We start from the raw sequence: 132,216 nt of genomic DNA, 5'->3' as shown, positions 1-132,216 counted from the left end.
TATGATGTAAATTTCTTGGCTATGGCAAAATTGCAGCAGATAGATAAGGTGTAAATAAATTAATGCCAGTGGTCTCAATTTGGAACTCAATGGAATGGGCTGTAGTTTGTAAATTGGTTTGGTATAGAGACTGACCTACTCCCTCACCTATTAATGAGTGGTTCCTCTAAGGGCAGGCTTGGAAAATCAATGGGTGCTGTCCCTGTTCTGTGCTGCCCATGCTCTGCGATGCCCATCCAGCATCTTCCACAAGCCCCACAAAAGAAAGTTGCAGTGTGCCAGTTTCCTATGAATGAAAAGGAACACACATTGCAAAGCCAAAAGCTTAGTCATTCTGACCAGTATTTTAAAATACATTTAAAACAAAGTTGTTTTAATTTGTCATGCTGTATCACATAAGAAACAGTTTTAATAATCTCATAATCTAAAAGTGGCCAGTTGCATGTCATGATGTCAGCAGAGAATGCAAGTCTCATTAGTTCAAGTTCATGTGTAGATGTATGGGAGACACAAAAGAGGTCCCTATTTTAATGATTTAAATGATGGCTGTATTGAAAATCACACCCATCTAGTTAATTTGACAGGGCCCGGGTTGATTGAAAACAACACTCCTCCAGTTTACAAATCACATGCATACAATTAAACACAAGGACCACAACACTCTTCCAGTTTACAAATCACACGCGTACAATTAAACACGAGGACCACAGGCATCTTGAATGAGCAGGTGTGTAGAGGAAATAAATATGAAATGAAAGCATGTTGTCTGATTGTATTTAACATATGCCCTTTGTAACTGGGTGCCTTTGGCCAGACACAGCAGACAGATTGTATCCATCCATAGAAATAATGGTCTGTGTGAGCCAGCAAGAGCCAATTGCAATGTAAGCGTCTGGTGCTATCAGCAGCTTTAAATCACACTGGCACATCACAAAAAAAGCACAGTGCTATTGTGAGGGGAACGATAATGTCACATTTATACACTGGAGCCTGGTTTCATTTAGTAAATATGTCTAAGCAGGAATTAATAAACAACAAAAAGAAACCAGCAAGTTTTATTGAAACTTTAACAATCCTGACTGTAACTGTTTTTAATTTGCTTGGAAGCAAGACACAGTCATTAAACTTTTCATAAGTGGTATTTGAAATACAGTACAGTATTTCTTTGTTGTTGTTGTTTGACAAGTTAATCAAAAAGTAGAACAAGATAGTACCTATCCAAAAGCATATAATAAACATAAACATATAATGCAAACAAAGTAATGAAGACATTTCCCAGGAAACACAAGCAGGGGTGCTGTGTTTGATATGGACTCGTGGGAACTGATGCTGAAGTAAATATATCAGTGAATACAAATCAATGGCTTGTGGTTAGTTTATTTGTTAATGTGTTTCAGCCACTGGTAGAATGACACAGCAGTCACTCTACTGTTGGAGCGACTGCGCAACATTTCTTCCAAATTCATTATAGTGCTGGCTCTGTTAAGGGGTGTTCAGGATAATAAACTGATATTCTACAAACCAAGGTTATATCTCAGCTTAAGTCATCAATAAGGGCATGCAAGGACAGAATACTTTCTGATCAATTTTGATTTGGGCCATTGCAAATGCTGCCTCACCGATGCAGCCAATCAGGAGAGCTGAAGAGCAACAGGTGACCCACTGTCAAGCCAATCATCTCTTTTACTCATCGCTTAGCAACTGGATGCAAAGCCATAGCAGGGAAGCCTCTGCCTGGACTTATGGGGCAGCTGACTGGCTTGTTGATAAATATGACAGACTGCAATTAATTCACTGGCACACTTATATTATGAATAAGTCCCTTTGTGAATGTAGGCGCTAGTCTTGCATTGTCAGCATTTCTTGTCTTCCCTACAGAGGCTACTTGATACATTCAGGGTGGATTGGATCACTGCAGTAGGTTTTGGCCTTGTACCACCACTGTATAGCAAGGGTTTGGCAGAGTATAGAGGTATACAGATTGCAGTCTGTGGAGACAAGCACAGAGCCCTCTAGACATTGTAGTGGGAACTGCAGTTCAGCTGACAAACCTGCATCTTTTTCCAGTTATGTAATTACTGTGCATACCGTATTCAGTGGTTTGTACTGAAAATCAAACACTCTGTTAAAATAGCCTCGAAATCCTTTTTATTAAAACGTTATTCTCTGGTTGCATTTCGGCTGCTGGATTTGTCAGGGCAAACAAGCCAGTAAAAAATATCACAGGTCTTGAGAACAACTCACTGAAGCAATGCCCTCTAACCTGATAATAAAGCTTGAACCACTCCTGCTATACTCATCCATAATTTACATTTTCAATCTGGCTTAAAGAGGCAGCACATTGAAAGAAATATGCAGATTTTCAAAACAGTTGCCCCTGTAACTAACTGTTTGGACGATTGAAAAGCAGCCTGTCTGTTACTGAATGCTCACTGTCTGAGTGGCTGTGTAAATCTGGAGAACCTCAATCAGTAAGAAAACAGCTTGCATTATGGAGTGTGCATTATGATAACCATTCATTAACTCATCAATAAAAGACAAAGTAAAAGTTCTGAATGTATACGTTTTACAAAAGAAAACAATCTAAGGACAAAGTTCAATAATGCAGCATTACAATGTGACTGCTTTACTAAGAGCTGTATCTGATATTCCATTCTCAGTCTCGTCTTGCCTCATTCAATATCACTACTGGGTTGGCAGAGGTTCCAGCTGCAGTCTACAGTCTGAAAACTGGATTGAATTAATGATATATCACCTCCACGTATTTGTTTAATTCCCATTAATGAATCAATTTCCCTGCAGTAAAGCATCGCGTATTACTGGGGCGTGGGGGTGCGTGAAAAAAATGGAATTGTTAAAACAATATATCCAGACTCAAAGTTTGTGAAAACTGCACCTCTCTTTCATATCATTGATCCAGTTAATTCAGATATAGCTACTAATCCATGTATTTGATTGGAACCCTGCTTTTGAACTCGGAACGCACGCTGCATCTTTAAGTTATGAAGACCCATAAGAGGATTGGTGGACCTGCTGTACCAGCACAATAATGAAACCCCCTTGCTTCAATATTAATGACTGTACAAAGGACTACAAGGTTGTTTTAAACGGTCTGTTAGGGAGTCTAGTGTTATTACGGGATGCAGAACAGCAGCAATGGAAATGCTGTTAGATCTATAAAGGCTCTTGCCATCCCAGAGGACAATCATTTTCATTCACTATGATGAGCCATTGACCCATTAGTGACTTCTTTCACATCTTTTTGGTAATTGCTGATTAAATCATTCTTAGAGATTGAAACCATTTTTCAAGATTGAAACCTGGCTGGCCCTCAGTCTAAAGAAAGCTGAGTTTCATAACAGCACAAGGGTGGATTTTCTGTGGTTTGTGAGGCACTTTTGCTTTGATGCATTTCCTTTTGAAGTCAATTACAGCTTTGATATAAGATGATAACTATACATACGACAGACTAATAAATTCCCTGATGACAAACATCTTGTGTCAAGGGCGCTGGAACTAGGGGTGCTGGGGGTGCGGTGCATGGCTTCCATCATATACAGGGGTTACAGTTTTGTTCAATGGCTTTCAGCACCCCACACACACACACACCCCCCCCCCCCCCCCCCCCCCCACTTCAAAAATTGTTCCAGTGCCACTGTCTTGTGTCAGTCTTGGAAATATTGAAATAAGATAACCCGCTAAATCCAGAACTCTAACCTTATTAGATCTAAATAAAGCATTGTGAAATCTAGGACCAGAAGTGTTAGGTAGATGATATTTTTATTAGCAGTCCTTATAAGCACATTGCTAACTGAAGAGACAACTGCCAGGAAATGCTGTTTTAATTAAAGCTTGTCTAGTTGATCAAACAAGGAGGTAAACACATTTACATTCGTCACCTCTCCAACAGGCATTGGGACGCCAGTCTTTTGTGGCAGGCAGTGGAATTGCAGTCCTGGCTCGACTACATCACTGGCCTGGAGGCCCCCAGTAAAGATGAGTTTCACAACAGCACACTAGAGGAAGTACCCTCAATCTCAACATGAAGTCAATGATTTGCACTTCTCAGACAAAGAACCAATACCATGCCATTACGACTCTAAATCTGTTCAAATGCAGGAAGTACCCTCAATCTCAACATGAAGTCAATGATTTGCACTTCTCAGACAAAGAACCAATACCATGCCATTACGACTCTAAATCTGTTCAAATGCAGGAAGTACCCTCAATCTCAACATGAAGTCAATGATTTGCACTTCTCAGACAAAGAACCAATGCCATGCCATTACGACTCTAAATCTGTTCAAATGCAGGAAGTACCCTCAATCTCAACATGAAGTCAATGATTTGCACTTCTCAGACAAAGAACCAATACCATGCCATTACGACTCTAAACCTGTTCAAATGCTCCGTGCCAAGTAGAATCACGAAGCAGGATCCACAGTGCTGGAGATGTGCTTTTGCCTTTCTGTTTGTAATTTATGTTAAGTCTCTTAGAAATTGCAGATCTGCCAGACAACGTCCATTTGAAGATGCTAAGAGGATGACGTCTGTCTTGTGTTCCTCTTACTTTTTATGATTCTTGTTAAAGTGCTTTGATTACGAGATCTACACTTCTTTTCAATTTCTACTTGTCTGCCATAGACATGTGTGATGTAAACTAGATATGCCAAAGTGAACCTTCCAATGAACAGACTGATGCAAATATATGTTGTGCCTATAGAAGCTGTGAGTGCTATGTTATGTGTATGGAAGACATACAACTGTGGGTTTGTATCTATAACAGACATGTCCTTTGCAAAGACACATAATATATATTACAGGTGAACATGTTAATGATGCCACTCCCCATTTGTTTGGCCTCAGGGCAAAGCATAGTAATTAAATCATGGGAAAGATGCATTACGCATTGCGCTGTGATCAAAATTAGGTCCCAAATATAAAGCAAGCTGCCAATTTGTCAGCAGCTTCCTGGAGAATCTACACAATCTTAAATTGTACCCCAGACATTGATTACTCCTAACCTAATACTATTCAAAGAGTGGATGTTCCCGTGGCATTAAATATGTGTGAATCAACACCTGGCAAATATGATGCAGTTTGTTTTTTAAACTCCTCCTATGAACATTGATAGCAGATTAACATACCTCAGTATCAATGCTGATGCAACTCTGGCAGAGGGATGACTGCTCCCTCAGCTTCCTTCAACACCTGCTTTTACGTGGTTGTCCCCCATCCAAATACTGGGTTTACTTGTTTTGCTAACTTCTAATTACAAAGCTCTGCTTTGTTTTTTTGTTACATAACATTTGATCTGGGTATTAAAATTGTACAGTTCAATATTTTGCTTTGTGGTTTGTGCAGCCTTTTGAGCATGATATTCTTTCTAACAGGCGTTACATTGATCGCCCTGGACCAGTTCAGATCAGTACCAGTGATATGAGCTGTTCAGGTAATTTACCAGAAAGATATCTCATCATTAGGGCAACAGAAAGATTGATACTGCAAGTCCCTGTAACTCGTTTAACAGAGTTATATCACAGACAGGTAAAAGAGTCTCACTGTATGTCTGTTGCACCCTGCGAAATTGCAGCAGGAGCATATTGATTTGCCCTGTCCTCATTCAGAAAGCAATCACTTGGGTCAGGTTTATGTTTAGAGTGCTGTTTTTTTCTTTCTCCTTAGAGAATGCAAACACAGATCTGCTTAACTTTTCTAGAAAGCCTCAGTCACTTCTTTTGGTCACCTCCTGATTTAAGCCAGCCCCTGTTCAGCAAACGTTTGAAAGCTGCCAGTTTCCTCTCCCATTTAAAATGCCCACAATGCAGCAGTTTGTGCTTCCAATCTTAGTCTTGGAAGAAAAATGTGCAAAACGGCAAACAGAGTCTCTTGCCATCCTGATAGACTGGGTACACATTATATAAAACATCTGCTTTGCTTCACTCACATACTTCGCTTGCAATTTGTTTTTGTTTCTAAGTAGGGCTGCCTCCTGTCCTGGTTTTGCATGTTCAAAACTGAGAGAGCAAAATAAACCCCCAGAAAAAAGCAAGTGTTAATGTCATATTGGGATAGAGCCTCTTGACACAGTTTAATTTAATCTGACCGCTGACTAAACTTTTACTCGAATAATAGCAAGCTTCATCGTGCCTGTGCAGGCAATTTTAAAGAATGATCTTAAATCCAGCTGTCGTCAAGAGGTTAGTTTCACAGTACTTCTCTTAGCGGCCAATAAAAAACCCAGCCAACCATCCTCATCAGTCTTTGAAGATTGTCAGAATGTTGGTCTTTTAAAAGTTCCATGAATAACATCACAGCCGGGATAATCTTTATACTGAAGTGGTAGATAGGTGGAGGTTATACAGTAAGCAGCCTGTTGTCTTTGTGCTAATTTTGGAGTAATATGTAATATCTTTATTTCAAGACAGCTTTGTTTATATAATGTAGGGTTTTTTAAGCTTCTAAATTTAATTTAAAATAGTTTATTATTTGTTAGTCCAGTTGCATTATTATCATATATTATTTTTATTTACAGCGCATAGACCGACTGTTTTAAAAACGTTCTTTAAACTTCTCGATGGTGATAACTTGCGGTTATGTTTAGAAGTTCATTGCCACCAGTTTCAGCTTTGTTCGTTTATTGATGTGGTTATGAGACCAGATTGGCTTCATTCTAGTGAAAGTGGTGTTTGTGATTGCTACTCTGTGCCTGATCTCTTTCCAGCTTCCATCTTTGTTGTATGTTCAATTGTATTTCAGTTAAGCACATTATTATAAGAAATACATTTTGAGGGGATCAAGGGTGGATTTTCTGTGGTTTGTAAGGCACTTTTTGCTTTGATGCGTTTCCTTTTGAAGTCAATTACAGCTTTGGTATAAGATGATGACAATACATGCAACAGACTAATAAATTCCCAGACGACAAACATCTTGTGTCAGTCTTGGAAATACTGAAATAAGACAACCTGCTAAATCCAGAACTCTAACCTAATTAGATCTAAATAAAGCATTGTGAAATCTAGGACCGGAACTGTTAGGAAAACACCAGAGATAGGTAGATGATATTTTTATTAGCAGTCCTTATAAGCACATTGCTAGGTGAAGAAAGAACTGCCAGGAAATGCTGTTTTAATTAAAGCTTATCTAGTTGATCAAATAAGGCGGTAAACACATGACATTTACATTCGTCACCTCTCCAACAGGCATTGGGACGCCAGTCTTTTGTGGCAGGCAGTGGAATTGCAGTCCCGGCTCGACTACATCACTGGCCTGGAGGCCCATAGTGGATATTAATTCACATCATATCCACATCATAACCAACACAATTTGTCCAAATTATCTTTCATTTAACAAACACCACCTTATAACTTCAGATTGAATTAAGATATTTCTTTACTGCCAAGTGAACTTTTTAATGATATTTCTTATTGCAGAATGCCGTGTCTGTGTTCAGATGCTTTTACACTCATAAGGTGTGTACTGTTACTTAAAGGGTGACTCAAAAGGAAAAGTACAAAGAAAATACATTTTAAAAAATGATTGAAAACAAATACTGATAAACAACTGCAAGACTTGAATTGTTTCTATGCAAGCTGCTCTGTGTGACTTACTGTTGATATTGCTATACCCAGCATTTCCTTTTCATTTAAAGCAGCCCTTTTCAAGTACAAACTAATACACTAAAATGTGCCAGCACTCTGCCCTGACACTGCCTTAAACCAGCACTGGGAATGAAAAAGGAAAAGGCTGATAAAAGTGAACAGCCTGGGGAGTTCAGTAAATTTCCAGTGTGCCAGAGAGCGGCTTATTAATGAGAAGTCAAGAATGCAACAATGGAGAGTCTCAGTATTAACAAAGAGTTAGACAGCAGCTTTGAAACATGAATAAAAGCACCAGGCTGTCAAAATCTGACAACTCAGAAGAGTGGAGATCGCTGACTAACAGTCTTTTTTTTTTTTTTGTATTAGGATCTGAGCAATGGCCAAGAAAACTGGAACTAGGGGTGTAGGGTAAAATACTGAGTAAATAACAGTGATAGCTGTTGTCCCCAGTTACTCATGCCGAAAGCAATTCAACTACACCAGAAAACTCCTGTTAGTCCAGTAATAAAATATTTGACATAGCCGTACTGTGAACTGTGGAAGGTTATCTGTATAGGGGACAGGTGGCCCAGCCCGCTCACACACTGATCACTAACCCCAGTGGATATTAATCAACCCTGTTAAACCACTGCACAGTCGAGTATCGTGGTCAGTCTCAGCGCATAAAGGGTTCTTTCTTAGGACAAAAGGTCAATGGCTGATTCCATCCTGCCTAAGGGTCCATTCACATGGAACTCTCCTGCGTGGCGTCTCTGCACTATTAGAGGAATATTACAGGTTTAAATAGTCACTTAACACCTGATACAGGGTGGGAGAGGTGCTACACCACAGAGGGGGAGATAAAAACAATCAACCTTTTAGATGCTGTTGGTTTACAATATGAACACAACAGTGAAGCTCAATTCCACAGTATAGAAAGGTAGAGAACTATAGAAATATATCAAATTCAACTTTACATTGCCAACGGGAGACCGTATTTAAAAACCTTGTTTGTTTTAGGTTTCTTCTAAACATTTCTAAAGGTAGTTTTTTAAATGGAGTCAGTGGGTTCCCCAAGTTTTGTTCTATACAATTCTGCATCAGCTAGATAAGCCACTGAATGCATGAAAATAACAACCTCATCATTATTGTGGGTTGGACCCTCTTTCAAAGGGTTTAATAAACAGGGACTAACAGCCATTGTTTGCAGATTTTTCCATTATTTTTCTAGGTGGCCAGTGTTTTTATTTGATGCTGCTGGAAAAGCCAGATCTGTTTTTTAAACACCATTTCCTATTGTTTCTGCCCTTCTGTTACTTGAGTTTGGAGCAGGGGTTTGCACCCTATGGAGTGGTGACAGACATTTAAAAAAAAAAAAAACATACATACATACACGGACAAACAAAACGGAAGTTATACACAATTACATGCGTGTGTGTTAGACATATATACTGGCAAAGGGCATGCGTAGCGAATGAATGCAAATTCTACACCTGTCTCGGAAGCACATGAAACATCAAGCAACATCTCTGAGTAGTCAAAAAGTCTTGTTGACATGTTGCAGTTACTTTTCTCCTTATAAAGGAGCATCTGGTACAAAAGAGACTGCCTCTTTCCAGCACAGTGAATTATAGTGGAGATGTCTCCTGTGGCAAATGTCACTCAGTATATGTGATTAAGAACAAAGCGTGATTCAAGTAGTGAAAAAAACAGCAACTGCCTTACAAGAATATATTTAGGTCACACATTGGCCAAGTGCATGTTTTAGCCAGGGTCGGTAGAAAAGTAAAACATATTTCAGATTGCTAAACTATGTTTAAAAAATAAAATAAAAATGGAAAATAATATTACATTGAATTGCAGATTCCTAACCCGTAATTAAGATATAAAAATCCAGTACAAACAAAAAAAAATGTAATATCTCATAAATCAACTAATAAAACATTATGTAATGCCTTATTATCTTCAAGAGAATAGCAACAAATCAAACCAGCATCCCAACACATGCGTTATATGCCCCCTGCCAAAGGAACAATAATGACAGTAACACACGATACCCCTGCTCGTTCTTTGAGGACATGCACACTTCTAGCATTACAACACAGGCAGGGTTTGTGTTCCGGTTTACAGTAAAACCTCACTTAAGGCCAGTCAAAGGACCAACCAAATGTGGTCTTATTAGCAGGCTGGACTTACTGCTGAAGGCATATAGTCAAAACACTTGTCAAAGATTTGTTTAGTTGTTATTGTTTTGGTTTCTTCATGCAATTAATTTGATTTTATATAATAGTATAAAAGTAGTTGTTTTTGTTTTGTTTTTTAATCTAAATATGCAAATAGGGGAGAGGTGGGCAAAACAATGTGGTACAAGGCACCATGGATAATCCATTCTATGTGCGTGAAGAACACATGCAAAAGATTAATTGAGGAATTGAATGTGCATGCCACTGGAATTTCTCTTATCCTTCCAATGCAAAAATCACTCTAGGAAACAATATGGACCCTGCACTGTCAGCACGTCTGAACAATGTAATAGTTGTGCCAACATGCAAGGCCAGCTGCTCACATTACAAAGTCCAAAAGCAGAATTGTAAAATTTGCTATTTACCGCTCAGATTGTTATGGTGCTTTCCTTACTTTATTGGTTGACACTTACAATATAATTTTAGCAGCCTAACAAATGTTATGGGGTAAAACCTATAACAAACAACATTGTTAGGCAGCAAACACCACCATAACTAACACAAGCTTTAATTGCATTTTTAATTCTTAAATGAAAGTTGCTTCGCAGCTACAGGCAGGATTAAACTGGAGAATCTGGAAGTAGTAGCTTATACTTTCTCGCATCAGACTGGCTTATTACCTGAATTAATGGTCTCTGAAATGCCTCTTCCCAGCTGGGTGCGTAATATGATTTGTTTGCTCAGCAAAGCGGGCGGAACAGTGTTTCATTACCTTGCTTGATTTAAATTGTAATTTACACAATTTCACTTTTTAGTTGGGTGGAGAGCTCTTTATTAAAAAAAGAGGGGGGGGGGGGCAGCTGCTTGATAATTGTGGGATTCCCACACTCGAGCACTGAAATGGAAATCCTGTTATGTCTTCATCACTAGTACTATTTGGTGCCATTTTCTTTCAAAGCCTTTTGAACATAAACTGGGGGAGATCTGTCTTTACACTTCCATGATATAGGCCTAGGTCTTGTCATGTTGGTGTCGGCTCTAATTATGAATTTACAGCCAGGCAGCAGGACGATTGTCACTGACATGCTTGTAAATTCTACAAGGCCATCATTGAGCAGCTGTGCCCACAACTGATAGCACAGCTATTTACAGAGAGCCCAGCTGGAATGAAGAGAACTGAAGTCCAATGTGAGCGTGGTTAGAAAAATTTCCCATAAATCACCCAGCGCTTGGGAAACAGCAGCAGCAGGAGCAGCAGATGGAGTCCTGGCTTCAGAAGATGAAATGTTTGAAATAATCCCCCCCACCCCACCCCCCACCCCCCACCCCCACCCCCCCCCACCCCCCCCCCCCCCCAAAAAAAAGAAATGAATTCCTCAAAAGATAACCAGGTTGAATGTTTAACAGTGCTGATATGATCACACGCAAAGCAAACAGATTCTAAAAATAATACCTTTCATATATGGATAACTCCAGGTCTATTATGTGTCTGTTTCATACTAGAGCTCCTCCCCCCGTGTCACTTTAAAATCAGAGACAAATCACAAATCTGTTGGTGTTGAAATCCATACCAACAACTAAAAAAGAATTTCAAATGAATGCAAAATACTCAAACAAATAACTGAACTGGTTTGCGGAATTTTGTAATCAACTCATTTGATAAGATTTACTTAAAGATGTATTTTCATAATGACTGGTACAGTAACCTTGTACACTCAAAAGAAAGAAACATCCACACAACTTAGTAATATTCACATTTATCAGTCTGTTGAAATCTCACAATGAACAGTCTTCCTGAGCAGCTGCAGGTATCTCCCAAATCTCATCATCTACAAACTGTGAGAACACTGGTAGTGCTTGCGAGGGAACAGTTTCTACTGTAGCTTCAGTCTCTGAAGCAGGCAATGACCCAGCCACCAGCACCTCCTCATTCCCATCATGCTCTCCTGAAGACATGGTTTCTACTGTAGCTTCAGTCTCTGAAGCAGGCAATGACCCAGCCACCAGCACCTCCTCATTCCCATCATGCTCTCCTGAAGACATGGTTTCTACTGTAGCTTCAGTCTCTGAAGCAGGCAATGACCCAGCCACCAGCACCTCCTCATTCCCATCATGCTCTCCTGAAGACATGGTTTCTACTGTAGCTTCAGTCTCTGAAGCAGGCAATGACCCAGCCACCAGCATCTCCTCATTCCCATCATGCTCTCCTGAAGACATGGTTTCTACTGCAGCTTCAGTCTCTGAAGCAGGCAATGACCCAGCCACCAGCACCTCCTCATTCCCATCATGCTCTCCTGAAGACATGTCATTGGCAGCTTCAGCAATCCATACTTGGTTAATTTCCTTGGCTTGGTTCGACTTTGAATCCAGACCAAAGAAGTCATGTTGAACAATGTATCGCACACACTGCAAGATCACATTCCTCTCATGGCGTATGTCACGTGCCAGCAACTGCAAAATATAGAATTTTTTTTAAGATTGCAAGAAATCAATCTGGTGTAACACAAGCACACAGAGATAATAGCCTATTTTGGATGTATTTATCTTTAGAATTTCCTGCCCATCTACTATACTGAAAGTCAGTCCAGTGAAAAGCTGTGAAGAAGCCAAGCAGATCAAGGCTTACCATTTCCAGCAGAGTTGGTCTACGCTGCCCTCTCTGTTGGGAGCACTCCTTCCTCGGCCGGTTGCGACTCCTATCATGACGAGCCATTTTGCACGGAGGGGCTTCCCAGTCTCTTCTTTCCGATCCAATCCGTCTGCCTCCACTCTGCACCAGGCTACTCAAACCTTCCACAGCTCTGCCCAAGAGAGCCTGGTTTTCCTCTAGAGCTTGAGCCACTTTCATGACAGGCATTTCTGAAATAATACGAGAGAGAATTGTGTAGCTGCAATACAATGACTCCCATTCAATCCCTTTTCTCAGTGAAGGCTTATTTATATAACAGACAAGTGGAGGCGAAATGAAAAGACATTCATAGAAGCCCAAGCACAGTGTCTTTAATCATTTATTCAGAGCATTGTAAAATGTCAGCTACTATTAAAAGGCGATGGATTTTCTCTGTCCAGAAAGCTTGCACTAAAAGGCATATCCTTTAGAGCGGAGCAGACCATAATACTGGTAACTAACAGTTGTTAAAATATAGAAGAAAACGTACACTGTAAACCACTGGAGGCCATGCAGTACAAAAATCAATAATAATAATTTTTAAAAAGACAGCAAAAGAACAAATTGGGTTTGATTTTACCTTCAGGTGCCTGGTCGCTGTCACTGTCGGATAGAGTCCCGTAATTTGCAATGAGTGAGCCCAGACCTGAGGTCATCTGCTTCGGGACCACCGTGATTCTGGCAGGTTCATCCTCGTCTGACTCTGCAAGGTGAAAAACAGCACGCATTTCAACACCTTTCCATTTTAATAGGAGGAAGCTGGTCTGGATTAGATAAACCTGCCAGGAAGAGTTCATAAAGAAGATCTGTGCTCTAGATTCAGGATTCAAAAAAATAATAATGAAACACATGTTGAAAGGCAGGTTTGCACCAAGCAGATTGCTTTATTATATTAGATTCCTATCTACATGGGCTGTGGTTCAAAGATAATGTTGTTGCTTCCGGGAAATAGGAGCATAGGCAGCTTAGACGTGCTTGCCACATCAGTGTATATACTGTACAATAAAAGTTCCCTCCTGGAACATGGTAAAGGAATGAGGACACCACCCCCGTTTTGACTAGACACTCCCAGTAAAATACGGAATATATAATATGATATAATTTAATATATATTAGTAGCAAGTCTGAGGACCATCACTCTTAACATTTGTTATGTGCTATTAGGCCATCATGACCTGTCATCAGTTCTATTTCTAATATACAGGTGTCCATTACCAGGTACAAAATCATAATGGAGTGAATAAACAGAGAAGCATGTAGATACATTAATCAACACTGCCACGCGGTAGGTAAGAGCAGCTCTGACAATATCATTCAAAACAACTCAGAATTAAAATCCATTTCCCTTTAGTATCTCCCAATTTAAATACAAAACACTATTCAATCCAGATTCAAAGATCTTGCTTCTAAAGACAGACAACTCAATCCACAAAGACCTTTCTTATAAAGACAGAGCACAGGCCAATGCTTGTGTGTTGACCGATGCAATTAAACTGTCTTTGCTCACCGGCATCACTGTTTGCCAGCATCCCGAGGGGGTCCATGCCCTGCGCGGGCTCTATGCTGGGGTTCCTGGGCTCTCTGTCACTCTCTGGGTGACTGGAAGTTCTGGTCTCCCTCTGGATCTTATGAAACCTTGCTTGTGGCATATTCTTCTCCTTCTCATTAGGAGGCTTCCACATTCCTTTACCCTTCATTTTACTGAGAGCAATAAAAAAAGAGTCACAATCCACTATAAAACAAGAAATAGTCTAAAAACACCAATGTGTACAGGAAACATACCCAAACTGTACAGTCGACAGCACTTCTCCTCTTTCTGCCTTTTCTTGTTTCACCATCATCTTTCTTTCAATATTTTGTAAAGTTGGATAATTTCTACCAAAAAAAAAAAAATGATTACAATAAATATTTGATAAATAATGTAGATACGTATTTGAAACTTAAAGAAACCATTTGATGTCAACATGTAAAATATTGTGAGCTAAAACAATTCACCAGAGAATTAGAAGATACTGTATAATCTACAAGCGACATCCAGAGTTTGTTTTTCAGAATGTTCTGACTGTTGCTAAGCAGTTAGAAACCCCAACAGGCACAGGTGGATATTTACTTGCACATCATGCAAGGCAGAAGCTTTAGAAAAGTTCCCCCCTCACTCAGTCTGCATAAACCATTTCTCACTTTTTTCTCGCCTCTCTCCATTTTGCAATTTCCTCTGGTGTATCGAGTTGAATTTTTTTTGATCCCGGAACATGCATCTGTCACAAAAGGAGAGGGAGAGATCAGTTTGAAAGACTATGCATCATCACCATCACATATTACTAAAATAATCTACTTACGTTTTTCCAGTGGATAAGGACCAGCTTCTCGTGTGCAGTAAAATTGCACCCTGCTGCCGAACACTGAAAAACAGTTTACTATTGTTAGAACAACGGGTACTGTTTTAGCACATGAAATATTCACTCTGGATACAGTGATCTGACACATGCCAGCTATAGCAAGTCTTGTAAGCTGAAGTCATCTATTAACTAGAATTATCTAGCACTAACAGATGACCAATTCTGAATGGGAAGTGCCTTTTCAGCTGTGACAAAACTTGGTCTGGCAACTACATATGCCCCCAGATTGTGACACTCACAAGCGATTGAGTGTGATGTCAAACACGTTGATTGTCTCCAGTTGGAGTGTGTGGTAGAAGGAGGTCTGTGTGTCAGGCTTGTGCATACAGTGGCATGCTGTGGAGAGCACTGTTTTCATGCTGCTGTTAGCTCTAAATCCGAATGTAGCGCTGTGTCAGGGGATGAATGTCACCCACATGCCGGACCTTTTAACTGCAGCTTACCTTCACATGCTGGGACACATGTTCATCATACTTCTCCTGGTTTTTGAAACCCCGGTCACACGAATCACAGTTGTGTGTGAATACAGGCTCATTTTTCTTCTTTTTCTGCAGATACATTAAATGTCAGAGTCAGTGGCACCCAAGGGTGTGAAATAAATGATCAGCATACTCGGCACAAAAGTAAAACAAGAATTAACAAGCCATTAAAACAATGAATTCTAGTTTGCATATATAAAGTCATTCATGCGTTACATTACATCGATCATCATAGGCAGTAATGTCACTGCCATTATCACAGAACCTTATTGACTTGCTTCCATGTTCAATTAAACCACCACCACACACACACCTATACTGGACTCTGCAATGTGCACAAGAGACGCTGTTGGCGTTACAAAAAAAACCCCCAGAAAAAATTATGTACCTGCTAGCGTGCACTGGTCATTACAACACTGCGACACTAATCAGGCAGTACCTTTTTCTCGCCACCACCCTGATTCAGTCCTGTACCCCCGTTTGATGCCGGCTGAGTCACAAACTCCTGTCTGAAGTGCCTCTGTTGTTGATCTAGAGTAAGAAGAAATCATCATCTTTATAAAATGACAACACACTCCAACTGGAGACAATCAACGTGTTTGACATCATGTATTATTACTGCAGAGCCTCGGCCACTATATTAAAACGGGTTTCTGTGGAGGTTTCAGAGGAACATTACTAGAGGTACGACACGGTGCCTAAAACCACACGTGTTCTGTGAAAGGGGCTATTCGTGATCTACTCCCTACTGAAGTGTTATAAAATGAACCTGTGTGTGTGTGTGTTCCTTACTTTGTATACACGACACAATGCAGTGAAAAGAGAAGACAAACTGCTTACCATACATTCGGTTATGTTGATAGGACTCAGGGTTCTGGTGTATGGGCGGTCCATACCAACCTCCCCCAGGAGGGTATCCACCTGGCCCGGGCCCAAACCAGCCCCACGTGTCCGGGGGTCCGGGCGGGTACCAATTCCAGGGACCGGGAGGAGGTGGTCCACCAAAGACCGGCGGTCTCAGCACCGGCCCAGGTGGCGGACCGCCTAACTCGGGTGGAGGGTACTGATGCTGTCCAAACTGATTCATCGGGTAAGTCTCGAAGTAACTACAGCAGCTTCCAGTAATTACTCTGGGTCGTTAATGAAGCGCTGACTCTGTTAGCAATGCCTCACAAGACTCTTCCTGGGACCAAGTGGATGCGCTCAAATAAGACATCACTTCCGGACGGGACTTAAACGGGGCGACCACGTGACAAAAATGAAGCCATTTATACAACACGTATTTATTTATTTATTTTAATACAGCACACCAGTGTTTCATCAAATCGTGCCCCCACATCTTTTGACACGTATAGTAATATGTTGTTGTGATAAACAGCAGATCTTTTTGGTACATGCTGGTAATTTGCCCAAATCTGCGCCTAACTCCGTCATTAGTCTGTTGTTGAGACGGTGAGGGTGAAAGGAGCCTTTTCACGGGGTGAAATCACAACGAGCAGCAACATTACACTGCTGGTGTCTCTTTGAATGTGAATCTGATTACACTGTACTGACCACTGTCATGTCTGAGGGAATAATTGGACCGGCCCTTCCACCGGGGTTCAGAGAAGACAGAAGTGACGATTCGGACGGGGAGTCAGACGAAGGTGAAGTCTGGTTTGTAAATACTGCGCGAATTAAATACTCTACCCTACCTATAAATACAAGATGGCTCCTTTTATTATTTATTTTTAGGTTGTGACGTCGAAAGTAAGTCCAGTGCATATTCAGAGAGTAGCCCCACTGTTATATTAAATACATATTGTATTCATTTTGCATTTAAACGTAAAATTACACGTCTAAAATGATTTAAATGCCTTTACTGCTAGGTGTGTGGTTATCACTATAATCACATCCACTGTGGGGCCGTATTGATTAATTAAAGGACTAGTTTATTCAATACATCACGAAGTAACAGTAGTGATTTAATGTGTAAAGATCATTGTACGATATATGTAAGCAGACAATTGTATCAGAAGAGGGCTAGGGCTGGGCGTACTAACATTGCTACTGTGTGCAAGTACACATGCATTTACTAAGTAACTACTTAAATAAACCGTAATCAGAGACGCTTGACGTAAAGTGGTACCCATTCGTCTCCTAACAGTGCTTGTGTACACAAATGTGTGCTGTCGACCATGCATTCATAATGCAGGAACTGTGGTGGAGAATTGACCTTCGGGGACAGTCTTGAAAATACGATGTAACATCTCTGTGGCCGCACATTTCAAATAAGTAAACAACGGTTTTGCAATGTGTTGCCTTGTTCCCTAAAACAGACTGGTGTAGTATTCGAAGTGCCCCTCCGTTTTCCTCCTCAGAGAGATGTGCAATGTTAATGCGCGTTTTATATAGCTGCAGGACCAGCTTTGCCACCGGGCTACAGAGCGAGGGGCAGCTCAGAGTCTTCTGAAGACAGCGAAGAGGATGAGAGGCACTTTAAGAGAGAAAGACAGAGGAAAGCTTTACCCCAAGGCTATCCCATCAAGTCAGACTCCGAGGAGGACACAGATGGCCCAAAACCCAGGTTTGTTGGAGCTATTAAGTAATAAAAACACTGGAAAAAAATTGGTAGGGCGGACATTTAATATGATGGTAGATGGGGCAGAAATGCACTGCGCCCAGTGAACCTTACATACAGATTATGCATGCAGGCGTCCTCGGCACGTGAATGTTTTTGAGTTATAACAATTTACCATGTACCTCCAGTGCTCCTTTTCATTCGGAAAGGAAATGCAACTTTTTTGATTTGATAGCAAACCCAGTGGGTCCCTACTGATCTGCATGCCGTCATGTCTTTGCTCTTTCCTAACCCCCCAGCAAGCAGCCGCGGATACAGTGCACAGAGCAGGAGGATGACAATGATGATGGCTTCTTTGGACCTGCACTCCCACCTGGATATCAAAAACAGCATGAGTCTCCTGAGAGGTGACAGCAATTCAACCCCTGTTGTTTTTCTTTCTTCTTCTATATTACATACATTGATGATGTTGGGCATCTCTAGTCCTCACAGCCCAAGTTCCAGCCATATCCTAAATTATAATTGTGAAATGTGTTTTCACAACTGGACCGACATGCATATATAAACCCCATGTGTGCTACTGTAAGTAAATCTCAGAAGAGTGGAAGTCAGTGTGCTGATGTACAGTAACTCAAAAAGCAATGATCAGCCCCTGCTGCCATGGCAGATATCCCTTTTCTATATTACAGTGGCACATCAGCATTTACAGTATACTGTCACACACCAGAAGGCACAACCTGTATCCAAGTGAAACATTTTTTAATAAAATAGTTGTAGCTAACAAAGTCATTTCATAAATCTTAGCTGTCAACACTTCTGTCTGTACGTCTCTGTGCGGTTCTAAAAATTCATTTGACCTCGTACTACACAAAACTTCTGTTTGGAAGCCATGCTTTCAGGCATTGCTGCGCTTCCTTGGTCTTTTCATCCACCCCTTCTTTTCTGTCATCAACATACCAGCTGCTATATAGCAAATGAAAGTACACAACAGTTAAGACTTTATTTCATTTGTTTTTGTTAGCCACATTCGCTTTAGAAGTGGCTGTGTGATCCTTTACTCCTTGCACATCTCATGTTTCTCTTCCCAAGGCCTGTTGTTGGACCAGCGTTGCCCCCTGGCTTTCGAAAACCAGACCACGATGAGGAAGATGAAGACTACACAGGCCCTGCATTGCCCCCTGGCTACAGTGAAGCAGTAAGGAGATTTTCACTACAGCAGTGTGCCTGATTTTAGGAGCTACACCATGATGAACCACGTTGTGGGGAGAAGTGTTAACCTATCAACAAGGTTATTATAAAAAATAAAAATAATAAAACAGTCTTGGTGCAAAGTGCATTTCCTTCTCACCAAGGCCATTAATGTAACAGTAACATCATTTTTGGGGTATTAGCAATTATTACCTAATACAGTATTTGTAGGGTTGTCAGTACATTTCTAAAGTAACCCATACACTATTTTTCGTCGAGTAGTGTTTGTTAAATTTCAGAAAATTAGGTATGGCTCCCTCTTATGGTTACTGCTTGTACAGCAGTTAATTGTTTGCTGTATCATACAGTACATTTTGTTTTTCGTTTAAGATACATTATCCCCCCACCCCCCACGAAAATAATTAATTGAATTGGTACAGTGCAGTACTAGCCAGTCACAACTATAGTTCAGCGCAGTGATTGATAGAGAAGCAAGCGACCCACTGATGTACAAGTTCCTAACATACATAAAATAGAAATCCATTTCTTCAGATAAGTATGACCCCAAATCTGAAATCTACCGGGTATTAGTGAGCATTCATGCCCCCAAAACTCATTAATCAGCCTTAGAATGTTCATGAATGTATGTTTTGTTCCAGAAGTGTAATTAATATTATTTAATACATTACCCTACTGGTAAAAATAATAAACATACTCATTTATTTCTTGGATTTAGTGTTGTAAGTTTACATATGAAAACATTTGATATGAAAAGGAACTAACATTTGAATACTAATATAACCCTTTTTGTTTTAAAAATGTCATTTTCTGTATTTTACAGGCCTCTGGCAGTGATGAAGATGAAGTTATTGGTCCTTTGCCTTCCAAAGGGCCAGTGGAATACAATGTTGCCATGGAGTTTGAACGCAGGGCCCAAAAGATGAAAGAAAAGCTTACTTCTGGAGATGTGAGAGAGACGTTTTTCTTCATGTTCATATAGTGTAATGCTACGTAGTTTTCTGTTTTGTATTAAAATGTAAATTAAAAAACAATTTATGGTTGAAATAGATAAAATACACCAAATTTAGATTACTCGGCAGCAGCTGCTCATGTATCAGTATTCATTCTAGCACACAGTATTATCGTTTTCTCTTGCATGTGCATAGTGGTTTTATTTTATTTTGTATTGTGAGTGTATTTAGTTTTAAGCCAAAAAGTTTTACCAGCTGTCTCTGTCACTACTCTCACCTCGCTGTGTCTTGCCTCACCACATGGCCAGTAAATATTCTTCCCTGCTGAAGTGTGACAAATGGTTTTGTCATTGTACGGCAGGATGGATCCAAGGACCTTGCGCGGGAGAGCTGGATGACTGAACTCCCCCCAGTACTACAGCACATTGGCCTGGGAGCCAGGACTTTTAAAAAGCGTGCTGGCCCCGAGTCCAAAGACCGGTCACTGTGGACAGAGACACCGGCCGACAAGGAGAAGAAAATAAGGGTTGGTACACACAGGCTGACTATTATAATTGTAGACAGTAGCTGAATAATTGTGTGAGAGGTTTAATAATATATGTATGCCTGCAAACATTGTTTTGCTTTCTTTAAGGTTATCAGCCAAGTTAATATATACGCCTTAAGTTCCAAAAATAATTACGATTGTGGTTTTAACTTTTCAGTTGGAGTTGTCTTGTACTATCAACAAATATAAAGAATAACTTGTAAAATTGTATGTAATTGGGAATGTGTGCTAATGGAGCCCAACTGCCTGCCATCGGCAAATCATTCCTACATATTTCATTATTTTAACCAGGAACGGCTTGAAGGAAAAGAGACCTCTGAACCAGATAAGGAGGAAGATGTCCAGGTTTCAGAAAGAGACAGAAGACTTGCAGAGCAGGTCTCCATCCACAATGTAGGTTTCTTTCAAATGCTTTTGACATGGCCTGACAATCGCAATTATTAACGCTCAAATGCAAGATTATTGCCCCATTTAAAACACAGACTTGTAATACTGAAATCCCAAAACACTTTTGCAGTAGTTGAATTGGGGCAGTTTCTGTGTGTATTTTCTCTGCCTGTCAAAGCTACCCTTGCTCTTTTCTGCAGGGGTTAACATGCTCACTTGAGGAGTGCATGGTCACAGGGTCGCACCCAATCTCTGTCCTCCTGTTGCATACATATGTTAACTGGGTAATAACATTTATATAATACTTGTATATTTTGTCTGTTCTAAACCAGAATTCAAAGCGGTCTGAGTCCCTTATCAACATGCATAGCAAGAAGCTGAAGAAGAAGGCCAAGGCCGATGCAGAGAAGGCCAAGGAGAGGAGGGCCTTCAACCGAGACCAGGACCTGCAGGTGAACCGCTTTGACGAGGCCCAGAAGAAGGCTGTCCTGAAAAAGTCTCAGGAGCTCAACACACGCTTCTCACACAGCAAAGGCAGCATGTTCTTGTAGAAACATGCCCTCCATGGAGCTTCTCCTCTGTCTTGTTTCAGATGAGGGGTCTTTTCATTCTGCTGTGAGCCATTGGAGGAAATGTAGTTGCAGCAGATCATTTCCTAGTAGCAGGAACTGGCAGTAAAAAATTACTTTCTTAACTGGAACTAATTTCGCATGGCTCCTCAATGGCAACTACCCCCAAGAAGTCCTCGTTGAAGGGGTTGAATATTGGCACCGGTCCTGAGTGATGCCATACCATGCAGCCATTTCAGCAGCATGAATGCGTGACTCTTTCTTTACCTTTTGATTTCTTTTGTATTACATTGCATCAGATTTGTAGACATGCTTGTTTTTTGTCAGTGTTAGCAGTTTTGTTCAAAGTGTTGGCAGTTTTTAGTTGTCTTTTTTTAAAGGATAAAAACACCTATTAAACTAGAACTAAAAAAAAGTTTTATTATTCAAGACTGGAAGAAGAGCTTTGAAATATATCTCACTGTGCATTACTAGACAAATAGATGTTTTTATTGTTTCTTCCTGCATTGGAAGTGTACAGTACATTTTAATAAAAAAACTAAATGTTTGTGTAATATACAAAATAATCTGACTTGCCATGCTAATTAGTATATTAAGTGGGTTTCCTGATTACACTAGCTTTGGGGTCACTTTTGGGGACTTTATTACACCCTCTTGCTATAGACATGTGGTATACCCTTGTGTATTTCTTTGTATCACACCCTCTTGCTGTAGACTTGCGGTATACCCTTGTGTATTTCTTTGTATCACACTCTGTTGCTAGACATGTGGTATACCCTTGTGTATTTCTTTGTATCACACCGTCTTGCTATACACATGTGGTATACCCTTGTATTTCTTTGTATTACTGGGTGCATTTTCTTCATGCTCTTCACTTCCTTTTACATGCAGTGAGGTCCTTCAAAAGACAAGGGCTCTCTGGAGGGGCTGTAAGAACAAGACAAACTTTAAGCCTTGTTTAAAGTCATGCTTGTGTAGTCAGAATCATGTCTAACCTCCAAGTACATGGTCCATCAGACTGTAACAATTATTAACAACCCTTTCTCCGTAGGTATAAGGAATTAAATTCCACATAACCTTCAATAACTTTGAAATATCACGTTTTGCCAAACAGCGATTGTAAATAATCTGTCTGCCAGCATTCTATACTCTGACTTGTTGAATGATCTACTGATGTATTTACTCATTAAATGTTTTTTTCCTCCAAGTCATAATATGAAATAATGTACCAAGACAATCAATCTGATTGCCATTAGGTGTGCTAGTATCCAACGACAATTCTGCTTGACTGCACTGACTGAAAATGCACAAGCATTACTTCTGAATTCTATCACCATATGCAACAACACAACAGATTTGGTATGACAATATAAAAGAAAAGATGATTAAGAAGTTGTAATAAAAGTCTTGGTTACTTGCTCTTGTTTGCCACTTTTTCTTCTCTATTAACTTCATAACTGGTTAAAGAGCAACATGGTGTGACTGTGCAGTACCAGAGTATCTTGTTTATACTGACATCCTGTTGATGTTTTAAAACTCAGTGGCACCCCAGTTAAGCCTGCCATCATGTACACCTCTGAAGCACCAGAGTGTAACCATTAACAAAGTGAATCTAAACAGCAAAAATACATTCACTGAGGTGTACCTTAACTCTATTATAGCCCTGTCAAGTTGCTCTTTAAATAAACCTTGAGAAGATTGGTGGGACATCTTTTATATATTATTGAATTATGTTACAGCTGATTGTTCACTCTCTAAGTGGCACTTCCATTAAAGTTATATTTGAATACAGCACAAAAAAATCTTTAGTGATTTAAGATTTATTAAATGTCAAGATAAACAAGTTGAATGTTGAAATATGAATGTCAAACATAAAAAACAAGCTACCAATATATGCTGCTGTATACTTACTGTCCAGCAAAATTACACATACAAAAAAAACAAATTTCAAGATATTAAGTTAATGTAACAAATGACCTCCCAGCAGATGATACAATGACATGCAAAATAACAAACCCCTTTAATGCTGCTAGAGGAACATCCAAGTGATTTCTCCAAATATGCATTCATCTTGAATGCAGTATACCTTAGATGTACACTCCCTCTGTTTCTGGGACAGTACTTTCCTTGTACTTGCAGAAGAATTGTACTGGGACACCATACAGAAAGTCACAAGACTTATCTAAACACTGCTTACTCTGTTATCCCAAGACATTTTCTAAGCTGAGCAACTTTTCTCTCCATTTGTTGAATATCCCAGTTCCACTGCCTTTTATTAGACTGCATCTTGTTCAACTGACAGTGAAGACGTTTTAAAATGGCGTCACATCTTCTGTTTTGCATCTGTAACGTAACCCGAATAAGCCATTGGCTAAAGTGAAACCATTAAAGAACACTAACTAACGACTAACTAATGTGTTTTAAGAAACACTAAAGCATAGACTACGTATTCTGACCAAAACATAATACTGCACATCTAAGTTTGCATGTCATTACTTATGCGCATTGCTGTATGGTGGAAGTTGGTTATTTTTTTCATATTTTATTTGCATACCTTTATTTGTTACACTTAATGTTTTTACTGCCTGCGTTTTGCACTTCAAGACCACCAAAGAATGTGGTAACCATTCTATCAACTATTTACCTGTATATTTTTGTTTTCTCATTGATTAAAATCTCAGTATCTTACTTGTACCCCATTAAGAAATGCAGCTCCTCAGAAATCCTTCTTGCTTTAAGAACTTTACCTCTACTTCCTTCTTCAGTTGAATATGAACCTCCTGTTCTTTAACCAGACATGCAATCTTTTTATTGACAGTCTCCTTTAAATCTGAAATCCTTATCTTCAAATTGTAAATATCTCCCTGAAAACAAACAAGGATAATGAATTACACCAGCCTGTACTGTACTAAAATCAAGATTGTTATTTTTAAATTAAACATTTTACTTTTCAGTCTCTTTTCACTAATGTAGTTTCTAAATTCAAGTTAAAAATATGTTTTAAAGTGTGCAGCAATTAAGTGTTTAAAAAAAGTGTTTGCAATTTATTAAAAAATGTGATTCACTGGAATCTCCAACAGATATAGAGAGCCAAACTGGACATATTACTAGGCACTCCTTAACACCCACAGTGTTTATTGAGCCTCACAGGCTGGACACCTTCAAGGGACACAGCTCATGAGTCATCCTGCTTGGCCAGCAGCACAATCCCTGGAGATCAATCAGGATGAAAATGAATGTCACATTCTTGGCAGCAATCAGCTACTTCATTGATCCAGCTGCGGGTCTTATGCAACAGGCCTTCGCTGCATCAAAAAGTAGACTTACTGGGTATAAGGTGCAGGGTCGCAACAATGTAGCTAGTGAGTGTAGAATGCTATTTTCTAGTGTAAGTAATACATGATTACCTTTACTTGGAATACAAATCCTTTGAACAATGCATTCCCTACCTGACATTGAGCAATGCATTCCCTACCTGACCTTGAGCAATGCATTCCCTACCTGACCTTTGAGCAATGCATTCCCTACCTGACCTTGAGCAATGCACTCCCTACCTGACCTTGAGCAATGCACTCCCTACCTGAACTTGTCTCACTACATTTCCTTCTGGATTCTCCAGATCAATCCTCAGCTCCTCCTTTTTTTCTTTGAGCTTTTTTACAATTTCTCGTTTTTCCAGGAGTTCCCTCCTTGTGGCAGTTTTGCCTTCCACATGAGCAATAACCTCTCTGTGAGCGCCCATTTTATTTCTGTATGTGTTGTATCCTGCCAACAGCAATTGGAAATGTTCTTCCTCTTGTTCGATCCGAAGTTGAAGATTTACATTTTCCATATAAAGGGCTTGTGTCTGGGCTTCCAGGCGCTCTGAATGCTTAAGTCTGTGTTCAATCTCATCCCCCAGTTTGCCAATATGTTTCTCTGTGGCCCAGAACTTAAGCATAACTGCTTCATTTTGCTTTTCCAGGTCAGAAAGCTGGAGCTGAAAAACAATGCAAGGCAAGTTACCTACTCAACACAGGCCACCTTGATGGCTGTTGTAAATATACTTCAGATCTATCAAAGTCTAGAATTTGTGTAGCACTGTTTGTAATCAAGAGCAAATTTTGAATAACTCACTATTAATGCCAGACTAATGGTAAGTCCATGATGTTTGTGGTGGGAGATTCAACCTAATATACAGAAACTTGATCATCAAAAGTCTAATGTTTACCAGGAGTTTCAATTATATGGCTGACTTTATCTTACATTTTCATGGAAAAAGCACACTTGGAGCCTCATAAATTCTGTATTCCTATATTACTAGTATGGAATGGACCTCTTGCTGGTCCATATACTAATAATACAACAAAAACGTTAATTTAGTTCAGTACCTACCTATAGCAATGGCTGTAAAAGATGGTGTTTTAACTAAGCCTGTAAACTCCCCCTTGAGGGTGTTTTATTTTTATTTTTTTTATTGCTAAACATTTCATTAATTATAATAAGGCTTAAAAACACGTTAAAGTTTCTATGTTCCACAGTATTATTTGTTGTCCGTATTTACATTTGAAAAACAGTAATAATGTGTTGTTATTTGTGTGTTTATGTATCACCTTTATTTGAGTTTGAATGTGTCGGGTTTTCTCCGCTTCGTTCGTTTGCTCTTGCTGCTGCAGAGCTACTTCTATGATCGCTTCTGAAAACGGTAACTGAGATCCCGCTGGCGATGTTGCTAAACGGAGGACATGGAAGTGACATGAAGTTATTTTAATGAAATATTGAGAACACAGGCAACGACATGAACTGCAACCGCCGCAATGATAACAGCAGCGTACAATCGGGTTGAAGCCCTGACTCGTGACACATTTTCACTTCGGCTCCGTAACGCAAAACACCTTCAAACACAATTTACCTTAAAAACGTTTTCGCACTTCTGTATTAATATAACATTTACCACCTCGCACCTTTCTCACAAGGCATTGTGTTGGAGATTTTTCGAGTCTCGGTCATGAGCTCAGCCACTTCCCAGCAGGCTTGTCAACGGAAATCAGGACAGAAAGTTCTGGGAAGAAATGAAGAATTCATTCAATCAGGAGATTGTGCGCGGGCTGCCGACTTCCGCCACACTGCGTATTTTATTATTATATATTTTTGGCAGTAAAAATAAATAAATAAATGCGTTGGTAAGACTTTGGTCGATAGCAATTGGCTATTTGCTCAAGGTATATTGAAAACCTGTAAAGTGAGTTTCATCACTGTGAGAATGTAGCAGGTGTATCTGATCAACTAAATTCAACTGGATAAATCGTCTCACTTCGTTACCATTTAAGAGGCAGTGTTGGACTGAGACCGAGACAGGCAAAATAAATAAATAAATAAAATAAAATAAAATAAAAAAACAGAAGGGGTTATTTTCGCTGGTAAAAAGAAAACAAAATACATTCGAATTGGGTTTGATGGGGTGATGTTAAAGGTAGTACCAGTGTTTAAATTTCTGGGGATGTTGTTGAATTAGAAGTTGAAATGGACTCAGCAGGTTGACAAAATCATTGTGGAAAGGATGAACCTGCTGAGTAGTATATAAGAACATAAGAAAGTTTACCAACGAGAGGAGGCCATTTGGCCCATCTTGCTCGTTTGGTTGTTAGTAGCTTATTGATCCCAGAATCTCATCAAGCAGCTTCTTGAAGGATCCCAGGGTGTCAGCTTCAACAACATTACTGGGGAGTTGATTCCAGACCCTCACAATTCTCTGTGTAAAAAAGTGCCTCCTATTTTCTGTTCTGAATGCCCCTCTGTCTAATCTCCATTTGTGACCCCTGGTCCTTGTTTCTTTTTTCAGGCTGAAAAAGTCCCTTGGGTCGACACTGTCAATACCTTTTAGAATTTTGAATGCTTGAATTAGGTCGCCACGTATTCTTTGTTCAAGAATGAACAGATTCAGTTCTTTTAGCCTGTCTGCATATGACATGCCTTTTAAGCCCAGAATAATTCTGGTCGCTCTTCTTTGCACTCTTTCTAGAGCAGCAATATCTTTTTTATAGCGAGGTGACCAGAACTGCACACAATATTCAAGATGAGGTCTTACTAGTGCATTGTACAGTTTTAACATTACTTTCCTTGATTTAAATTCAACACTTTTCACAATGTATCCGAGCATCTTGTTAGCAACTCATGGGGAGCAAGTATGACAGCTCTGTTAATGATCAGCGCTGATCAAGCCTATACTGGATTACTGGGAAATTGGATGTGGTACAAACTAGGGCTCTGAGATTATGCAGTGGAGCGCTGTGTTCATCTCCAGCTGCAGCATTGCAAGTAGTTACTGCGGAAATGCCTCTCTTTTTAAGAAAGAAGAGGATGAGAATTAGATATTAGGCTAAGATTATGAATGGAGGAGATGGAAATCGTGTTCAAAGGATGTTTGAGCCCTGTTGGGAGTATGAGGTATGAGGAAAAGCAATGACTGTGATATAATTTTAGGGGTGAGAATTAAGAAAGCTATTGAGGAGCAGGGAACATTGAAAGACTGTATAGGAAGGATGAGACTAAAAAATATAAACTCTGTCATCAGTCCATAGTGTTTTAAAAATATTTATTAAAAGTTAAAGAAAATGAGAAAAGAGGAGTTTTCTGTGAACTGACGGGGAAATGAGTAAACTGTGTATGGGAAAAATTACTGTAAGATTTTTACAGATGGGTCTAAAAGTACAGATAATGGCAGGGTTGGAGCAGCTTATTACATTCTAGAATTTGAGGTAGGAAAATATGTATGTATTACAGATAGCATGTCTATTATGATGGCTGAACTCATAGGAATTATTTTGGCATTACAATGGATTATAGAGGTTAACGTAGAGAGGGCAGTCATTTTCAGATTTGTTATCAGGGCTACAGGCAATTAAGAATGAAAGAAAAGGGGCTAGAGGGGATTTAGTACAGGAAGTAATGTATCTAGAATGTGTGCATTTAGGATTGTATGTATTTTTTTGTGTGAATTCCAGCACATATAGGAATAGAGGGGAATGAAAAAATCACAGTGAAGGAAGTGAATGTGGGTATGGATGTGCATTATGGGTTAAGGGAGTATTATAAAATAATAGGGGGTTATAGTGGATGAATGGCAAAATAGGGGAAAAAGACATTACGTCTGTGTTGGCATCATTGCATTGGCTTCCTGTGCATTACAGAATTAAAATTTTATTACTAGTTTTTAAAGCACTGAATGGACTATCTCCACAATATCTAGATGATATGCTAATTCCTTATCAGCCTGAGTGCACTCTGAGCTCTGCAAATGCTGGCCTTTTATGTATTCTGAGGGTGAATGGTAAAAGGATGGGAGAGGATGCTTTCTGTTTTAATGCCCCCACACTCTGGAACTCCTTACCCCCTTTTATCAGAGATTCACCTTCAGTTGCAATCTTCAAATCTTGATTAAAAACATACCTTTTTAATATAGCTTTTCCATAACATTTGTATGTTTTATGTTTTATTTTGAATTTTATTGTTACTTCAGTTTTTAATAATTGTACTCTTTTCTTACTGTTTATTATTGTATTGTTGTATGTAAAGTGCTTTGAGTTGTATTGTACATGAATAAAGGTTTATTATTATTATTATGAAATTCAACTACTTAATTGATGCTCATTGTACTTGCATTGAATTCAATTTCTAATTATCCCATTGCTGTTAATTGTAGTTTACCTGATCTTGAATTCTTTCATTGATGTTAATTGTAATCTACTTGTGTTACTTACCTGCTATTGTAACTTCTATGTTTTAATCGTGTATGTGTGATCTTTTAACAGGATTAATTGCTATACATAGTTTCCTATTGTCCCTCTCTAAAGACCAACTCCCCACGTGCTACAAAGGTCACTGTTCTTACCAAGAAGTATATCCGCTGACAATGAGCAGGTGTTTTGTAAGCTAGTTTGTTTTATAGCCTCCCTGAACTGAGCTGTATAGTCAGTCCTGGATTCAGCTGCAGACCCTATGGGATAAACGTGACTGAGTTCCAGCAGCCTGTCGGGATCCTTGCAAACCGTGCCGTCCGTTCCTTATTTCTATCTATTAGCATGATTTTAGAAATCCTTTGAAAAATGTGGGGGTGACAGAAACCCATGCTTTCAAATTTACTTAGAGGATTGAGGTGAAGAAATCCAGGACAGATAGGGGGTAGATAGTCTAGAGGCCCTTCCTCCTTTGCATGTTCAGTCACACAGTCTCCACGGTATCACAGTGCATGCCGCTGGGGAACAGACTGCTGCTAGAGTGTTAGAGCTGCAGACCCCCGGGCTTCATACCCAGTACAGCACGCGACCGTTGCTGTGCACTGATCCGTTCAGCAAAGAGAAAGCTGAACAAGGCTTTCTGGCTTCCCCAACAAGTCCAAGCGACTATAGAGTATGACATTAAGGTATAATCAAAAGGCCCGAAGGACGTTTTGCACAGTTCAGAGAAAATGTATTTGGGGATCATCTGATGTCTTATAAGTCTGCTTTATAATCTTTATAAAAATACCGATTATTAACACTTTAATATTTCAGGTGTGCCCTCAGCATGTTAACAATCATAGTGTTGAGCTGTGTCCACTAGAGAGAGCCATAATGCTTGATCTAGTAAAGTTGAGATACAAATACCAGTAGTTGAATAGGTCACGGTTAATAAATCATTTGCAGTTACCTTTATCTTGCTGTAAACAAAATAAAGACTATGTGACACACTTTCCTAATTGACTAGTTGACTATTAGGTCTTCTCAATGCTATCAAAAATAAATACCACCTTTATTAATGTATTACTTGTATTTATTGATGAAATATTTAATAAAGATCTAGCTCTCAGTACATTTATTTAGTGCCAAGAAGTACAGCCTTAATAAATCTTACTTCTAATTAAAAAAGAGTCTTCCTTACCAGACTAATGAACATTTATACCTGAGACACATGGATTACAAGCCTCAAAGTGTCCTATAAAGGGGTAATAAAAAAAAAAAACTTCTCTCATTAGTGTAACCTGCATTCTCTAACAGTATTTTGCTAATGATGAGAAGGAAAATGTGTTTTAAATCCTTGAAGTTTGTAATATATTGACAATAATGTAGTGTATTAGCTTTAGTGAGGGAAATATATACGGTCAAGTAATGATACTTTGGTTTCACATTGTATACACAGGCCATGGTCCCTCTTGGAGCGAAATCTGGTTTAAAACAAATCATCACTTTGTTCTCCCCACCACGTGATACAAACCATGCTTTGTGGTTTCTCCCTGTGCTTATCCCTGTATCAGTAAAGCAGAATTCCAAAAACTGCCAAATCAACTCCCTGCAAAGGATAGAGTGCATGCACACTACAAGAGCTGCCAAGAATGCTCGTCTTTGTTTCACCAGCAGAGGGCTTCAAGCATGTGTGACTCCACTCACCTCAGGAAACACAGTGTTTCACATAATGTCTATTCATTTTGTTTTGTATAGTACTGGGGTACCTGAAAGAGCTGTTCTGTGCTGGTTCTCTGTGTAATTCTTCACATGTTCAATTGAAGTGAAATCTCTCTATCAAATGAGCTCAAGCAAGAGATGTGGAGGGATGTCACTAAGTGGAAAGTTCTGTTTGTATTTGAAAACAATATGAGCTGCAAACTTAGAAAATGGCCTCCTGAAAGTACTTGGTAGTTAGGATGTGTGATGAAACATTCAGTCAAAGACCCATGTGTGCACTCTAGACATATGTGAGATTTGCATGGCTTAATATAATCATTGATAAAGCTGCACAGATACAGTACTGTACAGATTCCATTGGAACATCTCAGCAATTCAAACGACTGTATACAATTACAGGATTAGCATCATTATCCGAATACAGACTACAGCATTGCTTTCTTGTGTTTTTTAAATGTTTAACTGGGATAGATTACCTGCTTTATCTATTTCTATTACCCAATCAGTAAAATGACATCCAACGTAAATTAGGTGTCCTTTTTAACATCTGTGTTTCCCCAGACACATGTGCTGCCTGCTAGCTCTTGAGTCAGCAGCATCTGGTTAAAACACAATGAGGTGCACATACAAGCTATTGTATTTCCTCAGTATTTCAACAAAAAATGTCAAAGCTACCTGCTAAACAAGTACAGTAGAACAATCATGCTAATGTGTATAATCTAAATTGCTGCTTCGGGAAAAATCATGAAATCACAGCATAAGTAATTCAACACATTCAACAATTGTGATAGTAAAGACACTTCTGAAAATTCAATTAAATAATGTCTAAACCTTAATTACTCCTGTCTCCAGCTGTTAAGGTTTTTTATCAGGTTGGATCCTGACACAAATATAAAGCATTAATTTTTCACTGCCCACTGCCATGACATGCTGGTTGTAAGAATGGCTGTTTGAGCCATGCCCTACACAGATCCCACCAGAACAACACCCTACTGCTATTGGGACTGGGTAGTGTCACAGGACCCAAGGGATCTGACAACATGATGTTTGCCGGCTATTACAGTCATTTATATTGAAGAATCCTTGGCATGGACCCAGTGTGTCTGAAGTAGATCGATGTATGGAAGGCACTAGAACTAACTATGCTGCCTTCTCTGGCCATATACACAGCTTTCACTGTGGCAGAAGGACAAACCTCTGCAAGCTGTAGAGGCTATTCGTCTGGACAAAAAATACCAGCTGTCCTGGTGAACCTAGAGCCATGCGCTTACCCTGAAACTCACACGACAATGAGGCTGCACGTACAGTGGGTACCATAGCTACATTGTACAGGTCATGTTATAATGGCCAATAGACTCATCGCTTTTGGGTCAGTTCAATGTTAAACATACCAAACTGAATACGAAATCGAAATATTCAGCGGTGTGAGAGCCATGCCATTCACACTGAAGCGAGTGCCACTGACACGTGTTTCAATTTACCCCTCTGGGACAAGCTCCCCTTGATTTTATGAAGGTAATTTTGCACCACCAGTGATTCCCCACGTGTAGGGGGTGCATGCAGTACAGAGTGGCCGCACAGTGCTGTAAAATGCACATTAAAACCCTGAGGGATACAGGTTGAACACGGTCCCTAGATTAATCATTTTAATTTAACTTGCTTTAGGGTGAAAACAGAGACCTGTCTCTTTAATAATGTGGATGCTGCTTCACAGGTCTGCATTTTTTGAAGCCCCGGTATGAGTTTCAACGGAAATGTGTCTCTTCCTCCTCTTCCTCTCTTATTATTAAGCGTATCATCTCCAAGCCAAGGATGCTTTCCATGCTTTCACGCTCAGCAGATCATATGACCCACCGATGCCCTAAGATAATAATAAAACCAATTAAAAGCCGTGCTCTCGGCGGAGTTGTGTACTGAATGTTCTGCTGGTGCAAGGGCAGAACGCCGTGCTTGTGAGTCACCGCTCGCACTAGCTGTATTTTGTGTTTTGTTAGCCTGTCAGTTAGCTCTTGCAGGCTGATGGTCGGAAGGGAGTAATCACTGCAGCGCGTTTATTACACTGGAATTCCCTTGCGCGTTCTCAGTTAAGAGGCAGCCCGTGCAGTGCACGAACACGCGTGTCGCGCGCCTCGGTCGGTCCAGGGCAAACGGAACAAACGGCTCTGCTTTGAGATGCAACTCAGCTAAAAAGAGAAAAGGCACGATAGACGGCAGCAGCGCTCTCTCGCACTCGCTCTTTTTGGCATCCCAGGATATACATTTTATTTCCACCAACACAGCAGAAGAGGCCAGATAGCAGTTTTGCAAGATACATCCCTGAAAACTTCTTCTCAAGGTAAGAAAGGTTAATACTGTATTGTGTGTGTGTGTGTGTGTGTGTGTGTGTGTGTGTGTGTGTGTGTGTGTGTGTGTGAGTGCGCACTATTCATGCGAGGTTCAGGCTGTGACACTGAAACACACAGCTCTCTTGTCTGAAGAGCAAGGGGAGATGCACGGTAGTTCTAATCGTATACAACAGGCAATGCGAACTGATTGTATATCCTTTATTAAATGCTTACACGCGTAGAGCTGATTACACTGACAGTAAAAATACAGGGAAAACAGAACACTACTTAATAGATATCAAGAAAAAGGCACTCGAACTTAAAATGAAGAGAAGCCTGTGCTGTTAGTGGAGAGGGTTAATCTCTGGGCGCATTTTTGTTTTGAAATACTTGTTTCAGTTCTGTTGCTGTTTACTGTACCCTGAACAAATGTTTCAATCACGTCAGTGCAAATACTGGCACGCAGTTATGTTATAGATTCATAGAGTTTCACGTTGAAAAAAAAAAAAAAAAAAAAAAGTTTAGCTTGGAAACATAAAAATCATTATCAGAAACCCTTCTTGAAACGGAACTTGTCAATTTGAATCGTTAAAAAAGAATCATCTATGATAGATCAGCACTAACTGACGCCTTTCACATGGACCCAAGATGCGCAGCTTTCTGAATGGCGTCAGCAAACCAGCAATACAACATGTGGACTACTGGAGACATCTGAGTGAATGTGATCGCCTTGATTAAAAACAAAGAATACATCTAATATATTCTGTCACAGCCGGGACTAATAACAGGGTGCATTAAACCAGAGTCTTATTCTTAATACTGACTACTGTTCACTACTGAATCATGACCGCAAAATGGTTGTAGTTACAAACGAGTAAAGAAAAAAACACACCAGTGAAAATTAGCCATGATTAATCGTAACGCTAAAAAGTAGGGTTAAAGCTAACATCAGATTGTGTCAGCGTTATAAAAAGATTAAACCAGTCATAGTACAGACGAACAATTATGAAAGGTGAGATAATGAGACTGAAGGAAATACAAGAAAAACAAAACAAAAAACGATGTGCACTCCCTTGTTGTAAACGTCACCTGGGAAACGGGTTCAGCACCAAGGAGAGAGCCATTTGCATGTGTACCATGGAATTAATCAAACAATTCCTCAGTGTTAGATTGAGTTTGTGCCTAGGCGGTGCTTCATTGTAAATTAATTTTGGGACAATCAATAAAAGTCTAAATAACACAAACATTTATAAAAGTGGAAACCCAGTGTGAACGGGACTGGGAACTGGGCCATTCCGATGCAAAACAAAATCCAACTCAAAAACAGAAGCTAAAAAGCATGCTGTGATTTTTATTTACAGTGTCAAAAAAATTGCATCCACACACAAGCACAAAAGAATAAACTAGTCACAGGTGGAATTGCTGGCGAGATTGTTCTGCAGGTACAATCTGTTACAGGTAATAAATAGTATAATATTATAGTTTTAAACCTGTACTATTCATTCAAGGACTAACAGCGCTCCAGGTAGGCTGCGTAAAATATGTTTGGTGGTGTAAGGACAGGGCAGAGGAGGCAGAAAGGAGCAGTTAGTAGGACAGAGTGCCGGCTGGAAAGGACCAGACAGGATAGAGGAGCTGGCGAGGCCCTGACTCTAGTAGCAGACCAGTGGAGCCAGACATGGAAACAGGATAGAAAGGTGGACGCTGACTGAGGGCGATGATGCCGACACAACCCAGGGGCAGAGGACCCAGCAACCGAAACAGGATAGAAAGGTGGTTGCTGACTGAGGGCGACGATGCCGACACATCCCAGTGGTGAAGGACCCGGCAATGCCGACACAACCCAAGGGCAGAGGACCCAGCAACCGAAAGGATAGAAAAGTGGTCACTGACTCAGGGTGACAATGCCGACACAACCCAAGGGCAAAGGACCCAGCAACCAAAAACACATATGAGGGTTATGACTCGGGGAGCCATCCCTCGGGAAGAAGTCAGTCCCGGTAGACCGGGACACAAAAGGAGAGAGAGAGAGAGGTACTCAGCATCTGAGACTTCTGTAAAGGGGCGTTCGCTAACCCCTGATTGGCGGAGACCTCACACTGACTGGGACCTGAAATAAGGACAAAGCATGGAGGTTAGTATGGGACTCAAGCACTGGGAGCGGCCATGTCCTGAAAGAAAAACAAGATAAAGAACAGAGCCTCGAGGTGAGGCAAGATAAGGAGCTGTGAAAGGACAGAGTATGACCAGGGGTCCGCTTTGACTCACATGGTGAGAACCCCCCTGAAGGTAAGGGAGGTGGATGCCTATCCCTGAGGTTGGGGAAGTGAGACTCACTTGCCCCCCAGAGATGACCAATGCGAAGGCATGTATGAAAGGTGGAGGAGGAGGAAAACAAAACACTTGCGAAGGTGCAAGTGATCAGGGCTTAAATAGAAAATAGGTACTAATTAACAGGAAATTGGAAGCCCCCAGCTCCACGCCCCCAAACTACGATGCTAACATTTAAATTGAATGTGTAATGCAGGCCTTTTGTTAAGTATGTTCCATCTGCAGCATTGGAATTACCTAGGGATTGATTACTGAAGAAAACAGAGATGGGACTGTCCAGAAACCGACACTTTACAGGTCAGCTTGTGTAGACATGGCATCTCTGAGGGATGACCTGTATACAGCAGCAGCAGCAGCGACAGGCTAACACAGAACAGTGTTTAATAACAAGATTCAGGACTGACACACAGAACAGTGTTTAATAACAAGATTCAGGGCTGACGCACAAAACAGTGCTTAATAACAAGATTCAGTGCTGACACACAGAATAGTGTTTAATAACAAGATTCAGGACTGACACACAGAATAGTGTTTAATAACAAGATTCAGGGCTGACACACAGAACAGTGTTTAATAACAAGATTCAGGGCTGACACACAGAACAGTGTTTAATAACAAGATTCAGGGCTGACACACAGAACAGTGTTTAATAACAAGATTCAGCATGCTACCCTGTATTGCTCTGGGTCTTTAAACTGATTATTACTCTCCATTTGGTCTCTCACCTAATTGACTCCAGTTGAAGACAACTGGAACTCTTTGCTTTCTTAAAATGATACATATTGATTGTGATGTGATGATACAATTTGTATTGATGAGTTTCTTTACCCTAATAACAGTTCTAATTGTGGGTACAGCTAGACTGAGTTTCAGATGGACCAGCATCTACATAGACTCAGCATGTTTATTGTGTAGGACATACAGCTCTGATTAAGTGATTATTTAGGTCTGAGCTCTTTGATTGACTAGTTCGCTCCATACTCATCTGTTCTACATGGAGTTTTTTAGCTGAAGATTTTTGTGTTGCAAATGTAAGTATTTTGTATAGCTTTCCTCATTATATTTGAATGTTGTGGTCAGTATCCAATGCATTTTTGCTCAGGAAACTGAGGTTGTGGAACAGCTGTGTAATACGAACCCATTGGTACCTCAATTGAATAAGTACTGTGAAGCATGTGAAAGACCACTTTTCACTTTCATTGTTCTCTATAAAACAATGCTTTCCCCCAGCTGAAGCAGATAGGAATATGGGAAGAATTCTATTCCATTATCAGCCCTTTATTGCAGTGCACCTGTGGTTCAGTGATAACGCACTGAAGACAAATAGTTTCTAGTATTTCAAGCCCACTGTTATTCTTCTTAGTCTGTGGGGGGGGATTCAACATGCATGGGCGCAGCGGAAAACATTTTCTTAATCCTGTTTTTGCAAATTGCATTGCCAATAACATAATGTGTTTCATTTTCTAAGACAGTCGTCAAAGCTTGATTATGATTGACGCTCATTATTGTTCAGACACTAGAAGATGATGGTATCAGTGATTGCAATCTACACTCACTTTCACCCTGGTTTCTTCCTGCAGCTGAGATCTACACAGTTGTCAGTCTGAATGATTCATTTTGTGGCACGGAAGAAAGATAAGGATGTGTGCCCTTCCTTCCACTGTTAAGATTATCACGGATGGGGATATTGCCTTCAGTCGCAACTCTTTTCTTTAACTTTAATGTGTTTTCTTTATTGTACAGCTGTAACTGATTACACATTTCATTGTGATGCTCAGCATAGAATGTGATTTTAATATTTGTGTGGCATTGGAGCATCTGAACAGAAGAAAGCAGCACCCTGTCTTTTTGTTGGTTGGGTATACCGTAGCTCCAGTCCTGCAACAGCACGAGTCAGTTAAAGGGAGCTCTTGATGCTGGTTTGTAAGGGTGAAACAGATTTCAATCAGCCTGCCACATTTCTTTCTGCTTTCATTTCCAAATTGTTGATCTGTATGTTGCTGCTGCCTGCTTCTGTGTTTTGCTCCAGAGAGGGTATCATTTATATCAGTACATATTTTGGAAAAGGCAGCACATTTTTCTGATAATTTTTATTTTTCTTTTGAAACAGGAGGGAGCAGAATCAATTCTTCTGAATTTTTGCATTTTCATTTATACTTTTGCATGTAGACTAACTTGCAGTTGGAATTGGATTTCACTTTGGCTGTCAATTCCTTACTTTGTAAGTTAACTTATATATTTATTCTGGCTGTTCCTGTTGGAATCTGGAAGAAGAAATGAACTCCCGACACAATTACTATTACAGTATTGCAGAAATACTGATGTGACAGTGCATTCAGAAAATGTTTGAAAAAGAAAATGTACACGCAGCCTCCCACAAGTAATAGAACACAACCCTTAACCATTAAACCACAATGCTTTTCCAATGCTTGTCAGAGGGAGGAGTACACTTAAAATCTTTAAAGTGGAAACACTGACATGCTCCAAATGTCTTGTCAATAGTTGTTCTATGGAAATGTTCTGTGCCCTTGAGAAATAGTGACGTAAGCAAGCTTTTATTGCTAACAGAAGCTTCTGCTTCAGTTATAGTTTTTATTGGGGTTCTGATTTTGTATTCCGATCCTGTTGTTACACAGTTAAAAGCACTGCCTCGGCAAACAGACTTTGAGAGCAGAGGTTTATTACTTTTAATCCACCATTTTTGCATCAGCTGAAGACTCATTACTGGAGCATTGAATATCCCTGGCCTTTAATGCCATTACGCTTGTTTGAAGGGTGGGGCCTTGTAGCTGTTAACAGATCTTTTAAATAGAAAAAATGATTTATACAGATCATTAAAGTAAATTAGGCCTATAGGGTAACTTGTGCAAATAGAAAGAACGCCTATTTCAGATTCTCTCACTGTATAAGCCTCCTATAGTATTCTATAAGTGTCTGAAACAATGTACTAGTATACTATAGGAACAGTAACATTATACTATAGTAAACTATATTGTTTTAAGCACTACTATAGAAAACTGTAGTATTTTAAAATTGGACAGTAACATGGTGTATCATGCTTTGAACAGCAGTCCCACTGGACTTTATGAGATGGCTGTGACTGGGATGTGATACAAACATCCTGCAGCTCAGACTTCCTGCCGTCTGCCCTCAGAAAAACTAAATAGATATACACATACAATGCAATGCAAGCATGCCTTGGGGATCAATACAAGAAATACTAATGCATAGAACATTCATTACGCATGGGGTAACACGTCTTCCTGTGAACTGAAAGGGGGTTGAATACAATATGGTGCTTCCCCAGAGAGGCTCTGGCCAGAGTATAGGGCTTGGGATTGCTGTCTAATAAAGAGCTGCATTTCCTTGAGCTAGATACCTTGGCTTTTCTTTAGACCTAGTAGGTGGTGTCTTTCTAAAGATTGCTACAATACTATTCTGAATTCAACACTTGTTATAATCACGAAATAGAGACGGCTCTCGTGGTTTATGATGTCACAGAACCCCTCGATTAAATATTTTCTCATAATGCACTACAGCTAATATATTATTCTATATATAGAGCAACTTCTTCAAATTAAAAAAAATAAATGTATGCTGCTTTAGCTAAGACTTCAGAGACAAATCCACAAATCTAAAAAAGCTAAAAGAATCATAAACAGTAGATGGTTATTATATTTTGTGGAGTCAGTATTAGATGAAGGTGTATTGATTGTTTTGTCAATTGTTGAATAATAACAATAATTAAGCTGACAAATCTTTAATGTTTCATTTTATTCAAAAACAAACATCTGTCAAAACAAGCCAGGCTGAGACAGAAGCATAATAACCTAGACACATGGTTTACAACATTCAAATGTTTGCTGACAACCAGGAAAATAAGAGCATTTTGAAGGTAACTGTGACTGACGTCACTGTAGTGAAAAACAAGCAGAAATGCACTTGAAGAAACTTTACAAATCCACAATCAATTGATCTAGACACTATTACTGCAGAATTACACAACATGAGTTGTTAAAATAACCCCCCCAGTAGTGTTGGTTGGTAACAGATCAGGCACTGGTGATGAAGACCAACCAATGCCCTCAAACATAAGAACATAAGAACATAAGAAAGTTTACAAACGAGAGGAAGCCATTCAGCCCATCTTGCTCGTTTGGTTGTTAGTAGCTTATTGATCCCAGAATCTCATCAAGCAGCTTCTTGAAGGATCCCAAGGTGTCAGCTTCAACAACATTACTGGGGAGTTGATTCCAGACCCTCACAATTCTCTGTGTAAAAAAGTGCCTCCTATTTTCTGTTCTGAATGCCCCTTTGTCTAATCTCCATTTGTGACCCCTGGTCCTTGTTTCTTTTTTCAGGTCAAAAAAGTCCCTTGGGTCGACATTGTCAATACGTTTTAGAATTTTGAATGCTTGAATTAGGTCGCCGCGTAGTCTTCTTTGTTCAAGACTGAACAGATTCAATTCTTTTAGCCTGTCTGCATATGACATGCCTTTCATCTGCTTTCATGGCTCACAGTATCTCAGAGAATAAGCACAACAAATACCCTCAAACATCTGCTTTCATGGCTAACAGTATCTCAGAGAATAAGCACAACCAATACCCTCAAACATCTGCTTCATGGCTCACAGTATCTCAGAGAATAAGCACAACCAATACCCTCAAACATCTGCTTTCATGGCTAACAGTATCTCAGAGAATAAGTACAACCAATACCCTCAAACATCTGCTTTCATGGCTAACAATATCTCAGAGAATAAGCACACACACTGACTGTGGTTCTAGGGTTACTTTGTTTGGATGCTTGAATTTTGTTTGTTTCTATGGCAGTTTGTGAGGTTTTTATGTATGAGTGCCTTGTTGGATTAATGTAGAAATGTGTATTCAGCCTCACAGTGGAATGAGTCAGGCACCAAGACAGATGTTTTTACCAATCCGGTAAGCCCCAAACCCCAGACCCCACACAGATCTGTGAGTATAATCATTTGCAAGTATGCATTGGTGTGATTTGCCATGTGAGACAAACATCCTTATACGAAGGCAATTGCTTATCTTACCACTCCACACTGAACAGCCTGAAAAGGGGTTTTAAAAAATAGGAAGAAATTAATGGAAAGCGACAATTAAAATGAATTGGGAAGAAATTGCAAAAAATAAAATCAAAAGGCTATGGGCATCTTGTAAAGGAGCAAGTTGCATTGCTAATCCAAGCATTTCCTCGTTCGAAGCACTCCCGACAGCACTAGTTTATTTCACTGGGGATGTTTATGACGGATTTGCGGGTGAATCAGCACACTTTAGTAACATGCATTTGGTCCGTTTGTTAGGTTGTTCGAAAAAAATATGAATATCTGGGTAAAAAGTACAAAAATAAATGTGTGACAAATTGGCTCGTTTTCGCAGTACAATTACTGCAGCTCAGATGACCTACTGCGAATATCAAATTAGGTGTAAATGAACCAATTCAAGATCATCTGATCAAATTTTTTATAAGAATCTTGCCCAAGTGTAATACAGGTAACAGCAGATGAGTCTTGATGTGGCCTTTAAGTAACTTTGTGGTGTTAAACTGTGTCAAAGCTTTGAAACACATGTCTAGCCAGCTGATGTATGTACACTGTGTTGCATATTATAGAACATGCACATACTGTAACATGCATACTTGGATTAGAATCTCAGTTCAGCCACTAATTCGCTGACCTCGGATATGTCTCTCGACCATCAAGCTGTCAAACTGGGCAGACGTAGAACTGCTCCTGGAAATGAAATGCTAGGTAGGCAGTCATTGGTCCATACTTTAAAAATAAGCACAAATCCCTCAGAATGCAAACGATGCACTAGATGTCAGTACACAAAGGAGTGCAATTGTTGAACAGAATCATTGAAAACCGGTTCAGCTTCTGCCTCCAGTAGATCAGAAGAAGCAGAACACTGCATCCCAGCAGGTTATCTGAAGCAGTTTTTTCAGTTTTTTTTTTTGGAAGATGCAGTTTATTGCCTGAAGCAGCAGGACAGAACAGAACATTTGTTTTCAAAGGAAGAAATGATTACTGTTGGCTTTTTCTGGAAACAAAGGTAAAAAAATAAAGAAGAAGCATGATAAGAGCTTTTCCAAAACTGCTGAAAAATCCATAATTTACTGAATAGATATATCACCCACTGACATACTGCACTTCGATTCTGGCACTAACACAGTACGTATATTTGTGTGTGTGTGTGAAGCAGCACTGGCACTGGGAGTGTGATGCAGTATGGTATACTGTGTACTGTATGGTTATCTGGTTCTGGGTGTGTGATGGGGTTAGGCCTTCACTGTTAAGTGGATTTGCATTGCTGAGTAATAACTTGTAAATGGGACTGTGTATTTTATGTGGTTATTTTAAAATGCCTTTTCTATATATGAATAAGCAGGCTGGGAATCTTTCAGCACCCTGACTGTGTTTAAACTCCATTCTTGTGGCTCCTGTCTGCTTCACCTCCCAGTCACGAGGGGTAATAGGACAATAGCATTCTTACTATAGGGGTGTGATGTGTGTGGCAGTCTGGCTCCTGACAGGCATTATTATTTATAGTATGTGGTAGGCAGATGGGTAAAATATGAGAAATATTTATGGTAAAAATAACTGAGAGGAAATAAATAACAAAGGATCTCAGGTTTGTTAGATATGCAAACCACTTTAAAAAGCTCCACCCATAAACAGCTGTTTGCAGTGAAGCAACAGAAAAGAGCCTTTAGAAGACATTGCAATACTTTATAATGTGACAGGAAGTCTGGAAGAGGGCTGATTTTACAGGTTGACTAAAGCGCTTAAGACACAGAAATGCATCAAATACTAACAGAGGCAAATAGGCACCACATTGTCTTGGGTTTTGTCAGTGTCCCAGGGATTTTTTATATTGCTTTTAGCTCTCCATTTTCTCAAAGAAACTAGTACTTGCTGAACTGTTGTAAAATGATTCAAGTACAGCGAGGTTCAGAAAGGCAAACCCAAGGGCACTTCCTGAAAGGGTTCCAAAGGAGACCGGCAGTGAATTGACTGTAGGGAGAGTACACTTAAGAACAAGAGAGAATGCTCAGCCTTCTTATAACAAACAGCACTTTCTTATTATGAGAAAACAAAACTGAAGAAGCATTGACCCTGCTTACCTGATCCCATCCGGGGGCCATGCAGGCTAAGTTAAACTGCTGAAGGTGTGATTACCTGTTTGAGTGCATGAGGTGTACAGTCTTTAAGCCTGTGGGAATCTTTTAAGAATGTGACTTCTTTCAAAGCGATCAGAGATCCAAAAACAGGATTTATTTACTGGGCTACAAACCAACATTATCAGAAATGTCCTTCTAGTCACCAGTAAGAACAAAATACTTACAGTTTCAACTGAAATGTGATTGAAAATGACACATTTATGGAAAGGCAAGTATCCCTGCTCCTTAGGCAGAATGATGCCTGATGTTGCTTGGCAACCTTGGCCAGCCTATGTTTGCCTCACACAGGATCAGAGAAAGTGTTGAATGATCCAGTACTGCCTTAGGCCACAGTCTCTTGCACACTCTGTATTGTATATGAAAAAAAACATTCCTCAGCAGACAAAACACAAACAAACAGCATAGATACACACACATGCATCATATCACAACTGAACAAACGAGAGGGGAAACAAGAAGAATTAGGTGTAACGTGACACCAGATTGTATTATTCATACTACTACTACTACTACTACTACTAATAATAATAATAATAATATAATAATAATAATAATAATAATAATAATAATAATAAACAATTGTAGTACATCTAATCAATTTACTTAAAACCATCACAAGTCTGATATTTCTGTTGATGTGCAAGGTTTAAATCTTCATTTAAAATTCTATGCGCATGTTCAGGATTTATAGTAAAACCACAGAGTATTATCTCTACTGATAACCTTGATAAAAGGCATTCTGAGTGACAGAAGGAGAATGGGATGACAGGACCAGGCTGCCCTTATCTCTGTGAGGGTCATTCTTATACTGCCAGCCCTGTAATTGAATGCCATTTGCGTTTAACCTGTAAACTTACTAAAACGGATACGCTGACATTGGCCTAAATTAAATTTTTTAAATTTCATATTGGTTCTAACTTTTATGCTCTTCTACCTTGAAAGAAAACTGATTAAAAAAAGACAATACAGTACTTTTACATTGTGACAGACTGAAATAGATTTTCTGTAATTTGTGGATAAGTGGAATATCTGGGGGTTTTACTGGAAAACCTTTCTTAAGATTAACTCTTTCAACAGTGCAGACTTCCAGAGTTTTGCGAATCTGCCCCTATATTTAAATGCACTAGTATGTCATAAATCTACACTACATGTAATACAATTTGCATGTGGACACATGTTTCTATAAAACATAGACTCTAGGCCAAAGTGTATGTGTGTCTAGGACAGACTGTCTTTTGGTGGCCGATGCAAGGAGAGGTCACTGAGATAGTGTGGAGAATAAGAAGCACTGACATTCAGAGACTCACTTTTAAAAAGCAGGTGGTAGCTTGTGCACTGCAATAATACAAATGATTGTTTTCTGTGATCCAGGAGGGATCGACTTCTCCTAATACAAATTATTGTTTTCTGGCTTAAACTGACTTTTCTTTCCCTTTCTGGTATCATTAATAAGCTTTTCCTTGAACTTACACTATGCAAACAGATAACTAGCACAGCATGCAGACAGATTACCAGCACAGCATGCAAATAGATTACCAGCACAGCATGCAAACCGATAACTAGCACAGCATGCAAACAGATAACTAGCACAGCATGCAAACAGATAACCAGCACAGCATGCAAACAGATAACTAGCACAGCTTGCAAACAGATTACCAGCACAGCATGCAAACAGATAACTAGCACAGCATGCAAAAAGATTACCAGCACAGCATGCAAACAGATAACTAGCACAGCATGCAAACCGATAACTAGCACAGCATGCAAACAGATAACCAGCACAGCATGCAAACAGATAACTAGCACAGCATGCAAACAGATTACCAGCACAGCATGCAAAAAGATAAGTAGTACAGCATGCAAACACAGCATGCAAACAGATTACCAGCACGGCATGCAAACCGATAACTAGCACAACATGCAAACCAATAACTAGCACAGCATACAAACAGATAACTTGTACAGCATGCAAACAGATTACCAGCACCGCTTGCAAACAGATTACCAGCACAGCATGCAAACCGATAACTAGCACAGCATGCAAACAGATAACTAGCACAGCATGCAAACAGATAACTAGCACAGCATGCAAACAGATAACTAGCACAGCATGCAAACCGATAACTAGCACAGCATGCAAACAGATAACTAGCACAGCATGCAAACAGATAAACAGATAAACAGATAACCAGCACGGCATGCAAACAGATAACCAGCACAGCATGCAAACAGATAACCAGCACAGCATGCAAACCGATAACCAGCACAGCATGCAAACAGATAACCAGCACAGCATGCAAACAGATAACCAGCACAGCATGCAAACAGATAACTAGCACAGCTTGCAAACAGATAACCAGCACAGCATGCACAAGAACAGTGGTCGGATTCGGATTTCATACAAAATACTTGCTTTGTGTAAGGTGTGGTGCATGATGGTTCTGAAAGCCTAGCCATGATTTAAATAAGAACTACAGTAATACAGTAGATTGTACCTGGGATGTAATAATTATAATGACTTCAAGACCTGCAAGATGTATTGGACCTGTGCTGTTTCCTAAATTCCAGGACCACTTGAAATAACTTTCAGTACTTTTTGCCATTATGGACTGCTTCAGGCAGCTTCAGTCTATCCTGAAGTTTGGTGGTATGTTAACATTTTTGGCTGCATTCCCGGAGTTAGAGTCTTCATTCTTTCTAGTCCAGTAATAGCAGGTGCCCCACGAGAAAAGTCAGACGATGCACCTAAATGACTAATTCATAATAATTAACAATGTCATTTGAAGATTGCGGAACACGTGTTTACAGTACAATCAGTTTAAAATACACTTGACCTATTTTAGCACTGGCATGGCTAAAGGTGGGTAACAGACTTGCTTGCTCCTGTTATTGAAGAAAAATACATCTATTTTTGTGAGCAAGTGCTGGCATTGTAGTATAGGAATATTCCACGTTTGCATGTCCGTGTCACAGGGGTACAGAACATGGCTGGCCTTTTCCATTGGGCTGGATCTGTCTACAAAGTGCTTGCTACTCTAACAAAGGCTTAATGCTTGCCTTTTCATGGAAAACAGTGGAATATCTAGTACGTTCTTATGAATTCACTTGTGCAGTGCATGCCAATTAGAGAGAATATAGTTTTGTTTTGTTTTTTTTGTTTTTTTTGCATTTGAAGGGATATCAGATGGTTATGCATATACATTATGTTAAAATGTCATGTTCTTTGATGCAAATAAAAGTGAAGCACATTATGTTTGGTAATACTTAATAAAGTTGGCATCACTGGTTAAATGGCTGGTGATATAACCCTTTATCAATATTGGAACAGAATTTAAGAAGTGAATTATCCTGTTGGCTAAGCTAATGGTTAAGTACCCTGAACTAATACAGTAGTGGCTGAGACGCTAAGACCATGGTATTGCTACAAGTGAAGCTGTGCCTCTAGAGGCATGTCAGATAATAATAGGATCCAACTTTGGGATACAGTCTTTGCCATGGCAATTTGAATATATAGAATTCCATTGCTTTCATGTGTCTGAAATGACCTAATCATTCTAATTTAACATACAAAAAACATTTTCATTTCAAATTTGAAAAAAAAAAAAAAAAAAAAAACTGAACAAAGCCTGTAGGTATAGTTGGAATTGTAGGACTTGACTTGACAGCCTGCAAAAATGACAGCCAGGTGTCAAGCTGACCCACTCTGACTATTGTGGCAGAAAGCCCTTGTGCACGGAACAGTATGATATCAAAATACCTGGCTACTGAATGGCAGTGTGTTTGTACAGGACATTTGTCTGTCTGCACATTATATGTAACTTTATGGCCAGTGTTGCTGATACATTTTATGTTGCCCTGTTGAGCATTTTAGAATGTATTTTGAAAAACAAAAATACAGTAGTGTTATAGGTTTGAATTAGATTCTAGATAAAAGTGTTGCAACACCTAAAATTTTGAGAAATAATGAAAATAAAAAACATAATTTAGATATTTTATTTAAGATCATGTAATCAAAGAAACTACAAGGTGATATCACAAAAGTCTACCGGAAGCCATAAAAGTACAGTATTTCATGTTAGATTTCGAAATGTCCCATTTTTCAGTTTTTGTCAGTTTTACGTTAAGTAAAATTAAAACTACAACGAGGTGTGTAATTCAATATGTTAACATAACATTATCCAGCAGTTTTCATTGGACTTTATGAAGTACAATTTGTCAGTTCTGTAGGGGGATGCAAAATCTTTGGCCATAGCTGCAGGTAAAGGGTTACAGATGCTTTCCTCTGAGAGGCTTGTGCAGAAAATAACCAAAAAGTCGAACAAAAAGTTATCCTACTTTTTAATGTATTGTGTTAATTCCTCTAGACATTTATTTTGCCCTCTTTATTTAGTTTGGATGATGGCCAAAACTGGTGCCGCGTCTCTGGTTTTTCATAGTAATACCAGCTGCATTGAGTCTCAGAGCTGTTGAACTTAATACCAGAGCTCCAAGTCTAAAATACATGACAACCTGACTCCCCCCGCCAAAGAAAAAAACAGAATCCAAAACAGATGCCTGGCCCACGGTTTTACCAGCAGCATGGTTCGAAAAGCTTATTGAAAATGTTCAGTATATCCCTGTGACAGGATATCATCACCGCCCAGCATGTTACCAGCAGGAATTAGAGGTCAGAGACGGAAGCTGCTTTTTAAAGTACAAGTAACACAAAAACAAACAAACAGGGCACGAGGGCCAACATAAAAGGTCTAACAAAAGACTAATCAACCATCCTAAACAAACTGGCACGCGGCACGCTTATTGAAAACATGCAGTGTATCCCTGTGACAGGTTACCATCAAATCCCAAGCTGTTACCAGCTGGAATTAGAGACTCAGAGACCGAAGCTGCAGTTTAAAGTGTGGCACACAACACCAATTCCTCCAACAAAAAAAAGATTTCTGGCTCATTTTATACATGTGGCCACTCCCCAATTCCCAGTTCAAACCAGTTACCTAACTGAGGAATGGCCACACCTCTGCTTGCTGGCAGGAACATATTTAACCCCATCCCTCCCAACCTCACATTCCCACACACATTATATATACTGGACATTTGTTTTATCAATAGTACTTTATATGTTCTAACAATAAAAAAAAAAGCCTTGGCTTGCAAATCCTGCTAAGACTAGATTTTTTTACAATAGCATTAATTAAACTCCATATTCCAGTTGTAAAATTGAAGCAGTCTTTAGAAGTGAGTAGTTTTTCGAGATTTACTCGTAAATCTCGAAAAACTACTCACTTCTAAATCTTTTGTAGTCATCTTTGTATTACTTTAGTATAAATACATGTTAATTTGGATTCATTTGTTGTTTTTTTCTGACTTTATGTGAACGAAAAGACACACATTGCCCATTTTCCCATTGGAAATAGTGATATTTTGAAATATCACTGTCCTGGTCACAAAAGCAAAGTTTGTGGGGAATAATAGCCATTTTCTATACTTCTAGGCATAAGCAATTAGGAAATAATGCTTACTACCCAGGAACAAAAAATAATATTTTTTTTGTTACACAGTGTTAATCACAAATACCAGCATCTTTTTTAGCTTCTTAGTGAAGACACAGCAGTTATTCCATTATTCTCTAAACTGGCACAATTAAAACAAAAGCAAAAAGAACAATTTAAGTGTGCTTTTCCAAACCTCTCTTCTCTTTCTATTGAATTTGCACATGCACACTACTACTGTACACCACACATATGTGAACCTGCCACATCTGAAGAGAAAAATATAGATTTTCCTGAATCAATTTTCCTTCCTGTCATAGAAAGATCCTCAGTGATGACATTGATAAATTATTCTGTAATGAAGATTAGTTCAAAACAAACCAATCAGTTAAAAACAAAAAAACAAAACAACAATCATGTCAATGGTATTAATGTAAATGCAAAATTAGAGCGATCAATTACATGAACAACAGATCACTGAGCTGCAGCAAGCGGCATGTCATGGAGGTTTGACATACACACGGATGTCTCCCTGTACTATAATTTCATCAGATTTGGACATGCAGTTCTCTGTGTATACCTGTATGTAGCAATGTTTGACAGACTGACAGGACAGAAAGAGACTATCAGCCCCCCCCCCCCCCCCCCCCCCCCCTCTATTCTTATACTATCAAAAACCTGTGCTGAAGAATACCTTAACAAGTTTCATCATAAGAGCATAGAAGATCACTATTAATACAAGTCACAATGTAAGTGTGACAAACAGACCGATGGTCTATCTGACAGACAGGCATGTACATATACACCCACATTATGATGGACAGGCCTACAGAAGATAAGGAAGCTTGAGCTGGAATGCATAATGTAATCATCCCTGACTTTGTAATGCTCGGGCAGAATTTGAAGACTATAAGAGACTAAACCTCTTCAGTGTATTTTGCAAAACGTGAAGGTGAGAGGCTTCTAATCACTTTGCTTAGTATTACTTTTATTATCCTTTTAGCAGTGCCTCAGCCCCTTAAGATCTGAACATGTGAAGCAGGTTGACTTTTCTTCTGCAAACCTATGGAGGGTGGATTCAATGTGGTACTGTCTCGTTCTTAAAGAAGTGTGCTTGCAAGTCTGTTGCGTTTCTGTGATCTTGCACCCAAGCATTTCTTAGGAAATCAAACCTACTGTTAGTGTGGGCTCTGATGATATGCTGTATTTGTAAATGTAATGCAATAATTACACACTGCAATCAACTACTGCCAAATGGGAGGTGAAATGATAAAAACCAAATCTGCTCAAACAGATAAAAACACACACATTTGCATATTAGTATAGACAGATCATAGTTTCCCCAAGGAAACCCATAAAAGTGTGGATTAGCAGGATCAAACAACTCCTTCCAGACTTTCTTCTTAGCATGGCCCATTAGGGTTTCTGACTACTATAAAATGGAAAACCCATGCATGAATAGATTCCAAATTCACATCACGGAGCATCATGATATTTTGGCAACTATTTGATAGATAGATTTTACCCATCGTTGTACTGAGCTAAACGTGTTTTGATTTACGACTGCTATTACGGCATAAGATGGTCACTTCTCCTGCACTTAATCTTGTAGGTACATTAGAAAGAGAGACGATTCAGCTAAAGCCATCGCTGCAAAAAAAACTTGGTGATGTGCAGGTACAGCCTGGCCCGTTTAAAAGAGTGCTTCCCAAGCTTTTATATTCCATCCTTTTATCTGTTGTTTGGGTTATCAGCATTGTCTGTGGCCCCCCTTCTTTTACAGACCTCTTGGTTCTTTGCCTGTTTGTATAATTTAATTCAGAACATACCCGTTTGTGAAATACAGTACAGATACTGTTTCTTGCAGGCTAATCTCTTTCTGTGTGGCAGTGTGCTTGTTCTGATTGCTGCTAGAGACTGAGGTACAGCATGAGAAGCATTGCACCAGGAAGAAGCATGACATTCTATAGGGTTGTCTTTGACATGGCTGCTGTTTAATAACTGAAGCATAAAACATGAACAAAGAGAGAAAAGGGCGGGCTGGTGATAATATTGCCAGCACTAATACCAGGAGAGAAGTGGAGGTTTTAACATCTTGGTTAGTTTCTTTAAGCTTTGCTATTTTGTTTCACAAACATTTTTAGGAATGCTGATTGGAGGCTATTAGTACTGTTGAAGAATATGATTCAGATAATGTTCAGAACATGTTAGACACAAAGCATGTCAAAGGGAGCCTTGGGCCCAGATTTCCTTTCCATTTACCAGTACTGTGTTGTATAAACTGTACACACACCAGTGTCAGTAGAGCTCAGATCTGCACAGTGCCTAGCGGCTATTGTAGGGACAAGCAGTGCAGTTACAGTACAGAGTCTTGTTTCCTGTGGCCTGTGTATAATGTCATAGCAGTTACAAGAAGAGCTATCTGCAGCTTTTGTTGGAACAGATACATATATTACAAACCACACTTTATGTTAAACATCCTTTTTGCATTGTCCAGGTGAGTTAAGACAGTGTAAATTACAATAGGTCAACTTGTTATCTATCGGGACTTAGCAGTGAAATGTAGATAGTATTTATTGAAATTCCTCTCGAACAATACATTGGAAATATCGAATCCATTCTAGGATCTTGTATATTGAAGCCAGCGTACGCAAGCAATAGTTTTTGTCAGTTTTCCTGACATTGTAATAAAGGTTGTTCATGCTGAAAGTCAGTACTGTCTAAAAGCATTTTGATAAGAACATAAGAACATAAGAACATAAGAAAGTTTACAAACGAGAGGAGGCCATTCGGCCCATCTTGCTCGTTTGGTTGTTAGTAGCTTATTGATCCCAAAATCTCATCAAGCAGCTTCTTGAAGGATCCCAGGGTGTCAGCTTCAACAACATTACTGGGGAGTTGATTCCAGACCCTCACAATTCTCTGTGTAAAAAAGTGTCTCCTATTTTCTGTTCTGAATGCCCCTTTTTCTAAACTCCATTTGTGACCCCTGGTCCTTGTTTCTTTTTTCAGGCTGAAAAAGTCCCTTGGGTCGACACTGTCAATACCTTTTAGCTATTGTTCAACATCCACTAGTGTTATGGTAGGGATAGGGGGGGTGTGCAGTTTAAACAAAGGGCCATCAATGCAATTCACTGCGGTACTGCATGGACACAAACACTCCTGCAGCTTCGAAGAGGGATAACATTGTCTGTATGCTAGTATTGCTTATAATATGGGTGTTTCTAAATAGAGCCAGGTGTCAGAGTGCAGTGTCTGTCAGAATGTCATTCTTAGGTAGATCAAGGCAGCGCATTCATTAAAAATGATTTTCTCTGGGGTTAATCACGTCCCTGTTGCTCAGATTTCAAGATTTATGATCATTTTTGTTACACTATAAACATTTCAATGGTTTTGAGTTATTTACTTGTCAATTAAAACGTATTTCAATTGGTTTCCTTACAGATTCAGGTGTGATTATAAATGTTTAAACTGTGTCATTGAAAGTGTTACACATCATACTTCCTGACACAGTATTAGCATTCTTTTACCAACTGCAATTGTTTATGTGTTCAATAGCACGGTACACTGTAGCCACTCTGTATGCCAACAGGAAAGACAACATCTTTCTGTAGGAGAAGTCACTTCATTTATTCATTGGGGATGATGACTGTATTTTGTCATTTATTCATTGGGGTGACTGTATTTCTTGCATGATTTACTGTAACCCTGCTGTTGCTGGGGTCAACCAGGGCCTCTCAAGAGACTTGTGCATAAATATTTACGAACATAAATAGCTGAAGAGACAAATCTGTTGTGTGCATGTATGTTCTCACTATGGCCTGCCATGTGCATTATTGCAGCTCAGTGTTGTTGATAGGTGATTTTAACAAGGAAAAGGGAGGTGGGTGATGACTTGGTGCGTCAGTCACAAGGAAGGCGTTGTGAGAAATCCTGCAACCTTATTGGAAGACACGGGCATGCTTTACTGCAGCAGAGAAAGATTTTTAAAACCATTTAAAACCATTCAAAGATCATTATAATTATAGTGTCCTGATCCTTGGCTCTGGCTCCAGTGCTCTGGCCTAGCAAAGATGGTCAATACGTAAACAACATCTTTGCCTTTTTTTTTAATGTTGGCCCAATTTATTTCATGCAACTGGGTATCTTAGAAGCTTTGCTACGTTTTTTTTGTTTGTTTTATGTTTATATTTGTTCTTAACTTACATTAATTACATATAAGATCAAGCACACAGAAAGCTAATCCAAATGAAAACGCTTTGTAAAGAGAGAAACAGGTGGCTGTATAATGTTTGCCTAAATCATAGTATTACTTGGATTGACTGCCTCAAGCTAACTGTATGTTCTTTCTTTTCCTATCCATTTTCTTTTGAAAGCTTGAGGAAAGGAACTGGGTGTTTATTCCATTACCCTTTCTTTGGAAAGCATCTAACATGTGATGATAAAGTATATTTCCATACCTGGAAACCAGAACTAATGCCTAAATCAGCATTCCACAGAAGAAAAATGGTAGCTGGTTAACAGCTCTGATATATTATTGTAATGCTGTTGCTACTGAGCTCAACTGCATTTTATTGCAAACAATTTGAGGCATCACACCTCAGGGAATCCTTCCGAGTTTTATTTGAGTTTATGTAATGATTATAAATAATGCAGCCTCGGGGGCTTTTTAAGGTAAATGGTTCTTTTACAAATCTTTTTTTTTTCTGTATTATGTAGACCTGTGTGGATGACTGTTAATAGTTAAAGCTTTGTACAGCATGTACTGGGAGTTAAAAATAACAAGCCCTGGAGGATGCATGATCTGATGCTACAGTGTACCACCACCTCAATTCTACCTGAAATAATAATACCATTATTTAATTCCAGAATAGATGATAGAGCAAAAAAACAAAGCCCGTATGTGATAGAAATAAAATCCTCATCAACAGAATGTCACCATTTAGCTATCTGAAGCCTTTTGAAAACCATCCCTCCATTACAACACTGACGATTCCAAAATACAGTGGCAGGGAGGGTTTCTATTTGCTGTTACTGAACTGCCTATTTCGGAAAGGAAAAACCAGTCCGCTGCACTTTTAACAGACAGAAAAAACACGTTCATTATCGTTACCATGCTAATGCTCTTCATTTGAACCAGGTCAAAGGTTTGGTTTTATAAAGATCTTTGGGAATGGTACATTAGTGTTGTTATTAAAAGCACAGTATTCTCAATTTGTAGTGAAGGGTTTCAGAAGCTGCTTGTCTGTTTTCAAAGCAGTGGGTGAGTAGAGCACTGCAGCAGCAGCCAATGGAAGGTGATACAATGTTTGCAGATAAGGGAGCTAAAAGGTCAACATTAACATCTTGGCTGGCAGGCTTTCTTCAGGAGAAGAAAGTGGAATAGCTGGAGATTAAGTGATGCAGGAAAATGGCAGGAATATGAGGTTGAGCTAAGAAAGGTGGATCAGACTGAGACAAGCTGACCGTGTTGCTCTTAGTATTGCTGTTAGGATAAACCTGTCACTTGACTAAGGTACAGTACTACAGGAGTTCAGGGTCCGTGTCGTTCACTGAGCCGGACAGCACTTCCTCTGCACCTCCACTGATTAGAGCACACTGCTCCAGTCATCACTGCTCTGTAGAGCCCTGGATATATCTGAACATGGCATTTGTAATTAGCTGTCTACCCAATGCAGACAGGTTTCTAATTGTTTTTGTTGCTGTGCTTACTGTATGCAATTTCCAGACTGCCATAGTTCATATCAAGCATATCCATTTCTATTCCATGTGATGGACTTGACTGGTTAATCCCAGGGATTTGAGATGGTGTTCAGCCTCATGTGCAAATGCTTGGCATGGTGCTTAAATCAGCTGTCATAATAAAAGAGTAATACTGCACCAGCCTGTACTTAATATTTCTGTCTAAAAAAACTAATTCTAACTTCATAATATCATACTTGCTAACATTTGGAAACTGTTCAGCGGGACGCTCGTCTCTGGGGTGGGGGGGGTGGGGGTTCATTCACATCATGCACATAGGAGAAGTCATAGCAAAAAACACTTATCATATAATAGACGTATCACCCTCCAACTCAACACGACACGACCATCATGATAGTAAAAATAGACATAATGAAGCGTTCCTATCTTTGTATAGGTTAGTGATGAGCAGATGTGTCAGCCACACCAAAAGCACAGCGTGTGGTTTTCAGTAACTCTGCTGTGCAGAATATATCTTTTTTTTTCATGGGTAAATATCGGAACTTTCTTCCTGTGCATCGGGACGCAGGACATTTGCTAGGAACTCAGGACTGTCCCTACCATATAGGGACTGTTGGCATGTATGTATGTGACTGAATTTAATGTTACACTGTGTAATGTTGTATATATGTAGAATATTGTATTGTAATGTTTGAAAAACACTGTAAGTTGCCTTGGATAAAGGCATCTGCCAAATAATAAATAATAACTAAATAATAATAACTTTACTGACTTGCTGCAAACCATGGACTAAATTGAAACCTACTTAGACAGGATTTTCCTTCTTTTAAACATACAGCTATGGCCAAACATGTTGCATTACCCTATAGAATTAACTAATTTTGCTTCATAAGGTCAAATGAAACCTGTTGAATAATGTTATGTTTTCTAGTTTTCCATAAACTTAACAAAAAACTGACAAAAATTGAAAAATCGTTACATTTTGAAATCTAACATGAAATACTGTACTACTATTATGGCTTCCAGCAGACTGTTGCAATATCATTTTGTAGCTTCTTTGATTACATGATGTTAAATAAAAGAAGAGTAGTATGCAACAATACTCAAATTCTAGGCAAAACTTTTGGCCACAGCTGTACATTAAAAAGAAAGTTACTAACAAACATCCTCACCAAAACTAATGTCTGACGAAAAATCACCTTGACTTACATCCACCAACTGCCCTTAACTAGTGCCATCTCTCAGTCCCTTCGCTTAGATATTACAAAAAATGAGTTTTGCAGGAACCTGACTAAATCTGAGCTAGAAAAAAAGAGTCCAGCAATGAGATATCTTTCTACAGGATATTTTTCCAATTCATCAATTTTTCCAATTCATCCGTGCACTCTATAACTTTCCTTTGATGCTGCCAAAACTCCTGTGGTTATCTTCCTGTGTGTGCACCTCTTCGACAATCTCCTAATGTGTATGAAATGATTACATCTTTTTTTACTTTTATTATTCTAACAGTTAAAGGGTCTGGGACAGACTGGGCAAGCCAGTCCATTGGCAAGCCTACTTTAAACTCAGCCAACACATCTGCTTTTTTATTTAATAATGTATATGAACAGTCTGGCTAGGAATAAATTAAAAAAAAAAAAAAAAAACAATAAAAAAAACTTTTAAGCTTTTTTAAGTTCCTATGTGAAAACTAAGGAGCAGAGAGAGATGTAACCAGTGGCTGCATTGATCCGAACAGGGTGATGAAGATTCGGATTGATAAGTACACTAACATAACTGTAATGAAATAAGTATATTGAAATACCAACACCACCATTGTTATTAGTAATAACATAAAAAAGTAGAACCTTGGTTGCATTTTCATGGTAACCATCGAAACATCTACAAACATATAGATTTGATGTAGGTACAGCCACAATTTCCCGACGTAGCAGCCTTTATTCTAATATATAAATTAAGAGAGGAGTTCCACCAGGAGGACAGCATCTATACATACATATTTAAAATAAATGTATACAAAATGAATAATGTGTAGATGTGTTCAGTCTAGAAATGCTCCCAAACGGATGTTCCCAGAGCCTTCTTCAGCAGATGAATCATTAATCTGCATTTCCTCTCCACTACTATGGGTAAAACTTGTGGAGTCACTCGATTGCCATGAATCTGTACAACAGATAAATAAACCCTCTGCAGTAAGCACCCTCTGTAGATAATGCTGTACACAGTATATTCTCTGTAGATAATGTTCTACATAGTGTATTCTCTAGATAATGCTCTGCACAGTGTATTCTCTGTGGATAATGCTGTGCACAGTGTATTCTCTGTGGATAATGCTCTGCGCAGTGTATTCTCTGTAGATAATGCTGTGCACAGTGTATTCTCTGTAGATGATGCTCTACATAGTGTATTCTCTAGATAATGCTCTGCACAGTGTATTCTCTGTGGATAATGCTCTGCACAGTGTATTCTCTGTAGATAATGCTCTGCACAGTGTATTCTCTAGATAATGCTCTGCACAGTGTATTCTCTGTAGATAATGCTCTGCACAGTGTATTCTCTGTAGATAATGCTGTGCACAGTGTATTCTCTGTAGATAATGCTCTACACAGTGTATTCTCTAGATAATGCTCTGCACAGTGTATTCTCTGTAGATAATGCTCTGCACAGTGTATTCTCTGTAGATAATGCTGTGCACAGTGTATTCTCTGTAGATAATGCTGTGCACAGTGTATTCTCTGTAGATAATGCTCTGCACAGTGTATTCTCTGTAGATAATGCTCTGCACAGTGTATTCTCTGTAGATAATGCTCTGCACAGTGTATTCTCTGTAGATAATGCTGTGCACAGTGTATTCTCTGTAGATAATGTTGTGCACAGTGTATTCTCTGTAGATAATGTTGTGCACAGTGTATTCTCTGTAGATAATGCTGTGCACAGTGTATTCTCTAGATAATGCTGTGCACAGTGTATTCTCTGTAGATAATGTTGTGCACAGTGTATTCTCTGTAGATAATGTTGTGCACAGTGTATTCTCTGTAGATAATGTTGTGCACAGTGTATTCTCTGTAGATAATGTTGTGCACAGTGTATTCTCTGTAGATAATGCTGTGCACAGTGTATTCTCTGTAGATAATGCTGTGCACAGTGTATTCTCTGTAGATAATGTTGTGCACAGTGTATTCTCTGTAGATAATGTTGTGCACAGTGTATTCTCTGTAGATAATGCTGTGCACAGTGTATTCTCTGTAGATAATGCTGTGCACAGTGTATTCTCTGTAGATAATGTTGTGCACAGTGTATTCTCTGTAGATAATGCTGTGCACAGTGTATTCTCTGTAGATAATTCTGTGCACAGTGTATTCTCTGCAGATAATGTTGTGCACAGTGTATTCTCTGTAGATAATGCTGTGCACAGTGTATTCTCTGTAGATAATGCTGTGCACAGTGTATTCTCTGTAGATAATGTTGTGCACAGTGTATTCTCTGTAGATAATGCTGTGCACAGTGTATTCTCTGTAGATAATGCTGTGCACAGTGTATTCTCTGTAAATAATGTTGTGCACAGTGTATTCTCTGTAGATAATGTTGTGCACAGTGTATTCTCTGTAGATAATGTTGTGCACAGTGTATTCTCTGTAGATAATGTTGTGCACAGTGTATTCTCTGTAGATAATGTTGTGCACAGTGTATTCTCTGTAGATAATGTTGTGCACAGTGTATTCTCTGTAGATAATGCTGTGCACAGTGTATTCTCTGTAGATAATGTTGTGCACAGTGTATTCTCTGTAGATAATGCTGTGCACAGTGTATTCTCTGTAGATAATGCTGTGCACAGTGTATTCTCTGTAGATAATGCTGTGCACAGTGTATTCTCTGTAGATAATGTTGTGCACAGTGTATTCTCTGTAGATAATGCTGTGCACAGTGTATTCTCTGTAGATAATGCTGTGCACAGTGTATTCTCTGTAGATAATGTTGTGCACAGTGTATTCTCTGTAGATAATGTTGTGCACAGTGTATTCTCTGTAGATAATGTTGTGCACAGTGTATTCTCTGTAGATAATGTTGTGCACAGTGTATTCTCTGTAGATAATGTATGTGCACAGTGTATTCTCTGTAGATAATGTTGTGCACAGTGTATTCTCTGTAGATAATGTTGTGCACAGTGTATTCTCTGTAGATAATGTTGTGCACAGTGTATTCTCTGTAGATAATGTTGTGCACAGTGTATTCTCTGTAGATAATGCTGTGCACAGTGTATTCTCTGTAGATAATGTTGTGCACAGTGTATTCTCTGTAGATAATGTATTCTGTGCACAGTGTATTCTCTGTAGATAATGCTGTGCACAGTGTATTCTCTGTAGATAATGCTGTGCACAGTGTATTCTCTGTAGATAATGTTCTGCACAGTGTATTCTCTGTAGATAATGTTGTGCACAGTGTATTCTCTGTAGATAATGCTGTGCACAGTGTATTCTCTGTAGATACTGTTGTGCACAGTGTATTCTCTGTAGATAATGTATTCTGCACAGTGTATTCTCTGTAGATAATGCTGTGCACAGTGTATTCTCTGTAGATAATGCTGTGCACAGTGTATTCTCTGTAGATAATGCTGTGCACAGTGTATTCTCTGTAGATAATGCTGTGCACAGTGTATTCTCTGTAGATAATGCTGTGCACAGTGTATTCTCTGTAGATAATGTTCTGCACAGTGTATTCTCTGTAGATAATGCTGTGCACAGTGTATTCTCTGTAGATAATGCTGTGCACAGTGTATTCTCTGTAGATAATGCTGTGCACAGTGTATTCTCTGTAGATAATGTTGTGCACAGTGTATTCTCTGTAGATAATGCTGTGCACAGTGTATTCTCTGTAGATAATGTTGTGCACAGTGTATTCTCTGTAGATAATGCTGTGCACAGTGTATTCTCTGTAGATAATGCTGTGCACAGTGTATTCTCTGTAGATAATGCTGTGCACAGTGTATTCTCTGTAGATAATGTTCTGCACAGTGTATTCTCTGTAGATAATGTTGTGCACAGTGTATTCTCTGTAGATAATGTTGTGCACAGTGTATTCTCTGTAGATAATGCTGTGCACAGTGTATTCTCTGTAGATAATGCTGTGCACAGTGTATTCTCTGCATATAATGTTCTGCACAGTGTATTCTCTGTAGATAATGTTGTGCACAGTGTATTCTCTGTAGATAATGTTGTGCACAGTGTATTCTCTGTAGATAATGTTCTGCACAGTGTATTCTCTGTAGATAATGTTGTGCACAGTGTATTCTCTGTAGATAATGCTGTGCACAGTGTATTCTCTGTAGATAATGCTGTGCACAGTGTATTCTCTGTAGATAATGTTGTGCACAGTGTATTCTCTGTAGATAATGTTGTGCACAGTGTATTCTCTGTAGATAATGCTGTGCACAGTGTATTCTCTGTAGATAATGCTGTGCACAGTGTATTCTCTGTAGATAATGTTGTGCACAGTGTATTCTCTGTAGATAATGTTGTGCACAGTGTATTCTCTGTAGATAATGCTGTGCACAGTGTATTCTCTGTAGATAATGTTGTGCACAGTGTATTCTCTGTAGATAATGCTGTGCACAGTGTATTCTCTGTAGATAATGTTGTGCACAGTGTATTCTCTAGATAATGTTGTGCACAGTGTATTCTCTGTAGATAATGTTGTGCACAGTGTATTCTCTGTAGATAATGTTGTGCACAGTGTATTCTCTGTAGATAATGTTGTGCACAGTGTATTCTCTGTAGATAATGTTGTGCACAGTGTATTCTCTGTAGATAATGTTGTGCACGATAATTCTCTGTAGATAATGTTGTGCACAGTGTATTCTCTGTAGATAATGCTGTGCACAGTGTATTCTCTGTAGATAATGCTGTGCACAGTGTATTCTCTGTAGATAATGTTCTGCACAGTGTATTCTCTGTAGATAATGCTGTGCACAGTGTATTCTCTGTAGATAATGCTGTGCACAGTGTATTCTCTGTAGATAATGCTGTGCACAGTGTATTCTCTAGATAATGTTCTGCACAGTGTATTCTCTGTAGATAATGCTATGCACAGTGTATTCTCTGTAGATACTGTGCACAGTGTATTCTCTGTAGATAATGTTGTGCACAGTGTATTCTCTGTAGATAATGCTGTGCACAGTGTATTCTCTGTAGATAATGTTGTGCACAGTGTATTCTCTGTAGATAATGCTGTGCACAGTGTATTCTCTAGATAATGCTGTGCACAGTGTATTCTCTGTAGATAATGCTGTGCACAGTGTATTCTCTGTAGATAATGCTGTGCACAGTGTATTCTCTAGATAATGTTCTGCACAGTGTATTCTCTGTAGATAATGCTGTGCACAGTGTATTCTCTGTAGATACTGTGCACTGTGTATTCTCTGTAGATAATGTTCTGCACGTTTTTTTTCTCTGTAGATAATGCTGTGCACAGTGTATTCTCTGTAGATACTGTGCATAGTGTATTCTCTGTAGATAATGTTCTGCACAGTTTTTTTCTCTGTAGTTAATGCTGTGCACAGTGTATTCTCTGTAGATAATGCTGTGCACAGTGTATTCTCTACACATCCTTTGTCTGCTTACTCTAGACAGAATGAGTTGTTTTTTCTCTGGAAAATAAAAAGCTTTCACCTGGAAAAGCTGTTTGTGTCTTTTTTTAAAGGTATTTGTCCTCATGCTAGAGTCCCTACGGTATGTTTTTCATTGATATTTGTGTTTTTAACAGTGATTGCCCAAAGTTTTCTTTGCTGGCTGTACAGCTGTAAACCTTTTGATATATTATAACCCCCCCCCCCCCCCCCCCCCAGGGTTATGGGGAAAGGTGACAGGGATGTGCTATATCTGCTTCAGAACCCCACAGTATCTGTCACACGTTAAGCATGCTAGTCAGAGTGTATTTTGTTAAACTTTTTAATCATAGACCATTGCATATGAATTAGCATAGTTTTCTTACACTATGACAGCTATTTTGCCAATAGTGGTCAGTAACAAGTTACGGAACATTATGTTTTACAGATTTATTGTTTGTAACACATTTATTACAAGAATGACAGCGGTACCATGTGTAAACTGAGACGAAATATAATTAAGAGAGCGATGTTTTAAAATGAACCAGACCAAAGGGGTCCTGCGCTTGTTTCAATCTGTGCCTCGTTCCACATGTTATTAACCCCTTCCTTTCCTTGTAGGAGACCCCAGCTGGTTCTTTGTGACCCTATTCACAAAGATGCAGCTCTTGTATTATTATTGCATGGAGTTTCAGATTTGCTGTGGCAGTTTTAATTTATACTGACGTTAAATTTGCAGAAGTTAAGGTACATTGAGTTTAATCGCCTACCTCTTGTTAAACACATCGTTTAAAAGCAAATGAATGTAATCAAATTAAATTGTTTATCATGCATTCTGCTAAATATAGAAAAAGAGCAAGAGAGAGAGAGAGAGGGAGAGAGAGAGAGAGAGAGAGAGAGAGGGAAAGGGAGAGGGTCTTCCTTCTGTACACAGATGTGTGGTTGTTATAACTTGAAACAATTGCACACATTTGTCTTCATTAACAGGGGAATGTTGTTTTGATGATGTAAGGGTGAGAGTCCGTAGGCTTACTCTTCAATTATTGTACCTGAGGCTGTGAACAGATAATAATTAGTTTCCCATCCTGATTGGTCTTGTCAACCTGCACCGTATGGTTTAATGGAAAAGAGAATGCGGTGCAGGATGGCATTAAAAGTGTCACAGATATTTTCTGATTTAATCTGTGCCAGGAGATAAGATTTCGGTTACACAAATACAGCTCGGCGGTGAAACAGATGAGTGGCTCTTCCTTCTGTTTTGTGAAGACATTAAACATACAGTAGGCTGGTTCAGCATACAATAATACTGTAGTGGGACCAGCTGTGGAGTACAACAAATACAAGCTGATACCTTCTGAGGAACCACTGCACTTGTGAGACAGCTTGCTTGTTAAAATAGTCTGCATACATTTTAGGATTATCTATTAAGGGATGCCATAAAATATGGAATAAACAAGCGCTCTGATTGGGGTAAAACATGCAATAAATTGCTTTGTGTAGGTCAGGGTATACGATATTGGATGCCATAGTCCATAAAACCATAAAGAAAAAGTTCTTAGGCTTAACAGGAAATGTAAAGTACAAGAACAATTCTAACTAGCCCAATTATTTTCAGCGCCATTTTACATTATGTAAGACACTTATGGATTCAATTGTGTGGTTTTTACATGAGATCTTTTTTTTTTTTTTCATTTCCCAACAGGGAACATAATCCCACATCTGAATGACCATTATAATAGGCACTTTTAATTATAATCCCACATTTGAATTACCATTATAATAGGCACTTTTAATTATAATCCCACATCTGAATTACCATTATAATAGGCACTTTTAATTGAATACCCAGAGGTGTTTTAATAGCCACACTTTAAAAGTAAAACAAACAGAGTTTTCTGTAATCTGAACTGGCCTTGCATGAAATTTCACAACTGGACAATCCTTTCGCTCAGCTGCAGATTAGTTCCCTCAGAGGGCTTTCAGTAAATCAAGTATGTTCCCAGTAATTACCGTGAATCCTTAAGTAAAAATGCAACCCTTTAGAGGCATTGGTGTTTCTGTAGGATACATATGAACCATGTTTTTTTTTTAAACATCCTAATAGCATCATAGATACACCAGTGGGTTCACTTTTTTACCCTCTTTAATCCCCAAAACATAGACCCCAGAATATACTTCTATTGTCAGCCTAAGGGTTATAAACACTGCTAATGGGGGCACATTTTCAAATGATTCCACACGAGGGGGCAGGTTCAATTCGTTGGCATACTGTAGGGTAACATTTAGTCCTCACTGTTTGCATGGGCCAAAAGATTTTCACCAGCCATTTAGAAGCTGTATATAAATGAGTAATTATAATCCAAACCTCACTACATGTGCTATCTTCTGATTCTGATAGTGAAGCTGTTATTTGTTTTTAATTTAGTTCATGCTCAGGCTGACATGTGGATACGACAAATGCTTTTTGTGTGTTAGGAGTCCGGTCCTTCTCGATCAGATCAGAAACCACAAAGGCAATCATTGTCATGACATACAGTCTTTCCTAAGCAGTCAAGTCTGTCTCTTCAGTCTCTCAAGGAAACACAGGGAGAAACACAGGCGTAGCTCACAATTTATGGTATCAAGGTATCTGAAGGTATTCATTAATCTGTCGATTGCAAATCGGGATAATTGCCTGGAATTGCAGCTGCTGCGCTTGTAGGATTGGCTGGAACCCAGCTTTCCTCTCAGAAGCTGGAAATAGTTTTGCATGGAATGTGAAATGCATAGAAGAGTAATACAGTAGCTGATCTTATTGTGCTGTACTTTAATCATTGTTTAAACCCTGTGGATAAGTAACAGAATCATGTATTTAATGACCACTTCATTCTAATAGTGTGTGCTGCAAGATGTAATACTGTCTAATGTAATTGATTTCCAGTCTGGCTTAATAGATTCTTGAGATGGGTTTTTGGCATAAGTGAAAGCTAATCATTCAGCACTCCAATTTTTTTTTAAAATCTAAATATGCAATCTTTTTTGATGTGTGAAAAACAGACCGTATATTTTGCCATTGGTTTTGCCATTTTGCCATATATATAGTACATGCCTCAAAAGGTGCAGCACTGCTGTATATTGAAAAAGCAGCTGCAGACAGTTTGTATAGTGACATATGGACAGACCATATTGAAGAATGTACCTAAGGTAGACTATGATTACACTTCTTTTTTCCACTGGTTTCTTGCTTCTACTGTTTCACGGTTGGATAGGACCGTGCTCAGGGTTCACACTGCAGGTCAGAGTCTGAACTGTAATCGAAAAGTAGGCTGCATTTCTCTAAATTGTGCAATATTATATTTTATATGTAACCAGAATAGAACCAATTAAATATTTATTATGTGTGTTATTTTTTGTGATTGCAGATCAATGCAGTGCACGAGAGATCCTGTTCCTAGTAGATCTAAATTGGGCAGATTGGAGAATCAAGCTCAGTGAGCTGAATCTCATTAGGGAGGCAAAGCCTTGCTTTGCCTTTCTTTGTTTATTTCCTACTATTCTCTCAGCCTGTAGTGTTGCCTTGGGTAGTCTTGCAAATAAATCTTTTGCTTGCATGGAAAGCGTGATTGATGTGTGTGTTCTGGTATGTGCATTGCTCAGTGTCTGACTAGATCGGGCAGGATCAGAGTGGCCACTTGTAATTTTAATGGCTCATTTCCTTTACATATTAGAGAAGGGAGGTGAGGGGTAAGGAGCTAGTTACAAATACAGGTTTAGTAAAACTTTAAACCTCATAATACCTTTTGTAACAGGACAGCTTTCTGTGAACTCTTTATTGAAGAAATGGTACGAGTCAGTCGTTTCACCGACTCAAACCCTGAAGTAGAAGGAGCTGCACAAGGTAATGTATTATTATTAAAACAGATTTCTTTTAGGGTATTTTGGGAATAGTCTACCACACAACATTCAAGATTTCATTTTAATCTATGCTAAAAGAAACTTGGAAGGATTTTACAACTAGAAGATATAAAACATTGTGAAAGATTTTTAATAAAATACCAAGATAAATACATATATAAAATGCATATTTGTTTCTGATTTAAAGGTGTTTATTGAAAATGCTGTTTACGTTATCATATTGACTGACAGGTTAAAGGTCGCTTGTACAAATAATCAATCAATTTTTGTTTTGTGTAAAGATTAGTTTACTTACAGTCTAGGAGGTGATGCATTTACTGTGATTGAACAGGCTGCAAGCAATCTTTGTTCCTTGTGAACAGTGGCAAAGAAGGGTGGGTTCCTTAGAAGTCATGGCTGTAGGCTTACGCCATGAGAATTAGAGCAGATCTGTGAGAAGCTGCCTTGGCACATTGTTTTCAAAGCAGTAAGTAACAACTGTGGCTGTTTCTGGAGGTTGATCTTATTGGGTTGCTGCTATATCTGGTCTGTCAATCAGAAGTGATTAGGGGTTATAGGGTATGGGGGGTATGGGCAGAGCACTGTAGTAGCTATGAGTTTTCTTAGGCTTATTTTAGTTATGGGGTCTGATTTCCTGATTTAGTTACAGTGCCTGCATTTTACTGTTGAAGGGGACTCAACGGAATGATCCAGGTTTAGTCTACAGTTGTGGCCAAAAGTTTAGCATCACCTAGAATATCAGGGTTGAGATGTAATAAAAATAAAAAAAAACGATATGAAAATAATTTACATCTTTTATTTAACATCATGAAATCAAAGAAACTACAAAATGATGCCACAAAAGTCTACCGGATGCCATAATAGTAGTATGGAAAACTGCAAAGCGGTATGTTTTTCAATATGTTAACGTAACATTATTCAGCAGGTTTCATTCGACTTTATGGTGCAAAATGTGTTAATTCTATAGGGGTGCAAACAATCTGGCCACAGCTGTAGGATGCCTTTAATGAAGAATGAAATGGACCCAAACAATTTCACACATAATACTGAGATCTGATGAAAGGCTAATGTCTGACAGCTGCAGGTTAGGGGTATTTAAATAATTAATCTTGGGTCAGAGACTACTGTAATGGCTCCAAAATGTACAATATACCCATGCAGACAACTAATATCACAGGAGGAGCATGATGGTCAGCTCTAGTGTTGTTTTTAAATATGAAGCACAGGCTTGTTTTTTGTTCTGGTTTTTTACCTGCAGCTATTACATTCGCTTTCATTCTCTGCACATGTGGGAGTCTTCTGGAGCTGACATACCAGGCTGTGAATTGTCAATAATGCAGTTGTAGGTTTACAAAGAGCACAAGATCTCACTGTTTCATTGGTGCATATCATCAAACTTGTTTGGGATTGTACAGCACTGCAGATAACACTATCTAACATAATTTTTGTTCCTGGGTAGTAAGTGTTATTTCCTAATTGCTTATGCCTCAAAAGTATAGAAAATGGCTATTATTCCCCACAAACTTCCCCACAAAATTTAGAAGTGAGTAGTTTTTTCGAGATTTACGATTATACTGTAAATTTACAGTATAATCGTAAATCTCGAAAAAACTACTCACTTCTAAATTTTGTGGGGAAGTTTGTGGGGAATAATAGCCATTTTCTATACTTTTGAGGCATAAGCAATTAGGAAATAACACTTACTACCCAGGAACAAAAAAAGGAAAAAAAACAAAATTGTTACACGGTGTAGTTGGGTTAAGCCATGCTGTTCAGTATCTGATCTGTCACACCCTGAAGCATTACATTCATTGTGTCTTTTATTAAATCACTGCCTACACTGACAGAAAACAAAAACAATTCAGTCAGACTTTTAAAAAACGTGCATAAACAGGTTGCTGCTGCTTAAAGAAAGGCTTATCTAGTGCAGACAAAGTGCGCTGTTGTGTGTATGATTACAGTATTTGTACTGTTGAAACCATTAAAAGTCTTGTTGCCAATGGTAATCACTCTGTTTACTTAATTTTACGGTATTTGTAGTTGAAAGAAAACAAATACCACTTTGATCCTATAGCCTGGTAGTCAGTTGCAGGTAATTGTATAGTAATGGCACATCAAAGCAGCATTATATAAACTGTAGCTCAGGAATCTATTATGTGGTTCAGCAAGCTTTGTAATAAAATAAGGAATTGTATCTATGATAGGCTGGTGGTTGTGATCCTGTAATTCTAAGGTCTGCCCACCTTTTATTTTCTCAAGTCATTAGCTTTTTCTACATGACTGAATGCATGTTTAATGACTCTTTGCCACATTCATTATTAGAAGCAATTTTGTTTAAAGAGTAACTAATATTGTAGTCATGACCCTTTCCGACTGAAGTGTTGGGTGTTTTTTTCTGCTGGTTTACACAGGTTGATGTCTGTTTCTGTTTACCTAAAGCTAATTTACCACTTGGTTCTGCTGTCATTACACTTTCCAGAGATCACAGGAATTCTAACTAATTGAAGTGCGTACATGTGCGTTGGTACGACTATTTATCATTGCCAGTGGCTGTGTTTGGGATTCACCTTTTTCAGAAGGTTATCAGGAATTATTCACACTCCTGTGAATTTGAGTTTGGAGGTCTTATTCGTGAAACCTGCTCTAACCCTCATAACATAATCAGCTTGTAATGTTTCCAGCCATTCACACATAAATAATGACTCTGAGAAGCATGAGAACCAAAACAGGAATGTATATACAATGTGACTTATAAATGCAGCCACTTTGTAAGGCTGCTCTGGAAACAAAAACCTGGCAGGCAAATGCAATGTGATCCTAGGACCAAGACAGGGGTTATATTAAAGGGCCCAGGTGTAAACTGCAGATTTATATCAAGGAAGGGTCCCTTGGAAAAGACCACAGCCCTTTCACAGGCACATGATACAGGTCTTGTTGTAAATTACTTGCATTTTGAAGATTTGAAATTCTCCAGCAGCTTCCTCAGAGATTTGCAAACCAGTTTTATCCCAACAGGTTACCAGGCTGCAAAGACAGGACAGAATCTTGTTGTTTTTCTTTGTAAATGGTTGCATCCGCAGTCTAAGCTCTGCTGGTTCCGTGTCTCACTCAACAAGTGTTGAATGTCAAACCCCTTATTAAAATGGGTGATAAATTGTGTACTGTGAACTGCAGGTTGCCCTGCTATGCTTGAAATGTGAGTGTATGCTCAATTTTATTTTTACATAAAATGTTGCAAACAATCTCATTCCACTGCTGTCGCTCAATCCCAATTAGTAAATGATACCGCGTCATGCTGGCTTGGAAGCTTGTATCCTGCCTGGTTGTAATGTTGAGGGATCTGTCAAAAGCTGACACTGCTAATTGTGATAAATTGCTGCACAAACTGTCGATGGTCGGGCCAGCGGCTCTTAAATGGTGTACCCACTGTATCTGTCTGAAGCCCATGCGTTTTTAATTGGCTTCGTGTTTTGATATTTTCCTCTCAGCTGGGCTGTCCCCAAGAATACAATTTTGTTCTCTATTGCTCTGTATATTTTTATTAGTGATGTATCCCTGTTTATTTATTTATTTGTATACATTCTTTAGCACAGAAAAGGTCAGATTTACTACAATATCTGAAATTAGATTTTGGGAACTGACCAGCTGACCAACCCAAGCAACGATGACTATCCAATAAATTAGCAACATCAAGCTGGGCGACAGAAAAGCAATTGTCCTTCTAAATAGACAAAATACAGCTGTCTACAACCTCCCCCTAACTGACCAGACATCGCCCAAGTCTAGTGGAATATCAGTTAAAAGTGTGGGTAGGTTTAGAAGAGACATGAACTCTTGCAGTAAGGAGGGTGTGCAGTGAACTGTGTTGGTACAAATACAGAATGAGGGGCCGAGGCTGTTCCTGCTGGAGGTGAGGCACTGTCTGACATGACATCTAATGAAATGGCATTCGTTACTCAGTATGCAAGCAAGCAGGTCAGATACATCTCATTTGCTCAGAGTTTGGTGGCAGAGTGTGATAAACTGTCTGTAGAGGCACAGATGTCCTTGTGTAGCTGCAGCACTGTCACACTGATTTCCAGACTCAGGCAGGCTTTCTCTCTGTCTGTCCCATTCTTATTATTACTAGCAGTCTGAGTCAGCTGATGCTTTTGGGACATGTCTTTTTTTTGTTTGTTTTGTGTTGATTTACTGCAGAGCGCACAGTAGAACTGAGTTTGTATTTTAAATTGCAGAGCTCAGTGTGCAGCAATGGGTCCCTATCTGCAACAGTAACACAGGGAGGAAGCGCTCTGATGAAAGCAGTGGGAAGCAAAACCAGGAATCCTACGACCCTGCCATGGCTGGGGGTAATTATAAATATTATGTTATAGCTGTTAGCCTTATTTTTTATTTTTTTTTACAGTACTGTATATTGCTTAGGATTATATCAGTGGTATTGGAATGTGTCTGTTATAAACAAAGCAATGCAGATCCAGTGGTTTTTATTTATTTATTTTGCTTATCTTGAGTTTGAACTTGTTGTATATCAGTGCAATATACAGTATGTAAGTTTTTTTTTTTTTTTAACTTTGTGTACTTCAGTCTATACCCCTCAGTAACTGCGTGTATAATTGTACCAGGTTAAGTTTCTTATCTGTGTATCTATTTTATAATGGAGAATGTTTTCAAAGGTTTGGAAAGGCAACTTCTCATAGAACTCCATAAAACTAAAATTTCTAAAAACTAAATTTAAATAAAATGTGACCGAAGGTGCGATAAGGCTTGGAGACATGTTATCTTTATAAGAGACCAATGACCCTCTTGCTATTTTAAATACATCCAGCTGTATCCTATTGAAACGGAGAAGGAGTCCACTGGAAACAAGGTCTCTTGGGAATTAAAGTACTGTTTTCACAATAATAATAATAATAATAATAATAATAATAATAATAATAATAATAATAATAATAATAATAATAGCTGTGTTACATTGCAGTTTAATTGTACTGTTTCTTTACAATGAAATCCATTCAGAGTCATCATTGTAGTGTTGTTACAGCACAGGCAGGTTGCTCTCATTGCACTTCTCTATTGTTTTTTGATGCTTTTTTAACTCTTGTAAACATTATTAAACTGTAAACCCGATGTTCTGGGACACGGGAGGGTCATACCCACACACTAGTAAATCTACAGTGTGTGCACAAATACACAACAGTGTGTCATTTTTTAAGTCTGTTTTAAAGGTAGTGCATGGTAGACTTGCTTGCTAAACCCTTGTAGAGGAATGGTCACACACAATACACTTCAATTCAATAAGCTTGGTGCCAGTGTGGGAAAGGCGCCTGGGAATATTGATTGAAATATAAAATCTTCACATTTTCGTTCGACAAAACCCCAACAGAAACCTTTGTAGTGTTTGAAGGAGCAATTAATAATAGTATTTTTTAACCAGAATTAATACATAAATACATCTCCTTCATGTGTTGCCTACACGACAATGATCACCATAGAAACAAGTTAACCACCACTGCCCCCACTCCGCTCCCAAGACAATAATGTGTCCAGAAAAGCAGTCCGTGTATATGGAATAGCCAGAGAGAGTCATGATGCCAACTTTAAATTGTGATGCTCTTTTACCATTTTGTTACAGTTTTACAAGCTAAACTAATGTTTACCTCACATTTGTTGTTGTCTGTTACCCTTTGAACATATTTTACTTCCAGTTGTGTATTCTTGTGATCATTTTGAACAGTAATTTGGGCTAGATAATACCAATTAGGAATTAATTTAACCCATATGTTTCTAAACTGAAGATCTGTATTATTTGAACAGGCTCTCACTGCTCATGCCATTTAGTCCCAGGGTTTACTGAATTGTCCTTCTCTGATTCCTGTACAGCACAGTTTATAGTAATCCAGCAAGAAGTACTATATCTCATATTTTGTGCTTTGTACTTCAGATTAGAAAATTAAATTATATATTATATGTAATATATGGCGCAAAATGTATACGAGTGTGGTTGAATGAATCGATTAGTTATGACAGAACTACGATTGACACATTCAATCTTAATATTTTAAACTGGCGATTGTAAGGCAGGCACAAAATTGCAGAAGCAAGTATTAAACTGCTGTCCAAATCATAAGATATGAATGTGGTCTTCAATTAAAGCAATACAGAGTGAAGAATATTACTATCTTCTACTGACAAAAGGTCCTTGAGGCATGATAAAAGACTTCTCAAGGGCATTACCTTATTCTGCAAACCAATAGAATAAATTCCATTGGAAATAAAACCCAATGACAAAGGTGTCAAATGTAATGCCCTTGGCTGTTACCAGATGATAAAATCGAGCTCTGTAATGTAATCAGCTACAAGTAACACTTGCAGATAGGAAATATAAAAATAGCCTCCCACTAGGATGACACAGGAACACACACAACGAATGATGCTGTTAGCAATATTGCTGCATTCCACTCATAAAAACAGAGCTGGGCCCTGGTTTTCTCATGTCAGCTTCTTCTAGCGGGGTGGAATTACCTAAAGGGTTGCGACATGTTTCTGAAATCATAACCGCACACACAGGTTCTCTTACTGGGTTCTGTTTGGTTTGGGTTCTCGTTGAGGGTAATGGAATTCACAGTTGACATTTGTTTTCAAAAGCCCTCCCTTGAAGTCTGTATCTCCAGTGATGAGCATCTCCACAAAGAACTGTAGAAAAAAGAGGAAAGAAGATCTGTGGAAAAGATATTTGAGAATGCTAAGAACTGTGGTTGAGAGCTGCATACAGTTTGAAAGATAAGAATTTATTATAGTGCCTCCTGGAAGAGGGAAGACCAGCTGCAGAGATACCCTGAGAATTTGTTTCAGTAGCTCATTACCCAAGCAGAGAAATGAGTATCGTAGCAGCACTAGTGCTGATGGCTGAGTTGTTTTCTGTTCACTCGAAGCCTGGCTTAAGAGAGATAATTGTTTTTAATGAACCTCAGCAGCTGTCAGATAAAAATTTTGTGTGGTTATTTATGATTTACATTCAGGCCACACTCATTAAGTCAAGTTCAGTAGCACTACATCTCACCATTGTGTCTGATAGAAATTGTCATATTAAATACATGTAAACCCTGTGGAGATTTTTGAACAGAAGGGAAATTAGGAGTTTTGTCATTTTCCACTACCAGTGAAGTAATAAACCCCACGAGGATGCATTAGTTATAGCGTGCTGCCTGACTAATGCTTCTCCTTGGGAACAGCCGTTATCCCTGCACTGTTGTTTTGTTTTAACAGCAGCAGATGGGTTGAGGAGTGAAGCTGTGGACCCAGCTCACATCAGCATGTCTGTAGCCGACCCCACAGCTTGGGCCACTGCTATGAACAACCTTGGAATCGGCCCTATGGGGCTCACTGGACAGCACCTACTTTCAGGTAATTCATTTTCCACTTGAAATCTGGAAAGTGTATGATAGCTTGTGTAGTGGACCCTGCCCTGATAGTATTTCACTGTTTTCTCATATCAACCCTTTGCAGCACCTTTGGCTCTCTTGTGTTACATACACAATGCCATAAGCATTTCATCCATATAAACATAGGCACTATAAACAGTCAATGCAATAAGACTCAAAGAAACTTCTAAAATGATATGCCAAAGTGTGGAAGATTGTTACAGAGACAGTACTGTTTTTTTTTTTTTTAAAGAGATGTCACAGAAGCCTGAAGAAAGTGAATGGACTGGATGTCTCTGAGCTATCTCTGAACTGCCTCTGAGCTGCCTCTCTGACTTGCTTAAGTTCTTAAGACATGGGTGTATTTTAACTGTCAGAAATGTTATTCAGTCAAAACCTTTCTTTCATCCTCCCTGCCTCTAATGCCAGAAACTTAGAAGCACTGTAACCATACTACTCTATTGGCCACTGCATGGCACACCAGGGGAGAATTGGGGATTGATACAGCAAAGCTGCCTGAAACTAAGTCTCCTGGAAGCAGGTTTCAAGTCAATGTTCCAGAAAAAGTGTCTTCATGTTCCATCAGCTTTAGATTTGTGAGAAATGTTGCTAGTCTGAGGCAGACGCTGAGATATTAATAACTACTTTCCTCACCTCGAGGGTTGAGAATTGCAACGTGTTTCTCGTCCTCCCAGATGCATCATTAAACACGCTGCATGGATAGATTATGTCCCGCTTATTCAGGATATTTTTCCTTCTCCCGAGGTGTCCCGATAAAGTGGCCACAACCTGTACAGGTGTTGATAAATCTGTCTGTGAATTAATATCCTGCTAGAGATGTTTAGAGGGTAATTATGTGCTGCTTTTGTTCTCTTCTGAAGTATATGAGGCCTAATAGCATCTTAAAAGCATGTCTGACGTTAGTAATGCACTCAGTTTGCAAATACAGCTGTTCTGAAGTCTTGTGCTGTGATATGCATGAACCTCTCTGTACTTAGTGAAGAATAATGCAGTGCTTGCAGTAAACCCTCACTGGATTCTGCCAAATTAGTGTACAGATTAACATTCAGGAATAGCGCTTCCCAGCCATGCATATGCATGCCGCTTGTAAATGCCATCCTCTCATTGTCAGGAAGGTACTCCCACTCATTTGAATTGTATATTAGGGATGTGTGCCTTGCATGATATACATTTCAATAATGACTCCAGAAGCTCCTTGTAGGCACTTTCTGGTGAGCAGGTTTATGATACTGTACATGAGAAGGTGCATTCAGACACATTGCTCAGTGCCTTTATTGTCAAAGGTCTGAAATTGTTACAGAGTGAAGCACAATGGTTGTCAAATAATACAACATTCTAAAGTGTCTGGCATCCAATATCGAGATATTACTCTTTTGTGGGTGTAGACTAGTATTTACAGATGACAAAATAGAAAAATGAGAACATGAATAAGAACGACGACACATTTAAGTCTTAACATCTGTTTTGTCTCAGAGGAAACTTCTTCTGTTCATCATTGTACAATTCAAAAATGTAACTTATTTGATCTGATCCTCTCTAGACTAGATAAATACCATCCAACAATTTCTAAAACATCATTAATCATCAGTAGCAGCTTGTTTCATCTAAAGCTGTGGTGCGGGTGGATTTAAACAGTATCATTTTACTGAATCGAACTCTCCCTGCAGAGCCTGTGTGCAGATGCAGCTGAGTGAGAGTGTAAAAGATTTCAGATCCAGACTTGTGGAGGGCTTGTGAGCATGTGAGCATTGAGAGTCAAGCTGATACTTTCACAACCATCTTTTGTGTCCTGTCTTAGAAAGCTGGTCTAAACATTCACTAATTGCAGTTACAATAATTAATAGGGCAGCTTTTTTATATATGCTCAGTGATTGGCGGTCAGAGAGGCTCTTCCCATTCGGTAATGGTTGTCATTCTCTTTCAGGAAACCAGGGTTACGGTAATACCATAATGTTACAATAATTATAATTGTAATGATAGTTAATAGCCCTCTCCCGATTCATGAGCTCGAAAATGTGTGAGGGAAGTATATGATAACACACTTGTTTATGAGTTCCTGTAAATGTGTTATTACTGATTATTAACAAGAACAGTTTACAGTAGGGTTATAATGAGTAATTATCATCAGAAAGCTTCATTTCATATTATAGTAATATTCTTAATAACCGTATGATATTGTATATTGTTTATATCACCTCTACAGATTATTATTTAGACTTATATTTGCAGAGCCCATCAATATTTTTCCTTTGAAGGTCCATGGGGAATTTAGAATCTATATTTCTTAGGTCATGTAATACGATTGGTTGTATTTTAAACACCCTAAACGATGCTGATAAAATCGGAGTGCTTTTTTATGTATGACCTGTTGTAAGAGTGTGTACCAGTATATTTTATGAGGCTGAGGATGAAGTAGGCTTGGTGGGGATACATGAAGTGGTAGTAATATGTAATAATAAAGGAGGCAAATTACAAGGGACCGAATGGGAGGAAGAAATGCTGGTCAGAAGTAATTGTGTTTAAATATACAGGTATGAAACTTTTAAATATGTGAAAACATGTACAACTCGAACAGAAATTAATTGAAAGTGCCTGCATATAATTAGTGCAGTGTTATCTAATTTACATGTGTTTTAATGAAAAGTAATCTATTTTATTATAAGGATGCTACGTAACCCAAGGACTCTTAAACTATATGGTCCTGAGCAATAAATAAAGATGTTAAAACAGGAATTCTTATAGTATTATATATATTATATATAGTCTTATATTCTTAGAGTGAGAGAGAGAGAGAGAGAGTGAGTGAGAGAGAGAGAGAGAGAGAGAGAGAGAGAGTGAGAGAGAGAGAGAGAGAGAGAGAGTGAGAGAGAGAGAGAGAGAGAGTGAGAGAGAGAGAGAGAGAGAGAGAGAGAGAGAGAGAGAGAGAGAGAGAGAGAGAGAGAGAGAGAGAGAGAGAGAGAGAGAGGCCAACAGGGTTTAAATAAAAAAAAACATTTTTATACTTAATGATGTCCACCATGCAAGAAGAATGATTCCATTTGGAATACACATTGCATATAGAGCTTCAGTTTCATGTGAACTATAAGAATATTTTTAGAATTTTTGATTGATGACACATCACCTCGAAAGATGAGTATATTCAGCTGCTTCAAGCAGAAACACTTTGGGGTTTCCTATGTATCAGATTTCTTTAGGAAAAATGAGCAGAAAAGCATAGCACAGCAGTGGGAGTTTTGGCAGACGAAGGCAACACTCAAGTCCAGCAAAGTGCTGAAGGTTGGGCTATCGCTCCGATACACATTCTTATAGAAAATAAGACGTGTGGCAACTTCTTGCTACAGTACACACACTGCTAGCCTTCAATGGCTGTTTTGGCAGCTGAATTTGTTGGGACACTTTTCTTTCAGTTTTTTTGTATGTCACATTTCTGAAATTCCATAGTAAGATAGGGGAGTCTCATTCCAGCCTGGAGCCTGGAACCGTTCAATCATTATTCATAAAGAATAAATAGAGGTTTAACTGATGGATTTTACAAGTGACAGGGAACAATGACCTGTTAGGCTCTGTGCATTTCTGTACACTATAATAAATATTTAACTTGTTTATTTTAGTTTTGCAACATATCTTACAATTCTTGTAATTTTCTGGATGAACAGTTGTCTTGTACCTGTCCTGATCTGTCTTCACAGTAATATTTGTTTATATCCTTCCAGACTCAGTCTGCTTACCAGGGTTTGATCCTGGTCTGGGAATAATGACCGGCATCACCCCAATTAACCCTATGATGGCTAGAACGAGCTTGGTGCCTCCTCCACCAGTACCTTTAGAGCTACCGATCGTCAAAGAAATAATTCACTGCAAAAGCTGCACACTCTTCCCTCAGAACCCAAGTAAGCATCCAGTAGATTGGAGATATTGGAGAGGGGTGTGGTTATGGGTGTTTCAAACAGCTTGTTATATACTGCAGCAAAGCTCTTCACTGGATACTACAGATGTAACCTCTCTATTGGCCCTCAAACAAAATGGTCAGATGTGCTGTCTTGACCACTGTGACTTTAATTGATTTGCAACAAGGAGCCATTTATGTATGTGTTTGAGTGTGTGCTGGCTGGTGTTTCATTTATGTATGTGTTTGAGTGTGTGCTGGCTGGTGTTTCATTTATGTATGTGTTTGAGTGTGTGGTGGCTAGTGTTTCATTTATGTAGGTGTTTGAGTATATGTGCTGGCTGGTGTTTTCATTTGTTTCTGTCCAGTCCTTATATTTAAGAGAATATTTTGTTTTTCAAAATTGAATAAGATTAAAACTAGGCTGTCATGAATTGCTCACTCAGAAAGCTTCCAAGCCAAGCTGTTGAAGATATGAGTGCAACTGCTGATTGAAGTGAATGTAACAGAAGAGAAGACAGCAGGATTTGTTTTTTTCTTACTAGGTACCATGCTGTAATACTGATGTGTTCTTCTGTTTGCTGCTCCATAGTGCCCATCTTCCTAGCCATGCTAAGCTTCAGCGCTGGAACTGAAACTGGGCTGAGCTCAGCTTCAACCCACAAACAACATAGCTCCAAACAATGAAGCCTTATACATCCCCAGAATATTTGTGATGATTCCAAAAGGGTGTTAGGAATAATTCCAATACCGGATTTAGGGATTTACAGTGTTTAATACATATCTGAATGCCCCTTCATTGTTTGAAGAAGTGTATTTTCCTAGGTCTGTACTGTTAATTTATGTTTCAGCTTTTATTATTTTGAGTCGTTTCACAAACTTTCATTTCATTACTTGCACAATATACAGTATATATATATGTGTGTGTGTGTGTGTGTGTGTGTGTGTGTGTGTGTGTGTGTGTTTCTACTATATTTTAAAATTGCCCCAAAAGTGGCTTTTAGATAAGCCAGCCTGCGTGCCCTTGAAAATCTGGTCCCCAGGTGATACATAAACTACAGTACAGAGTGTGCATTCTGATGCATGGAAATCTTATTATAATATTATAAGAAAAAAGTATATTTTATGCCTGTGGAAGGGGTATGGGTAATTCACTGACCAGGAGACAGACAGGTGATATTGAAAACAATATTGAAAACAATGCGTTGGGTTTCTTTAGCCCGCAGAGGGCGCTGTTGGTCCGTGGTCTGCTTACCAACTATGGTAAACAGAACCACGGGAATACCAAGCAATGGTAAACAGTCCAGGTGCACTCGCAGGTGCTTCAAAACAATACTGCAAAAATCAAAGGCACAAAGAAACAGGAAAAATAAAACAGTAACAAAACTACAAAGAAAAAGTGCTGCACTTTGCAGCAATATCCCGGTCGCCGCTGCCCGTGCGACCCGGATCACTGTCCTACGCTGCTGGCTACTTAGCCTGCTCAGCTGTCCTTATTCAGGAATCTGCACAAGGGTTCCCCTCCCTCACTGTCTCGCTCTGAACCTCCATTCCGTTCGGTCGTGGACCAGCGTTTCCGCGCACTCTGCACGTTTAAAAGGGCAGATGAGGAAACAACAGAGCATTAATTTATAGGGCTAACAATCTCCCAAGACGCGCCTCTCAGCCATTCAGAGAGGGGGAAAGTCCACACACCCACTTTCCCACCTTCCTGTGTCACTGCCATGACTCAAAGGCGGTTGTTGGATGACTGTCGCCCTCTTCCTGCAGCCTTGTGAACGCGCCAGCAGAGTCAGCACAGATCTCTCCCTGTTACAATGCCCTAATGACATACCTACAATAACGCATAAGCAGCATTGAAAAGAGTGCTGGATACAAACGGTTGGCTCCACAGCCAATTGCACTCTAACCACAGCTGAGTCTGCACATCTGCAGGTGCACAAGCTAGTACCTCACGCAAGCTTTCTTCCACATTCACCAGCACCCACAGGAACCGAACCCCTTACCTACATAACATGGGGGAACCCTTGCAAGTTACAACATGCAAACATGATTGTTCATTTCTATAGCTGCTTTTATGCAAGTATTCCAAAGCATCACAGAGATTGAGAGGATGCATAAAACATTGTTGACTTTGCTCATAATTGCACAGAGTGGTCTGACTGAACTCTGACATCGTTTGTAGTGAAAGAGCGACAGCTACTCCTGACAGGATGCTGCACCTGTGGCAGCTCCCTCACTCTACCTATGCCATCCTCTCCCTGAATGAACAGACCACTCAAAAGCTTGTGTGACAGAACAATATTAGTATTGCAAACTAAAGCTTGTATTTTGTCAGTTTCACAGTTTGTCTGAGTTATGTAATAAACGCAAAGCCAATTACCAGGACATGCAGAAAGAACAACTGCAGCTTCATGAGATTCTTCTTGCACTGTTTAGATCTGCCACCACCGTCAACAAGGGAAAGACCTCCGGGATGCAAAACCGTGTTTGTTGGAGGACTGCCAGAGAATGCCACGGAGGAGATCATTCGAGAAGTATTCGACCAGTGTGGGGAAATCACTGCCATCAGGAAAAGCAAAAAGAACTTCTGCCATATTCGCTTTACTGAGGAGTTCATGGTTGACAAAGCAATCTACCTGTCAGGTATCAATTTATGACTATTTTATTGTGATTAAGGAGAATAAAAATATTGTATATTTATATATTTATTTCTTCTATCACCATGCACTCTTGCTTAGCTTGAAAATAAGTTGAAGTAATACCTTCTAAAAACACAACTACATCCAAAACGATCACCTTATCACATGGCACGAGAAACAGAAACAGAGTATGTTTCTATCTTTGTGAACTTTATTATCACAGTAGTTTTTATCCCTCCAAACAATAATAGTGTTGACCAACTGTGTTTAGCAAGAAAAAAGTATAAACCTGTACAATAAATCACAGTTAATATTTTTTCTGGGAGGGGGTCTGTTTAAATATGGCAGCCTGCAAGTCATTTTTTTCCTTTTTTTGTCAGGTTACCGCATGCGGATTGGATCAAGTACGGATAAAAAGGATTCAGGACGCCTTCATGTTGACTTTGCTCAAGCGAGAGATGACTTCTATGAGTGGGAATGCATGCAGCGCCTGCTGGCCAGGGAAGAGCGGCACCGGCGCAAGATAGAGGAAGAGAGGCTGCGTCCACCGTCTCCCCCTCCCATAATGCACTTCTCAGAGCACGAAGCGGGCCTGCTGGCAGAAAAACTCAAAGGTAGGACAGGCAAACGCAAAGGAGAGATGCAGTCACCGTTTATTCCAATGCTCTAGAATTTGTACCATATAATATATTATATATTATTATTATATATATATTATATATATATATATATATATATATATATATATATATATATTTTTTTTTTTTTTAGAGCTAGCAAGAAAGTAAGAAGCTCTGTATACTCTATTGGCTCTTAAATGAGCATGCTGGGTTGTTTTATTAATATTTGGCGACAGGTTTCAGAAGCTGAAATACTGGCTCTGCAGTGATTTGCTTAGTTATATAAACATGACAGATGGGCTTTGTTTTGCTCATTGTGAGTTTCCCCCTTTCATGATTGATCCTTTATGGCACGTGTTGAATTCGAGTGTCATTCTCAAGATATCTAATAAGAAATTAACTGACAGCCCCTCAGGTCTGCTCCCAATGTGGTTGCACTTTGCATATTAAAACCCTGACTCTCCATTTTAAAATCACTACCGACTTGACCTGCCAGTGTTTGTACACCCGTGTTGCTTTAACCCATACGTTTGACCCCCAGCTCCTCTGCTGTATCAGTGCCATGTATCTGTGCCACATTAAGACACATCCAAATCCAGATGTCCATGATATGGCTTAAACTAAGTTCTTCTGCATGTGTAAACATGAGAAACCCAGATGCTGTTTCTGTTGTATAGTTTGTTATATATGGGTCACAGCAGTGTATGTGAGTATTTTGTTTGTTGGCAGATTGACGCCAACATCGTGTTATACCAGCCCATTGTACTGCTTCAGAGGTGTTTACTCTAAACAGGTGACACTTAGTACCAGTTGATTTGATCTGAAACTAATAAAGTGACTAATAAGACAGGTTTGTGGAACAAAGATTGTGGGTAAGAAATCAATAACCCTAGCTCCTGTCACCAGGGAGGCTGATGTTTAAACCAAAAACAGCATTCCATCTGAGTCCAGCCAGAGCTCATTAATAAATCACATCCAGTTATACTACTGCTGGAGGGTGGATAGGGGATGGGGGATATGGAGTGTGGAGTATTCCCTGGAACCCCTCTTATACCACTGATGATGGCTTAAGATACAGCTTTAGACCCTATTTCCCAATGACAATAGAAATGTTAAGTAGATGAGGTTGGCTGTGATCATAGAACACCCATGACAACCAGAGATCACTTAATGATCTGGAGCTGACATTCCAATTCCAGCTCTTAATTAGACCTGACCCCCCCAATAAAATGAACTATAGACATAAATAAGGATCCACAAGCTGTCCCCAAGTGTTTCCCCCCACCCATGAGGAGGGTCTAACCGAGCTAGCTTGCTGCCACTGGGTGAGGCTGCAGAAGTGTGACGTCAATCAAGCAAGCCATGCTCGGTCTCATCTCAGGAGGTTACAGTTTTCAGAGGACTGCCTCACACAGAAATAAAACAGGGGCTCTGCATGTATAGCATCTCTGGATAGACAGAAACTCCAGAGAGGTCTGGGATACCTTGAGAAGTACATTAAAGAGAGACAGTGACAGTACATTTGAATTTAAAATAACTAACACAAAACTGGGCTTGCAGCAAGGACAGAGTAAAACCCATACCAGGAGAGCTGTGTGCAATGCAAATGAAGGAACTAGCTGTCTGTTCTTTGTCTGCAAAAATAAGCAGTAATTAACTAATGAGTTTAATTTTCTTTTTGCGGCACATCTCGGCTGCATAGATTTCCTCTGCGCTAATTGAACCCAAAGGGCATCACATAGATGACTGGTGTAATAAACGAATAAGCAGTAGAGATCAATTGTCAATTTACATCAAGAATACAATTCTAGTAGCTCTGTCAAGCTGCTGTGTTCATTTGGGGAAGGTGCAGTAGCATGCAATATCTAAAAGCAATGTTTTGTATGTAGACAGACTCTGCCGTCATTGAGCATGATTTTTATTTGAGTTACAAGACGTGCCAGCTGCTTTACAGGATGCAGAGTGGAGTACATTAGCATTGTAAACACCTATCAACTGCTGACATTGCTCTGATCAACTCAAGGGCTGTCACTGACAAATCCGTCGTCCTGAACAGTGAGGATTTAACAGTGTTTCTGCAGCACAGACACTATGTCCATGTCTGAAACATGCAGCCGGAGCCGGGCTAGGCTCAAACTTGCTACCACACACACCACAAGCGGGTGTCTAAACGGGTGTGCCAAAGAGCTCATCCGCGTTCATGATTATAGAGATTGGAACCGCGTCCCATCTCACTGACACAGGGTCCCACTCTGTTACAGCTGTGTATTACACGACATTGTCTGTTATAAAGTACTGCCCCGTACTGAAGTGATAACCATGGCGCAGCAGGGGCTGAGAAGTCCTTTACTATGCTGAACTGTACTGTGAACTGCTGCTGTAGTTACACAAATAAATGCATTCTGAGTTTCTCTATAATGGTAGCATCCCCTTCTATTAGAAAGGAGATAATAAATTGTATTTATTTTTCAGCATTTAGCGGTTATTTATTCAAATTGCCTTAGGCTGAAAATGCTTTTTTTTTCCTTATTTTACATCAAGCAAGTAAATACATTAATCATGTTCATTACTGCATTAGTGGTTCCTTAAAAAATAAATGATTGCATTTCTATAGTTTCATTAAAGCCTCTGTATTTAAATTCATTACACAGGGTTTGGAATTACATAGCAGACGGTTTTAGGAATGTGATTACTTACAAAGCAGATGCAAATGATTATTTGTTTTTGAACGCAGATGTGGTTTTCAGTGCCTGGCAGATGCAGAGTGCTGATTTTCTAGTTCTTGTAGTTTTTGAATACCGTTTTGCTGGAGGGCTTGTCATTACTGCAACTGTTTCATCATTTTCCCACTTAGGAAATGTGACTGCCCCTCACTGATAACAGCTGTCACCGTGGCAACAGTGAAAACCCAGCAGAAGTTATGCAAGTTATAATTCCTAATTTGGTAGAGTTTTTGGTGGGTGGGGGGGATGTGTCCCACATTTTTGGGCTCTCTGTAAGATTTTTTAGCACTACCAGAAAAAATTAGCTTACAAACTGTTTTATGGTAGTATGGGGATTATTAAAATCAAGCCAGCAGTTGGACAAGGAAGGGAATATTGATTGCATTGCATACAGTTCATATTTTCAGTCTGTTGTAAAAAATCAACAATCTAAAGCAAAAATAATAAAATAAAAAAAAAAAACTTGTTTTTGCTCTACTGAAGTTAATTTCATAAATTGTTTTAAAAATGTAAATCTGCAAGAATTGCCAAGTGTCATGCACTCACTCCTCTGATACCCTACAGGAATTGTAATGAGTTCCTTTGTCATTTGCCTTAGACTATAATTGCTTTCTCCCTGTTTCTTCCTGACATGTCCACAATTACAGAACTTTCAGTGCATTTTTCTTTGTAATGGGATTTTTTTTCTTAAAGTATTAATTTCCAATTACATAAAAAATAAAAAATAGAAAAGAACCTGAACAATACTGGCTTTTCATTTCTGGTACTTCACTACAAAATGTTTCAGTATCCCTTATCCATTATCGTAATCTTTCAAAAGTGTCTACTCTTCACATTTACAATCTATATTTAAAAGATTGTATATACTGTACCGACTATATTGTGTTTGCTCATGCGCAAACAAATGTGCACAAAATAGGAATAAATTACAGATTGGAGTAAAACACTTTGAAAATAGGAGTGCTGCGTTGCAGAATTGCATTACACCGAAAGCATTACCTGACACTTTTTCTGGTGATAACGGAGCTTGTTTTGCTTCTAAGAAAGGAGTTTTCTCTCTTACAGTTCCCTTAACTTAGTATGGTGTTTGCGGTCTTTCTCACTGCATTTCAATTGCACACATTACATGTGCAGGTGTGTGTTAAGGTGCTCTGCGTTTAGTTCTGGAGCTGCTCTTCAGTTCTAGTTGGCTGCCATAGAAATCTGTAATGTTGCTTTAATCAGCTGAAATGGCTTTATATGTGTAAGCAGCAGCACCAAGGGGTTCACAGCATCGCATTGCCAGAAACACTTAAGGAAACTGGTTGGCAGGGCTCTAGATGGCGCTAGCTCTTACTTCTGTAATGATATTTCTATAGAGATACATTGGCTGAGTGATGTAGCCTTGGGCATTTTAGCTTTGACAGGCTTACTTAACTAAAAATCAGCTTTGCTTAAACTTCTTGCTTGTCAATTCTTTCAGATGACACCAAGTTCACAGAAGCTATTGCTGTGCTTGTCACCTGGATCGATCGTGGAGAGGTGAACCGTCGCTCTGCAAACCACTTCTACTCCATGGTCCAATCAGCAAACAGCCACGTGCGACGGCTGATGAATGAAAAAGCAATCCACGAAGAAGAGATGGAGCTGGCCAAGGAGCGGTTCAGAAATTCGATGTCGGGAATCCTAACGCAATGTAAGTGCCGCATTGTTCAGGATATTAAAAAGACAATGTAGCTGTTTGTAGACCCTGCCTAAGTGTAGGTGATGTTTAAGTCTAGATTGGTCCAGTCTAACCATACATGTGCTTTAAGCCAGTCCAAGTCCTTGTCAAGGTTGCTATAATGCTATTGCTATTTTGACATATATTTCAGATTTCCAGCACTGTATCTTGAGGTATATTAAACTCTCAGCAGCTCCTGGTGGTCTCTTGTGACTGGCTCATTAATATAATAATGCTTATAGCAGCTGGGTAGAGCACCCTCTGAGCTCAGACCAGCTGCTTATACACGTTATTAACCTGAAAACGTCATAACATTCTCACAACTTAATGTTGCTGTTTCCTGTGAACTATGCATTGTTGATACTGAAGTAATATTACCATATCCATTTTGCCATACATTACCTGCATTGCTGTGTATAATGCATTCACAACATTCTCACAGAGAACAGTATAACTGCTGGCTCCGTTAGTTACAACGTGACAGCCTGTGGAATTCACACACACACACACACACACACACGACATGACATTGCACCTTTGATTACGTGCCACACTTTTCACACTTGTGCTTCATTGCTAATGCATTGTGTTGCTTTCACTTCACAAACCCACCAGGAGAGGTGTTTTGGATGCAGCACACAGGAGGCAGCAGCAGTGAGCTGTAACAGTGTTTGAAGTATTGGGTGATGCACTGAAGGGGTTAACAGGCTGGCTTCCCAGACTCATCTCAGGCTGAAAAACAAAACCATGCATAAATTCTATAGTTTTACTCAGGATCCCCTTAAGCATGTATAATATTAGAGCCACATGATGAAAGCCTTCATGATGAGAATGTGTGTGAGAGCTGTAGGCAGTAGATGTAGTAGATGGGTTTGGTGCTCAGCTGGAATATCTCAGAAGATGTCAGTGGAGGGGGAGGGGGAGGTTGGCTCAATGCATGTTTCCTGTTTATTTTTCACGAGCCTTTTTGGGAACAAAATGTCATTTTGTTGAATAAAAAAAAAAACAGTAAGACAAAGCCATTGAAAATAATAAAGTCAGTTACTGGTACATTCAGTAAAGGGTTGCAGTGTTTGGATCATATCCAGTAATAACAATAGACAGACACAATGTGGTACGTTCATGGGGTAAGTACAGTACCAATGGGAGCTGCATAACTTTAGATCAGCAGGGACTTTGCTGGGCAAGGGCAATCGCGTACATCTGTGTGAATCAGGTAGGCAAAGCATTTATTCATGTTCCTTGCATATGTTAGTCAATTTACAATAATGACGACTATGAATAACAACACATAGCGATATGAAAAAAGGACTGCAATATAAAGCAAAAGTGTTTTGATAAGTGACAAATACAATTAAAACACTGTAAAAAGTGATGTCATGGCCTTATTGGGGGTAAAAGATGTGGATGGACAGGACACTGCGTCCTTCGAAACAGTTGTATCAATTATTTACAGAGGCCACTGTATTGGATCACACAGAATGTTTAAGGTCCACCTCAAAGCACAAGCACAGTCTTTGTTCAGGATAATACTTTACAATAAATGGATTTGTGAAGTGTTTCCCTGTCAGTCATGACGGAGCTATACAGCAGCTACAGTTAATGAAGTGTAAGTACAACAGAGACCCATGTGCTGTAGCTCTTCATGAAACCTTCCTCTGATTTACTGAGACCACACATGGAGCTCTTGTGGTGTCTATGCTTTGCTTGCTAGTACTGAGCACAATGTAAATGGCTTGTCTTGTTTGACTTCCTTGTTCACCCAAGTTGAGCAGATTGTGGCTGTTTTCGCCGCCGCTACCAGGCAAAGGGCATGGGATCATTTCTCAAAAGCACAGCGCAAGAACATAGACATTTGGCGAAAGCAGTGCGAGGTTGGTAATTTTATTCACTTGTGATTGTCCTCATGATTCCACAGCAGACCCAGAGGCCGTATTGAAGGGGGCTCTTGCTTTGCACATTGTTTGTTGTAGGCTTTTGTTTCTTTACTTCTTTGGCCGGTCCTACTGTCTAATCACAGCGGTGTTAACATAGCCTTTCAATAACGGTATTTTACTCCACTGTAAGATAGGTCAGGTGTTTATGGTTACATAACACCAAGGTCTGCTGCTACGATGAGATTGATTAATGATTAGGGCTGTGCATATACAAAGTAATCCCTTTTAACATACTATATGTTGTTAGGTACTCACTGAGAGGGAATACAACCTTTAATCTGCAATTACTGGCCTTCATTGTATTGGATACGTTTAATTCCCGATGTTCCTTTCTATAATAATGCATTCATTTCCCAGCCTGCACAACATCTCTGTAGTGAACTGTGAGATTGGAGTAAGAATTAACCTATGATTAAACTAGACAGAAAAAAACACATCTACCAGTGTACGACATTGATAGGAAATTCAGTCAGTGATTAGCTGTTAAATCACTCAATGCAGAAGTTCACTGCCATTGATTGTTATTCAGTTGTGTGAGGGAAAGACAGCTTTTCTTGTATTGAAGTGAACACATTTTTAACAGGTTTGTTTCAGTTTCTTTTAACTGCTGCTGACACAAAAACATGTTACAGAGAATCACTGAAGCTCTGAGTATCTGCACAGCCCTAGTTAAGATTAAAGATTACATTCAGAAATCCTGGTCATGGTGAATTCATATTACAATTACGCATTAAGGGCTATTCACACTATAGCGTTTATTCACTGCGTTTTCTAGGGGAAAAAACCTAACCTGTGGAATTGAATACTACCTTTCATACTTAATCACTGCAAAAAAAAAAAAGAAATTCACAGCAATAAATAAATAAATAAATAAAATTGAGGCATGTTTAATTTTTGTCTGAAAAATGTCACGATCACCACACTCTTGTGCATAGCCTACAAATTGTGTTGTGTTTATTCACGTAGTTCTGTATTGCGCAGGGAGCCTGATAGGTTGGGTGTGTGTGTGTGTGTCCTATCTTGCCTCTGATATTTGGTGCACAAATGGGCATGAAGAAGAGGGTTGTGAAAAACTTTGCGTTTCACATTTAAGTCTGAGTACAAAAATCATAGTGAAAAAAAGGTGTAAAAAACGCAGCATATAAACACTGTAGTGCGATTAGACCTTTAGCACAAAGTAGTGTATTGCAAATGAATGTTTTTACATGATATAAATTCAGTATTGAACTGTAATTATGTACATTATTTTTTAATTGCAACATGAAAGTGTTACTAATATAACAATATACAGTAGGACCTGGATAATATAATAATGTTGCAGATTTATATATATATATATATATATATATATATATATATATATATATTTTCTGTGTGTGTGTGTGTGTGTGTGTGTGTGTGTGTGTGTGTGTGTGTGTGTGTGTGTGTGTGTGTGTGTGTGTTTTACACCCAAGAAAAGTATCTGCACGTTCATACAGTAAAAAGTAAGTTATCCTCCTCTGTTCTTTCTTCCTCACTGGATTAAGTTACATTTAAAGTATCCTTAGCTTGTTAAAAAGTAAAAAGGTAATATTATAATAGTCATAGTAATTGTCATTATGAAGAGACCTGTACAACTCAAATAGCATGTGTTATAAATGGGTACAGGAAACGAACACGCTGGGGATATGTCTCAGGAGTATACAGGAACACACTGTCATAGTCAGGTCTATAAAGGGAATCACTCCATTTCACTAACCAGTTACATACAGAGGTAAGGTGCATTAGTTCTATTATTGTTTCAAAAAATCGCTGTGCTATTAATAATACAGCATACTGTACAACTAGAAATGTGTGCCCGACCATCATTTTGATAATGTGAATGCATTGGTGTGTCAGGCCAAGGTTGGGTGTTTGATTGAATATTGCCATCCTTCCAAAAACAGTACAAGCATATACCTTCAAATGATATTATAGTAAACATGAAAGAAAGTTGCCAAGCTCAGCCAAAAAAAAAAGAAAATTGTTTGAATATTTACTGAGCCAGTTTGTTCCACATAAACCCTGCCTAAACCTGATTAGTAAATACTGCATGACCTTTGTTGGAGAGAGACCTAAGGGCTCAGTTATGTGACTGTAGCAAGCTAATATTCTTGCTGGTTTATTCAACCTGGATCAATGTAAATCGCTGAAGTTAGCAGATGTCTGAAATGTGTTGCAATCACAATTACAACACTTAATCTGTGTCTATCTGTGTTAATTTGCATCTTGTGACTAATAAGTAAATGGCTCACAAAACCCTCTCTCAATCTAGGAGTTGCGCAATGCTCACAGTGAAGAGCTTATGGGTATACGGAGGGAAGAGGAGATGGAGATGTCAGAGGATGAGTCGGGGGAAAATCCCAACAAGAAAATCAAAATCCATGACTCAGGTACGGGGGGGGGGGGGGGGGGGGGGGGGGTAGGGTCTGTGACCACACCCAGAAGCCCCCTTCAGAACTCCCAGCTGAGAAGTGTATTCCTCGTATTTACCCCTGCTACCCCTTGTGATAATCGACTAGCATTGAGATTTCTAACACTGAGACAGTAGCTTTTTAAACACTGCTTTTCAAGCTGGTGGTTATAATTATAGTACTTTACTCCATCAGAATCTGTAATTGAACTATTGGACGTTTCCCTGTGACAGTGCTTGCTGTCCTTCAAATCAGTTTTACTCAATGGGTACCAGAGTTCACAGAGGTCACAGTCAAGCCAGTATTGTACTCTTGTAATTGGATTCACTCAATAAATCCTTCCATTTCCTGCATAACATTAACCTTCAAGCCATCTGCTCAAATGAGTCACTATTCCTTTCTCGTTTATTGAATGCATACACTTAAAAAAATCTACATACATTAAAAAGCCAGAAATCCCTCCATCGTCTCTTTAAAAAGCTCCGCTCAAATGTTCTTAACTAAAAACCCAACTGCAAGCACATTGCTTTGCACTGGAAACTGGAATGGTGGAACACATTCAGTATAGCGGCACTTTTCATTTGCTTGTTTTAATTGCAAAGTAACCCTAAAGTCATGCTTCAAGAAGTAAATAACTGCATACTTGGCTGAGAGATGGAATAACATCTAGGAAGGTAAATTGCTTTAATACAGTTGGCAATAAATAAAGATGATACATTCTTTGCTTTGAATACTAAGTGAAGCGAGCCTTCACAAAGAAGACAATGCAGCGTATTTTATTAATTATTCTCTCCTTCTATGCTCTATTTAGTTTATTTCATTCATTTGGCATTCTTAAGCAATACAATAAATGATATTACAGTTGAAGGACAATTTTGCACCTGCTTAATATTTCAAGCACTGTCATGTAAGAATAGCTTTCATTCTAAGCAAGCGCTGAAGATTGCAAAAGGGATTATTTATCAGATAATATGTGGTGTTGTTATGGTAAGCGCTATAGATTTCTAAGGGGCCAAAAGATATTAGGTTTCTCATATAGAGAACTGCTTTGTAAATTGGGCCCATGGCATTGTATTACTATTGTTTTTTTTTAAATATTGTTTTCCATCCAATTTATACACAGGATTGGCATTATTAGGGTGTTATATTACAGTATCTTGATTTTATAAGATATTGTTTTTTATTAGATTTGACCACTTTGCAGGAGCATTGTTAGAGGTGTGAATTTATAATCTTTGCACATAACTGGGCAATACAGCCAGGATTATTTGAATTCTCCTCCAACCACTCCTCTTTTTGCACAGGGTACACATTCACAGCTGGGTAAAGTGACCGTGGTTATCCAGTGTATGACTAAGCTGGGGCTCGTATCCAAGAAGGGCCCAGTCTCTTCGGTCTAAGCTAATTGCATTCCATTGCATACAGCCTTTTAAATAGGCATGCAGTTGCAAAACCACGCTTTCATTTGAATGACATGAATACAGTACCCTCTGCTTTGATCAAGATGCTAAGAGGACTTCACAATGTTTAGACAGTCTAATTCCTAGTAACAACGGCATTGCTTCAATCAGCCTAGCATGAGAGTGTCAAACTAATGATACTCTCTGCAGCGGGCATTTTGTGCTGGATAACTGACCTTGCTTTTCTTTCACTTGCTTTGTAACAATGAAAGGATAATAATGTAGCTCTTGTCATCACCCTGGTCTAGCCTTGGCTGCTCAAGCATATGCCCTGAAAGAAGAGAACGACAGCCTTCGCTGGCAGCTGGATGCGTACAGGAACGAGGTGGAGCTGCTGAAACAGGAGCAGGGGAAGGTGTGCAGGACTGAGGAGGATCACACCAAGGAGCATCAGCTTCACTTTTTACAGCAGACCATGCAGGGCATGCAGCAGGTACTGTGCCTGCACTGCTCTTCGGAGTGTAGGCTGACCACCAGGAATTTACACTTGCATTGAATCATCAGCCAATCACCATGCTTACCTTTGCTTTACCATACGTTTACTGTGCTTTATATACTTCACTTTGCTATGATTTCACCACGGTTTACTTCCAGTTTTTTAAAATCTAGAATTATTTACCTACAGTAAAAGGTTTCCGCTGCCTGTTCCTGCATCAATCATTTCAGAATATAAAGTCCATCAGTGTAAAACATGCACTGCTTCATACGAACATGATATTCATCATGCCTATAGTTTACCCTTTTTATAACTCACAGCACTGCATATGATTTACCCTATGTGCAGTTCGGTATCGTTTGTCTTTACAGCAACTGGTGGAGCTACAAGGAGCATTACAAAGGAAAGAATCTGAGCTAGAACACGCAAAGGAAGAGCAAAGGTGTATGGAGGTACAGCTCATCGCCTTCAAAGAAAAGGTCATTAAAATGTAGTGTAATGTATGCAGTATGTGTTTGCAATGAGGAAGTCTATCTATCTGTTATTGAAATAGCTTTCTATTTCCCAACAGCAAGTTTCATGTATGGAACTCCATTACAAGCTGTCGATACTGCAGATCGGAATTAATGGCATGCCTGTTAACTAAAGCGTCTGATGTGTCCAAGGCAGTGTTTGTGGTGCTCAGTAAATTACAGTGCAGAATTATGTTTCAGATGTGTTTCTTTTATGGGTTTGTATCTGTTTATGATCTGTAACTCAGCAGGTTGCTGCAGAGCATGATAGTATGGATAGATCATCGTTTGGGATGTGTGTGGGCAGACAAAATTGTTCATGCAGCAAATTCAAGGAGTTTACTGGTGGAAATCCTGTAAAACCTCCACGCAATTAATTCATGCCTTATACTGCAGAATAGATTCTTTTCTTCTTAGGAGTTAGGATTTTCAACAACTAACATGGCACATTTGGTGTGTTCTGTATAAGAGGATTTACTGACCCAGAGCAAGGCTCTTATTCTGCGCCTGTCTTTCATCTGGGTTTGAAAGAGACGTGGTGTGCTGAAGCTGAAAAGTACACACTGTCCTGTACTTCTGTAGAACTTGCTGCCCTTGGCATGTCAATTGCATTTGCGGTTTTTCAGACTGATGAATCTTATATTGTCTGAGTTCATTTGCTTATGCAGTAGGCTTCTGACCAGAATGCCATCTAGCATAGTGCTGTAGGGTGCAATTCTTTTTGCACAGTTAGTGTAAACATGTGGGTAGGATATCATTGGCATCCTGAGTGCTCGCACAGCTCACTGCTGGAGTGCATTTTGCTATTCTGAGTAAGGAGATATGGAAAACATCTGTCCACTGTACAAAACTGTGTTCTGGGAGTAATCAGAATACAAAACACAATCTCAGGATTTGCTGAGCTTTGCTTCCAACTTGTTATTTTTCCTGAAGGGTCCTGGATGGCATGCCTGGTTTATTAAGCAGTGTTTCCATGCCTGGTTTATTAAGCAGTGTTTCCATGCTGGTTTATTAAGCAGTGTTTCCATTGACACACAGCCACTTTTCTTATTTCTGAAAACCCCTCTTGCTTTCATCCCAAATGATTCAGCTTTACAATTCAGGCTTGTTAGAATATTAAAGATTTGGTTTTCAGCTGGCTATTCACTGCTGTCTGGCTTTCTAAATACATTTAGAACATCAACAGCTTGCAGTACCCAAAACAGCTGGGATCTGGCACTGAGTAAGAGTGATTTATGTTTTTAATGATTTAATAATCAAACCATTTTATGCCATAATGCATTATTTTTTAAAAACCATTTTATGCCATAATGCATTATTTTTTAATTACAAAAGTGAAGGTTTCATGTAGAACAGTGGAATTCAGTAGAGTTGCTTCAGCATGACGACACATTATTAACTTTCCTTGTCTAAGTATGTGTGCATTCTCATTTGTATTAACCAGTTACTGCACAGTATGGAGGCTGTGGAGACTATCAGCAGCGAGTCACATGCTCAAGTAAGTGTGGCTTTCTTTGTCTCCGCTTCACCTTGCATTTGTTACTTTAATGTACTTTTTTGGCAGCGCTTTATGCTGAAGGATTTCACAAACACATCAGTGGATGACACTCCTGTCAGGTTGCCCTCAGTCTCAGCAAATCACAGTTACAATTTTTTTTATTTAAAATAACTTTCACCCCTAAGTACAGTTAGGCGTACCATTTACAAATCATGAAAAAAGAACATACAGCTATGGCCAAAGGTTTAACATTCCCCTATCGAATTAACTCATTTTGTTTCATAAAGTCGAATGAAACCTGTTGACTAATGTTACGCTAACATGTTGAATTACGTACCGCTTTGCATTTTTCCACATACTTAACAAAAAAGTTAAGTTTAACAAAAATTCAAAAATGCGACACTGTACAACTATTATGGCTTCCGCTAGGCTTTTGCGATATCATAGAGATAGCTTTTTTTTTTTTTTTTTTTTACAAATTTAGTCCTCACCAATGGTTTTTACTCCAGTTTGGACCAAATTATTATTTTTATCCCGGTTCTCTGCTGCAACCCACCTGGCGACGCGGGTAACAGAGGCTGGAGCACATTTTCTACACTGTGAATCCACAGCGAAGCCATCAGACCTATAGTGCCACAGGACACAGATCTGAATGGCTCTATTGCAGACCCGCAGGCACCCTATCAGCCACAGGGGGCACTAGTGCGTGGTGAACCGTGCATTGCCCTCCCGACCTAAGCCCTCCCTACCCGGGTGGCGCTCGGCCAATTGTGCGCCGCCCCCCCTAGGAACCCCTGGTCACAGTCGATAGTGTCATAGCCTGGATTGGAACCTGCAATCTCCTGTCTATAGAGTGCACCTTGCACTCCACGCGGAGTGCCTTCACTGGATGAGGCGCCACTCGGGAGCTCCAGAGACAGCTTTTTTATTTTTTTTTATGTCTCAATTCTAAAGTTTTAGGTGTTGCAAAACTTTTGGCCACAGCTGTGCATTTTTAATTGTATTGTTGTTTACAAGTACTGTGTACACTGACTGAATATACAGCAGTGTGAAGAAACTGTAAACAATGTTTGACTCATTGTTACAGAGCTGTTGTTACATGTGCACTAAAGTGTAACCAGCGGCTCGAGCTTCTGTTCTGTGCAGCTGTATGTGTGAGCAGGGCAGAGGAGGGTGCTGGTATAAACCATGGGGAAAGGCAAACTGTCACATCTCAAGGAATTGACAGGCTCAGCCGATGGTGGATTGTACAGGATTAGAGGTTTTCACTTCTCTTGGCATTTTTTTTTTTTTTTGTGAAATACTGTAAAGCCTAGACTCTCTTTTCCCTAAACAAGTCAAAATACCTTCTGGTCGTTAACAAGCAAATGTCTGACTAAAGAAAAAGGTAAAATGCATAGGACCGTAGCTACTATTTCAGAAGAGAGCATTTAGCTGCTCTTGCTGATGATGGTAGTCAGGAAGGAAAGCTGTAGGCTTTCTCCTAAGATTTTTAATCAGTGGGGCAGATGTAGTGGGATCAGGTTCTTCAGGTCTGTTCAATGCACAATGCTGTTCAGTCAGACCGGTAACATCACATTTTAAGACTTGGATTTTAAATATAAATAAATAAATACTTCAATATATAAATCAGCTTCAACTTGCTACTTTATATTATGTTATGTATTGTTTGGTTGGGTTATGTTGCTATGCTATTTAGGTCAAAATGTGATTAACAGTTTTGTTCCAGATATTTTTGAGTTTCACTATAAATGATCGAGCTTTGAAAATCGCATAAAGGCTTTTGCCTCCTAGTCGCACTCTGTTACAGGCTTTATCTGTAGCTGCCCAAGGCCACTTCTGTCAGATGGCTGTTTAAAGGGCTGTGTGAAATAAGATCTAGTGATCTCAACACAGGTGTTGACAGTAGGAGAAACACCACCACTAGCGGAACTGGGTCAGTGGGTTTGTAACTCTTTTGTTTCAATCCAGATTAGAGATTATTACTTGGAAACAAAAAAAAGCAAATAATGTCTTAATAAATATGAATAGATGTATTGATGTTATCTGTTTTTCAAACAGGGAATAAATGGATGCACAGGACAAGTACTTCACCATGATAAAGAAAAGAACGCAGAGAAGCACGTTCAAGGACCTCTGAAATCAGAGAAAGAAGCCCTTTTATTGGGTAGTGTAGTATATTACTGTACTGTACTATATATCTGCAGGGAATGGAATACAAGACATGTTGACATTACAACACACATTGATGCTGATACGCAATGGAATGCAAACCTGTGAAAGGATCTTCATTTGTAAACCTCCCTCTTTCGTTGAGAACATTGATGCATTCTGTACGGTGGAGATTCAACGTATATGAAAAGCAGGATGGCACTCTTACACATTTCTACATTTCTATGTTGGCCTGTTAGACCAGAGATGTGTCATGTTTACGGATCACAGTCCCACGTGAAAGGGGAAGGGACCCCAGGGACTGGTAGAGTATTCACTACCAACTGTATGACTGGCTGTTGACCAGAACAGGCAGTCCTCTTTTGTTTTTGATGCCAGTGCTTTTAATCTCATTCATGAGCGCAGATATTAGTCAGGTTGCAACAGAGCCCTCAGAACCTGGTTACTTTGTAGCGTATTATGCTGCATACAAATTGGAATTACCCATGCTTAAACAAAATCCAACAGAAAAACGAAATAAAAATAAATAAAAAAACAACATTCATCTTACATTCATCTTGCCTGATTGCATTTAATAAAACGCATGCATGCTTTTTAATAAGCGCTGTTATGGGAGTTGCAGTTTATTTTCTCCTACAATATAATTGCACAGGGTTTTGCTATATAAATCTGGTGAAATGAATTGGGGCTTCAGAGTCTTGAGACATACCAATACATTTTCTTGCCCTGAATGATTCTGTTAGTTTTATAGGACCTCTTTAAAGTAATCATCTTAAGTGGTTGTTTTGGCTTCAGTTGCTCTTTTATTAAAGTGCTTGGTTGCCAGCCTTATTACTGTTACTGTGTATTAAGCTGTATCCACAGCGGACGTGAGTGACGCGGGGGCGAATCATTTGCAGTCAAATGGAAGTATCCACACCAGCAGCGAGCAATGCGAGTGACATTGCTTTGAGAACATCCCAACATCACCAAGCTCATACAGTTTTGAAGATAATGAGCCATATTTATAAAGCATTTTCTGTTCAGTTCACCAGACTGTTTTAAAAGGAAAAACTAAATAAAAGTAAATAATGATACAAGGTAAGTGGTGACCTGTACATAATAACACAGATTTTATTAATATTATTATTATTATTATTATTATTATTATAATAACAATAATAATAATAATGAAGATGGTGATTATGTAATGCTCAACAACAACAACGTAATAATAATAATAATAATAATAATAATAATAATAATAATAATAATAATATAATGATTATGTAATGCTCAACAACAACAACGTAATAATAATAATAATAATAATAATAATAATAATAATAATAATAATAATAATATAATAATAATAATAATAATAATAATAATGTTGAACTTTAAAATATGGGACAGCCCATCTCTAACATGTCCAATAGAAATGCATGGGCGGGGTCATGTATTTATTGCCAGTCTTTTGGATTGTTTCCAAGTCGCGTCTGGTGTGGATTGACTTTCGGCAACTTAGCTCGCATCGCTCTGTCCAGTGTGGATGCAGCTTTGCTCAGCTCTGTAAATATAGAGTATGTATTGAGCACATGTCAATTTGTATAATTTCCCGGTTCCTTTTACCCATAGGCATAATATCAACCTTTCTTCATGTTCATCCCTTTGGTGCCAACATAGAGTATCTGTGGTCCTACATACAGAGACTGGATGCCAAGGTAGGTCCTCATCTGTTTAGTTGTATTAGCCTGTTAATACCACTGTGCTTTGCTGCTGCTGCCTCCCTTTAGGGTTGGCTTGGGCCCCGTTGTGGACCGCTCCCCGAGTCCACTCTGTCATCTCATTTCCTTTCATCCACCACCTGCCCTGTCTGTCGCCTCATTAAAAACTTGTTGTCTTAAATTTTGCTTCCTGACTGAAACACTGTCTGAAATGCCTTTAGATGATCACTTTAACTGTGAATTCCCGTGTCTGACATACAAGAGCAGTCAGTGTGCTTACGCTTTATTAGTTATATATGTTATATGAACATGAAGCCTATTTGTGTTTATTGCTTATTTAGTTTTTAAAATGTAACACTTACAGTACAGTAGGTTCCCTTAAATAACAACAGGCCTGGTTGAAACAAGACTCTGGATGGCTCAGTTCAGTAATTGAGGACATGCCCCCATTAGAATTGACCATCACATGCACAAATACAACTCCTTGCCTTACCGTTGGCAACTTTAAAGGAACTGGGAATTCCTCTAGCGGCTTCAGTCAAGAACAGCCACGATAACCTGTATCTGAAATACAGGAAAGTAGAAGCTATTCCCGTTTATGGAGAAATCCAGAAAACAAGGTTAGAAACATTCATTTTTGTATGCTGTACCAGCAGGGTGTGAGAGAGAAGCAAGACAGGTGTGGGGTTCAGTTTCCATCTTTGTGCTTTCGATATGACTGCTTTCAGATTAGATTGCATGTCCCTTGGTGTGAGGTAGTGCTTTCTCTTGTAAACATTCACAGCTTGTTGTAATGGGACTGTGTCTTCTCTGTGCTCTGCCCCCCCCCCCCCCCCCCCCCCCCCCCGGCCAGGTCTCTGCCAGTGAAATCGAGACACTCATGCTGCGGCTGCCCCACATGTTCAAACAAGAGTTCACGGGCGTGGGGGCAACGCTGGAGAAGAGATGGATATTCTTTGGCTTTGAGGGAATTAACACTGTCTGATCCAGAAATGAATGGGTTTGTTAGTGAAAAGCACGCTCATGCAAGACTGCAGGTTTACGTACCTCCTGAGTGAGATATATGGTTATTGCACGTAGCGTTGTGCTTGCACAGCTCCAGTCTGGTTTTTAATTACATCTCTCTTGTTCCCTGTGAGTGAAGATGTAGTTGTGCAGCAGTTATTAAAAGTCTCCGTGTGTCGAATCGAGACAGATCTATGTACTTGAAAACTCATTCCAGAGTAACAGGGCTGGTCGAGTGAGATAATTGTTTGCTGGGTTTAGGAATGAACATGGTAATGCTCAGCAGAGCCAGCCACCCAACAATAAACTGTCACTATCTACTGCTTTAAAAAGGTGTACTTTTGTTTTCTGTGACAGCTTTAAAACAGGAGGAAATTGCCAAAATGCTAATGTGTGCAAACGAGAGACCATACGTGTTTTTAAATCCCAGACACACAGCGTCAAATAGGAGGTGTAGACAGTTCCACTCTGGTGAACGCTGATTGTAATGCTTCCTTCAGAGATGCTGATCTGTAAAATCAGGTTTCCTTTACTGTTTTCATATTAAATATAATAGAATAATAATAATACATATAGTAGCAATGCATGTTGTAATATACTGCTTTGTGAACTAGACACATGTTAAATCTTATCAAAAATCTTATCAAAAACTTGTATAAATTATTTTTTATGAAATAAAGTTTTTGTCAATACATATATTTTTTGAATGCTGTTACCAGTGTTTCCTCTATATTTGTGCGAATTCAGTAGAACCCAGGAAAGGTAACTCCAGTGTCACTAAAATCCCGGAATCCCTGGGTCAATATACAGCACTGCTAGAGCACTTTACATCAAAAAAATCTCTGGTCACGCTGCTGCACAATTGTCTAAATACAAGTGCCTCTCTCTAAACCACCATTAACTGAGAGAAACAAAATACAGTGAAAAGGACTTTTGATTGCATATTTTATTAAAGTGTTAACTACAGAAGTGGAATCAATAATGCAAAAAAACAAGCTAAGAAAATCATTACTGTAGGAAAAAATAACCTGTAAAGGAGAAGCAAAACAAACAAAACACTTTGATAATGAAAGTGTATGATCTGGGTATTTTAACAATGCTAGACTTGTTATTTGGTTCTTCTTCCCAGCCTGGGACCTTACCCTGCATGGTTCAGAAGAGCAGTTAAAGACATTGATACATTGAGGTGGCAGTGGGAACGCAGGCAATTTTACAACATGTTTTAGTACAAAATCAGTACAAGTGAAAATGAAGGGCTGCTGGTCCCATTGTGGTCTGTGTGACTCACACCAAGGTAGTGCCTGACTTGGAATAGGTCACTACTGCAATATAGAAATGGTGTGGGATACAAACAAGCAAAATTGTTTTATAAATAAATAACAATCAGTCATGTCAGTTAAGGTGACAATGATCAATTTATTGTTAAACTACAGGATTTGACTACTGGATCCTGAGAACGGTTGTTATAAACTCCTCTGTCATAAACAATTTGATTGGGACTCTTCTGGTGCTGGTTGATGTTCTGCTTCACTTGGATAAAGGACTGTTTCTAGTATATATTATTATGTTATAAAAAAAAAAAGTTTAATCAGCCAGAAACAGACTTACAATAGACTTCCTTGTTCCTTCAAATGAATGCCCCGTTTTCACAGAAAATTACCCTTTTCAGACATAGAGAGAACTGTTATGAGGGAAAGGGACATGTGTAACTGTTGTTATCAGCAAACTGCACTGTGCCAGCTGACAAAAATAATTAAAGTAATTACAGTCCAGATAAAGCAATTAACACTAATCTCTTTCTGGGTCAAATGCTGTACTCAGAAACAGCCACCACTGGAGTAGCCTGCCCTCAGTGGACGGAGAGGAATTCTGTCAAACAGACTTTGTGTCGGCGGCTTGGAACTAATTAAGGAAGAAAATTACAAAGCCCAATTACAAAGTTCACTTTTGATTGCGAGTCCCGTGGAATACATTAATTGAATACAGCACATTAGCATCATATACTGTACGCGCCCTGCCAAGATCCTTACTGCTGCAACAAAAAGAGCCCAGCCATTCGTGTGCACAGCACACAAGGAAACAGGATTCTTTCACTTTGTTCTGGAAACACTTTCATGAGGTTGTTTTTAAAGATCTCAATATCCCTGCTGTTTAACTATATTAAATCACCAGGGGGCATTCAAATACAACGCAGTATTCATTTCCTGTTTAGACCATTAAAATATTAATAATGACCCAGTGGTCATGTAAATACCAAACAATTTTATCAGCTGCCAAAATCTTGTTGGTGTTACCAGGATTTTCTATTGAAATATCTGTTCTGTATTCAAAACAGTACAGAGAAGAGTGGGTAGGATCCAGTCTGATACCACTGACTGGATTTCTGTATCTCTAGGTTATTCCAATGCAATTAAACCTATTATTATTATTATTATTATTATTATTATTATTATTATTATTATTATATTATTATTCATTTATTATCATTTATAAAACTGTCCTTATAACTACTTTTATAACTGTAGAAAGAGTAATGTGCTACACATAGAAGCAATGTTTAGGGCAGATCAAGCCATTTCCAAGGTGCATTTATGCAATGCAATTTTAATGAAAGAGTAATGTACTCTATCCATCTTGAGAGGAGCTGACTGGCAGAGAGTAATAGCAATAGGATCCTGCTTTCCATCATTGCTTTTCCTTTTCCCTTTTTAATGTGAAATAGACAAAAATGTAATTTGCATGGAACGGGTGGTGGGCCGTTTCAGTGGCTGGTAATTTCATGTGCACTGCGCAGAAGATTGCTGTGGGATTACTCAGCGAATTTGGCAATGAAACCCGGAACGGTGGTATCGTATCAGATAGCAATCTTAAAACGATAGCCCTGTGGTTCACATAGCCCACCAAGCAATTACATCTAAACAAGCAATTGCAAGGAGAAGGGATAGGCAAAGATATGAAAAGTAAAATCTGGCTTTATGGTGCTTGTGTATGACGTTGTATCTGACACTGACTCCAAGGTCTTGCAGTCTGGGAAGTCTCAGCTCAGCCTTTGAGGGCTGAAGAGATGTATGGGTGTAAAGAGGAAACCGAAAGCAACTTTTCTATGAGTAAAAAAGCAAGAGTGGATAAAGAAAGAGTCCAATAGGGGATCTCCTTTCTAATGCACTGTTCATCCTCCCTGAAACTCCATGAGCTGCTGTAGATTCTCCCATCATTATTAGCACCATTTAGTTCTTGAAATGAAACGGCAGCGATAACTATTTTATAACTAATAAGAAACAACTTAAGACTAATTACAAGATCAAAAATGAAATGCCTGAAAACATTTTTTTCATGGTTTGGTAACTTTATTGGATGTCTTGTTCCTGTCTGTAAACTGCTAATGACACTTAATCTCATCCAAGTACTAAAGGTCCAGCAGACCTGCATTTTTTCCTCTCCTAAAGCAGATGCTATTTACTGTACTTCAAGCTGTGAAAGCCTATTCTAAAACCATGGGACTCTGCATACAATCTAATTCATTTTTGCCCAGCATCTAATGCTATCTGTTACAATTACATATAAACAGCTCCGGTCAGTGTCTTAAGCATGTGAAAGGGCATTTGTAAGCAGATGACTAGAGGCAGTTCAAATCTGCGGATAAAGGAATTCCTCAGAAATCCCAGAATTCCCAGTCTTCCACAGATTCGCACCCCGGAATTCCCAGTCTTGCACAGATTCGCAGCTATCTCTCATTCTTGCCTCAACTGGCAAGTCAGTGAAGAGCTTCATTCTGTGGTTGCTTAGTAACAAGACAGACACCTTTTCAATTATTTAAAGGGACTGTAATGCAAATGAATCTATAACCATTTCAATAGAAAACATGTTAACTAAAGCTTTTGACGCATTTTCAGCCTCTCCTTGAGCAGTATATAAAAACCATTAAAACACATTAACATTGAATGTACTGGAGCTCTCTTCCATCGTGCTTTGTGTGGCGTCCTGTCGTTGCCTCACTCTATAGTCACAGTATTCTGCTGAGCGTATGTCCCATTCCTATATTATGTAGCCATTGTTTTGTTATGGCTGCCCTTTGTTGGTTTCAAGGCTAGGGGACACAAAATCATTTTTGTTACTGTTTAACTGCAGCACCTGAGGCTTCCAAACCCATTCTCCTACCCCCAGTCCGGGCTCTTAACATTTTCTTTCACTTTCTTATTCTGTCATGCTTCACTTAATGATGTTTCAGCCTGTTATCATGAAAGATGTTTTTAATTTGCTATCACAGCTCTGCTCTGTACATTTACATCAAAACCCATGATCTTTATACTTTAGCCTCTTATTGTGAGTCAAGCAACTTGTTGTGCTAATCACATAGTAATAACCTCTGAATAACTTCAGAATCCCCAGGGGGCCACATTGCCTGATACAGCCTGGTGGAGGGTATTACACCTTTGATTGCTAAAAGAAGTAACACCAGTCCATTGAGAAGACTTCTGTGTTTCTGGGTGCTTGTGGCATATGCGGTCAGTTAATTTAATCACATTAACTGTTTTTAATCTATGGCTTGCTAATGTTAAACAAACTCAATGATAACAGTCCTGCCAATTAACACTTCTCAGCTCATCCTGTGTAACCCATGTCACTTTCCACCTGCTGTGATTGCAATCCACTGATCTTCCTCCTTCTCCTCTCCAGCCGAATCTTGCAATAGTTCTCCAGTCTAGGGGTGTTACAATGAAACAAACACCACCTTGTATCTTATTTGGTGGTTATATAGACAGTACATACAGTAGGGTTCAAGTGTTTAGAAACAACAAATGATTTACAGCAAGAATAGGGGTGGGATTGTAGTGCCCATTTTCCTCACTTAGACCCCCTTACTTACCAGATATAGTGGTACCCCTGGAAAGATAATCGTCTCCTCTTTAAAAATGTGTGATATATTTTAATGCGCAAGACATCTCGCAAGTACAATGGTCCCCTGAAATGTTCTCCTTTTTCTAGGAAAGCAGGACAACTGGGGATGAGGAGTTTGTTGCTGGATAACTTCTTTGGACTACTTGCTCAGTAAAAGTGTTTAAAAAAAAAAATCAATGAATACAACTGTGTACAAAACATTAACAGAAGCTCAAATTGTACTGCCTATATACAGCTGTACCTTCAAAGATCACATTACCTCAATATGGCATTCATTTTTGGTCCGTATCAATGTCACCAATACACTAAGCATGCAGGGTTTATGTTGACCAGAACAGGTACAACTTCAAATAGTTTCTGAGATAAGAGGCTGTGACAGCCTGCAGCGTTTCCAGAATGCAAACAATGTGGAGCTGCAGTTTATATAGATCCTGTGATTCATGTGGATTTGCAAACTCATACAAGGTTCCCTTATGGGGATGCTTTAGAATACTGTCAGTCAGTTGTTGTTTTGCACATTCTAAATCCTCAAGATATTTCATGAAATAAAGTCTTCGTTTTGAATATTGTTTTCATGGATTCTTTTTGAAGTCAATTCTTTGATGTCAGCGAGTACATTGACTAGAAAATTGATCTACTTTCCAATAATCAAATAATTGCTCCCTTTTAAAAGTTTACTGTACTACACTGTCACGAGTGACCCTGAAACCAGTCTTCCCTTGTACAAGGTGCAAGCAGCTTTTCAGAGTGAAAGGTGTTTGCGCAGAGATGGATGGCTCTTTGATAGAAACAGCTTCATTTCTTTGAAGTTTTCCCACTGATGATGGGAATGGGAATGCAGAGATAGAAGCACGGCTAACAAGGTGTTATATTTAAAAAAAAAAAAAACCCACTATATATATATATAAAAACACATCATAGATGGGCTTCAGCGAGTTACAGGAAAATAATTCCATCTCGGGTTTCTGTGACGTCATACATTGCGAGACCGAAGGTCAAGTAGTTTATAAACTGTCACAGAAACCCCAGATGGAATTGTTTTCCTGTATTTCACTGAAGAGGCCCATCTATTATTTTGTGAGGTGCTAATATTAAAGAAAACGAGGTTCAGCAATACAGTTGTTTTTTTTTTTGTAAACGTATTGTTTCAGTGCTGTACAGACATTCGTTTTAAATTAGCGCTTCAGCTTTATTTGGATGATTGCCCTTTACCATGTTTTAATTTCCTGTTGCTCTTCAGTTTTTCTGAGATACGAATGTACCAGCTTTACAATTTTTTTTTTTTTTTTTTTTTTTTTTTTAACGTATTCTCATTTTGTTGAGAAATTTTGTGTTTGAATTGAAAGTGATGGTCTCAAGGAGTTGAATGGGTCACAGTTCAAGTATATTTTCCTCTAGAGGAAGTATCACTTTTTGACGTCACTACTGTGATATTATGCCTTTTTTCGAATGGCTCAGGATGCAAATATAGCAAACATAGCCCTCATCCGTATTTTTTTTTTATATATATATATATATATATATATATATATATATATATATATATATATATATATATATATATATATATATATATATATATATATAAATTAATAATATTGATCCTATCAGTCACCATTAATTAAAGTCAGACTGGAATGAAATTGTGTACTGCTGGTTTTATAGTTACATTCCTTTCAGAATAAATGCATTCACACATTAAAATAAGGCCCATAGTGTTGACAGGAAAAATGATTTATTTATCAAGAAATGAAGGTGAAACTCAATTTTAACTCCAATTATACTTTGCGTGTCAGCAAACTCCAGAGTGAATTACTCTCTTGTGTGTTTATGATAGTGTTCTGTTTCTGTTGCAATTGGATTTGATGTCATAGATATATGTGACACACTCTCTTCTCTGTCTAAGGGGATAGTGTTATCCTTCTCTTATTTCACAGGCAAGTTCTCATGATCCAGGCTGTTTAAAGTGAGAGCTGTTTGGTAAACGTATACAAAATACCTGAAACAGAAGCACAGTCAAAAGCTGTCTCTAATTGTTGTTACTTACTAAATACATGTGTACTTACACGATGCATTCTTGCGCCAACAGCATTCCACCAACTCATGTCTATGTGAAAAATGAAAAAAAACAAACAAAACTAGAGACAGCCCAGGGCTAAAAATAAATACTTTCCTAAATCTCTCTAAAGGCAGTCCTTCAGGAAGCGTTCAATAATAGGATGGGACAGAACGAAACACAAAATACAACACAAAAACAACAACCTGCTGTTATAGCTGCAACTAAAGCTACTCTTACCACCACTCCTGGTTTTCATTCTTAAGCACGCAAGAATTTCCACTTGAAGGAGCAAAACTGTGCTCAGAAAAGGGAAATGCCAAGTCTTGTAACTGTGAACCTGGTCCTGATGCGAGCTCGGTGTGCTCACTCTACCCCTTCCTCCCTGACATGAATGAATCTGGTGTTTCATGAGCTTAGCTTAGAAACAGGTCTCACTGCATTCTTCAAATACTATCCTGGCCCCAATATCAAAGATGTATGTACTGTGTTGTTTCATTACAGCAAAAACATTTATACAACTTCTAATGGATCCTTGGCTTGGATACTGAAGAATAATGGAAGTAAAACTACTTCAATGTGCAAAGAGATAAACAGCAGTTTAAACTCAAAAAAATGCATTTTAGCTTCACTGTGTGCACAGTTGCCTAATGTACCAAAAAAAAAAAAAAACTCACATGAAAGCAATTGAAGAGATTCCCAAGGTCAGAACTCTGAAAGGGTCACTAATGAACTCAGCAGTCCTTCTCCTTGCTTGTTGCCATGCAAACAGCAGACTCGCAACCTCATCTATCTGCCCACCTTGAAATTCCATGCTTCTAAAAACAGAAGAACAGTCCTCTGGTAGTAAAGGGAGGCTGATGCCAAGTACATTTTTATATATAATCAGGGCAAACTGGCACCCCATAGGCGCACACACACAGACACACACACACACACAGACACACACACACACACACAGTGTCGCACTGCAGCACATATTCGTTGTCACATGTTGATATGAATGACCATATATGCAATGGAGACCTTTTTTCAGCTATTGTAAAAGACTAAGAAACAATCACGCTATAAGCTTTATGTCAACTTGAATTATGTGAACAGATTAATGCACTGAAATCAAGTAATACAGCAACCCACAATGCACTATCAACTGGTTTCACAGACCCCAATTTGCAAATCTGCTGGACTACCTTACCTGAGGTAAAGCAGGCCGGGGTTTTATGGAAGAAGGTAGTCCAAGATTTGTGCTGGCCGGCGTTTTCCTTGTGTAGCTTGCACCTTGATTTAGAGCCCCAGCTTATCCAATGATCACCACACGGTTCACTCATCTGTTGTCCCGTCTATTAACAAGTCCACTCAAGATCATACCCATTAACCTAATTTAATATTAATCTTACTACCGACGAATCACAGCAACACAGTGCCACCAACAACTACGACAATGACAGTCTTGGACTTACATAGCGCTTTTCACAGCCAACACAATCCTGAAATACTTTACAAAGGAAACTCCTGAAAAAAGACAATTCAAAAAGGAAAACTACACAGTTATAAAAATGATATAAAGGCCAACTTGAGAAAAAAAGCCCTTCAAAAAAGCAAGCCTTTAGTCTACATTTTAAAAACCCAAATGTACTGGTTGCTATCTCAGCAGCCAGTTGGGTCCACAAGGCTGCTTACTGTTTCAAATCCTACAGCTCCTCAAAGGTAAAAGAGGATTGCTTCCTTTGGAAGGAAACGGAGACAGCCAAGTTAACTTGTAGAATTCTATTGGGATATTGGCAGCAGTGGGATTATTTATTACGGATCCCCAATCCTTCAAAAATAAGAAGACAAGAACAGAATTCACAGCTCAGGAGACAGACTCCCACTTAAACAGGAACACAACCCAATGAGCTCAATCTCCCTCACAATGCAGAGCACTGAAGTGTCCTGTTCTGACACAATGTCAAAACTACTGTGATGAAATCAGCTGATACTAGCCTGTGGGCATCTTGTGGCAAATAACATTAGTGTCCGTGATTCAAGCCTGTATTGAAACCAGATTTATTATTATTTGTAAGTTCACATAAAAAGATACAGTTACTATCCTAGCTGAAAAGGTGCATTTTTAGCTTTATATAGTCCATCACCGTCAATGAAATTAGATTAAATGTAAACAAAATTCTAAAAAATATAAATAATAATAACAGTTAATGCAGTCAAATGATTTTAGCTACTGGCACATAGGCTATTTGTATGTTCTTTTATTTAACTCCCTTGCAATTCAATTAACTTAAAAATGTAGTTGCAAAGTGGCCCTGGCACCCCTTTTCCCATCAGAACCATGCACAGGAGCAATGCACTTACTTCATTCTACCAAGTGCTGTCTATATTTACCACTCAGGAAATCAAAGTTATTTATTTGGCAGAAATTATATATCAATAAATAAGTAATTACTGTAACTGGTATTTGATCAATTTCACAGAGAGGAAGTTAGTAGAAAACACAAAACACAAACCCATAACAAAAACACGATGACAAGGTTATATAATGAAGTGCACTGTTGTAGATTTGAATGTAAAGGAGTGTGAGAATCGAAAGTAGCTGGCTTACATTAAAACACAAATAGAGAAAGGCAACATGTTCAAGTTTGGTTGAAGGTATTTTCTGTATGCCATGGCAATTCCATGTTATATACTATGTTACCAAGAATGAGAACGCTGCATTAAAAACAAATAATCCTTGTAATCCTCATGAATATTCTTGGGTACGTCCAAAAAATGATATTCCTATAATGACGCTTCCTGGTTGACATCTTCATTTACAGTAATAATAATAATAATATAATAATAATCTTTATTGTATATAGCGCCTTTCATGTACACTCACAAAGCACTGTACAATTCAATAAAAGAGACATAAAAGAGAAAAAAATCATTTTCTGAGACAAGCCTCACAGCAGTAAAGATACACTATAATAAAGCCTAAACAATCCATAAGTGCACCCTGTTCAAAGTGTGTGTGTGTGCAAGTCCACTCACACTCCTCACAAAGGGGCGTACTGGATGAGTGTGGAACAGCATGAATCACATGATAATGAGGTCACTTCCGACTGCTGGCATCCAGAAAGTCTTTTGCTTCATTTATTTTTGCAGCCAAGTAGGGAGATCCGCCTAAAAAGCAAAAGAGAAATAATATTTACCAAACTGGGTTTGAATAAACGAGGAGATTTTACAGGTCAAGATGGCAACTACAATAATGAAATATACTGTAGATCTAATTAACACATTACTTTTATTTTTCTCAGTATTTCTATAAATAAATTTATTATATATATAATTTTAGGTTCTAATATAGATATATTATATATTATATATATATTATATAGTATATATATATATATATATATATATATATATATAAACACACACACACACACACATTTATATACAGTCACAGACAAAAGTATTTGGGCAGTATTGGCACCCTACACTTAATAACAAATAATTCAAGAAAACATCTTCAATACAAGCATTTAATGAACATTGGCCACTTATTAATATGACAAAGACCACATTTCTGGTAGTTTAACAAAAATTTTCAAAAAATAAATAAAAAGTGGTTTAAGTTTATTGAATGATGGTATACGCGTTGGGTGCCAATACTGTTGTCTGTGTGTGTGTGTGTGTGTGTGTATATACACACACACACACACACACACACACACACACAAACCTTTGGAATCAGAGCTGACAGTTTGGAAAACAACATCTGCAAGCGTGGTATGAGCTACCTGCGCAAACAGCTTTGACGCATTACAAAACACATTAGTGATTCCCAACCCGCTGACTGGCACACAGGCAAGGAGAAATACTGCCAATGACAGCCAAGCCCGGCACAGCAACAGGAAGCCTATGCTTTTCTGACTGCAAGCACCCCTCTTGTTCCCATTTCATATATGGAATGCTCCAGACAAGTATAAAAGACATTCCTTGGAATACTCAGTTGAGTGGAAAACTGTTGCAGGGAATGATTATGTAGAAACAGTGATTTGCTGTGTTATGTGGTCATCTGGTGTGGCTCATTATTTAGTTCCAGTTGATTAGTTTGTTGTAAGACTCCCCTCGAGTAATAACCATCTGCTTGCCGTCAGGCGCAGCAGCAACAGCATGCGAGGCTCACAAGCTCGTGGAGACATTCCCCTCCCCGTGTCCAGCCAGGCGAGTACATAGATATTCACACAGCTTCATCAGCCTTCTTCTGGGAAGAAGCCGACAGCTGAGCTTGTTGGGAACCAAGCAATCATGAGTTACATACACAACAGGAAGACAAATATGTATCAAAGTGTATACGCATCAGCCAGACTGCCAATAAATAAATAAATGTCCTTGCGTGACTAATTATAATCATTAAAAAAAAAAAAAAAAAAAAAACATCAACAAGTGTTGAGCAAAGTACGGTATCAACTGTTTTGTTTCCACAGTGCAGCAGGAGAAGCAGGTGGAAATATGTTACCAGGCTGCTTATATATTATTGTAAGCAGCTAGCAGCACCCTTTGCATGTGTTAATTAATGGCATGCCTTCTGACAGCAGCTTGCCAAAGTAAAGCATCACATAATGTGGCCAAAACTGACCCAACAGTTGTCTGGACCCTCCAAGGAGTGTTCAAACCAATTCTGGACAGAAACACAGACACCCCAAAACAGCGTGTGTTGCTTTTGTGCGATTGCTTTCACATTATGCTTCCCAGGACTCCTTAGCAGCGATGTGTTTATATACAGAGTGCTATTTAAAAAGGCAGGTTACAGTACTAGGAGAACGCAGTCAGTGCTCCAGCTGAATCAATTACCGGTAACTGTATTGTGAACAAGCAAAAAAGCTATCAAATAATGAAATAAAACCAATTAACAAACAGCATGCACAAAAAGAAGTCTGCGCTGCCGAAGACAGACTCCTCCACGCTTCTCTGTCCCAGATTTCCCCATCATTTGCACTTTATTTATATATGCTTCCTCTATAAAACAAGCATCCTACTCACAGCACACCACTGCGCTTCAAGAACGCTACACAACCCACGAGGGCTGTGCTACACACCTGACAAAGCATCTCAACAGTATGCATGCTAGTAGCCTTTTTTGAAGGAGACTGAATGAATCAACACTATTACATAATGCCCCTTTCTTTTTAAATAATTACAAATGGGATTACCTGTGACTGATCAGCCCACCACCCTACAGCAGACAGCCCTGTGAACCAATCCCCCTGTGACCCTCTCATACTCACCTTTATCAGGATGGTTTAAAATCATGATCCTTCTGTGGGCTTCTCTTATCTTTACCTTGTTAGATGTTGGGCTGCAATAAAAAATAAAAAAGACAGGTGAGGTTTTGGATGAAAAAGTCTCCATCTAGTGGCGACACTCTGCTAAAGCTTCAACTGAGAAATTAAATGTAAAGCAGGATGGTACAGGGGCCTGGATTCAATCAACATTATGGTCCAGCTTTGTTTCCTTAAAGTTTATCTTGCCTAGTAATTATCATTTAGATTTTATTTTTAAACACTGTTTTTTCTGTATTTTGAGAATATTTTCCATGGTCTTCCTACCAACAACAAAACAAATATAAGAACATGATACATTTAAACTGAAATAAAGCAATAGTATCTGCTAATGGGAGAAGATAATTATGATAGTAAGATTATTTTTCCTTTTTGTAATTTAACTGAAAATGTTCCAATTTTCATGGTTTAATGTTTTCCACAGTTCAATGTGATTACATTCTCTTGGGAGTTTCACATAATTTAGCAGACATGAAACTGGCTGAATCCCTTTTATCATTAAGCTGAACAATCTGAGGCTTGAGCAATGGTGCACAACTCGGTCTTGCAGGGTCGCTGTCCCTGCAGATTATTATTCCAGCTGCACCCTAAAGTACCTTATTAGACCCTTTTAGGAGCTTAATTGGTCCAATTAACTAATTTAGGGTACGGTTAGAACAAAAACCAGGAAGGACACTGGCCCTCCATGACCTGAACAGGAGGGACACTGGCCCTCCATGACATGAATTCACTACTGGCCTAGAGGTACGTGTTGCCAGAAACGTAGTGTAAAGACCTGTCAATATCACAATATATATATATATATATATATATATATATATATATATATATATATATATATATATATCGTATGTTCTGAAGGACTTAAAAGATGTTTCGGACCCTAGCCGTGTAGGTCTGCTAAAAAATTTGTTTGTTCTTTTTGTGTGTAAATTAGACTTCAAAATTGTTTATTGAAGTTTCATCATCATCACGGTAGTAGAGGAGGAGCCAAATAATTTACGAATTTTTACCCTAACTAACCAACATGGCGGCTTGTGGAATTTAGGGTTCATTTTTCGTGCAGACCCACTATGTGGTGTCACGACAATGTTCAAATTGTCGTAATCATGCAGTTATGTATTATATACTTAGCCTTCAGGCTATAAAATGCAAAAAGCTAAAAACACCCACCACTAAATTCTAGAACATTCAATATATATATATATATATATATATATATATATATATATATATATATATATATATATATATATATATACACACACACACACACACACACACACACACACACACACACACAACACACACACAATGTCACTCTCTTAAGACTAAAACATAATTGCTATACCTTATAGCAATGCATCGATATAAAAGAGATATTAAATTCAAATATATGCTTACCGTCCAGTATACTGAAGTGTAGGATATATTGAAAAATAAGAACTCTTCAAAAGGCAGATTTGACTTCAACCAAACAGCAATCAGTTTTTCAGAGATCCTCAGAGCATGGATCACATCAGCTTGTAGTTAGCAAATATCAAATGGGGTCTTGCTCTGACCTTATATAGGATTTTCCCTCCACTGAATACATCAGAAGTCCCAAGTAAATCATCACTTGGTCTTGACATTTCTTATCTAAGTTAATTAGATTCTAGAACGACCTGGTCAACTCCTTTTTCAAAACTGATTGGATATAACTTCTTGCCCAAAAATATTAGGACATAATTTAATTGCTGTCTTTTTCCAACTCCTCCTTTTTCTAAAAAGTTAGGTGGACCAAAGTTCACAGAATCCTAGCTATCATATAATACAAATATATGTGTACATATGATGTTTTTAATATGTAACACCAGCTCTATTTGTTTATCTTAAGCTGGGCCAAAAATATATATGTCCCTCTTAGCCACATATTATGTTACCTTTTCAGTGTGTTATCAATGGGTCGGTTTAACTTCATATACACATGTGTTAACAAAGTATGGGACAAAGACTTCCTCTGAATGAACATACAGTGGTCAGTTCAGTTAGTTTCATTAAATGTAATCTATAATAAACATGTTAAGTATAACAGCCTTATTCAGCTGTGCCATTCTCAGACTATGCCTGACCTTTCTCTGTTTCTAAAAGTTGCCTGCTCAAGCAGGATTCAGACATCCTGTTTTCTTGCCAAGACTACTGCTTTGATACCGGATGAAGTTAGTTTTCTCCCAAAGAAAGTCACTACGTATTTGATAATAACTGATACAGGACACAACTCCCCTAATTCGTGGAATGCTCCCTTGGACTGCCAGGTCTCCTTATCATAGAAAGACCTTGGATTAAAAAATGCGGACTACAAGTAAAAATTAAAAACTGCCAAAAAGAACCTTCCACATCTAAGCACCGTTCTGCTTGCAAGCAGATAAGGGCATGCTAGGTAGGTTTTTTGTGTACTAAAATGATTGAATACAGAAATGGTAACATTATTTTACTGAATTAAGTCTGACCTCTTTCTCTGTTCATACAGAATCCAGTTGAAACAGGTTTTAAGACAGCCTAGCCTTTTGCTAAATTGTGTGTTGATTAGTATGAGACACGACCGTAAGCATTTTCTAATACTCCTACCTTCTGTTATCCGAAAGTAATGAAAGTAAAGTAATGAAAGAAACTGGCTACTTTTTAAAACTGGAATATGCTAACAAGGCCTTATGATAAGAACCTGCCAAGTTTGACCCCTTCCAGCAGGTGCTGTCATAGACTGCTAATAATATTTTCTACTGGTTTTACAGATCTATTTGAACGGAGCATATACAGTATTGTTATAATTATTGACAAAGAGTATATCATATTATTTAAATCAATACAGGCTAGTTTAAATGATCTAATTCATGTCTAATAACTAAAGCACGTTTACAACAGGATTCAAACTCTGCGCCAGGCTGAGCTCGGGCTGGTTCTGCAAACACCATGACAGACCTGTGCAGATCTGCTAAAAAACATTTTCTAAAACACATCACAGTCATTACAATATTTGTTGCAGTTTCACAAATATTCTATTTGTATCCCAAAGATCAGCTTGCTTCCAGCAGCTGTGATAGTCTTGGGTCAGTTTCTGCTCTCAGTGAGTCGGTTTCTGCTCACAGGTGTGGATTGCAGTCTTTAAAAGCCAGATACTTGTAAAAAAACTTAAATCTTGCTAGCCGGGCTCCCATCTCTACATCCTCATTCCCATCATCAGTGGGCAAACACGTTTTAACTGAATCTGGGTCCATCAAAGAACCGCACACCCTTGCAACCGAGGCCTTCCATACAAAAGGATCTAATGACTTATAGCACAAAAGGACGTCTCAGTACCGTCCTTGACAGACCACTGGTCAAGTCTTAAGCTGAGGGAACACAAGGACACTTTGTAGCTTGGAACTGGTTTCAGGAGACTATGGTTTCAGGCCACTGCATGGCACACCAGGGGTGAATTGGGGTTCGATACAGGAAAGTTGTCTCAAACTAGGTATCCTGGAATCAGGTTTCAAGCCACTGTTCCTGAAAAGGTGTGTCTTCGTGTTCCCTCTGCTTTAGTATCCGTCTTTACAGTCCATTTATTTTTTCATATCATGCTAGAATTTTTTATTAATGTTTAAAAAAAATAAAAAAAACTAATAGGGGTCAGCCAGAGTATAAAACACCACCCTCCAACATTAAACAAAACTAACCCGTTCATTTTCTTTTAACAAAACAATAAAAAGCACTTGACACAGCTCTAGAAACAAACATGCATAATGTATAATTAAATATTTAACAAAAAACCCCTTACAATTTGCGATTGTTATGGGAAAAACTCGCAAAAAGGGAAGATGTGTCACAGCCTTCTGAGACTAAACTAGTAAATCCCAGATGATTTATTTGAAAATTTAAGTGGTCATTGCTCCAGATCAAGGCCATTTCAAGGATGTTTGAGGTTTTGTGTTTTATCAGTCACTTTGTGGTTTGTAAATCAGGACACGGGCCAAAAGATACAGAGAGATGTACGTCGTCTGATTAGATATGACTGCAAGATTAACGAGAACACCACCAGCTGCACATTTTTCTGTAATGGTTTGTTCTTGTTTGCAAGGACCTACATGATATGAATTCACCCCACATTAAGATTCTTAATCAACATTATGACACAATGGAAACTCTTTGAATGTGTGCTCTCTTTCTTACCTTACACCTAGAATAAGGCTGGCTTCTCGTTTGGTCATTTTCTTTTCAAATCCTCCTTTATAGTAAACTGAAAAAGCCTGTAAAAAAAAAAAAAAAAAAAAACAGAATACATTATTTGTGGATTTACCTGAAAGGTACACAACTTTTTATTTTATTCTTAGAGTAAAATAGAAAATGAGAAGTTTATTTTTGGTATGTAAGTGGACACACCAGAGAGGTTATCTAGACGCAGCATGCATACTTGGTGCGGGCAAGCTCAAGGTAAGGATCTCATTCTTCAGCTGGGTTACATGGAGGTTGCACATCCATGCACTAACCAAGCCTCCTTTTTCTCAACTCCCAATATCAGAACCCCCAACTCGTACATAAGACAAAGAGCTTATATGGGGTGTTGCTTTACCGCTAAGGTAAGCTGGCAACACATCTCGCTCCCTTCAAGACCACACAACATTGACGCACAAGTGTGATCATTTTTATCTTTACCAGTGGTTTGGTATAATACTACAAATCCAGTTTTTCTTGATTTCAATCCAACATTATTATTACATTTATAACAACTCAATGTATTAGTATTTGCTGTTTTTGTTGTGTATGTTTAAAACAGAAATCCGCACGTATTCCAAATATTTTAGACTCAGTGGTTAACTCTTTCAACACTGCATAAGAACATAAGAAAGTTTACAAATGAGAGGTAGCCATTCGGCCCATCTTGCTGGTTGTTTGTAGCTTATTGATCCCAGAATCTCATCAAGCAGCTTCTTGAAGGACCCCCTTCTTGAAGGTGTCAGCTTCAACAACATTACAGGGGAATTGGTTCCAGACTCTCACAATTCTGTGTAAAAAAGTGCCTCCTATTTTCTGTTCTGAATGCCCTTTTATCTAATCTCCACTTGTGACCAATGGTCCTTGTTTCTTTTTTTCAGGTTGAAAATGTCCCTTGGGTTGACATTGTCAATATCTTTCAGAATTTTGAAAGCTTGAATCAGATCGCATCATAGTCTTCTTTGTTCAAGACTGAATCAATTAAATTCTTTGAGCCTGTCTGCATATGACATGACTTTTCAACCTGGAATAATTCTGGTTGCTCTTCTTTGCACTCTTTCTACAGCAGCAATATCCTTTTTATAGCGAGGTGACCAGAACTGAACACAACATTCTAGATGAGGTCTTACTATTGCATTGTACAGTTTTAACATTACTTCCCTTGATTTAAATTCAACACTTTTCACTATATTTCCAAGCATCTTGTTGGCCTTTTTTATAGCTTCCCCACATTGTCTAAATGAAGACATTTCTAAGTCAACATAAACTCCTAGGTCTTTTTCATAGATTCCTTCTTCAATTTGATATGATATTTATAATACACATTTTTATTGCCTGCGTGCTGTACCTTACACTATTAAATGTCATTTGCCATGTGTCTGCCCAGTTCTGAATGCTGTCTAGATCATTTTGAACGACCTTGGCTGCTGCAACAGTGGTTGCCACTCGTATTTTTGTGTCATCTGCAAATTTAACAAGTTTACTTACTATACCAGAATCTAAGTCATTAATGTAGATTAGGAATAGCAGAGGACCTAATACTGATCTCTGTGGTACTCCACTGGTTACCTCGCTCCATTCTGAAGTTTCTTCTCTAATCAGTACTTTCTGTTTTCTACATGTTAACCACTCCCAAATCCATGTGCATGCATTTCCTTGAATCCCTACTGCACACTAATGTGCAGTCCACAGGCAGATCAACGTAATACACTAACAAGTATATAGTACCTGTGACCAGGCTTCTACTTCCCTGAAGTTAAACAAAAGAACAACCATAGAGATTGTTGAATAACACATTTAGAGGTCTGATTTTAATTTCTGAAATTTCCATGGCAATCAACATTCTTTTTAAAACAGTTCACCAGCATCTGTGTTCGTGTTACGAGTATATCAGCCCATTCCAGGAATCATGCATTCATGTGAGTAATGTTATTACTGTCTGCTGTTTCTAATAGAGAAAACAGCATTCCACCCTTGTAAGATTGCATGTTGCGTGTTGGAGAATACTGCCGCCCAAAGGAATGAATCATTAATCCAGTGCTCTCTCATGAGCCTTCTGGATACGGGGAGGAGAAGATGCCTCACAAAGCATGCTAATTGGCAAGTCAGAGACAGTTTTTTTATAGGAAATTAGAAGAAAACATGTAATTGGGAAAAGGTGCAATGGCATAAAAACAAGCTGTGCACGAACAGTAGCTTGGAGAAAAACCACAGACGTGAGAAGCACCAGCACCTGAGCTGGAAGGTTGTGAGCTCAACCCATGACACGGTCTACATTCAGTTCTAAATTAAGAAAATCTGGACCAGCCTTGAGGGTATTTATTTTAACAACTAAACAAATACATCAGCAGGTGTCAGCAGTAGAAGGTTATAGAAACGTGGCATGCAAAATAAAAAGACACACATCTGGTCAGCACAACAGTAGGGTAAGAAACAGACTTCCTAGCATTATTAGTCTTCAGTGAATTATTCTTACTGTGTTCCTAAGATAAACAAATGCATCTGTTGTGATCTCAACATTGAGATAATAGGTATGGAATTGAAAAGGGTGTGTCTACTGTATATTTATGAAGCTATCCTAAGCTAAAGATGTATTCAATTGTGTTCAACGTCATAAAAACTAGGTAAATTGCTATTGTGACATTCAAGTGCAAATGTGACATACAACTCAGAAAGGGCTGAGAGGTAAATAAATGCCTCTTTGTAATTCTGGTTATACAGTGGACATGCAACGCATGGGTGTATCAAAGAAGAAAAAAACAAAGAGCACTGGGAGGGAGGAATCTTGCTTAAAAAGCCTGAAGGGATAACATGCAGCTGTCACTTCAGCTTTCTTACCTGTGATTCATACACACGCAGCAGGAAGACACTTACCGACGTGGGCATTTTCTTGGCTGTTTCTGCAATTACTTGTCCTAAAGGTTTCCACAACTGGAACGCATACCTTCCTAAAATAATTAAATCAATAAATAAATCAATAAATAAATACATACATACATACATACATAAATAAATAAATAACTTAAATGTTGGTAAAACTGCAGTTTTGTTGTTTAAAAACAATCCAAAGACAAAAGCAAATCCTTCCTAGAATGCACTGTGGTCCTGGCAGCTTTAATGATCAGTTCAAACAGACTCAGCTGCCCTCTTCTGAAAACCTTACACTTCAGCTACTTTAAACACTCAGCCCAAGAATGCATGGTGTTTCTAACGCATGTTTAGGTAAGCGTTCATTATTGTTTACTTGTTGTATGAGTTGCAACTGTTTTGTGCCCATACAACACAACAGCTGCGTGAAACATAACGTACCTGCGAATGCTGCGGCTGCAACGCCAAGTCCAACAGCCATTAACACTCCACCCTGTAAGAGAACAGAACACATCACCCTGCTGAAACTCACAGGACAAGAAAACAACATTTCACACAGCGTTTCATCAGTGCTTTTTCAGCTGCTACAAAGCTGGACACACCGAATCTCGTTCAAAGGTCATTCCATGACAAATCCTCCAACACCACCCCCCTCCGATTAACACCAAAATGTTTTCAGCCTGTTTGGGGGAAGAGGTGAAAAGATTCTGAGAGCTCAACCTTTATCAACATGTTACTCAAAAACTACTTGTGCTAGAGTCTTGTGATATGTGTCATTTTACTGAAAACTGCATGAGGATTCCAAAATTATTATATAAATATTCTAACATTTGCAAAACAAACCAGTTACCCCTTAAAGTCTTTTTGACCTTTGACCGTGGGGTGTAATCCCAAAAATAAAATAAAAATCCACGGAAAGCTCAATGCATCTGCTTTTTATATACAAAGTTACAGGAAGGCAATACTTTCTGTGTGCTGTGAAAACAAACAAGCCTCCCCACGTCAAAGAAGTCTGAATATTCAGGTGTCACATTCTGTAAATAGATGGAACAAAAGTCACACCTGTCAATGGAACTTTCCAATTACAGACAGGGGGGTCAAACATTACATTGTTCACTGGATTTCCACAGCCCCACACATTCAACGAATGATTTCACAACAGTACTGCTGAAACCACACTGTGGTAACTTTTAAATAAATTATACACTATTTTACAGATAGTTTAATAATACTTGAAATAAGATGTATGTGTTATTGTATGACATTTAAAATCTCAATAGCCGTTTCTCAAGAAATATCCACGCTGTAAACTCAATTATGCAGCCCTATTTCGCTCGTGTTGGTCTCTTACACTAGGTACGGTTATTTATTTTCTCAATGTCATGTTTTACTTACTAAAAAAAAAATCGTATAACCCTTAACATAAACATGGTTAACAATACAAGATCTATCCGTGCTTATTTCCGACAATTATCTTCCTTGCTTATGTAACTTTTCATTGAATTAAAGCATCTGAACAAATGAGTTCTAGAATTTCCTGTCAATTTCAGGTAATAATGTATATTGCACATGCAATTACAGGTGCTAACAGGAGTAGTAATCATAGGCTTAGGGCTAGAATTATTTTTAGAAGTTTGAAAGCATGTTTAAAGTGTAAGGACAGCAGTAGTTTTGCACTGTAAGTTTAGCTTTGAGTAATTATCTGCCCTATAGTCTGCAATGTGGAAAGGGTTAAGGAACGGCTTCTTGGCTTTTCATTCCACAGTACAATTGTAAACATTCTTTATAACTGAGAAAGGAAAGCAAATAAAAGAAGCACATGTTTTGCTTCGAAAGCTTTTTTATTTGCCCATTTTTAAAAGTGCTTGCACCACCTTATTTTTCATTCTAGAGTCGATGTGTTTATTAAACTGGAGCCCCAGAACGGTGTATGTATAACCACAGCCCTGTTTACAGTCTGCGGTGGCCGTGTACCTTATTGAAGTGTTTGCAAGGGTGGCAGAGCGGAAGATATGGGGTGGACTGTTGGAACCCACCCTCCCAACTGAAATAGATGAATATCTGATACCTGTTTGGTATTATTCTAACCATAGGGGAGAGGTGTTTTCCACGCTCCCGTTTTCAATTTTCAGAGACCAATAGAAAACACACGATGCTTCTACCGATGTACCAGTTGGTGTTTTAGGACGCTGCAATGTAATTTTGCAGATTGACTTGCACTTACTGTACAGTATCACGATTAAGCATGGTTTTGACTATGCGTTATTATACATATCTGTCATTTGCCATTTACTATGCTTTACACTTCGGCATGCTTTTTTGGTGTATAATTTAACAGTGAATTATTCCAAGGGTACAGTAATCTTCACAATCGTTTAGAGAATAGGTTTAATTTACAATTTACAATTAACTTGGCTGAATATAACTTTTATGATGGAAAGATAATCACGTTTCAAAGACATGTTTAAAATATTTAATTCAATACAAGATTGTAGTATGGTTATATATTAGTAGAACAAACACGCATTTATTTAAATTATTTATTAAATTATTTATTTTGACTTCTCTGGTCAATCAGGCTTCAGAGAATTTTAAAATGACAGCAGGGTCATCCATGGCTACTGATCAAGGTGGGCACACAGACAGGTAAAATGAAGAGGAGCTAACAACAGATCATAGTTTATTTACTGTAAAGCACTGAATTCAGTCTGCAGGGTTAATAATATGCTTATTGGGTAATACAAAGCAGAACTTTGCATCAGGTATTTTGCAGTCGTGGCTGGTGATCTTCTTGTTGTGTTGTTCTTTGGAATGCTCATGTACAGGTATGTTTCATCTCATTACCTGGATGTTTGTTTGTTTGTTTTTCTTTGAGAGTCCTAATTAGTTGTGCAACATTTTTGGAACCTGCCCAACGTATAATGCCAAATCAGTATGACGTCAGACAGCCTTCTTACCAGAGGGATATTCCGGGAGAGACCTGTTGCTGAGATGCTCAGCTGACGACGTGTTCAGTACACCTTTTACAATTCAACATGTACCCTAATAACAGAAGAGGATCTGGTGGGCTTAATCCAAACCGCAGAAACGACACCACTGGCAACAGGCTGAGCTCTGATCTAAACAATACGAGTCTCGCAGGAAATATCAACGGTGAAATTGCGAATCAAGAGAACGGCAGTAACGTTTCTGGAGCACAAACTACATCGCCCCCGCAAAACGAAGGACAGGCACAGTAGTAAGTTTTAAAAATATGTAGCTATTTAAAGTTGGTATCGTTTATGTAATAAATACGTACATATAGTGTGTATTTTATTGTATTATCTATTCTGCAATTTAGGAAGAAAAACGTTTACAGGTATACTTTCATATTTACATCAATATAGATATTTTCAGGTAAAGTAATATACAGTATTGCATTTTGGTTTTGTATACTGTCTGGTACTATAAGTAATGTATGGAAAATATTGTTTTTAGTAGGCTAGCATATGTAAATTGAGTTTCGGTTTCGTTTCTCTTGAAGAAGCAAGCAGACCTCCGAGATTATTGCCTCGGACGCTCGCACATCATTGCAGGGAGTTCACATAGGCTAGTGCAGCGTGCGCAACTCGTAAGAAACTTCGTGCTTCATTCGTCAACACCTCTACCACGTGATCACAAACAGGGCGTGGGCGGGGGAGAACTGAACATAGTGATCTGTTGCCAACGCCGCTTATAATACGCGGGATTGGGCTTGTGGTTTGGAATTTGCATAAACGCCCATACTCTTAACATGGACTTCGCTTGTTTCGGTGTTGTTTGGGCTTGTTTTGAAGAACGAGGTCGCTATTTTTCTAACAGAAATCTGGCAACCCTGAAGTGATTACCCTGTGAGAATTAATTGGTGATCCACGGCCAATACCACACGAACCTTAGGTTTAGTGTTAGGTTATTCCTGTGAAATAAACTTAGTTTGGGTACTTAAATTAATCACCCTTATCATGTGATCGGACTACAGCACATGCACGCAGTACCCTGTGTGAGCTGCCTGTGAGAGTTACGTTGTGCGAGTTAAGCATTACTTTCTGTTGTTATTATTATTATTATTATTATTATTATTATTATTATTATTATTATTATTATTATTATTATTATTATTATTAGCAGTAGTAATAGTAGTGGTAGTAGTATATTATTAATATTTTTCCTTTCATATTGTTTAGGACTTTCATCAGAAGCAAAATGCAACGTAATAATGTTATTTCTGGCGTGAAATGTAAAATAAATAAATGACTCATTTCCACCTCCTTCAGCATTCAGGGTTAAAATCAACCACCTCCCTATTTGAAACATTCTGCATTAGTACTGTATTTGAGTTTTTCATGTGTCCATGCCCACCACAGCACAATGCATTGCTTCTAATTGCACTTGATCTAGAGTAAAGTTGTGCTGATTAGACTGGGGAGTGAATTGGTTACTTACATAATCTGATGTAATACTATCCCCATGACCACTCTGAAAAGTCCTCACAGTTTACAATGCTTTGAAACACTCAATGCACTCTACCATTCGTTTTGGGCACACATTAAGAGGTGTGGTCCTGCACTATAAACATCAGCATTTGTTTTAAAAGACCTAATGGAAATACCCCTTTCAGATCAGTGTTTGCTTTCTTTCTTTCAGTATGGGTGGATATTCCATGATCCGTCCCAATGAATCAAGGAGAAGTAAATTGCAGAGCAGTAAGTAATTCAAGGGCGTAACTATTTCCTTTTTTAATGATACTGTATCCAGTCTCTGATGTACTACCAGGCCCATCAACAAGAAAAGAGCTAGCATTGTAGAACCTGAGATATGGTGTAAGCAATGCTCTTCAGTGCGAGACTAGTATGTATTGGGATATATACATGCTGTACGACTGGTGACAGGTACACATTAAGACAGGTTACAGTTCTGTTAGAATATTGTGTTCAGTTTTTCCACTGTCTTTTCCCCAAGTATAGCTGAGCTGAGCGAAGTGTGGTTAAAGATGGCTGTCTGCGTTCCAGTGTCATTTTGTCAGGTGTAGCTGACCAAGGAAGTAGTAGTGTGGCAGTAAAGGTCACGGTGGATTGTGGGATTGATTGAATATATGCAAACAAGCAAAGATGGACAAAGTTGAACAAACATTGTTTAGCTGTTTTTATGTTTGATCTGTACACAGCTTTCAGTAGTCTTATTAATGAGGTTTCGTCACGCAATAAGAGAAAAACAGTGGAAAGCAGACGGCATTATTCAAAACAGTTTGGTTGTTTAGCACACGCCTTTCAAATGACACAGCCTTTCTGCACAGCGCAGTGTGGCCCCATTGACTATGAGATACAAGACAGAGCTGTCTGAGGTGTATTTGACGTGTTTGTTATGTTATGTTTTCTACATGGTACCAACACCTGTACTGCTGCTTAGTGCTAAATACATGTTCTGTGTTACTGTGTTTCTGATTGCAGTGGCACAAAAAGAAGAAGCAGATCTGCAGCAATGGAGGGAAGCACACAAGCCTGGTCCAATTAACCTGGACCCTGCACAGCTGGGTAATACACTGCAAACAGGTCATGTGACATGGGGATCATGAAAACAGAAACATGCCAGAAAACGCCAACATTTTATGCAAAAAACAGAATTAAGTTAATTTAAAAATTAGAGATCAAAAAAGGAAAAGTACAGTAAATATCATTCAATTATTATTTTTAACAAGACAAATACATTTTTTTAAAGCTGTTGTTAAGAAGGCTTCTCGATATAACAGGAACTTCTGTTCTCAGGTGGAGGAATATTAATGGCTGAGGCCAGGCAAATGCAAATGTTGAACCACCAGCAATCGAAGTACCAAAGAAGGGTAAGGATGACTATATTTGCATCTTGGAGTCCTGTATTTTATACATTGCTCATTTACAGTCAGTGCATGTATATCTTGGGTAATATATTTCTTTGTCACTTGGCTTTTGAAAGCTTAAAAGAGAAGAGTATGAGAGAAAAAGAAAAGAGGATGAAGAAGCAGAAATCCAGAGAATGAAAGATGTACAACGGGAAAAGGTGAGCTGCTTATGCTCCGTTTATTATTAGATTATATCTGATGCCTTTGCTAATGGAGCAGCTTCTTTTGCCAAATTAGCAAAACACACGTTTAAATCTTACTTCCACTTGCTGTGTAACAATGTACCAAAACAAGTGACTTTGACCTGGTGCGTATGAATACATATTGTTATGTTATTTAACCCCGGGTTCACTGTGTTGTAAACAGGGCTTTATGGAATATTACATTGCCTCCAGTTGTAAAATATCATTCTCAAGTTCTTTGTCAGACTGGGGTGAAGCCAGTTTACTCTGGACACACATGTGCAGTATTAGGACCCAACCAGGCCTCACAGTCACACCTCTTTTCCATGGTCACAAGCAGACTGTGAGGTCCCAGGTTTGTTAGGGCTCCAGGTGGGAACTATACCAAGCTCATCCGCTGCTAAACCAGGCCAGCCCTGCTTGGACCCTCAGATGTGCTGTGGAAACAAAGCTTTAGAGTTACAATTAGGGCTCTGTGCATTAGGGTTAGAGTACAGGGTAGCTTTAGAGCTGGGGTTAGGGTTCTGCACATTGGGTTAGGAATATTTGTGTTTTTAGACTTATTTAGCCAGGTTGTTGGGGAACTCCTGATGAATTACTCCTCTTATTGTCACTTTGTTTGACTGTACTATATTAGCATTATCTGCATGCGTTTCACATACAGGTTCTGGGTTAAATGACTGGTGATGGTGAACACAAACACAATGTACTATTGTATAGTGAATTACTGATATCCAACCATTTTAAAATGATGTGGTGCTATAGTTGCTAATGTTTTGTGAAAAATGTAAAGTTTTATGAACCTAAAAACTATTGTTCTAATCTTTAGGCAAACAGGCTTGAAGAAAAGAGACTGCAGCAAGAGAGACAGAGAAGGGAACAATTCAAAAAGGACCAGCAAGCGTAAGGAGAAGCAAGTGTTGTTATATACAAGCAAGGAATGGGGTTCATATAAAAAAAAAAACTATATAATAAACTCTATGCTTTCTTAGACATTTTATTCAGTTAAAATGAAGCATCGTAGTGCACAGACAGTGTCTATTTGCTTGGTCTCACTTGTGTGTTGTAGTTACTGTAGTACTAGCTACATCTTTCTACTTGAGTACTTGTGGATACTCATATGGGTTTGTGAACTCTATGAGTGATGCATTGCAACCTGCTGGCATGGGGCCATATTCACAAAGCTTAAATACGCAGATTATTTCAAAAGCCTGCTGTTGTGAATAAAATTAACTTTGGCATTCATGAAACTGTTCCAAACTGCTGTTGTAAAATTAGTTTTGGATGCTTGCAGGACCCTCTATCACCAGTAGAGGCCTCTGCATCCTCCTCTAGTGGCTTCAGTGAGTTTAAGCCATGCCCCACGGGAACTCTGAACTCCTGCCCTTCTTATCAGCACTTTAACAGTAATGAGTCCTAGTAGTCTTATATACTATAAAGTAGAAAACACATTTTAAAATGTTTAATGCTCCACAATGTCTGTTATTTGTAGCAAAACTCATGCTTTTCTGCAGAAGATTGAATTATCCCAGCCGAATTCAGCTCCTATGTCAATGAGCAGCTCTATGCCAACATCATCTTGGGTAAGGACACTAAAGACACATTTGTAATGTTTTAGCAGTCTGGATCCAGTTAAACAGGTGGTAGTTCTGTTTTATTCACGATACATTTGAAATGCTTTTATATGAGATGTTAAGAATGCAATGGGCTGTGTGGTATTAACAGTTCTGACAGACAGTGCCTATACTTTTGCTGCTCAGCTGAACACTGTTTCTCCTGCTGTCTCCGATCTGCAGGCTAGAGTGCATAACTATAGAGAGACGCAAAGAGAGGAGCAGAACCAGGCCCTGTGGCAATGTAAAGAAGAGCAAAGAAGAAAGGTATGGGAGGCCACAGCAAACCCAGCTTTATAATAATGCACTGTAGCTGCTAACCATCCCAGTGAATAGGAGAAGCAGCTGGCTGGTTAGTGACGTGAAATAAGATGTTGAAAGGGTAGGAACAAGTGCAGTCTCCAGGTGAAACGACCAAGGCAGTGCAACCCTAGCTGAAAGCAAGGCTTACCACAGAGATTCATTTAACCTGAACCTGCACTGCTGTATGTAGAGCTGTGGCCAAAAGCTACAGAATTAACACATAAAGTTGAATGAAACCTGCTGAATAATGTCATGTTAACATATCAAATTACACACCGCTTTGTAGTTTTCCATATACTTAACAAAAAACTGACAAAAGTCCGAAAAATGTGGCATTTTGAAATCTAACATGAAATGCGCTACTGCTATTATGGCTTTCACTTTTTTGTGTCTTTGATTACATGATGTTAAATAAAAGAGCTAAATTATGTTCATATAGTTTTTTTATTATTATTTTTTATTATCTCTTAATCTTAAAATGCAATATGATGCAAAACTTTTGGCCAGAACGGTAGATAATGGAAGTGCGTAAGATTTATGGAATAAAATAAACTTGAATAAGGAGTGATTGGAGTGACCTAGGAAAAAAAAAAAAATCTATTAATATCCTGAAGAACCGATGTCGTTTTTTATTCAATATGTTTGCATAACATGAATTGTTTCTGTATTTTACCTGTAAGCAAAGACATGATGACATCTGGGTTTATGTTTTTTACATTTAATTTTCAGAGTGAGATTCTTGAAGAAATAGAAAAACGGAAAATTAAGGAAAGAGAGCGTGAACTACAAAATGACCGCAGGAGGTAAATATGCCCCAGTTTTACACGGCTTGCAGCCAATCACAACATTTATTGTGGTTCTCTGACTACAGCATAGAGCGTGTAACTATGCCAGACCATGTATATACAGCTTGCAGTATGCCAAAAGTTTTGCATCAGCTAGAATTTTGGGATTGAGACATAATTAAAACAATGTCACATTTTTCAATTCTTTTCAGTTTTTAGTAAAGTATATAGAAAACTACAAAGCGGTGTGGAATTCAATATGTTAATGTAGCATTATCCAGCAGGTTTAATTCGACTTTATGAAGCAAAATGCGTTAATTCTATAGGGGGATGATGGAAAACATGTGTGATTGGTTTTCAGTCACGCTGATCTATTTTGATAACGATAGCTCTGATTTTGTATTAGCACAATGTAAGTCAGCAGTTTGTGTTTGGAACATTGCTGTTTACCATGCAACTGTCCCCAGTCTCACTGTAATGCAGATATATTAGTTGGTACTGGGTAAGCTGACCATTGCAGTCTTCATTTCAGGGTTAATGAAGCGTTTCTGGACCGACTTCAAAAAGATACGCAGTCAGATAAGAAGGAGGCGCTCTTTCCTGTTGGTGTGGAATCAGGGAGAGGCCTCTGTGCACATGCAGCTCCAGAAGCACACAGGCCAGAGAGTGAAGCAGGCGGGGAGGAAGAGGACGGTAAGCCCTTTTTAAAAGCTGAAAGCACACGTCATTCCTTTGGTAATTACACTTGTTTAGTCTAAGCCCACTCTAATTGTTTCCACAATACTGTTGTTCACAAAGCAGTTTTGGTAATTCAAAGCATGTTTATATTGAAGTGCTTGGGCTTTCTAGGGAGTTTTGCATGTGGAATGGTAGTGCTTCCCCCTGAGAATGCTTTCAGGGTTACAGCTGTGGACAGCTCTGTCCTCAGAGCACCAGCAATCCAGGAATCGTATCTCTTTGTGTTGGTGCCTGTACAGTGAGGGCCAGATTGGCATAACTGCAGTGGTTTCTCTAACAGCAGAGGAGGCCCAACCCATGCAGCCACACGAGCCCTGCTTCAGGGGATATCCCTGCGCTGGAGACAGTGTTACAAGGGCAATGTTACAATTTGTGTCTTGGCTTACCTGTCAGACAGACAAGCCAAGGACAGCCAATTAGTGCCAGTTTGAGGGCTTGTAAAGTTGACACCTGACCCCACAAAGAGGTAGGCTAAGACAAATTCACTGAAGTTGGGTTTCCACCACCCCAAATTCCAGACACCATTCTCAGTGAGCACATTGTTCTCATGAGGCCCTTTGTCTGTGACATTCATTTTTTATTGTGTCTCAGTAAGTATCCAAAGTCCAGAACCAAAGAAAATGACATTTCAAGCTTATTCTTTAAGTAAATCTTCCCCAGTGCAGTCTGACCAGCACAGAGTGCTCAAAAACAAGTCATAAGAGGATCATGCACTATCTATACCTATCCCCTACACCTGCAGAGCGCCTACTGCAACCTCCCTTCTGCAGGAGCACAACTTCTTCCTTGGAAGGAGGTATTTACTGTCATGGAGATAGATGCTATTACTTTTCATCTGCAAGAATTATGTTCTCTAACGTGTGTGTCAGCTCACGTGTGCACAGTGTTCACTAACGTTTGTGTCAGCTCACGTGTGCACAGTGTTCACTAACGTGTGTGTCAGCTCACGTGTGCACAGTGTTCACTAACGTGTGTGTCAGCTCACACCTGTGCACAGTGTTCACTAACGTGTGTGTCAGCTCACGTGTGCACAGTGTTCACTAACGTGTGTGTCAGCTCACGTGTGCACAGTGTTCACTAACGTGTGTGTTAGCTCACACCTGTGCACAGTGTTCACTAACGTGTGTGTCAGCTCACGTGTGCACAGTGTTCACTAACGTGTGTGTCAGCTCACGTGTGCACAGTGTTCACTATCGTGTGTGTCAGCTCACGTGTGCGCAGTGTTCACTAACATGTGTGTCAGCTCACACCTGTGCACAGTATCATGGGGCAGTGGGAACACAGCTTTAGCTTTTAAAACTCCTGCCCCATGAATCTACCCTGTTACCCTCAGAATAAAAAGGCAGTGTTAATCATTTATTGAGAATGCTTGTTTTTTTTTCTTTCCAGAAGACAATCATGAATGGACACTGATGAAACTTCAGAATGCTTTTCCTTTCTGTGAACGATCTTTCTTAGAGGAAATAGTGACTCAGTGCAGTGGAGATTACAGTCAAGCCTACCAACTGCTTCAGTAAGCAGAGTTGCACTAGCTGCTTTGGGCCAGTTTCAGACTCTGCGTAAATATTTTAGAAATGTATAGATAGATAGATACACACACACACTCACACACACACTGCACGCAACAATTCCATGTGAAATGGGAAAGCATGGAAGGTAGTGGCCTGGTATGGGCAGAGATCAATGCACATGATTACCATGTTTATATATGAATTATTGCAAAGTCATTGAATCATAACCCAGTGAGATCCAATTTCTCCTAAATGTTATACACCTTTGTCCCTTGAGAACCGGAACTGCATCTAAATTGCATCTGATTTCACTAGGTTGTCTATGTTTCAGTAAATCACTAAACAGCTCACACTGGTTTAGTTATGCAGTTTATACTGTAGAAATACTTTTTTAGTTCAAATGATTTTTTTTTACAAATACTGTATTTATCTTCAATATTTTAAGAAATTAAACGTGGATAGAATTCTTTACCACAAACACTGTTTTTTTTTTTATACGATTGAAGCAGGCTGGTATAAATCGAATTTCGGATGCTTAAGTTGACAGTAACTGTTTGAATACTGTTGGGGAATGATTAACTCCATGGCACTGTACAATGAACTAATCAATGGGGTTTCTCAATAACAGAGTGTTTCCTTGTTAAGCAATGACTTATTGTTTTTCTTACTATGTGTGTATATGAGTGTATGATTGCACACTGGATGCTTGATTCAATACAGATTCCTAAACCAATATGTCCCTGTGGCAAAGTGGCTGGTAAGGGGAACAAGTGTAGCGGTGATGCGATGCAGGAGTGACAGGCAGACAACGGTATTTCAGTGAGAAAAAGGGTGCTTTAATTATAATCCAGGTCTGGTGACCTTAAAATAATAAATCCCCGTCTATACACAACAATGTGTAAAGCGCGGGGATAACAAAAACAGGGCACAGTCCCGAACCAAAACACAAGACGCGGTCACCAGTCCTGGGTGCGTGAAGACGTGCAGGTGCTTGGTGCAGACACAGCTTGTGTGGTGTGTAGTGGTGCTCCGGATCTTGCTGACCCTGGCGACAGCTCCGGAGGTGTGCTTAACTGTCTAGTGCTGAATGCAAAAAACAGACAGTTACACGAACACGATCCACTCTGAGAGCTCCTCTCTCAGTCCTTCTTGTGCAGTCCTCCCTTACAATGTACCCTGTCTGACATGATAATATACTGTACACTGTCTAAATAACAAAGAGAATAACATTAGTATTTCTTTGGATCATGTAGCTTCTGGCTCACTGTGTGCAGAAATTGTGCTGGGTGATGAAATTAGTGAAGGTAATTAAACTACAAACGTGTTGTCTTTTCTGCTAAGTGCAATTAGATGGATGTGCCTGTGTTACACTTGCATGTGTTTAACTCAATGTGCTGTTACGTCTAACAAGATTCGAACTTCCCAACAAGAATACAATGAGCCCAGACCTATTTTGTTATTGATTTTACCACCTTTAGCTTTATCAATATATTCATGACAGGACCTCTTGGGCACACTGGGATATATAGAATGATGACCTCTCAGAATGGGTACTGAAAAGGTCAGAAGGAAGATTTTTGAAGAAAGATTCCAAGTCTACAATTTGCGATCCTTATACATGCTTATGTAAATTGTCCTGTTACAGCAAATAGGAAAATACTTAGAAAAACGATCACTGTCTCATGGATTATTGCTAATATGAGTAATATTCATAATAAAAACGGAATTGCTTGTCATGTTATACTGCGTTTCATGTACAAGCGCCATTGTTTTAAAAATACATTAGCAGATTTGTTTTTAGATATCCTTTAAAAACTGCAGTCTTCTGGAAAACAATTGGTATTCTTCCGTGTGAATCACAGGGTAATTATACAGCAATAAGGAAATTCAAAAGGAAAGAACTTGTCATTTTTGTGGTAGGATATAGCAGGTGGGCATGGTATAGAAATTCATACCGCAAATAAAATGAATTCAGTCTCAAAGTTTCCCACAGCTTCAGAGTTTATGTAACATGCTTGTTGGAGTTTGGCCTTGTTTCAAAACTGACAGACCGGGGTGAAACGTCTGTTCAGGTCACAGGATTTCTTCGAGCTCTGGAACTGCTAGAACAATAAAACAACATCATTATAGCCACCATATTCAAGTCAAAGGAGAGCGATACAGGAGGGAATAACTTTCCCTTGGATGTGAGAAATATGTCATTCACTATACAGTAAGTAGTTGTAAGTACATCTCAATTTTTTTTATTTTGAAATACTATCTCATTCCAGATATAGGAACCAGTGTAAGCAATGTTCTTTTTTTCGTATAATTAATCATATACAGTTCAAGCTTTTGTGAATTTTAAAATATACATCTTTGTAGTTAAATAAATAGGAGTTATGTTATAGTAAAAATCGTCATTTTTGTTTTTTCTTTTGTAATTATACAGGGTTTATTATTGCAAGAGTCACAAGGAGAAATATGGTTATGTTTAGATAAAGTATCAAAATAAGATTTATAAAAACATAAGAAAAGTCTGGGAACAAGAAAAGGCCATTCGACCAATCAAGCCTCACCCCTTGTTAGCACACCATTCTCCCCAGCTGGGGGGGGGGTGTCTCATTTAAACGTACAGAATCTAGTCTTTTTTAAATGTTCCCAGTGTTCTAGATGGTTGGCTAGTACATGCATTTATAGCTCTGTGTAAATGTAATTTTGAAATTGCTTGATTGACAGAATGGGTGCATTGGAATGACATGCAGTATGTAGGGCATGTAGCACAATGGAAATTCTTTATTTTGAATTTATTTGGGGCTATTATTTGCAGTTTCCATGCGTTGAAATTGGATATGCATGCAGGGCGTGTGAGTGCCTTTAATCCATTACCCAAAAGCATGTCCACATAAATTTAAAAAACTACAAAAGGCTGGTGGATGTTTCTTCATACAGTAAGTGCAGACAATATTTTATTTTGCAATTTTAAGGTCTAAAGAAATTGCTACAGTTGACTGCTTTTGGTATGCAAGAAGAAGAAAATAAAGCAATTAGTATCCCAATGGAAATATTGTAATCATCTGGAAAATTGTTATGATTTGAGAACTGTGAGAACTGTCAGACTGATCCACTAGGAAATGAAAGGGTTGTGTCCATTCCATCCAAATACACCCACAGCAAGCTGTCATGATGCTTATCATGGGCGTTTATTTTTACTATTTCTCTTCATTGCATACTCTTGTTGCAAAGTGCATATCAACACGATATAGCCATTTGGATTTTGACACAGAGCTTGGGTTGCCAAGTGGCCCACCTGGTAAAGGCACACCTGACTTGAGCTGTTGTGGGGAATTGCTGCCAGTAATTGGACACAGTTATAAATGTGAGTGTAGTGGTATGAAAGGAGCCTAACTGTTTAGATCATTAAAATTAGCTCAAGTGAGTTGTTTCTCAGTTTGAAACATTCAAGTGAAATGTTCTCCTTTGAAGAAACATTGCGAGCACAGTTGTATTGTTCTTATGATTATGATTATGATTATTATTAGCACTATGATTACTATTATTATTTTGCCAATATTATTTCAATGTTTTTTCAATAAATTACATTTCTGTTTAGATTATTTTAGGTAAACCCTTAGGACTTTTGAGGACAACATGGAACCTTAAGTTGAACTCCAAAAGAATGTCATACACAAGGCTCTTCTACCAAACAACTTGCTTAGAAAACCACAACTGAGTCACAAGGCTTTTCAGGCACAGAAAGATGAAACGAAAGGAGTGTATATGCACTATTAGATCCATTATAGTGTAAATCATGATGCCACTGCAATAAGATTAGTTGATTCCAGAAGAGTCTAGTACACATTGTGTCAGCTCAGCAACCTCTGATAACAATTCTACCACAACTGAAAAGTCTTTTTTTACTTATCCTTTAAAATGGGTACTAGATATCATCTGTGTTTCTCTAATAGTAAATGTAGTTTCTGTTTAATATCCTATTGCTGTATGTTTCTGCTTAGATTTTTTCAATGCTTACTATTACAGCCACCATTGCTTCTGAAAAGCCAAGGCAGATTTTCTTAAATATGATGGGGTTGCATAGAAGTGTTGTACTGGCTCAGTGCACAATGCTTCCCCTATGGGCTTCTGAACATACATAATATGAAATCACACAGGTAGGAATCATAAAGCAGCAGAATGCTTATGACATAAAGTATCATCTTAATACATTCAGTTGATCCACTCTCCTTTGACAGAATACTGTCTTCTTCCTAATGCTTCATAGTCCACTTGCCCACCTCTTAGGAGATAGGGTCAACTGTACATATACTCTAGTAAACTCGAGGTATGTGCAAGACTTTTGAGATCTACAGTGTATTAAACCCTCTTCCATAATGCCCAACAGATTACACAATGTGGTCGTAAACTACTGAGTACTGCTGTGGGTTATTGAGCTCACCACGTCTCTGTGAGAGAGGATGTGTGCTGCAGAATTGAAAACAGAGATGCAAAAAATGTAACCCTAATAGAAGGAGGCAGCAAATATACCATATAAAAACCACTGCTAAGCCGTGGTAAGATATGAGTTTGAAAGCACTTTTCGTTTACAGTAAGCAAGGTATTGAAGTGGGTGTGCTTACTGCTCTGCTAAGTTCAAAATTGTATTCACTGTGCACGTATATTTAAACTTCGTCCTGGACTGTTATATTCATTCATTTCATCACTCATTTTCCGATAAGAGCTTTCACACACTGTGCTTCTGTTTCGATTGGATCGGTCAGCGATTGCTGCTGCTTCTGTCATTGAATGAGTATGCGTGAATGGGATAATATTCAGAACTTTAGGGGAAGAGGCTTGACATTTTCCCTTTGTTGATAAATACCTTATTTGAAAGAGTGTTCGTGCTGTGTTTTGGCATTCTTTTGCTTTTTCAAGAAATAAACCCCCAGAAAAAAACACCACAAATCTTTCATTGCACAACAGTAAAATGGACTGGTTGACTAATGTTAAGGAATACAGGTAATAAAAGGATAGAAAGGCTCAATAAAATGTAAAAAAGGGAGCTCTATTATAATGTTCTAGCTTTCATAATAACAGTGCTACTTGAGAGAGTGAGATCATTCCATTGCTTGTCCTACTCTTCATACTCCTCCACTGTATGCTACAGTAACAATA

At 38.8% G+C, this 132,216-nt stretch overlaps 6 protein-coding genes across 11 annotated transcripts; 3 read left to right on the top strand and 3 right to left on the bottom strand.

The window, feature by feature from the left end:
- Nucleotides 1-11,402: 11,402 nt before the first annotated feature.
- Nucleotides 11,403-16,530, bottom strand: LOC121320968 (nuclear fragile X mental retardation-interacting protein 1-like). Its single transcript, XM_041259826.1, has 10 exons — nt 16,150-16,530; nt 15,749-15,840; nt 15,274-15,378; nt 14,771-14,833; nt 14,613-14,689; nt 14,214-14,306; nt 13,939-14,132; nt 13,012-13,134; nt 12,390-12,622; nt 11,403-12,214 (listed from the first exon to the last, which is right to left on the bottom strand). The coding sequence occupies exons 1-10, from the start codon at nt 16,394-16,396 to the stop codon at nt 11,540-11,542; spliced, it is 1,902 nt and encodes a 633-aa protein (XP_041115760.1). The 5' UTR covers nt 16,397-16,530; the 3' UTR covers nt 11,403-11,539.
- A 34-nt stretch (nt 16,531-16,564) lies between these two features.
- LOC121320969 (GPALPP motifs-containing protein 1-like) lies at nt 16,565-22,886 on the top strand. The gene is made up of 8 exons (XM_041259828.1): nt 16,565-16,955; nt 17,704-17,875; nt 18,169-18,276; nt 18,959-19,064; nt 19,899-20,024; nt 20,390-20,554; nt 20,867-20,968; nt 21,295-22,886. The coding sequence occupies exons 1-8, from the start codon at nt 16,871-16,873 to the stop codon at nt 21,511-21,513; spliced, it is 1,083 nt and encodes a 360-aa protein (XP_041115762.1). The 5' UTR covers nt 16,565-16,870; the 3' UTR covers nt 21,514-22,886.
- Nucleotides 22,887-23,414: 528 nt separating this feature from the next.
- On the bottom strand, nt 23,415-26,230 carry LOC121320970 (coiled-coil domain-containing protein 122-like). The gene is made up of 4 exons (XM_041259829.1): nt 26,124-26,230; nt 25,112-25,510; nt 24,279-24,395; nt 23,415-23,874 (listed from the first exon to the last, which is right to left on the bottom strand). Exons 2-4 carry the CDS (start codon nt 25,469-25,471, stop codon nt 23,725-23,727), a joined length of 627 nt encoding a protein of 208 aa, XP_041115763.1. The 5' UTR covers nt 25,472-25,510; nt 26,124-26,230; the 3' UTR covers nt 23,415-23,724.
- Nucleotides 26,231-32,893: 6,663 nt separating this feature from the next.
- enox1 (ecto-NOX disulfide-thiol exchanger 1) lies at nt 32,894-97,284 on the top strand. 5 transcript variants are annotated; one of them, XM_041259822.1, is made up of 15 exons: nt 32,894-33,285; nt 68,732-68,845; nt 71,763-71,900; nt 75,652-75,828; nt 78,264-78,470; nt 78,847-79,080; nt 83,272-83,484; nt 85,279-85,385; nt 87,742-87,859; nt 89,589-89,773; nt 90,148-90,228; nt 91,733-91,786; nt 93,848-93,953; nt 95,576-95,661; nt 96,518-97,284. In XM_041259822.1, exons 2-15 carry the CDS (start codon nt 68,836-68,838, stop codon nt 96,647-96,649), a joined length of 1,848 nt encoding a protein of 615 aa, XP_041115756.1. In that variant the 5' UTR covers nt 32,894-33,285; nt 68,732-68,835; the 3' UTR covers nt 96,650-97,284. The 5 variants fall into 5 exon arrangements, with proteins under 5 accessions (XP_041115756.1, XP_041115757.1, XP_041115755.1 ...); XM_041259821.1 differs by having other exon boundaries at nt 32,896-33,285; nt 90,148-90,255; XM_041259823.1 differs by lacking the exon at nt 68,732-68,845 and having other exon boundaries at nt 32,895-33,285; nt 90,148-90,255.
- A 9,201-nt stretch (nt 97,285-106,485) lies between these two features.
- LOC121321326 (dnaJ homolog subfamily C member 15-like) lies at nt 106,486-116,576 on the bottom strand. The gene is made up of 5 exons (XM_041260221.1): nt 116,482-116,576; nt 116,047-116,120; nt 113,131-113,207; nt 108,892-108,962; nt 106,486-106,780 (listed from the first exon to the last, which is right to left on the bottom strand). The coding sequence occupies exons 1-5, from the start codon at nt 116,552-116,554 to the stop codon at nt 106,710-106,712; spliced, it is 366 nt and encodes a 121-aa protein (XP_041116155.1). The 5' UTR covers nt 116,555-116,576; the 3' UTR covers nt 106,486-106,709.
- Nucleotides 116,577-118,896: 2,320 nt separating this feature from the next.
- epsti1 (epithelial stromal interaction 1) lies at nt 118,897-127,709 on the top strand. Of its 2 annotated transcripts, XM_041259819.1 has the most exons (12): nt 118,897-119,278; nt 120,703-120,761; nt 121,506-121,589; nt 121,821-121,894; nt 122,008-122,091; nt 122,945-123,018; nt 123,608-123,698; nt 123,912-123,995; nt 124,761-124,834; nt 125,349-125,509; nt 126,297-126,350; nt 126,944-127,709. In XM_041259819.1, exons 1-12 carry the CDS (start codon nt 119,076-119,078, stop codon nt 127,069-127,071), a joined length of 1,170 nt encoding a protein of 389 aa, XP_041115753.1. In that variant the 5' UTR covers nt 118,897-119,075; the 3' UTR covers nt 127,072-127,709. The 2 variants fall into 2 exon arrangements, with proteins under 2 accessions (XP_041115753.1, XP_041115754.1); XM_041259820.1 differs by lacking the exon at nt 126,297-126,350 and having other exon boundaries at nt 118,909-119,278.
- Nucleotides 127,710-132,216: the final 4,507 nt, after the last annotated feature.

The sequence above is a fragment of the Polyodon spathula genome, chromosome 9 (assembly GCF_017654505.1).
Source record: "Polyodon spathula isolate WHYD16114869_AA chromosome 9, ASM1765450v1, whole genome shotgun sequence".
In the NCBI taxonomy this organism is placed as follows: Eukaryota; Metazoa; Chordata; class Actinopteri; order Acipenseriformes; family Polyodontidae; genus Polyodon; species Polyodon spathula.
Note: the sequence above shows the minus strand (reverse complement) of the source record. Positions and strands in the feature narration are given on the sequence as shown.

Excerpts from the sequence above, each read along its gene's own strand:
- LOC121320968 (XM_041259826.1), bottom strand. The coding sequence starts at position 16,396 with ATGAATCAGTTTGGACAGCATCAGTACCCTCCACCCGAGTTAGGCGGT. Across the intron at positions 15,379-15,748 it reads AGGGTGGTGGCGAGAAAAAG|AAAAAGAAGAAAAATGAGCC; the intron begins GTACTGCCTGAT and ends ATGTATCTGCAG. Across the intron at positions 14,133-14,213 it reads CTGTCGACTGTACAGTTTGG|TAAAATGAAGGGTAAAGGAA; the intron begins GTATGTTTCCTG and ends TATTGCTCTCAG.
- LOC121320969 (XM_041259828.1), top strand. The coding sequence starts at position 16,871 with ATGTCTGAGGGAATAATTGGACCGGCCCTTCCACCGGGGTTCAGAGAA. Across the intron at positions 20,025-20,389 it reads AAAAGCTTACTTCTGGAGAT|GATGGATCCAAGGACCTTGC; the intron begins GTGAGAGAGACG and ends ATTGTACGGCAG. Across the intron at positions 20,969-21,294 it reads AGCAGGTCTCCATCCACAAT|AATTCAAAGCGGTCTGAGTC; the intron begins GTAGGTTTCTTT and ends GTTCTAAACCAG.
- LOC121320970 (XM_041259829.1), bottom strand. The coding sequence starts at position 25,471 with ATGCTTAAGTTCTGGGCCACAGAGAAACATATTGGCAAACTGGGGGAT. Across the intron at positions 24,396-25,111 it reads ATGTAGTGAGACAAGTTCAG|GGAGATATTTACAATTTGAA; the intron begins GTAGGGAGTGCA and ends GTTTGTTTTCAG. Across the intron at positions 23,875-24,278 it reads AACTGAAGAAGGAAGTAGAG|ATGCAAAACAGAAGATGTGA; the intron begins GTAAAGTTCTTA and ends GTTACGTTACAG.
- enox1 (XM_041259821.1), top strand. Across the intron at positions 93,954-95,575 it reads GAAAGAAGCCCTTTTATTGG|GCATAATATCAACCTTTCTT; the intron begins GTAGTGTAGTAT and ends TTTTACCCATAG. Across the intron at positions 95,662-96,517 it reads TACAGAGACTGGATGCCAAG|GTCTCTGCCAGTGAAATCGA; the intron begins GTAGGTCCTCAT and ends CCCCCCGGCCAG.
- LOC121321326 (XM_041260221.1), bottom strand. The coding sequence starts at position 116,554 with ATGTGTTCTGTTCTCTTACAGGGTGGAGTGTTAATGGCTGTTGGACTT. Across the intron at positions 108,963-113,130 it reads AGCCTTATTCTAGGTGTAAG|CCCAACATCTAACAAGGTAA; the intron begins GTAAGAAAGAGA and ends TTTTTATTGCAG. Across the intron at positions 106,781-108,891 it reads TTTAAACCATCCTGATAAAG|GCGGATCTCCCTACTTGGCT; the intron begins GTGAGTATGAGA and ends TTTGCTTTTTAG.
- epsti1 (XM_041259819.1), top strand. The coding sequence starts at position 119,076 with ATGTACCCTAATAACAGAAGAGGATCTGGTGGGCTTAATCCAAACCGC. Across the intron at positions 119,279-120,702 it reads AACGAAGGACAGGCACAGTA|TATGGGTGGATATTCCATGA; the intron begins GTAAGTTTTAAA and ends TCTTTCTTTCAG. Across the intron at positions 122,092-122,944 it reads AAGATGTACAACGGGAAAAG|GCAAACAGGCTTGAAGAAAA; the intron begins GTGAGCTGCTTA and ends TCTAATCTTTAG.